The 144,179-nt window shown below is 33.5% G+C and overlaps 1 pseudogene across 1 annotated transcript; it reads right to left on the reverse strand.

Annotated features, from left to right (window-relative positions):
* Nucleotides 1-19,985: 19,985 nt before the first annotated feature.
* On the reverse strand, nucleotides 19,986-108,884 carry LOC143222815 (sodium/calcium exchanger 3-like; annotated as a pseudogene). The gene is made up of 8 exons (XR_013012513.1): nucleotides 108,417-108,884; nucleotides 79,092-80,989; nucleotides 40,184-40,275; nucleotides 38,607-38,755; nucleotides 31,348-31,447; nucleotides 25,586-25,708; nucleotides 24,596-24,754; nucleotides 19,986-22,009 (listed from the first exon to the last, which is right to left on the reverse strand). The product of XR_013012513.1 is annotated as a sodium/calcium exchanger 3-like (transcript).
* Nucleotides 108,885-144,179: the final 35,295 nt, after the last annotated feature.

Genomic DNA, 144,179 nt, shown 5'->3' on the forward strand with positions numbered 1-144,179 from the left:
CTTAAAGAATGTGTTTGACCAAATATCTTTAGGAAAGTGTCTTAAGATACCAACGACTCGAAGGACAGCCATGATGTTTTAAGATTTATTCGTTGATATCTCACAGTTGCTTTATTATATTTTCGCTATTTGCATTACCGAATGGATAAAAAGTGAAAGTTAATGGGAGCCGTTCTATTTTATATGATATTTCATTACTAATTATTTAAATAGTTTTAGTGCTTAGTGTGTAATTCAGGTTAATACTTTAGGAACAAAATAAAAGGAAATTTAATTGGTATTTTGATATTCGACGCAAATAAATCTGTAAAACTGTAATAAATAAATCGTATCGCTGAGATGAATCTGCCAAATGTCAAAAATAAACGGTTTAAGGAAAATAAGAACGATTACAAATATACATTTTGTGTGTGTATGTATTCCAGTTTATTATTGAAAGTGCAGTCAATTTTTTAAGTTTGTTTTCTAATTTTACGCAATGTAACACGAGTGCTGTTTGCGCTAAAAGTCCCTAATTTAGCAGTGTAAGACTAGAGGGAAGGCACATAGTTATCATCACCCACCGCCAACTCTTTGGATATTCTTTTACCAACAAATAATGGGAGAGAGGGCGAGCGTGTTTGATGTGACAGGGATTCGAATCTAAGACTCTCAGTGTACGAGTCAAGCGCCCTAAACACTTGGCCTTGCTGGGCCAGCAATTTTTAACTGTGTGACTAAACATGAAAACCGAACACTAAACACTAATATTGTGAACATTTTGTCTTAGCCGGTGGACTTGTTAACTAATCAGTTTCAGGGTGTGTGAGAACAAACTACTGGAACCATCTGGTCATCATTTAGGCTTTGTTTTCTAATATGAGCCAAGGCATTTTCGAGAAAAACGGCATGTTTGAAATATTTCAAAGTACGTTGCTATAAGAAGAGGATAAATTACATATCTATTTCATAGATCTCGGAAAAATCACTAATTAATTATTAGTATCCGGCCAGGACTTTACAGCTGAGTATCTCAGTTTCATATACTATTTATCTTATCAATATAAAATCACACAAAATAATAACTGATCAGGACAATCCAGGATTAAAAACAAACTCAGGTTATATGGCAATCCAGAAGAACAAAATCAAACACCTACAAAACGTCGTTGCCAATGAAAATACAAAGTATTTACGTTGTGCATTTATTTTAATCAATAAGTATATCCTATGTATCTCTATTCTAGCTTCTCTCGTCTCGTCAATATCGCTTAATTTCAGATCGTAGGCTATTTCTTCGTCAGAATATTACATTATACAAGGGTAGCGGGTTCGAATCCCAGTCACATCAAATATACCCGCCCTTTCAGCCGCGTGGGCGTTATAAGTGACTGTCAATCCCACTAATCGTTGGTAAAAGAGAAGCCCAAGAGTTGGCGGTGGGCGGGAATGACTAGCTGTCTTCCTTCTTGTCTTATACTGCTAAATTAGGGACGGCTAGCGCAAATAGTTCTCGTATGAGCTTTGCGCGAAGTTCAAGAACAAAGAAGTGTTACACGTCACGTAACTAAAACTTCGCATTCCTGTTTCTGAATATTACGTAAATGTAATATCCACATACGACGACAAGGAAAACAATGTTGGTTTCTTAATACAAAAATGACTTAATAATAATTTTATTTTCTTATCTAGTATATATTATTATGTGAAATAAGTAATAGAAGGGAAGAATATATCGGCGATGAACAAAACTACAAATCATACATAAAGTATAGGAATTCCTTTTCACCTTGTGTTCAGATACGCTTAGAACTGGTTCATTAGAAACCAGTGGTAGGTAAACCAGACAGAGGAAATCTTCCTTCAGAAACCTTATAGTTCTGAAATATTTAAACCTTCTGCAAGTTTTGTTGTTGTTGTTGTAACAAATAAACTATGTTTCTGATAAGTATGTTTTTTGTAGTTTCAAAATAAACATTCAGTGTCTAATGTCACTAAACATATTGTATGATATTCGTGATGACTGTTAGTTTCTTTACCTCTAGCCACATTACTGCGTTATATGGATATGGTGTTACAGAAATACATTATTAAGATTACATTAGAAATTACTCGAAAAGATAGTTGCTGTTAAGGAGACAATTATATGATTTTTGACATATAAGGAACTAAGTTTATTTATAATTATGTATAGGTCGTTATAGAAACTAAACTCGCTGTTTTTTCAATAACTGTCAATGAATTTGTTTGAAGCTTTGTACTGAAACCACAACACAGTAATTGTCAATCATCGGGTGGCGTTTGGTCACACAAATTGTGTAAATGCCAAAAACGTTCAATTCGAAATATCTGTTTAGGTTTTGGTTACGTTTTACAACGAAGTATTGTTGAAACTGCCTTCTCCAGTAGGAGATGGTGAAGGACCTAGCATAGTGGCTAAGTATGTTTACACAATGAATCAGAGGATTCCTTGTTCGCATTCTGTTGAAGAAAATGAGTATCCATAATTCGATCAGAAAATAATTAGGACTAGTTTCTTGTGACTATTTCTTTCGTTTCAGTATAGAGTTGGATACGACTAAGTACAGATAACATATCAATATCAGAGTTTTTACAATATAGAGAATATAATTAAGATAATTACTAGTAAACCATTTTTCTATTTTGTCAAAAGAGAATGTGACTATCGAGATAATTAGTAGTCCTGTATTTGTTAATGGAGCACGAGGCTTACAATAATATTTCGAGATTTTTTTGTCGACAGAGTACGATACCGTTAAAATCATTACTATATTTAGTTTTGTCTTAAAAAAACCCTCTTACCTACAATAAAAAGACAAAATGCTGATGAAACTAAATACTAAAACGTCAGTTTCAACATATAAATCGTCCCGGCATGGCCAGGTGGTTAAGGTACTTGACTCGTAATCCGAGGTTTGCGGGTTTGAATCCCCGTCACATCAAACATGCTCACCCCTTTCAGCCGTGAGGCTGTGTGACGGTCAATCCAACTATTCGTTGGTAAAAGAGTAGCTCAAGAGTTGGCGGTAGGTGGTGATGATTAACTGTCTTCCTTCTAGTCTTACACTGCTAAATTAGGAACAGCTAGTGCAGATAGCCCTCGTGTAGCTTTGCTCGAAATTCAAAACAAACCAAACCAACATATGAATACTATTGGCCAGGAGCGTTTGGACTAATCAATTCCATCTTTCGGTGTAGGACACAGCGCTATATTTTGTTAACAAACTGTTTCCTACATTCTCACAGTGGTAAAGTCCATGCAGAACTAAGAAAAATCTTTTTCTTTTTGTCAGTTTATTTCATTTTAAGATGTGTTTTGTTTTGTGTTTTATTAGTTTTTACTTTGGTAATATTGTCATTAGTGATGTCATTTTGATGTAGTTTGTTTTGTAATAACAAGTAACCCCTCACTCTTTTAATTCAGGTTTTTAATTTTTTTCTCAAAGTTTTCTGTCGTAGGACCATTTGGCAAACCTGCACTTTGCTCAAAAATCACCCGCCAATATTTATTTTATTAATTATGAGATTCGGATATAAGTGTTTATAATATTGGTGGTAGTTTTTTTATTATTTACGTAAAATCTTCTTGTATCCTTATGTAGGTTATGTGGGTAACAGAGTTATAAAATACGTAATATATTTTCTCGTAACAAACCAGTTTCAGAAGCCATTCAACATGTCGTGCATCGTTATTAACAATTTTCAAAAATGCTGAAACTTGCATCTGAAATCTTCTAAGAACCAAATACATCTGTATTTTCTGAATGGTTTGTTTGGAATTTCGCGCAAAGCTACACGAGAGCTATCTTTGCTAGTCGTCCCTGATTTAGCAGTGTGAGATTAGAAAGCAGGCAGCTAATCAGCACCACCCACCGCCAACTCTTGAGGTACTCTTTGACCAACGAATAGCGGGATTGACCGTAACATTATAACGCCCTCACGGCTGACAGGACAAGCATGTTTGGTGTGATGGGAATACGAACCCGCGACCCTCGGATTACAAGTCGAGTGCCATAATCACCTGGCCATGTCGAGCCTGTTTAATGTCGAGTATTTTTACCCTATTCTATAAATATGTGTGACTCCATAAGTATCCAAACCATCACCAGCTGGCGTTGTAGTGTACACGTAGGTTGGTTTAAAGATTAAAACACTACAATATGAGAAAGATATTCAGTGGTGTTGGAAAGGTTTTTACTTTTTTGCTTTTACTATGTGGCGTGAAGGCCCGGCATGGCAGGTGGTTAGATCGCTGGACTTGCAACCTGAGGGTGGCGGATTTGAATCCTCATCTCATCAAACATGCTCGCCTTTTCACTCGTGGGGACGTTATAATGATATGGTTAATCCTACTTTATGTTGGTAAAAATTATCCCAGCAGTTGGCAATGAGTGGTGATGAATGACTGACTTTTCTCTAGTCTTTCGGTGCTAAATTATGAATGGTTAGCACATATAGCTCTAGTGTAGCTTTACACGAAATTTAAACTGAACTATGTGGCATGAAATTGAGAACGGATTAACATGTATTAAAATTACTACTCCTTTCACGTTCATAACAAATGTAGTAAGAGACTTTATTTTCTAAAGTGTTCAATCTTCACTTGTATCTGGCATGGAGAGTATTAGTATAGTGGCACAGTACATTAAAGAACGTGCAGCGAGTTGAAAGAGAAGTTAGTTGTGAAACATTGTGCACTTCTAACGAGTCGTTGAATTCACTCTCTTCATCTGTAACACATAATCTCATTATTATTCCCAAGAGAACAGAAAATGATATCTTCCACTTCTCGAGGCAAATTCCAGCTAAGAAATCTTAGGTTGTGTCTCCGTGAACTCGTTAGGAACTGTGATATATTACAAGAATGTATAGTTCACAGAAAGCCTATGACTTACTCCAATTTATTATCTTGTTGATGACCATTTCATGCTGTGCTGAACGTAACATGGAACTGTAGATAGGAAGGTATTTTCGTTATTTTAATGTCTAGATACTAAAGCAACCATTTCCCTGTTTTTCACTGAAAATGATACACATATTAAATATTTAAACTCGTAATTGAGTTGAAATCCAGTATTCACTGTTCAGTTGGTAAGCTGTCATTTTTAAGCGTGAGTTTTATATTCTCGGAAAGACTAAACTAGTATTTTTTTTCATTAAGGCAGATTTGTGGATGTTTTCTAAAAGCGTGAACATATGGCGAAATAACTTAACGTTATAGAATATCAATTTGTGAGTTTTTTTGATGTTTAGCATAAAGCTACATAATAGATTATCTATTCTCTGTCTACTGGTACATAGAGATCTCTGATACTTAGTATTTGAAGCCATCACTTTCAGTATCGAGCCATAGACAAGCTGGTCAGCAGGTTACATAGTGACCTCATATTGAGTCATTCACAAGTAGGGCCAGATAAATCATATAGCGCCTAATTTGATGAGTAAAATTTGATAAAAAAGAACAGTTGCAAAGAAAGAAAGGCTTACTCAACTGAAGCTGCTTATAAGCCCACTATGGCCATAATTAAACTCTGATTACAAAACGTCTTAATTTTGGGCGTGTCAAAGTTCCACAGCCATGGTAATGTGATTCTAGTATTTGGTTATATTAGCTATATAATTCAGTTATATTACGCAGTTAGTCTTGAAGGTAGGTCATGTTGCTGATATTGTTCTACACAGGGGCGTAGACTTTTTACACCCGATGAGGAGGGGGGATGATTTTTGCAACCACTTATGTGGACTGTTCAATTTGCAAATTGGTAATCTCAGATTACGTGAATCTGAAAGCTGTAAACATGCAGCCACAGAGTAATCTTGTTATCACGATACTTGCATGTATACTTAGGCTTACTGACTGATACTTACGAACTATCGCTTAGATCGAAAAGCTTAGAAGCACGCCAAAATTAAAGATGTGCATTTTGGCTACTGAAAAATCTTACATCTAGGCCTAATTATGTAATTCGATTGGTAAGAACACACGAATCACAAGAACAAACACACAATTTGTAGGCCTGTGATACAATAAAACAATTCAACAGACGAAACTGTAGGAGGGGATGATTGTATGCACCATACCCCCCACCTAAAATGAAGGAGGGGATGTATACCCCCATCCCCCCAGGAGTTACGCCCCTGGTTCTACATATGTATTATTGTTTATAAAACTGGCTTTTAAAGGCCTTGTGAATAATGTTAAATCAGTACGCGTACGCTACTTTAGTAGGCCCGGCATGGCCAGTTGGTTAAGGCACTCGACTCGTAATATGAAGGTTGCGGGTTCGAATCCCCGTCAAACCAAACATGCTCGCCTTTTCAGCCGTGTGGGCGTTATAATTTTACGGTCAATCCAATTCGTTGCTAAAAGAGTAGCCCAAGAGTTGTCGGTGGGCAGTGATGACTAGCTGCCTTCCGTGTAGTCTTACGTTGCAAAATTAGGTACGGCAAGCGCGGGTAGCCCTCGTGTAAATTTGCGCGAAATTTAAACCATTTTAGTTCTTTTTTATTCTTGCAACTCTTCACTGGAGAGACGTGTGAAAACTTGTAGTGAGTGATTCGGATTTTGGCCACCATATAATTTTTGCTTGTGTTATGGTATACGGGTATACACATTTGCATATGTTGGTGTTCAAGTATTTTGTCCGCATGCTTTAATTCATTTAGTTTCTTTTTTATTCATTAATATCTATATATATATATATTTATCTATTTCGTCACCTGTGTTAATTCGTTTTTCTTTTTTTCATCCTCTACTAACACATGCTACAATAAACTGATTAATTTTATGTTCACCAAAACCTCTGTTTGTACGTCTGTTTCTTTCAATGTTAACTTGGATTCAGTGCTGGTTTCTATCAATTAAAAAATCTATAAAATATAATCTATAAAACAACTTATCAAGACCATTTTGTGTTATCCAAATTAGCTGTTTTGTAATTAATTTTCATCTACAGCATTTCTATCTCCGTCTAAGGGACTCACGTTATTTGATTAAGCCGATTATTACAGAAAATCGAATCCTTAGCAAAGAAAATTTTTAACTTCGTATACTGCGATAGGCATCGTGATCATTAGAAAGTACTAGAACTCACTTTTTCAAGATTATAAGAAAGTACCAGAACTTTCATTTTCACGATTATTAGAAGGTACTGGAACTCTCTTCTTCAAGAATACTAGAAAATAGTAGCATTTACTTCTTCACAGCTATTAGAAGGTACTTTAACTCATTTCTTCGTGATTAATAGTAAATACTAGGACTCACTTCTTCACAATTATAAAAGGTATTATAACTTTTTCACGATTATTAGAAAGTTCTGGAACTCTCTTCATCAAGATTATTTAGAAGGTTGTAGAATCGCTATATCGCGATGATTAAAAGGTACTATAACTATCATCTTCTTGATGGTTACAATGTAAATGAACTCAATTCTTTGTAATGATTTGAAAGTTTTAGAACTCATTTCTTCCTGGAAACTAAAATGAATCAAAACTCTCTTCTCCCTGATGATTAACGGTTTTAGAACTGCAAGTAATTAACCAGTCTCTGCCGACCCCTGAAGGTTTGAAGAACAGGGTAGATGAAAGAGTTCCGTCCAGTTTGGGTATGCTTCGATACCGATAGGTCCTAGGATATCATAGTTCCACAGAATTGCGCCAGAGAACTGATCATTTCAGAGTGTGTTATTCGGGGCAGATAATTGAAATTTGTATTAATAAAGGGCTATTTTAGAGGGGCGATGAGATCATGTATGCAACGTGAGTGGATTGTTTTATGTGATTCGATCACGAATCACCAGATGGTGTTGTTGAGCCGGTATAAACATGAATGTTAAGTTATGCCACCAGGTATTAATGAATTTCAACCTTTGGTTACATCACAATGAACTTTGTCTTTACCTAGAGTGCACAATTCTAAAACACAAAGGAGACACGCTCTTTGGTATGATAATCTCACTATTAGCAATTTAGCAATATGATATTTAATAAGGCTACGAACGTGTACAACGTGACACTTTCTTCTCAACTGCTCCACTTTTTATTATTAAGTCTAATTATGTTGTTCTTCTACAAAGAAGAAAAAATGATGAACCAATCTCTAAAAGTAAGTAACGCTGACTTCTGGTTGGACAGCGGTAAGCCTATGGATATTCAATACTAACATCTGGGGTTAGATTTCCTGTGATGGACACTGCAGATAGCCAAATGTGGTTTGTAAAAACACCCACAAAAACAAGAAATAAAAAAACAAACCAGCAACTAGTCAAGAAGAAACAGAAAAGTAGGTGTAAGAACAGCCAATTGCGTCGAACATTACTGGATCTAATGAAGCACCAGATTCATCTGATGACATCATATGACTTCAGTAACTTACAATAATAATTTCAATATTCATATTCGTCAATTAAAGAACTTTCGGAAATAAAGATTATAATGAACCATAGAAGACGTCACTTTTTCTTCAACTGGATTTAATCAGTAGATTCAAATCTAAGAGTGTAGCTGTACAGAGTAAAACTGAACACGGTTTCTTCTAGAAACCTTCTGGAATTGCGTTGTGTTTGTATCTTAACAATATTCCCTCCATTTTATTTATGTATTATTTTAATACGATAGAGCTAATATTATATCAGATAAGTTTCTCATTGTTTCATCAAGATCTGATTGAATGGGGTTATGTTCTCAAAATTGTCATTTTGACCAGTAATTTAATATTATCACTGACGTTCAGGCAAATAAGAGATTGGATGATCAGCAGAAAGCACTGCTTACTAATATACATGCTGAACATGTGTACTTTATTTAATAAATATTGAAGAAAGAACAGTGTGAAACATAAGAAATGGGCAATTCTATTCTGACTCAACATCCATATGTCATGTCAAACAAATGTTTTTGGTTTTGTGGTATCTCGAGAATTCAGTTTGGCCAGAAACATGAAACGGGACACGTTGGCTTAAACAAGGGAAGAAACTTTAAGTGAAATCTTGATAGTTTACAGAAATCACTGTTACACAGTATAAGGTATGTAATCATTTGTTTAAGTATGTTTTATAAACCACAAAATGTGCATGGCCAGCAAAAGCAAAGAATACTTTATTAAATAATGTATTTCTGCAAGTGCATATTCTTATGTTACTTAGGGAAAAGGCCTTGCATGGCCAGGTAATTAAGGCACTCGACTCGTAATCCGAGGGTTCCGGGTTCGAATCCCCATTTCACCAAACATGTTCGCCATTTCAGCCCTGGGGACGTTATAATATTAATGTCAATCACACTATTCGATGGTCAAGGAGTAGCACAATAATTGACGGTGGATGATAATGACTAGCTGCCTTCCTTCTAATCTTACACTGCTAAATTAGGGACGGCTAGCGCAGATAGTCCTCGTGTAGTTTTGCGCGAAATTCAAAACAAAGAAACAAAAATAAAATGTATTGTTCTTTCCCCTTTATTATGTACACTTTATTCTATTTCACAACAATTCATTTCTCTTTTAACTTTAACTGCAACACAAGTAATAGAGATGTATCACCATATAGTTTAAGTATGAATATGCTGTTTTTATTATGAATATATTGATTATATATGTTTTAAATATAAGTATGCTATTTTTATATTGTTTAACTCTAAGTGATTTTGTACTGTTTCATAAGATGATATTCAACCTGCGGAGTTATAACATGAATATATTTAAGACAAAGGTACAAAACCACTTTCTTCATTAAGTTCTAAACTTGTAAAAGAAATACTTATATATTCGTTGGTATTTGAGAGGTTTGTATTTCGCGCAAAGCTACATAAGAGCCATCTGCGTTAATCATCCCAAATTTAGCAGTACAAGATTAGAGAGAAGGCAGCCAGCCAATCATTACCCACCTCCAACTATTGATCTACTCTTTTACCAACGAATAGTGGGATTGATCATTACATTATAACACCCCCACGACTGAAAGGACGAGCATGTTTATACGACGGGGATTTGAACCCACGACCCTCCGCTTACAAGTCAAGTACTCTAACCACCTGGCCGCGATAAGTTTGTTGTAAAATAAGATACAGTTGTTAATGTTGCCACATATCGTTTAATTGAAATATTCAGATTTATGTGTTTGTTTTCTCTCTATTTTGTATTAAATTTAATAAAATATAGAGCTACTTAAAAAAATTACTTGTGAACAACACCTGTATTAAATGAAATAACAGCTGAACTTAGAAAAAATCATTTTTATGATAGCAATTATTAAAGGCCAGGCTTAAAAATATGTGTAAAACAAGTTTGAACACAAGGTCAAAAGGAAAAGACATAGTATTTTTAGCTTATTCTAAACGCTCTAAATCGTATCTTTTAATTTCCAATATATAGTTAAGAAAAGTTATATTTGTTGAATAATTTTCATAACAATAAGTGGTACCAGTACTCAGTGACGCAGTTGTGGATAATATTTTTAATAAAAGGAGTATTAGTATCCAGTTACGTAGTTATGGGTAATATTTTTAACAATGAGAAGTATCAATACTCAGTGACTTAGCTATGAATCACAATCTAGTTATGTCGATGTACTACATAACATTAAAACTGAGCAATGTTAGCATGGAACGTATCGCTGTAGTTTATAACACCATCATGAGTAATATTAACAACTGGTAATGTAGATGTTATACTTAATAGTAATATTAGTATCCAGGTGTGTAGTTGTACTACAAAATGTTAACACTGATCACTGTTGGAATCAAATGTTTGTTTGTTTTGAATTTCGCGCAAAGCTACACGAGGACTATCTGCGCTAGCCGTCCCTAATTCAGCAGTGTAAGACTACAGGGAAGGCAGGTAGTCATCACCACACACCGCCAACTCTTGGGCTACTCTTTTACCATCGAAATAATGGGATTGACCATCACATTATATAACGACCCCACGGCTGACGGGACGAGCATGTTTGGTGTGATGGGAATACGAACCCGCGAATACGAGTCGAGTGCCTTAACCATTTGACCATGCCGAGCTACAGGAACCAAATGTACTGGTGTTGTTTATAACAGCAGTATTAGTAATATCAGCATCCGGGTGTGTAGTTGCACTGCATAATATCAACACTGATCAATATTGGCATCAAAGTAGACTATTATGGCTTATTCTCATAAAAACAATTAATTTTTCTTAAGAATTTGCTCTAAAGATCAATCTCTGAAATTCTTTTATGATATGAGTGTTTCTATAAAAATTCTCAAACTACATTAATTAGCTGTTTTGGCTAATAAACTGTTTATCTGGTCCTTTGAAAATTTAGTGGTAAGTTTTTCTTGTTTTTTATAAAAGAGAATAAATAAATAAAAACTTTTTCTATTCAAGTTACACAAATAAAGGTCAAAAAACAAATTAACTTGGACTTTTTAAAAATAATATTATGTGTTTGTTTGTTTTAGGGCAAAACCACATGAGCTATCTACTAGAATCGAACTCTGGATTTTAGCGTTGTAAATGTGTAAACGTGCTGCTATCCCAAAGAGGGACAATATTTTATGTAAAATGAGATTAAAACAGAAACAAAACTGAAACCAGTACTTCCACTTATTTAAATTTACCACCTTCAAATTACTTTGGCAAAATGCTAATCAATTTCAGCATTATGTAAAGTATTTTGAAACCTATAAGCGTTGAATAAATTATATTGTAGAATTATTATTGAGTCTATGCTTGTCTGAAGGGATGCCTGTATCTGAAGGTATAATGGGAAGGGAAGTTTTAAACGAAAATAAATTTGTTTAGTGTTTCTTGACACATAAAATGTACAAACTCTAGCTAGTATCCTCTGTATCATATATATCAAAAGTTGTACAATAAGTTATAACGGTAAATTGACAGAACAGTAATGTTTGATTTAACATGACATATATGCACTTTTTTCCTTTCTTACATTTAGTTTTACCCACGTGCTATTAAACTCCATATAAACATTTTTGCTGCAACTAAATACAGTGACACTGATGTTGTGCTTTGAAAATAAACAGCAACACTAAATAATTCTATGTTTTGTCATAGCATCTGATAGGATATTCTAAGACTTCGGGTAGAACATTCGCTTTGAAGCGCAAAACATTAAAACTTTGAGATACCGTTTGTGCTAAAACTTAGATATCTAATGCCTTACATACAAAGGTAACAGAAGTTTATAATTTTATGGTATCAAATAATCTGCTTAATGATGACATGCAAACAAAGATCTTACCGATTAGTTTCAATCACGCATTTTAAAGATTAGTTGCTGGTATGAGTCACACAGTTTTAATTCGTGGCATATTCCAGCAACACTAATGGTGGTCACTTTTACATTTTAATATGGACAAAAATGACTATACTAGTGTTTCTTATAATCCAAACGAGATTGTTTTATATAAGATAAAATTTCACAAGTATAGTGCTACCAGTTTTCAAATTTATGGTAATAATTGCTACAGTTTACAGAAATTAATGGATCGTTTAGTGGCTTGCTCGACTTGATATTTAGTGACCTTCATACAAGTTTATATATATATATTAGGTTCTATTTATACGGTACACACTTCTCCAGATTGTATTTACAAACGTACACAGTGAAACACAATTTAAAAGTCAACGAACAAAAGTCTTGTACTTTAAGCTTGTACATTATAGCAACACACCACCTGTAGTAGTTATATTTATCTTTTAATTTAAACATTCAGACAAAACGTTACACATTTATAAGAATCGGATAGAGTATTTATTTAACTTGTTTAGGTAAGTATTTTTCATACCTCTTAATAGTATTAGAATAAGTAGCGTAGAACGTTTGTGTAACGTTTTACGAAAATAGTGGGCCTGGCATGGCCTAGCGCGTTAAGGCGTGCGCTTCGTAATCTGAGGATCGCGGGTTCGCGTCCGAGTCGCGCCAAACATGCTCGCCCTCCCAGCCGTGGGGACGTTATAATGTGACGGTCAATCCCACTTTTCGTTGGTAAAAGAGTAGCCCAAGTGTTGGCGGTGGGTGGTGATGACTAGCTGCCTTCCCTCTAGTCTTACACTGCTAAATTAGGGACGGCTAGCACAGATAGCCCTCGAGTAGCTTTGTGCGAAATTCCAAAAACAAACAACAAACGAAAGTAGTGGTAACTTTTGAATTGATAGCTGGTCAGTTATGTTGTTGTTGTTTTGATTTAAGCATAAAGCTTCACAATGTGCCATATGTGCTCTGCCCATCACGGGTATCGAAACCCGGCTTTTAGCGTTGTAAGTCCGCAGACATACCGCTGAGCCACTGGGGGGTGTCAGTTATGTCATAGTATAATGTATATAACTCATGTCGCTATATGTGTTTATTGTTCTGTAAATGCCTATAATTAATTTTTTAGACGTTTCGAGGAGAAAAGTGTTCTCGTTCCATTTGGTGATGGACCTAAACATTTTTCTGTTATTCATTCTTTCCGTAGACCGTCATGAAAATACATCTTTAAACCTAAGATGCACAATACGTTTATTCCATTAGCTATGTATGAAAACTTTCAAGCAAATTATTGAAGGCATTCTTTACAAAATAACAGCCTCATTGAATAGGCTCGACAAGGTTAGAGTTTGTATTTTTATAATTATTTTAATAAACCGATCAATACCTCGGAATAAGGATGTATTTATAGTCGATATGGTTTTATCTAATGTTGAAAAAATTAACCAAAGAAGAAAAACTTCACCTTTAGATGACTCGTTCCAGATTAAGATAACAACTTTAAGATCTACCTGTCTGTCATAATTGTATTAGCTTCAATATGAAATGAACTTAGAAATGGATACATTAAGGATCAATATAAGTTATTACTAGCTTTTCTGGCCAAGGATTTGCACGAGGGAGCGGACACTCCTTGGGTCCATGCAGAATTAAAGAGATATTTAAGTTTGAACCCAACACCTCTTGGGTCCCTGCAGTATTGAAGAGACACCCAAATTCAAGCCAAACACCCCTTTGGATCCCTGCAGTATTGAAAAGATACCCAAATTCGAGCGTCAGCTAGAGATTCACATCTATATTGTTTCTTGGATAATCTTAGTCGTGTTATCTATAACGCTCCTTTCTGTCCTGAGAAAAGTTTCCTCTAGTATCATAATAATTATTCTGATGATATTAAAACTTGAATGGTTTTCTTAGGGTAAATCAATATTGTAAAGACTGTGGCAAGATATTTGCAAACTTAAGCACAATTATTTAATGTAATTTATGTCACTTTAACAATTATGTAAAAGGTCAAATGACGGTCTGCACAGATTGTAATAAATCCTGTAAATCGGCAGACTGTTATAAGAATCATAAATTAACAGTGAAAACTAAATCCTGTTGTTTTGTGATATATTTTGTCAATGCACATCAAAATCACGGACTAAAAATATGTTCTCCGCAGTCGCAAATGTGCAGTTATTATGTGTGAAAGGTGTAAGACTTATAGAATAAAAACACTTATTTTTCTTTTTTCAAGAAATGTTTAAATATATCTTACAGAAATATATGTTGTTGTTGTTTTAATTTCGAGAACTATCAGGAAACACAAACACATTACCGCGTGATTTACGATTTTTCCCTCTACGGTGGCTCAGCGGTATGTCTGCAGACTCACACCGCTAGAAACTGAGTTTCGATACTCGTGGGGAACAGAGCACAGATTGCCCATTGTGTAGCTTTGTGCTTAATTCCAAACAAACAAACCACGATTTTGAAGATGAATAAACTCTTAAATAATATGAATTATGTGATGATCCTGATCTTTACCTTCACCGACGACCATACCTGACTTAATACAGTGTGGGATCAAACTGAAATGTTCATCATATTTAGGACGATTGTTGTGTACACCAACTGTTCCGCTTGAAAGAGAAACTTACAAAAATCTATGGATTCTATTCCCTTTTATGCTCTCTATATATCTACTAACATTAAAAACAGTAAAAACGTAATACATCGTATTAATAATATATTTAACAGATGAAACAGAGACACTGACAATACACAAACCTTCAAAGAGTAAACAACTCTTGGTGTCCAAAACACGAACGATTTAGGATGTAAGTAACCCTAGACGGCCAATTCATGAACAGCACAAACTAATAAAAAAAAACATCTTTGTTTACAGAAACAAAAAAAATTCAGGGTATAAATAGCTGTTGCTGACCGAAACGTTAATGGTTCAGAGTGTAAAAAACCGTTGTCGACCGAAACGTGAACGTGTAAGCAGGCGATGCCGATAGAAGCATGCATAATTTTATGTGTAAAAAGAAATTGCCAACCTGAATGATTATAGTAAAAATATAATATGGCATGTATTATTATTCATAATAAACAGACAATAAAACTCATTTGAATCTAGTAAATAACTCACATTTTAAAATGACGACCATTTCTTGTACCGTCATTTCTGTAAAGTGATTACAATAGTATGGTGCAATTGTAAATGAAGCTTTATAGTAATAACAAGACAAATTTGTTAAACATATTCTAACACAAGTGGTGCAAGCTATCCTAAACAACACGGCTACTAATAATGTCTTTAGAACAAAGCTGTAAAGTGATTTTATTTGTTTGGTCGTGTTTTCAAATTATTTTAGGTGACAGTCTACCATTTGTTGACTTAAATGCAATTAAGTAACACTCATTAGTCATAACTAACAAAAGGACATATGTATGTAAGCAAACAAGCCGGCTCATGCAATGTAGTTTCACAAGACGGCGCTACAACACATAGAAGTTGGTTTGTAATTAAGCCCAAAGCAACACAATGGGCTATCGAAACTCAGATTTTAGAGTTGTAAGTCTGAGACATATCGCTGTGCTACTGGAGGGGGGGCACAGCGCATAGAAATCAAAAGTTTAGCTGACGTACCAAATAATTCATAAGATTTTAAACATTGCATGATGTTCTTAATCACAAAAAATGAAAAAAAGCTTTAGTGAATTATAGATCTGCTAACGTTTGGTAATATTTATAAAACAAAGCGCAAAGAAAACTGAAACAATACTCATAACATCTTCATACTTTTGTGTTCAATATTTTTATTTTTCCTTTACGTTTTCCATACAGGTTCACTATGAAAGTCATGGGTAAAAACCTTCCCATTTCTCTTTGTAAAGTTTCTGTTTTTGTCATATTTATTTTGAAACTGAATAATGCACAATTTTCGTAGTTTTATTTTTAACGTTTTTTTTTTTTATTTCAATTTGTTTCTTGGAGATGACGTGTGTATGTGTGTGTTTTTCTTATAGCAAAGCTACATCAGGCTATTTGCTGAGCCTACCAAGGGGAATCGAACCTCTGATTTTATAGTTGTAAATCCGTAGATTACCGCTGTACTAGCGGGGGGCGAGATGACGTGTCACGATTACAGTTTTTGCATAACAGTAGTTATGCAGGATAAACCAAAAGGATAAAGCAGTGGTATGAAAAACATTATTATATATATATTTGTGTATGTATGTTACAGGCTTCTTTCTTTTTAACAAAAAATAAAATTGAAAGCATTATATGTGACGTTCTACTGCATTCCTTTGTTGGCGATATGAAATTGTTACCCTCTGATATGAAATAGAGTTTTAACTATTCAAGGTTCATCAACACAGCTTAGGTCAGCAGAGCAAAAAAATATTGTTAGGCCTCCTATAATGGTAATGTGTATGTAATATTTATGAGGTTTTTAAGTCTTTTTGAATTCACTTAACCTTATGGTGAATGAAAAGATGTTCAAAACTCCTATAAATATTATATACGAAAATATGTATTAAATTATTGTAAAATAATCGTCACTTGTTGTTAACATTTACCAATCATAACTCATTAACAGATGTCAACATTAGAATTATTTACCAGTCGCAGTTGTGGGTGTCGCTTTGAATGGATTTTTTTACATTGACATAAGAAAACTTGTGGATACAAGAGATTGAAAGAAACACACATTCAATGAGTATAATAAACTATTGACACACTATCAAGAAACACAATGGTCTGCACGTAACAGGGAACTGTAATTATATTTCAAACAATGGTCTAAGATTTCAAGATACTGACACTTAAGGAAAACAATAGAAAATAATCTGGTAATTACAAGAACAAAAATATCTTAAGGACGAAGTTCATAAATAGAGAACAGGTGTGAAAAGGTAATTTTATAGTAATAGCAGTGCAGAAAAATCTGTATTGAAATCCTAATGATTTGTGAATTGGGAGAAAAGTACTGGACTAAATATTTTCAAAATTTCACAGGAGATCTCAAAATAAATTTAAATAATAATTATTCTAAATGATGTTGTATTGTGCTTAACTTTAAACAATACTTGGTATTTTCAAGTGAGTATAATGTATCCGGACCAGCTGAAACAAATCGATGTTTTCTGTGTTTATTATATCCGTACCAGTGATCCAAGTCGGTTTTTTTTAAGTGACAACTATATCCGTGCCAGTAACACAACACTAAATCTTTCTTATAATTTTCTTTTTTATAACATAACTAGTAGTAGGTGTTTAAAAAAAATGAAATCAAAAACTGTTTTCAATTAATCGAATTTGATCTAACATAATAGTGTTTGGAAGTGACTTTATAGCGTGTTGGAGGTAATAATGATACAAAAGTAATATAATATCAGGTTTATATGAACAGAAAGAAATAACTAGCATGGCGTATTGTTAAGGTGTCTCACCGCTCTTTTCAAATTAAATGAAAACCAAAGCATGTTTGAAAAAACAAAATCATCTCTTGTACTCTATGAGCCTTTCAGGCATAACGAACCATGTATTCAATGTTGGGGACTAGAAAGAACTTGACATTTTTGATAACAAACTGATTCATTGACTATGAAATATACTGTTGTACTGCGGGGACTAAGAGACACTATCAGTTTTCAAGGTATTGTTACTATTTTTCATACGAATCATTTTGTTACATAGGAATTACATTAACGGACTAAGTTTCATTGGAAGTTTCTGACGAAACAAGTTTATTCGATCTTTATCTGCAACATAAGTAGTTCTGCTCTTGCAGAACCAAATGAATAAAACCTAATATTTCTTTTTTATCTCGTAACTGTTTATGCTTTTTAAACAATGACCTATTCTAACGAGAGTCTTCTCTCCCAACTACTCAGCAGTATGTTTGGAACCTATAACGGTAAAATTCGAGGTTTGACCCCTTCAATAGACGCACCGCAAGTAGCTTATTGTACAGTCGTGCGGTATAACAGTAATAAAAAGGGATACTTTAATATATTTTAATAAAACAAATTATTTAGAATAACAGATTTAATTTTTTCTTACTTTATATAACTAGCCTATAAATCAATAAATCCAACGGAAGTCATTATTGCCAATTTTATAGAGAGTATAAAGTATATAAAGTATATCGTATGCATAAAATCATCCTGGAAGTTTTTGCTTCGTATTTATGTACTTCACAAATATTTCTTTTGCGACGGCCCGGCATGGTCAGGTGGTCAGGTGGTTAGGGGCGTTCGAATTTCTGTCTAATCAAACATGATCCCCCTTTTCAGCCGTGGGGACGATATAATGTGACTGTCAATCCCATTATTCGTTGGTAAAAGAGTAGCCCAAGAGTTAGTGGTAGGTGGTGATGACTAGCTGATTTCCATCTACTAAATTAGGGACAGCTAGCGCAGATAGCCCTCGTGTAGCTTTGAGCAAAATTCAAAACAAGCAAACAAACTTTTTACCACAACTTACTTCAACTAGTAAGTTGCAAAATCTACAAACCGGTTCAAAAGCACCTAACACTAACCTTAAGTAAATAATATTAACATAATTCGGTATTTCTAGGCTATAAAAGTTTTATAAACTGTGTGTAGCACCTGTACATTGCCGCCAATAATACATAAAGTTAATTTACTTAAGGTGTAGTTTAAAACAAGACAATTGGTATTCTATTTTGAACAAGAGTGAAATTGGTTTGATAACAGCTTGTTCAACAGGTAAGTACAAACGATTGATTTGACTGATTAATTGTAATTAAGTACTTTCGATAATTGTGGTGGGCAGAATACGTATAGCCCATAATATTGTATTGTGCTCTACTTTTAACAAATAAAAACATGGTAATCACATATATTTATGTTACTATATTATTTGATTAAATGGAAAGTAATTTCTAATAAAATGGTAAAACTATTTGAAGCAATCATTCGAAAAATTAAAAAACGAACTTTCTCGTGTTATAAAAATAACAACATGTTAATAAAAAAATATCAAAGAATTTATAATGAAATATGGATGAAAAAATTACATTATAAACCAAAGATTAAAGCAAGAAATTATTAACAAAAAATCAACCCACACTAGGGTATTTGTGAAGGTTTTAACTTTAGATGTTGTAAATTTCATGAAATTAATTAAACTATTAAGTCAAGTGTCAGTAAATAATTCTATTGTTTAAAGCTAAGAATTAATTACTATATTTAATGCTGTTTTCTGTTTTTTGTTTAAGTAAGTTATTGTTGATTTAAAATAAAATACTCGCAGCTGCTGGTGTCAGGGATTTGGTGAGAACTTGATATGAATGGATTTGGCAATTTGCAACTGACTAACTTCAAAGTTATAAAGAAAGGTAACTTCTGTTCTGAAGATATCTCTTGGTTTGTTAGATGTGACGAAACACAAGTAACGAAAGTTCTTCGTGGTGTTGCTGAAACAAATCAGTGTACTGAGGTTTAACTATTCCATTTTGTAATTCCCACAACAGTTGCTGCTAAAGCATGTATGAACACGTACTTTCTTCATTATGGTTACTGGAAAAAATAACTTTTAATAATACCTAAAAATATTTAAAAGTTTTCATTATCGAATAACTTTTAAGTTGCATAAAAACACATCATTAGTGCATACAACAAGCTGTTGGGATTCTGTAAGTTCAGACAATTTCACCTTCGAAGAATTTTATGATTTTCAAACACAAATACATAAGACCATAAAGATGACAGTTAAAGTCATTTGCCAAAAAATCACTATTTATTCCAATTCATTTAATTAATGGAAAACAAAATGTTTGGGTTTACGTATCATAATCATAATACTTGTACGTTAAAATACGATCGTTTGATTTTCTTCAACGTTCCGATCTGTCCGAAACAGCTTGAAATAACAACAACTTCTAAAAGCTAGAGCAGTTAAACAGAAACAATATTCCACTTTACAGACTTGTTGGAAACTGTTAACGATATCAAAATAGAAAGATGTTTCTTATAACTACACAATATTTTGGAAAAATATCAGTGGAAATCCAACTACTTGGTCCTTCTAGAGCATAATGTTATCTTGTATGCTGGGTTATAGCTATATATCATAAATCAATTATTTTATTATTAATTGTGTGATCGACAGTGCTGCTCGTCTTAGATAAAATGTAAAATATTAAACATAATCGAAAAACCACAATGGAAAAATAGGAAACGTAAAAGTAATAGGAAAACAAACAAACAGACACTTTACCATCTTGCATCTGTACCACACATCTTCTCTACCAACTTTCTCTGCTAAAATAGATGAACACACATACGACAGGAAATACACACGTATTATTATTGGTTTCTTTTACTCTAATAATTTACTGTTAATGGAAGTAATATTAATTGGAAATTAGTAACCTTTTTTTGTAAGTTATATTATTTTTAAGAGACAATGGAATATCTCTACTAATATGTAACGACTAAACTTCCACAAATACCGCTAAACCAATGCCTGTAAGGCATGCTAATTCACAAAGAAAAAGTCGAACGTTCAACAAACAGGTAGACAAAGGTATTAATGAAGAGAGTTTGAAACTTTGGCAGAATCAGAGAGAAGTGTAAAAAGAAAAAGCTGGTTAAACAGTCGTGAATATAGAGAAGAATCCCAGGGATATTGGGTACTCGATTCTAATATAGTGAAGCTAAATTATTAGGCATTTCCAAAACAACTGCTATTCAAGAGCATGCTTCAACACGTGCTACTAACTAGTAGCAATAGGAAATTTTTGAAACAAGCCTTTCTTCGTTAGAGCACTCTGCTTAAGGCTTGAAGACCACGAAAACATAACTTTTAATAAACTCGAGAATTTGATATACTGACGTTCTCGAATAACGTCATTGTTACATACAACGGGTACAATTGAAACTATGTACAATGCATATTGCTGACGCCCTGCTGGGTCCTTATATTAAACATAATTTCCCCCGTAAGTAACTGCTTTGTTCAGAATCACAGTTTTGAAAGTTTGAACTCTTTATTAAGTCGATAAAATATTTTATTTGCTTATACTAATACTCCTCAAGCTTTGCTTTCAGATCTCCTTGAAACACACACCGTATGTTATCTGTTCGGACCACTTCGTTCACTTTGGCATGTGATACTACTTATTACTTTATCTAATTTTAAATGTAGATCTATCTCCAGATGTTTCTACATAAGTAACGCGGTCCACCAACTGATATCTATTTGGACAGATCATATTGTCTCTTTCAAAGTAAGGACCAGAAATTTACCTGAAAGAAGAAGACGAGTTTTCTTCTAAATCTGTCCCAGCGTAGAAGATCGTGAAACAAAATGTAGGCTTACGTTGAACCACTTTTAGTGAGATTATATTGGTCAATGAGTTTCTGTTAAAATCCAGCAATGACGTCATAAGCTTCGAGAGATGACATCAGAATATAGAGGAACCAAAGACCAATGAAGAATAAGACTGTGGGCATCTTATATTTCTTCGGCCCTCCGAGTTCTCCTCCAACAGTATTATGGCGTCGCAATATGAGGATAAGGGCGGTTATGAACGCAAAGACACAGAAGAGTGTTACAGAAAATGCCAAGTTACCAGGGTCAACTGAAAACGAGGTACCATTGACTGCGTGGTAGATAGCTGCTAACGACCAAGCGACCCCGATGCCAAGAAACACGTTAACGGCATTGCTTCCTGTCACGTTCCCTATAGAGGAGTCGGCGTATCTATCGTTGACAGCCGCTACTTTACTAGCAAAAGTATCTGAAAATGAAAGATAACTTTTCAAAGTGTGCTACAAAACATGAAAATAACATACATGCTTTAAAATAATATATGTTTCTTGGTTGTATCACACTTCATCGACTACGCACGAAGCTTCCCAATGGACTATCTGTGCTTTGCTAACCACGAGTATCGAAATCTAGTATTTACTGTTGTAAGTCAGTAGACATATTACTAGGGGGCATACTCACTGAAGACATAGTACTGTTACAAAACGTTAAAATGATAGTGACGTCTGTAGTTTACACGGCATCTTTGTATTCCAGTTACTACAATAAAGTTGTTTATCATTTCCCTCTACCAAATACTTCAACGATAATTTCCAGGACTTATAACATTAAATTTCTGGATTTCATCTCTGCGGTGGACACAGAGCACATAGCACAGTTTTGCGCTAAATACACTGCACAACAATTTTTTTAAAAAATTTTGCTTCCTGAAAAGTTTTTGCTGCTTGGTGGGTATGCACAAATATAGTTTTGGTTTTGCTTCATCACGTAGGAACTTTGAGAAATAGACAGTTAACTGTTTACCGGCAATAACGTATTTAATTGCGTTTATGTTTCTAATACACTATTAAGTTCAACATAATTAAAAGTGTTTTGCTCCTGATTTTCATTTGCATCCAATGTCCGGTGCAACACGTTGCAGTGTCCAACAGTAGTCAGCAAGCATTGACGGATTCCAGTTGCCCTGATATCGTTTTTCCATTGTAGCAATGTCCTGGTGAAACTGAAGATTTCGATGAAACTGTACGTGATGAACAAATTTGGATGTGGTTTTCGTTATCAGCAGCCAAACATCTATAAGGAACACCGAACAGTGTTCAAGAAGCAAAAAGTTTGTTTGCAGTGAAATCAGTTCATTGTTCTAGAATTCATTCAGTTGTGACTCAACTAAAGACAATATTTCTTCAGTTGTTTGGTAAAGTGTTCAATGAAACAAAATATTCCCATTAGAGTTTAAGTCATTTGTAGTTTTATTGAGAATATTGAATATTCTAATGCTATGTATAAGATACTACCAATAATACAGATTTAAAACTAAATAGTAACATAAAACGAAATACAAATGTTTCTAAAATACTGAAAAATTTGTTAATATTCTGTCCAATCGGCTTTCATACTTGATTTTATTGAATTATAAGTTAAACGAGGAACACTTTCTTCAAGTTCCAAAATAGAGAGCGCTGCTTGCAAGTTTTATAACGAAGAAATGTGTTTACAAATTCAACTTTTTATGATGTTTAAGATGTTAATTCATGGATCTGGCCTCATTATTATCCATTATCAGATGTTAAAAGTTGGCCTAGCTTTATTACTGTCCATATAAAACGTCGATAGTTGATCTGGCTCCATAATCAGACGTCGCAAGTTGATTAAGAGAAAAATAACAATAGATGAATCAGCGCGTGATTGAAAAAAACAAAACAAAATTTAAATATAAATTGTAAATGTAAATTATACTGAACTTGTTGCACGAGTAAACTGTCAATCAACAGAAGACTAAAATCAATCTTCTAGAGAACTCACAGCAGTTATTGAAAATGTTATCATGCCAAAAGACTAACGTGACCCGGCATGGCCAGGTGGTTAAGGCACTCGACTCGCAATCCGAGGGGTCACGGGTTAGAATCTCCGTGACACCAAACATGCTCGCCCTTTTAGCCGAGGAGGCGTTATAATGTGACGGTTAATCCCACTATTCGTTGGTAAAAGAGTAGCCCAAGAGTCGGCTGTGGGTGGTGACGACTAATTACCCTCCCTCTAGTCTTACACTGTTACATCAGGAACGGCTAGTGTAGATAGCCCTCGTGTAGCTTTGCGCGAAATTCAAACCAAAACAAAAGACTAACATTATGTATACATGAATAAAACTTGCTAATCTTCAAATGTATCATTAGGTACTTAAGATATTTAGGGCTTGGACCCGCAAGTGAGGGAATTTTCGAATTTTAAGTATGATATCGATCATGGTTTTTCTATTCTAAGTTTTTCAAAATATCCACTTGGGATTTGAGGCACGAACCCCGTGTGCCAGTGCCTAGCAATGCCTTTGCTTCTCTTATATTCGCCTGACAAGTCCGGCATGGCTAGGTGGTTAGGGTGTTCGACTCGTAATTCGAGGGTCGCAGAATCAAACCCCCGTCACATCAAACATGTTCGCCCTTTCAGCCGTGTGGGCGTTATAATGTGCAATCAATCCCATTGTTCGTTGGTAAAAGTGTAGCTAAAGATTTGGCGGTGGGTTATGGTTACTATCTGCCTTCCTTCTAGTATTATACTGCTAAATTAGGGACGGCTAGCGCAGATAGCTTTCGTATAGCTTTGCATTATAATAGAAAAACAACAACAAATAAAGTTGCCTGACTTGAGGTAGTGCAATGAACATTCAGAGTTGTTGTTAGTAAAATACATTTTACAAAAGAACAATAGATATTCTTGAGAACTGGTAATACAACATGCGGTGCACTGTTCTGTAGAGAAAGCTCACTGTTCCTGCAAACGGGTGAAAATACCACAAACAAAAGTAGGCCTAAGCAGCTCTAAATTTTCTTGGTCTCACCTGGAATACTTGTGCCCAAAGCAACAAAGACAATAGCAGTTACTGAATCTTTTACACCAAGAGTACAGCCGAAGTGAGAAGCCAAGTCGCCGATAACGGCGGTGAGAAGGCCGATCACGATAATAGAAAAGACGAAACACAGCCATCCATCAACGTAGTCTGTGGAAAAGAACAGACAACTCAAGTTATACCACTGACTATAAAACTTATAATCAGTGATGTCGAGAAACCCACTTGTTGAGAAATTTATATGCAAAAACGGCTCGTTTGGGTTGAGAAAATATTTTACATAGAAGAGCGAACAACGTTTCGACCTTCTTCGATAACCTGACGATGACCGAAGAAGGTCGAAACGTTGTTCGCTCTTCTATGTAAAATATTTTCTCAACCCAAACGAGCCATTTTTGCATATAATACTTATGTTCTCCTAACTGTAACAATGATTAAACTCTGACAAAATTGAACTGAATTTGACAGATTAAACTCAGGATGGTCAGATAAGTATTATTATATTATTTTAAGTACATTCTTTCATAAGTTTTTATGTCAATTTCTACGTTACCCTCTGTTATTGTCCAGGATACCTTTTTTTCTACCTATACTTCTCAATAAAAGCTGACTTTGAAAAATGTCTTACAAAATTATTAAGGCAGAACTTGAATATAGAATTTATACTGTTTGTGTTACGTGTCATATATTTATATGAAACTACAGAATTAAAAATACCCTCAATTACTGCAGTTTTTATCACTATTCTGCTGTTAATTCTGTAATGGTAATTATCAATAATAAAACATATAATTATAGATACCCAAGAAGTACTGACATATGGACATGTCCATTGATTATCAATAAATGCAGTAAATTTACAATATAAAGCTATTGATTGTCACAATGTGAATTTGTTTAGAATGCTAAGACTTTTCTTTTTCGATTCCTCTGATATAGCAGACATTTTATGTAATTTCATATAATTTCAGTGACACCTACCTGTAGGAGGAACGAAGGCGAAAAGAACTTTCCAAAAAATAGTAAAGAAATGTATCACATAATCAGAGCATGCTGGTAAATTATCCTCGTCATCTTCGTCCTTCTCTACATTTTCGTCGTTGTCTAACAAAAACGAAATTTTTTCAATACTTTGTTATACTCAGAATTGTTTGTGCATCGTCAAAACTTCACAGTTTAAACGAAAAAATGTATATAATAAATTTTAAAATGTATCTTTATTACTTCTTATCACGTATATTAATCGTTTAACTCTTTAATTATTTGATTTATTTCACTGTGTACGTTAAGATAAACAGAAATCACAAACTATACAAGATTCTGGAGACAAAATTTTACAGAAAGCATAACACAGGCAGAAAACTGATATTTGTCTATTCTGTATAGTTACAATGGTAAAGTATCTAGTTGAAAATTACTTCAGTTGTTCATTGTTACAACTGAAAATTGTGTTCATGCAGAGAAACATATTTAAAACTCACAACAAGGCACAAATCAGTTTGCAAGCAATGGTTTCAAAAATAGTCCAATGAATCAACTGAATGTGAAGCAATAGTCTTTTTACACACGAGTTATGCTTCATCCTTCCAACTGATAACAGCCATGTATTCAATTAGAAGCGATCTAATACCAGATAGAACTATATTTTTACAATGGAACATGCACATGTTGATAATAAAATACTGTATGGGAAAGAACGTAAAATTGTGAATATGTTGTGGAATGGCACCAGTAATGTAAAACTTTACAGAGCATGACTGCAGTGTTTTAATATTCTCGGTCCTGGCTGCTTTTAGCCTTACTGGTGATAATTCCCACCGTAAACTGTTCGAAGGATTGACTGAATGAATCTCTGAACTGTCACAAGACTTTAACCCTTAAACTGCGGCCATCATTAACTGATGCTGCTACCTATAACATTCTCGCTGTTTAAGGGTTAATACCATCACACTTTATAAAGTGTCATCAGGAGGCAGCCACATGTCGTTAAGTGACTTCAAGTATTGAAGATGCCAAGTAAACAGCTCTAACACAAAGTAGCTGAAATATTCTAATTCTGAGCATGAAACGTCGACAACAAAATGCCCTTGCTTTTCATGGTGATCATACACCGAGTTGAAGTAAAATGTCATGAGGTGTAAAGGTACTTCGAATAAAGATTCATCTGCAAGCTAGAGTTGAATGAACAATAATACCACATGACATGTAATCAGATGCTAACTTTGCACAACATTTTATTGAGTGGATCGACTTGTATTAATTTATAAAACTTTGTGTTGTATTATGCATTAAGCATCCTTTGATAGATTTGAGCAACATATATGCACAGTTGCGTGTTTCCCCTGTTTGAGCAGTGTGTATGCACAGTCATATATGCTCTGCTTAAGTGGTGTGTATACGTGTGTTAAAGTGGGTTAAGAAATAAGGATAGGCGTCCTCTTCACAGCTAGCAACACATCAGACCATAATATTATGTGCCAATTCATATAATTTATTGACTATTTCTTCATCTAAATATAAAAGGTAATACCTCCATACAAACAGATAACACATCTTTCACATATATAAGACGTTTTCCGTAAACTTTCAACGAAACTCAAACAACTATTACAGGAAGAAAAATACAAATAATACGATGTATCATTTATATATATAATAACAATAATAACACACTTTTAAAGGCAATGTATCGAGCAAACTCAATGCTGTTTGAAATTAGTTACGAAAAAAAAAAAGTCACTGGTGGAATACATTACTTCGTACCACATTCTAATCAGTTTAAAATTTAACGTGCATTGGTTGCATATTATCTAAGATACAAGTATAAACAAAAGAAGAATAGCATCTAAATCATTGTTATTATAATATATGTATATGTGCAAACCGTAAATAAAGTTTTATTTTTTTATAAAGATATTTAATGTTCTAGACGTGTCGAATAAAGAAAATATAAAAATCACTGTGGTGAAATATGGCTTGTACGTGACGTGTCAAATTATAAAAAAAAATGTCCGCCAAGTACTGTGATTAGTAAAAGTTGTCACTAATATGTTTTCGTATATGTTAAACTACACAGTATGAATAGTATTATTTATGAAGACATCTTCTAGTTTAAGCAGTCGATAGATTATTAGCAGTATGTGGAGAGATATCACTCAGTATAAGTCAACAGTGGATCATCAGTAATATGCGTGAACAAATATTTAGGCTTAATTCATTAATGAACTTCGTTAGTATCCGTTACTGGATCTTCAGTTGCGTGCTTGGAGGTAGCTTCCGGTGTAATTCACTACTGGATCACATGTAGTATATATAGACACATCTCCTGGTGCAAGCCAATACTGAATCTTTGTAGTATACGTTAGTACATTTTTTAATGCAAGCTAACACTGGATCTCTTGTAGATGTGTTAAGACATTTTTTTAGTGCAAGCCATTACTGGATCTCCTGTAGTATTTGATAAGACTCTTTTAGTGCAAACCAATATTAGATCTCTTTTAGCATGTATTAAAATAACTTGTAGTGTAAACCAACACACAATCTCTTGTAGTATCTCTAAGACATAGTTTAGTGTAAACCAATACCAGATCTTCTGTAATACAGGTTAAAACTTTTTTTTAGTATAAGCCAATAGTCAGGGTTTTAAGTATACAGGTTGATATTCATTTACATTAGATGTCTGTGACTTGATGACGATAAATTCGAACAATAAAAGAACAGCACACAATCCACTTGTTTTAAAAATATATATTAAAAACAAGTCAAACGTATGTAAAAAAAAGTATTTATAATGAAAGATATCACATTTTTGCCTAAAACTCTAAATAATTCTCTTTTCTTGTCAAACGTCCACACAGGCTGATTACTTTAGGACCCAATTGGCAGGATGAATTATTTTTCTCTACGCTTATCACAGTAGTATCAATGAATAATTCACTTACGTTACCTTGAGCCTTAAATAATTTTCTTCTTTTCGTTAAAGTCCACAAAGGCGGATTCAATTACATTAGAACACCCTTTGACAAAATAAATTATTCTCCTTGACTCTATTGAATTGAGAAACTCACTTTAAAATATCGCCCGTGATGGTTAATCACTCAGACTCCAAATAACCACGCTTTCTAAATTTTACTACTCTTACAAAGTTACGCAACCAAACTTGTCATATCTATTGCTTTTAAAATAGTTAATTTTAATTCACTTGTTATGAAATGTAGATAATTAATAAATTTTGAATTACAAAATAAATTAAATAGTAACGCTTACACTAAACTGTCTTGTATATCCGACATCAGTTTTGGATTATCATTATTATGTGTTAAGACATTCTTTTAGAGTAAGCAAACACTGGTTGTCATATAGCGTGTAAGATGATAGTTATGTTCAAACAACTTCGCTTACACAAAAACCCATGTCATATACAACTGTATATAAAAGTAAACCTAGCACTATTAGTGTAATATTATATGTGTGATGAATATCATGTAGTTAAGATAAAAATGAGCTGATTTGCAACTGTAAGTTTATTGTAATAAAACATATTTCGTAAACAAAACAACTCTGAAGGAAAATTATTTCACCTTATTTCGTGTATATAATAACTGTGAAGAAAAGTTTGTTTTTTCTTTATATACGTATTGCCCTCCGGTGGTACAGCGGTATGCTTCCGGATTCACACTGCTATATAAATTGAGTTTCGATATCCGTGGTGGACAGAGCACAAATAGGTCATTGTGTAGGTCTGTGCATAATTCGAAACAAGCAAAGTATAAATGATAATTATAAAATAAATGTGTTTTATGTATATTACTGACGGTGGGTGGTGATGATTAGCTGACTAGTCTTACACTGCTAAATTAGGGACAGCTAGCGAAGATAGCCCTCGTGTAGCTTTGCGCGAATTCAAAACAAACAAACAAACAATGTCCTTGAACAATAGTTAGTAATATATTAGAGATAGCGCTTACTAAAGTAATATTTCTTCAAATAAATACTTTACTGTACAACAAATGGCCCGGCATGGCCAAGCGCGTTAAGGCATGCGACTCGTAACCTGAGGGTCGCGGGTTCGCATCCCCGTCGCGCCAAACATGCTTGCTCGCCCTTTGAGCCGTGGGGCGTTATAATGTGACGGTCAATCCCACAATTCGTTGTTAAAAGAGTAGCCCAAGAGTTGGCGTTGGGTGGTGATGACTAGCTGCCTTCCCTCTAGTCTTACACTGCTTAATTAGGGACGGCTAGCACAGATAGCCCTCGAGTAGCTTTGTACGAAATTCCAAAACAAACAAACAAATGTATATTACAGTTGTAAATATCCCTATTCCGTATACAATGGAAACCTGGAGGAAACCTATCTTGTGTACATTACAATACAAAGAAAATCCTGAAGGAATCTCAATTCGTTGGCATATGTACACTACACTACAGTTTTAAATGAAAATTATTTTGTGTGCATAATACTCTGACTGAAACTTATTTCCAATAACTTACTACCATGAAGGAAGCTTACTTTGTGTTTATAATGATTTTAACAAGTATATTCCGAAGAGAAGTTATTCTTTTTGTAGATCTGTATGCCCCCCGCTAGTACAGCGGTATGTCTCCGGATTTACAACGCTAAAATCAGAGGTTCGATTCCCCTCGGTGGGTTGAGCAGATAACCCTTTGTGGCTTTGCTATACGATGAACACACACACACACACACACACACACACGTATATCTGTACAATAAGAGACAAACAATTTTTCCAATAAAGTTTATCTACAGAATCGCTTTAAAAATTAAAAGTTAAAAATAACAATATATAAGTAACGACATAACTCAATTTTATTTTATTCTAGTTTTCTCGCTTGTTATGCTTTTCTTCAAGATTTCCTGACGAGAATGTAGATTGGAATCAATTTCAAGTCTAAAGATGTTGTCTGTATCACAACGACTTGCATATAAGGAAACACGTCGATGTATTATTATCATATTCAAATAAAGTTCTATTAATACTGATACATTTTATTTCCTTTTTTAACTTACTAAGCATGCTAGAGTTTAAACGCTGAAAGTCAGCAAAATATAAGAAAAACAATGTGTCCAAAAACTGTTAAAAACAAGTAAATGGTAGATTTTTATCCCCCTCACTGATCTTAATCTGTCGAATGCAGCTCGAAATCAGAGGTGAATAAATATAATATTTCAAATTTATCACTCGTCTTTCATGAGTCACTACCCAATAATACTTTCATCGATACTGGGGCTCACCAGCAACTTTTAAAGTATTATACAAGATATATTTATACATATATATATGTAAACAGTATTTCGTAGACCTTTGGTTTAGGTTTGTTCGGCCCAACTGATGAGTTCCAAAACCGAAAGAAAGTGTGAGGGGAAAAACAACATCTACAGCTGAATTATTTTTATTCTCAATGTTTCGACTACCTTTAACAACTTTCAGTTAGATGTATTTATAGATTTATTGCTTGTGATCTTGTGTAGAATATTGGATTTTAGAAAGACTGAACTTAATTGCTACACAACATAAATTAGGAACAGTGAACAATGGATTATTAAAAGAAACCAACTGTAGAATTAGGAAATAGAAAAAACGAAACCTGCTGATTTTCATACTTGATATTCTAATATGGTACACTATATTATCTTAACAGTAATTCTGTGTATAAATTTATTATTATTCCTTAGGACAAGATTATGTTAACTTTTAAGAAAAGTTGTTTTATTGCACACTCACCAGGGCTGACAGTAATGGCTTGTAGAAACTGTTCTTTCCATGACGAAGTGCCAATTGTCAGCGACACGTTAGCTTTTTGAAACAGCTTGTCCACTGTATTCTATGACAAAAATAAACACACATACATGTACGTATACATATGACAAACCGTTATAGTAGTATTAAAAGTAAATACTAGGCATTGTTAACAATTATAAATGCTTTAGAATTCAATGAATGATATAAGAAAGTTGATGTGGCCTAATGAATGGCATGTTGCGATGGAGAACCATGGTACAAAGTTCGAGCCGCGATTAGACGCTGAATATCTTCACACGTGTTTCTACAGAAGCATGAAAATTCTCACAATAAACTCCGCTATTTGGTTAATAGTAGTCGCGTCGGTGGCGGGTAATTGCCTTTAGTCAGCGATTCTTACTTTAGGATGATTATGCTTGAATCATTAATGTTTATACAGTTTGTAATAACACGTTTGGGACCTTTTAGGTTGAAATACGGAATGTCAATAATTATATAGAATTATTTCTCATCATTAGCTTTAAATGTGTTTTAATGTTTTATCACTTTAAGTCTAGACAAGTTGAATTTACAAACAGAGTGAAATGAACAGCCTGAGAGACTTCTCTATTTTTCGTATAATCATAAACCAAAGCCAAATAATTCAATAAGTATCAACTATTAAGTCGCTTCCCACTGACATAGCAGTAATTTTGTAGACTCATAGCGTTAAAAACGAGTTTTGGAACCCGTGGTGGGCACACCATAGATAGCCCATTGTGTAGTTTGCACTTAACTATAAACAAACAAATAACTATTAAGTTAATTCTCTTATACTTTGCTGTGGAGTTTCCGATGTTGTTATGCGACTGTGATACAATACTTACATTTCTTGATAAATTGAAACGGTATTAGCACATGTAAGTAGACATTTCAACACCTACTCCTCCCATATTTTATTCACCTAACTTGCAATTACATAAACAATTGGTTTGGTTTGTTTTGAATTTCGTCTCTAATTTAGCAGTGTAAGACTAGAGGGAAGGCAGCTAGTCATCACCACCAATTCTTGGGCTACTCTTTTACCAACGAATAGTGGGATTGACCGTCACATTACAACGCTCCCACAGCTGAAAGGGCTAGCACGTTTGGTGTGACGGGGATTCAAACCCGCGACCCTCGGATTACGAGTCGAGTGCCTTAACCACCTGACCATGCCGGGTCCATAAACAATTGAATCCATTGCATTAAATAACTTGTTAAGATTATAATAGAAGTAAAGTGCAAGGCTTTTTGAATGTTTGTTTTAAGATTCTTGTAGACTTTTAAAACCTGTGAGAAGTATCTAAAGCAAGATGACGTGTTATTCTTACGTTTTTATGAGTTTAAAAGGAAATGCACAGCGTATCAAAGGCAAGCATGATTTGGTTAATAGCCATAAAGATGTAAAAACATAACTAACTCAGAGATTACTATTAGTTAAAAGCCATTATATAACTAAGATGACAATTTTGGGAATTTCTAAACGTAATATAGTTGTGTACTTTATATTAAAATGATTTTGAAGATACAAATCAATAAACCTGGCAAACAGATCACATATAAAGCCATGGTGGAACGGTAAGCATCAGAACTACGCTTTGATATTTTTGGTTTTCCTTTGAAAATTGGTCACTTTTTGAATGGTATGTGACGATCCTTTCCGACGCAAATGATTATTAGTCATATATTCAGGTCATAAAGATGTATTCAGACGAAACACTTAAAATTTCCAAAAATGGAATGTTTCTTGTATTTAATGGCACTGAAAAACAAAGGAATGTGAATAAAGTTTGGGTCACAAACCCATACACTAAGGACTTGCAACAAGTCGTGCCCCAGCTGCAATAATCAAAGTGCGATGTTTTGTAACAGCTGAGAAAATAGGAACACAAAGGTTGTTATGTATCCAAGCCAAAATAACTTAAACTAATCAAGGATGATTTCAGTCTCGAAGAAAGAGGCTAAAATGGTGTAAGTTTGCCAAAATAAGGCTTTTAGTTATTTTTCATTCAACTGTCCCACACTTCAAACAACAAAGAAATAAAATGGTTTTTCAGGCTACTCCAGATAAAGGCATACTGGATAAGTCGTTGGACAGTGCCCATGGATTTACGTGTGATCGGACTGTTGAAACTGACGCTTGGAAACATTTACTATCGTACAATAGATTATAGAAAGTCCGCAGGAAGGAGTGGTATGCTTTGGAGATGACTGCTTTACGACAGAGTTTTTTATATTGAAAAATATGCAGGGCTTTTATTAAGCACTGTCATCAGACAGAGCATGGCAGGATGTGGTGACAAAATAAAACGACGTGATGATGCTTTAAATGCGTCTTATTTTAATATATTCAGCTATCTGTAGGGATTGCTAGTGGTGGGAAGTTACTTATCGTCAAATCTAGGAGTGGTAGTTGCTGATGTTTGGAACCAAAGTAAATCTTGTCCAACAGTAAGTAAAATGTACTCCCGATTCCAGAAAATAATATTAGAATATGCACTAAAGTTATCTTGTTAGTTACAAAGAAAAAAATGACAGATAAAATATAAGATGAGCATTAGTTGTAGGTTTCTAATTTGAGAAATGTCTTCAGAAAAGTGAAACGAAATGTAAATAAAAAGTAATAGGAAAGTTATTGCTATTCCTGGTTTGCACTATCGCATTTACCTTTATTACATTGGAACTGTTTCTATACGAATAATTAAAATGCTATAGTTAGAAATATTTAGTCTTTTAGTTTGGTTTTAAAGCTTAGTAAAGACAAATTGACATAACAGTACTGAAAGGCTACAAATCTTGCTCTTGCCTGTTCTTAAGAAATGTGCCTGAACATAACGTTACTTAACATAACGTTAATTAGTTTTTATGTAGTATTTCTTGGAATAAAATATGCTTTCAGTAAGTAATATTAATATAAATACTTTGAAAAAAGCAAAAACAGGGATCTATATTTTGTTTTTAATTTAGACCACATAGATTTAAGTTTAATTTGTGATGGTATTAAATGAGAAATAACAATACTTTTACTCGAAAAATAGTTGACTTTTTTAAGGTAGAATTTGTATTTGTTTAAACGGAAAACAATATGTTTTATTTAACGATATCACGTAGATTTTTTGTGTTTTTTTAATATTGTTTCTGACTGTAATAAATTGATAACAATTAAGTGTTTAGTTGGGGAGACTATATATTTTGGGATGTCCAATTTATGATTGTATTGAATGGAAAATAATGCATGTTTTTCTTGAAGAGAATCGCTTAGTTTTCGAAAATTTAAATATGTTTTACTAAAGACTAAACTGCCCTGCATAGCCAAGTAGTTAAGGCACTCGATTCGTAATCCGAGGGTCGCGGGTTTGAATCCCTGTCACACCAAACATGCTTGTCCTGTCAGTCTTGGGGGCGTTATAATGTGACGGTCAATCCCACTATTCGTTGGTAAAAAAGTAGCCCAAGATTTGGCGGTTGGTGATGATGACTAGCTGCCTTACCTTTAGTCTTACACTGCTAAATTAGGAATGCCTAGAGCGAATAGCCCTCGCGTAGCTTTGCGCGAAATTCAAAACAAACCAAAGGATAAACAATTAAGCCAGCTTTTAAAATTATTCTGAATTTTAATATTTCAATCTAAACTGAATTTTAATGTTAAAGATCTCAAGATTCAGACTTAACTTCTCATAACAAAGAATTTTTGATGAAAATGAAGACAAGTAGTCAACCGCACCTGCCACCTACGCAGCTGTTTCTAACCAAATTACTTTGAGTTTTATAAAAAGGTCTTCCTCAGCTGGAAGTGCGGAGAGTGTTTTAGTGGTATATCTTAGATCTGTCTACATGTGAAATACTTGTACCTTTGTTCTTTCAGTATGCTCGAAAGCAGTAACATTGAACCTCGATAGATACATTTATTGGGAAAATCGAAGGTGGACGCTATGACCAAGTAAAAAGAAAGTCTTCAGGACACCAAAGTACACTGCTGACAAATCCACATCTCTCTGAAGCAGTAAAAGGTGAAAAAGCTTTTTAAACATTTTGCAAAACCAAAGATAGATTAATATCTTTTGAGGTTTTATTTGAAACAACATGTCGTAGAATATAATCGCACGACTAAATGTGAGCATCTTATTAACACACAAATATATTTGTTTATGTAATAACTTTAACGTGAACTGATTTGAAAGACGACTAAATATAAAGTAAGAATTATTTACCTTTTATTTTCCAAGTGATCGTCAGGAACAGGTAGGTGTGCTAAGGGGCTTGAAAGTTTAATAAGTGAACGGTTAAGCCTGTTGTCAATATTATAGCCTTACGATTGTCATACGACTAATACTAGAAACTCTCAGCTTACAAACAGTAACAACGGCATTGTTTCCAACCTTAACGACCATAAAAATAATCCCAATATAAATATACAGTTATACTGAAATAAAGATTATGTTAAATTTCTTTTTATATTTGTAAATTGATAGGACTGAAAACGAGTGAAAGTATATTGTCAGCACAACCTCTTCTTATTTCTTCACTTTTTAATCCTCACAGAAAGCTGATAAAACCTGCAAAAATACACAGTAGTTCTGATAAGATAACTATATATGTAATTTAACGTTTTATGTCTGCTGGCATATACATCAATTAATATATGAAAACCTTTGATCTGAATAACGATAACAATCAGATACTCAACAGTGGTGGAATGGGAGTGCTCGGGATTACTACATGTAACAATTTATATATAAATTGTAAATTATATTATTATGTTAATTTTCAGGGAGACATGCCTCTATACATCCTGAATTGAGCTGTCTTCGGCAGCTGGTTTAGTATCTTTTCGATCTCTCATTATTAAGCCTGCATGTATGGGTAAGTACTCCCACTTTGGAACTCTATCATACACTTCTGCTCGAGTCACTTGTGACCCAGTCCAGAGAAGCAGTACGTAGATCCATCTAACATCATTATAATCCTACACCTTAACTATAAAAGAAACACATACTGATCAAAACCAGAATCATCCGTTATCGTCAGAAAACTAAACCTTAACTCTACGAAAAGCACGTCATCCGGTACCACCAGGAAACTAAAATTTAACTCTATAAGAAACACACACTTATCAAGTAATCGTAATATCCCACAGAATTATAGTGTAAAGAAAAGGAATTTATACTCTGTAATATACAAATACTTTTAAAAATAAAGTATTTATAAATATGGCTACTGGACAAAATATTTTCACTCGTACTAGTTTATTATAAAGTTAAGACATTTTAAAAATTCGTATATTAGAACACTGCATTTCGTTTTCAAAACAAAATTCTGTATCCAAACTATCTTTACGTTTGTTTGAAAGACAAATCGGTCAAAAAGTTAAAGTAAAATTTGTGTATCCAGAAATATTGATCGTGACCAGCCAGTGAGAAGAGTGAAGTGTATCTATACGAATAAGTTAAGAAAACACAGATAATAACTGATAAATATTAGAAGCTGATTCACAGCCTATCTCTACAACTATGTTTCATTGTGTCAGATGTATGCTTGTTTGTTTGTTTTGAATTTTGCGCTAAGCTATAAGAGAGCTCTTTGCGCTAACCATTCTTAATTTAGCAATGTAAGACTAGAGGGAAAGCAGCTGGTCATCATCACCCACCGCCAACTCTTGGGCTGCTCTTGTACCAACGAATAGTGGGACTGACCTTCACATTATAATGCCCCTGCGGCTGAAAGGGCGATCATGTTTGGTGTGATGGGGAGTGTCAGATGTATGACCGTAATAGTTTCTTTAATCCATGCTCTAAAGCTGCTACGATGGACATAATACTCAGTACAGTGGATTAAAGAAAATGATTTATATCGCCCTAATAATTTGCGTGGTCATATTATAAGTTTATAAAAACTGTGCATTTGTCAGAAATAAGAAGATACACAAGATCTATAGCTTTGTTTGGATGCTTAGTCATCCGCACGACACTGCGTCACGTGAAGGTGACATGAACCTAAGCTTCCATTGAATTCTATGTACAATCAGAGATTCAGTCTTTCAAGAGCCTTTAGAATTGCTTAAGTATGACTCTCTGTTCTCACTTTACAGACAAAACATAATTATAATACTGGACTATCTATTGTCGTATAGATAATTTTTGGACTGCGAAGTGAGTGTCTATTATTATTTAGATTGTTGTTTTAAATAGCATTTTACTTATATTTGCATGCGTACAATACCTTCCCTAAGACCGTTTTTCTAATTTTTCTAATACATCCTTGTTAACGATATCCAACTTTTGAAATCACAGACTAGCATACTGATTCGTTTTACAGCAGAGCCACATTGGATTATCTGCCGTGTTCGCTGGGGAGAATCGATTCCCCGATCTTAGCATTGGAAATCCAACAGACATACCGAAGTTTCACTGGGAACCAGTTTACTAAGACGCTAAGTTCAAAATAAGTTTTTATAGCTTTCATTTGCGTTTTACGAAACATGTTTGTTTGCTAAAAATCGAATAGCTGTATAAAAGCGAATTATGTGTTTTGTACCCAAGGCTCTAACCCCGAATTTTAACATTTTAAGTCTTAAAACTTATCGCTAAGACACGAGGACAGGATATTTTATAACACTCACAAAACACTTTCTGTGTAACTTCATATCGCATATCCTGAATTTATATTATGTAATAAATTTACTTTTCTTGTAAGAACTGATTTTAATTCTCATGATTTTAATTTGTTTCAGTATTAATTTTAGAATACGATTGCCTTTGCAAATATTCAACTTTGTATTGTTTTAGTATATAGTATTTTAATTAAATAACAATGGGCATATAATGTTTTATTTTCCGAATTTATCGCATGATTTCAGGTTGACGAATTTTGTTTGTTTTGAATTTTGCGCAAAGCTAATTTAGCAATGCAAAACTAGAGAAAAAAACACGAATCTTTGTATTTAAGATTGTATATAAGCAGTTTTATTCCAGTTGAATCCACTATATATTGCTGTTACTTACATAAAGTTGGTTACTTACCATTTTGCCATTATTATTTTATCCGAAATTCTCTGTACGAATTATTTTGAATTTCCTACTGAATGAATTATTGTAAATAAGCAAATCCCCTATATCATATCGTAGAGTTTGGGATTCTGAGGATTCCTTTAACTCCACTCTAACTTAACCTTACTTATCTTGAAATACAAAGATTCGTGTTTCTTTCTAACGGATAGATACCTTGAACTCTCTGCTCTCCACAATACGAATGGTAGCCTTATATTGCTCCCCTAATATTGGTTTTCCTTGTAGAGCAATCTTTTCAGCTTCTGTCATTTCTGCGTTTGGGGAGTTATCATTGTTGTCTTGTCTGGCGTTTCCTTGAACATCTGAAATGTAAGTATTATTTTTGTATATGAAATAAAGCACTGTAGAGATAAAACGATTTTTTATTACACAAGAGAACCAATTCGTTTAGTTGTTTTGGTTAAATATAACTGAAAAATGGAATCTTGTAAACCTTTCAGAACAGATTAATCTTAATCAAATCACAAAAGCTGTTACAAAGATAAGTAACTTATTTTAACATTGTTCTCTTCTCAAACATGGTTATCACATAAACTGTATCATACACAACACATTGCATTTCCAGTTCACGTATTATAGGGTGACATTGTTTCCCATCAATTCGTTATCTTAATTCATTTTCACAATAGCAATCGGATACGAATTGACAGAACAAGGGTTAGCTGATCAAATAAATATACAAACTTTCCTACCATTTTATATATTTTCTGATCAAAAATGTTTTTCTAGTTGTCATGAGCTCTTTTATTTGTTCTTTGGAGTTGTAAACATTTTGTGAAGTTTTTCGTATTTAATTTTCGATGTTTGTTATACCAGATCATATTCAGCGTTTTATTCCATTTCGTTTGCTTTATGTGCTAAGTTACACAAATGGCTATCTACATTGTGTCCGCCGCCGGGAACAAACCGAAAAGTTTAGTGTTATAAACACTCAAGCTTACCGCTGAGCCATTTGAAGGCATATTTTTGAACGTTTGTTTTTACTAATTATTTTTTCTGTATATTTTAGATTCGTGTGTTGAAATATTTTATGTAAAAACTACCAAACATTGTTTCAAATTATTTTACTATTTTATTTCTCTTTTTATTAGTCCCCCAGTGGCTCAGCGGTATGTCTGCGGATTTACAACGCTAAAAATCGGGTTTCGATACCTGTGGTGGGCAGAGCACAAATAGTCCATTGAGTAGCTTTGTGCTTAATTCAAAACAACTTGTTATTATTTTGCATCAGTTTTCTCTACAACATTATTTGTTTTATAATAACTAGATTATTTTTTTAGTTTTAACTTTAAGCGAAAAGCTACACAATGGGATATTTGCGCCATGTTCACCGTGGGGAATCGAACCCTAGATTTTAATCTTGTAATTTCGTAAACTTACCGCTAACCCACCTTAAAACAAACTGGATTAAACAAAAACACAAAATTTGTAATATTTTACAATCTCCTGATTATGATGCACATAAAAATTGGACGTTTTATAAAATAAGTAGACTTTCCTACTGAGAACAAACATGCGACCTTTCAGTCGTGGGGGCGTTATAATGTGACGGTCAATCCAACTATTCGTTGGTAAAAGACTAGCCAAATGGTTGGCGGTGGGTGGTGATGACTAGCTGCCTTCCCTGTAGTCTTACACTGCTAAATTAGGGACGGCCAGTGCAGATAGCCCTCGTGTAGCTTTACGCGAAATTTAAAACAAACCAAGTCAAAACTAATAACAAACCTTACCTTCTTCCAATTTTGGATCTCCGAGCTCCACGTAAAATACCAGATCCTTCTCATAGCTCTCATTATCGATAATACAAAGTGAGATTTCTTTCCTACAGAAATGGAAGAAGATGTCAGGAAATGAAAAAAAAAATTTCAAAACTGATATCAATAACAAACAAATAAATGCAAGTCTAATTTACTTCTATTTTATGGAACCGAACTATATCCATTATTTAACATCACCAGAATCATGACAAAACATTTAATAATTTTTTAATTGAGTGATGATAACAATGTATTCTCAAGACTGCTGGTATGGGTATTAAAACTTTAATTGAAATAAAATACAGAACAACGTTTCGACTTTCTTGGGACATCTTCAGGTTAACAAAGAGACTTTGCAAGAAAGTGTCTCATTGTTAACCTGAAAGTTAAAGTCTGATCAAGTTATGAACGATGAATAAACCTTATCAAGTATGGATGATGTTACTAGAATCATGATCATTATTGTAGTTTCTAAACAATTTCTTTCTTTTTTTAGATTGGAGTTGTTTTAGGAGACGAATTTTATCCCAAAAAAGTTTGTGATCTATTTAAACTTGATTGCATATTAAAGCAGATATTTGAAATTCACCTCTACGTATCTGACCTTGGTGTTCTTTGCATCGAGGTTTCAAGAAACGTGACGTTTATCACATATTCCTTGGAAATAAGAGTTTATAACGCTAAAATTCGAAATTGGGTACCCACAGTGGGCAAGTAAAGAGAATCTATTGTTTATCTTTGTTTTTAACAATAAGTTAACAAATAAACAAATGAAAGAATACTTTTTGAGGGAAGTGTATACATGTCCTCTGAGGTACGAAACCAACATGATCTCTAGTACAAATCATTAGACCATGAAAGTTTTGTTTGTTTGATGCTAAACGCAGAGCTACACAATGGACTATCTGTTTTCTGCTCATCGCGGATATTGAAACCCTAAATCAAGCATTAAAAGTCCTTTGATTTACCGCCAAGCCACCGGAGGGTTCAACGTCAACAACAACAAAAAAAGAAAAACAGCGAGGACTTGAGGACGCATTGAAAAGGAAACATTATAAAGAGATTTTGTCTTGATATTTTTCAGTTTTGTTACATAGAGTTTACCAAACTCACACCAGTGATCAACTATATTTATCAAGATATTTTCATTAAAATATAACACTCAAGAGTACAGTTGTTGTAGAAACACAGCAATTCCAAAAACGCTATGAAGCGTCATTAGTAAGTAATTTCATCAAATTATACTGGTCATGAATTAGAATACCAGAGACAATGAATTAAAACAAAATCTACAGGTTGTGTCAATTAACAAACGTTTCATCACTTTTGATACATTATTTGTGAAGCTACAAGCTGGCAAATTTTAATTTTCTAGACGATGGGATCTATTTTATGCGTATAAAATTCAAGATATTTTAGAGTGTTTGTATTTGCTTTTGATTTTAGCAATATTTAGAAAATGTTGTGTACCAGGTAGCTGGAAATTTACAACAAACCTATCTCTTTTTCACAACAAAATTACTGTAAAATATTCTTGCTGTCCCAACTGTGCATATAGTTTATTGTTGGAACCCGCTGTCTACCAATACCGAAAGCTGGTATTGTTCTGATAATTCAAAGCCGTGAAATGAGTATGATTTTCTTTTTCAAATAAAGCTGTAGGATATTGAACGTAAATCGACAGGACAGTTATATCAGTATTGGGTATAAGTAGTACTTACTATGAAAGCGTGCTCTGATTAGTGTTACCTTTTGTCTTGAAAGTAGTTTATTTCAACATGTATGGACCGTAAAGAAACAAACTAACACGGAGGATCGCTACAAGACTAGTTCTCTTTTCGAAAGCACTCGAACTTCAGTGTCAGTTTCAATTTCAGTAGATGGAAATTCGCTCACAATCTAACGTAAAACAGACAAACGTGTTACATGAATAATTATACCTAGTCGTTTGTCTTAAATATGGAGTTGGAACTAGTTCTAGGATATCTCACCCCGTTTGTTTCATGAAAAATAATCTTATACAACACACAAAAAATTCTTACGTATAAGAATGGCATTAGTTTTGTGCAGTTGCCGAACGTTCAGCGCGTACGTGGTAGTGTTAGGTTTCAAGCTTTTAGTTCGTGCGCGGTATTGTTAGGTTATGTGTGTTTTGGAATTTCGCACAAAGCTACTCGAGGGCTATCTGTGCTAGCCGTCCCTAATTTGGCAGTGTAAGACTAGAGGGAAGGCAGCTAGTCATCACCACCCACCCACCGCCAACTCTTGGGCTACTCTTTTACCAACGAAAAGTGGGATTGATCGTCACATTATAACGCCCCCACGGCTGGGAGGGCGAGCATGTTTGGCGCGACTCGGGCGCGAACCCGCGACCCTCAGATTACGAAGCGCACGCCTTAACGCGCTAGGCCATGCCAGGCCCATGTTAGGTTATGAACAAAAGCTTTCAGTTTATGCGTGGTAGATTTCAAGTTTTTAGTTCGCGTAGCAAAGCCACATCGACCTATCTGCTGGGCCTACAGAGGGGAATCGAACCCCCTGATTTCAGCATTATAAATCCGTGTTTGGTAGTATTAGGTTTAGTTTATAAAATAAGCTGTTTTAAAAATGTGAAGCCAGACAAAATAAAAAGAATAAAACTATAACTATAATTTTCGATAACGATACATTACACGCAATTTTTACATGTGCAAAATACAACCTCCAAGTATGCAAATAATTCCATGCACAGCTGAAAACCCGAATTCTTTTAAATATTAATATCCTATATATTTGCCTAACTGTTAATAGAAAAACAAATTGTTGTACCACGTTCCGTAGTGAGTGAAAAAATGATTCATTTCATGTAAGTTTAAGGCTTTGTCAGACCTATTATTTGCATGCGCTTGTGTTTTCAATTGCTAAGTGAATATTTAGCATTGGTAAAGTCGAAGTTTTTCAATTTATATGAATATTGGTACAAAGAAATTAAACCAATAAACGTCATATACGTGCCTTTCGTTCACTCTCTACGTGCGACACAACCGTTTCACGACGTGAATAGTTTGGTTTGGTTTGTTATGAATTTTACGCAGAGCTACACGAGGGCTATCTGCGCTAGCCGTCCATAATTTAGCAGTTTAAGACTATAGAGAGGGCAGCTAGTCATCACCGCCCACCGCCAACTCTTGAGCTACTCTTTTATCATCGAACAGTGCGATTGACATTAACATTATAACGTTTCCACGGCTGAAAGGGCAAGCATGTTTGGTGCGAGGGGAATTCGAACTCGTGACCCTAATATTACGGGTCGAGTGCCTTAACCACCAGGCCATGCCGGGTCTCCGTGAATAGTTACCACTTTCTTTAAATAGACAAGTATTGAAACGACCACTTATGAAGTTGTTTGAAACCGCAGATATATCTCATTACAGACTACTACCCAGAGGAAAGGCAGATTGGCCTCACAAGAACTTAGTTTGATTTTGAAACGAATAAAGGTTGTTTGTTATTAAGCACTAAGCTATATATGTGGTCATCTTTGCTCTAACCACGGGGACCTTGATTTTGAAGCGAATAAAGGTTGTATGTTTCTAAGCACAAAGTTACACATGGCTATCTGTACTCTACCCACTACGAATACTGAAACTCGGTTTCTAGCAGTATAAGTTCGCAGACACACCACTGTGCCACTGGGGAGCCACACGAATAAAGGAACGTACCGTCACTATAATGATGCACCCACAAATAAAAGTGCAAAAAATAATTAAACCGTATCACGAACCTTAGATCTTCCGAAATAAAGAGGTTGGCATGTTTAACAGTAAGCCACTTCCAGTACGCTGTTTAGAGGTATAATATTTTCCAGAAATTTAGTTTCATTGTTTTATAAGCAAACCACCCTTGATTAACATCTGCAAGTTCTATTAAAATTGTAGCTTTGCCATAATTAAAAAAAAGAGTCGTTAGGTATTAAAAACTTACTAGTTAATTAAAACCAAGTTGTAATATTAAGTCGATTAAAGGTACTATACGCATGTCGCTTGTGTTGTCGCTTTTTGTTTATGATAACTCATTTTCTTCTTACGTTGTTTACTGTATATTTTTTGATATTTATATAGATAACTTACAACAAATTATTGCTACATAAATTATTCCGAAATGTATTTTTTCTTCTACTACATTGTAATTGTTTGTTCATCTGAACACTGATTACGCACAAATTAGGCTTAAACATCAGTTCAAAAAGTCCTTATTTTAAACTGCAGATTAGAAAGAAAGCAACAAGCGAGTAGCTCTAATCACCTGAAGTGGAATTTATTGTGACTTATAACGGAAGCTAAGTAGAAAATGCGAAACATGTTTGGCATTATCATGTCTGAAACTCAAGCCACAATATTTCTATTCATATAAAGTGTGACTTATTAAGCTCAAACTACTTATCAACTTATTAACTTTGAAGTCGAAACTGTTTATCCAAGAATGTAGGCATTTCTCAGTTTTACTTCACATAATTTGTTGAAAAATTAACAATTATTTCAAATACAATATTAAAAACTCCAGTTAACCATTTTAAGTATTAAATAAACAGCATTAAAAAGTGATTATATAAACAAAGTTATTTAATGAAATTATAGATTGTTTTATTTTTATTGTACTGACGCTTACAAGCACAAAATGAATTATAATGTACAAAATATATATATCACTTAAACTTATTAGTCAAACATAGATTAAGACGAAGTAAAACAATCTTTACTTTTACTGAAAATAATTCACTTTATACCAAAATTATATTTCCCTTTTCATATCCATGGCCAAATTAAATTAGTTGTTGTTGTTTTGAATTAAGCACAAAGCTACACAATGGGCTATCTGTGCTCTGCCCACTACAGGTATTGAAACCCGGTTTTTAGCGTTGTAAGCCCGCAGACATACCGCTGAGCCACTGGGGGGGGGGTGAAATTATTAGTAGAACACTCGCATCAAAACGGGACTTAGCAGATAGCTCGATGTGGCTTTGCTATAAGAAAAACACACATACATATATCAAAACGTACCTAATGCTGCGCCCTTCTAAGTGTTTAATTTGTTTAAAGTAGAGCAGTGAAGTACTACCAATATCTTAAAGTAGAGCAATGAAGTACTGCCATTATTTTAAAAGCTTTCTCGCCGTTGATCGAAATATTAATAAATACTGGAAGATAATGAATGTTTTAAGTAAAACTGTGTATTGATTTAAGACAAAAATAATTTTTCTGTAATATACATATTAATTATTGGAGTTATGTAAAACAAACATTGTGAAAGTTGTTGGTCTGAGTTCTATAGCTCGTTTCACGAATGGCTTGTTTTCTTCATTATAAATAAATCCTAGTAGTGTACTTCTATAGAAATCTACCACCACTATTTTCTCAGTATAATCTCCTGGCAGAGCGTTCCTTCTAAATATCAACAGGGAGTAACTAAGCAGGGTAAAGTTTTCAGCACTGTCAATCTGAATAAATATTTACCTATCATTAATTATTGGTCTGAAGAGTCTAGTATAATTAGAAAGGAATACAACATATATTTGCTGTTCGACATATGTGCTACTGCTTGTAACAATGCTCATGGTTTTAAACGTATAGATCAGGCATCCTTACACACTGACTCATCTCTTGTAATCTTCAGTATATAGGAATATTTTCTTGTTATCCAGGTGGCTTGAGATGCTACAATGTACACACCATTTTGTTGGTAGCAATGAGTGAAATAAAATATGTGACGTTGTTAAGATACGTTTTTTTATTTGTAGTTAAACCCACAACCTCATAATTGGCTATTTGTGCTGTTCTCACCACGAGTATCGACACCAGTGTTATAAGTTTCAGATTTTCCGCTGAACTGAAGATTATAATACAATAATACACGTAAGTCTAAACTAGTGTAACTGTGATATGTTCTGCACTTCATGACATTGGAGAATGAAGGAATATGGCTTAGCTTTGAGAACCATTCTGAAAGAGACCTACAAGTCATTCTCCAGCTGTTATAGCCAAGTTAGCAACAGGTGAAAATCCACGAACACAGATGTTAGAGTAAAAAAAAATGTTACGTGTATCTCAGGAAACTATATGCAACAAATTTAAGAGAGATCTCCGATTGGAAACAAGTCCAGCAACAGAATACCTGTCCACCAAGGTAAGGTTTCCAGTCAACGGTCTCATACTTCAAGCAGCTGGAGAATGAAACGTGTATTCACGTTATTCCATACGAAAACATGCCTGCAAAGACGCCAAATGCAGCATGTTTATTTGTATTTCTGTGCAACCAGACTGTTGAAATGATGTTTTCATACAGTAGATGGTTTATGGAAAGGCCGGAAAGATGATCGTACTTTAGACATGACAGCCTGCTTTTAATAAAGCTATGATTTCCGTATCGTAAATACACTAGTTTTGGTATATATCATCTAACCTGGTGAGACCTTTTGGTTCCTGGTGATCGACAACACTGGTAGTAAATTCAGACGATTCGTTCTTTACACGCTTAATATAGTGAAATAACCTCGTACCCAGAAACGAAATACAAGTTACCAGTCTAGATGTTGATGTATATATGGTTCCAACTCAAACATTATACTAATTCAGGGTAAGAACCATATGGTAACATCACTGTAAACTAGCATATGGTAACATTTCTGTAAAGTGACGACGCAGACAGCCTCATACCACAGAGAAGCGGATGTCTGTTTGTTTTAAATTTCGCGCGAAATTACACGATGGTTGTCTAATTTAGATTACTCTTTTACCAGCGTAACACAGCTGAAACGGCGAGCATATCTGGTGGAACGGGAATTCGAATCTGCGACCCTCAGATTGCGAGTCAAGTGCTCTAACCACCTGGCCATTCCGGGCCCGAAGTGTTGTACATTAGCATTACTTTAACGTTATATAAAGCTACTTGAAGTGTTTTTGGTGTGGTTCATATATTATTCTCTTTTTACCCTTGATTGTCATGATTGTAGTTTTTTTCGTTTCAAATTTATATTTGAAAACCATTTGAAATTATCAAAAGATTAAGATTACCTTCACTTTTGATAAAGTGAAGTGAAGATGTTAAAGCATTTAGCTAAAAAGTGTCTGGCGAAACGTTTCATACACAAAACTTTACCTAATATTTTCAGAAAATTCCCCATTGATAACTATGTACCTGTGAGTTTCGATATCAGTGGTAGGCACAGCAAAAATAGTCAATCGTGTAGCTTTTTGTTTAATTACAAACAAACAAACATATTAGTGTGATTAAAACAAGAGAAAGTGTAACATGTGAAAATTACTAACTCAACATCGAAACCTCTTGTATGGCAAACCAAATTATTTGTTAGGAATACGCGAAATTATGAAATCATACGGTCTTTTGTCGAAGATAAAATAAGAACCCTTAAGCACCAAAGGGTTAAAGCAAAATAAAATATATTATTTTTCAACCATATTAAATCTGGTATATTGAATTCCGACGAGGCCTTTCGCTCCATAATACAATTTATTGGGCCTGCTGGAATACAATAGAGATATTGGTAGTCTGGGCAATACGTATATCAACTTGCGTGAGCAACAACTGTTAGGGTGTGAATGAAATAAAACAGTGGAATTAGTTTATTATAACTTGTTACTTGTTAATTGTTATTATAACTTGTTACTTGTTAATTGTAAATTGTTATTATAACTTGCTACTTGTTAATTGTTATTATAACTTGTTACTTGTTAATTGTTATTATAACTTGTTACTTGTTAATTGTTAATTGTTATTATAACTTGTTACTTGTTAATTGTTAATTGTTATTATAACTTGTTACTTGTTAATTGTTATTATAACTTGTTACTTGTTAATTGTTAATTGTTATTATAATTATAACTGTTAATTGTTATTATAACTTGTTACTTGTTAATTGTTATTATAACTTGCTACTTGTTAATTGTTATTATAACTTGTTACTTGTTAATTGTTATTATAACTTGTTACTTGTTAATTGTTATTATAACTTGTTACTTGTTAATTGTTAATTGTTATTATAACTTGTTACTTGTTAATTGTTATTATAACTTGTTACTTGTTAATTGTTAATTGTTATTATAATTATAACTGTTAATTGTTATTATAACTTGTTACTTGTTAATTGTTATTATAACTTGCTACTTGTTAATTGTTATTATAACTTGCTACTTGTTAATTGTTATTATAACTTGTTACTTGTTAATTGTTATTATAACTTGCTACTTGTTAATTGTTATTATAACTTGTTACTTGTTAATTGTTATTATAACTTGTTACTTGTTAATTGTTATTATAACTTGTTACTTGTTAATTGTTATTATAACTTGTTACTTGTTAATTGTTATTATAACTTGTTACTTGTTAATTGTTATTATAACTTGTTAATTGTTAATTGTTATTATAACTTGTTACTTGTTAATTGTTATTATAACTTGTTACTTGTTAATTGTTAATTGTTATTATAACTTGTTACTTGGGTCAATTTACAAACTAGATTTTATTTATTTTATTCTAAAACTGTTTATTTATTTACTTTATTTAATCATTATTATTATATTTGATTTACCTTTACTATTATTCATAAGAACTGACGAGCCAGCAAATAAGAGTTCGAAGTCTTCGTGAAATTCCGTTATCATAAAGTTTGTAGATGGTATGTACTAATCCTGCTCTATCATCTTTTTTTTTTTTAAAGATATGTAAACAGTGTAAAGTTCTAACACTATTTAAATGCTACAACACAATACGATCATAATTAGTGCAAAATAAACTGGAACCCAATGATCAACAAGAATGCCATTTACAATATCCATTGCGAAAGTGGATACCAATACACAAGCAAAAGTCAGAAGTCAGGAGCAGAATAGAAGGCTTGGTACTACTGGTCTATCTGCAATAGCTTACCATGCCAAAGAACAATACCATATAATAAGTTAGACAGATGCTGAAATAATAGGGTATGAATCACATAAAATGAAAAAGAAAACTTTCACATCCACCTAGCTGATAATACACTTCGTCAATCTAGATATGCTTGTTGAAAACATTCAAATAGTTGATTCAAGTTTTGATGGGGAAGACCTCTCCCGAAAGGTAAATGTAACAAAGTGCCACCAAGACCGAATCCCAGCAACTACAAGTGAAGAAAATATTCAATGAAGGTAAAAGGCTAGCTGTAAAAACACGTGTTAGCAAACTAGATATGAATTCGTGTCTAGCGGTAAAAAATATTATTAATTAAATCAGGTGATTGTTTATGCTACTAACAACTGTTTTAAGGAGAAACTGAAATTTTATTAACACCAATCTTGATATTGCAACTAAAACAGAACAATGGATTCCTTCTGTAGATTTTAGGAAAAGTATAAAAATTATAACCCAGGTGACGTCAGAACCATAAAACTGCGTAAATCTTGGCATTGTGCTTCCACATCAATCGAGAAAAAATGTACTCATGTTGTGTGAGAGAAATTAGTGCACTGATGCTACGTGAAGAGATGTTAACGTACCGAAATTGTGTGAAGAAGTGTTAATCCACTGATGCTGTGTGATATTCGTTACCATCAATTATATATCTCACCAGCAGCGACCCCAATTAATCCATTTTTTTTTCCTTATCTATACATTGTACTGATAATTCTTCTGGCATTAATGGTTGTGAAGATTCGTCACTTCTTGTTGTTAAATGGAAATTTTATAAGTTAAAATAAAAATAAAATCATTTATTTTACACATAATGCTGAAAGGACATGTCGTATCGCAAAATAGTACAATTTTTAGAGAGAGGTTACTTAGCTAGCCTTGACTACAAACACAATCATATTGTTATATTTTCACTAGAAAAGGCTACTACTGCTTTTAATTAAATAATTAACATTTTAATAATAGGATTTTTTCTTTAAGTTCTGGGAAATAAATCTCAAAGAAGAATAGAAAATGTTTGTTATGTTTCTTTTTTTTATGATAAGCAAACAATGAAATTTTATATCATCTTTTTGCATTCAGTTTAGTTACACGATGTATTGATTTTTTATGTTGTTGATATGCTATATAAGATGGAAACTTTGGAGATGACTCATGTGTAACCATAGCTACATTCAGCAAATTCGTCTTTCTCTCAACTGGACTGGAATAAAAACTTAGTAGTCTCGAGATAGTAATGTTCCAGCTAAAGCAAGTTGGTTTATGTCAGAAAAAAGCCAATTTCCTATTCTATATAATTCTGTAAGTATAAGCCCTTCTTAGCACTGTAGGAAATGTTTGTTTTTGAATTTCGCGCAAAGCTACACGAGGGCTATATGCGCTAGCCGTCCCTAATTTCGCAGCTAGTCATCACCACCTATCGCCGACCTTTGGGCTACTCTCTAACCAACGAATAATGGGATTAACCGTCACATTATAACGCCCCACGGCTGAAAGGGCGAGAAAGTTTGGTGTTACGGGGATTCGAACCCGTGACCCTCGTATTACAAGTCGAAATGTTATAATACGTGGTTATTATAACTGGTATAATGTTTATTTTTATACACTAATGATAACTATTAACATAAATGAAGTAATTTTAGTTCTACTGGAAGAACTAGTAAAGGTTTGTGTTAAAAATTGTGTAATAAAGGATCTCACTACACTAAGCCGTTACTACGCAGGATGTATAAATATTAAAAGTCACTCTTATATTTTAAGCTATAAGGTAATCGCGAAGATCCCGACTAGTCTAGTATCAAGCTGTAATAATGCTTAATTAATAAAGAGTAGAGGACACCAATCTTGTTAAAAGAAAAACTTTTGGTCAACGTCGCAATTTCCACTTTTTAACTTTTCACTTATTAATTGACCATTGTCCAGGTTGTGCTGGTTGTATAGAAACAACTATTGTCTACTTTCATATAACCTTTCTGGTCTACTAATGCTTGAACTATCTGAATGCAGTATTGTTAATTCGAAATTATTTTCTGATTATGTTCTTTCATTAGTTCTGTAACCTAAAACTTTCCCTGGGTAGATTGAAAAACAAGTAGATGGATATAATTTGAAACGGACATACGATTATTTTGTTAATTAACGAATGCAAGTTTTAAGAAAACTGTTCATATTACCTACCTGATGTGAATTTTGTTGATAACATAATATTGTATTACATTACGATTGACAAAAACAATTAAACCAGGAACTAAAAACTGTTCATATAACACTACGTATTTAAAAAGAACCGATGTAGGCCATTATATTTTAATAAATTTATTTTCTAAATTACCAAAACCTCATCATCTAAGTAGAAAATATTTTATTATATAATTCTTAACTAGAATTTAAAATAAAAATGTTTCTATTTTTTAAAATGCAAAAATACATTTTTATAATCATTTCGAGAAATTAATAAGAAAGTGAGGTGAAATATTTGTTTTTGTTCTCATAATGTTAAAGTTTTGTTTTGGTATTCCTTGAATTTGACGTACCAAAAACAACGTTGACGAGTAAACATTTTATGATAAAACAAAAGCAGTAGTCTAACAAATAATTACTTCAAATACAATAACAATTTTTAATGTTATAAGAGAGTATTGAAATTTAAACTTATGTAATTTATAAAAGAATTAAGTTGAAATAAAAGAAACATGAATAAACATTACGTCCAATGGTCTTGAAAACAAACACACAATACAACCTTATCGCTGCAAGCAATAAAACAGTTTAACAACCACGTTCACATCAGAACACAAAATATTTATAAAACCTGTGACTTCATCAAGATCAAGGAAAGATGTACAGTTACTAACGTTTCAACATTTTACACTGCAGTGTAAATCACAAGTTAGCTGCTATTTTTAAGCTGCGTTAATGTAAGTTAAAAATAATATTGCGTAGACTTAAATACTATGTATGTATGCATGTTTTCTTATAACAAAGCCACATCTGGCTATCTGCTGAGTTATCCAAGGGGAATCGAATCCTGATTTTAGCGTTGTAAATCCGTAGACTTACCGATGTATCAGTGGGGTACACTTAGTACTAAATTATATGAAAATCAACGAAAACAACAAAGCAAAATCTAGTAATGAAAAGTTGGAAAAATTATCATTCTGAAGAGAAATATATACTTTATAAAAATACGTAACTTACTTTTATATATTTGGAATATTAAGAATTAAAGCTTTGTAGATATAGCTCGTAAAATGATTCTCGTTTTTCGCAAACAAGGTTTCTGTAAGCTTGTTTGAAAAATAATGGCGGATTTTTTACTAAAAGTTTAGTCATTTATAGGGATAAGAAACCTTTCTTTTTTAAGACTTTTTTAATACCATTGAAAAACTAAAGTTTTCTTCCATTCATTAATGATTTTATTCTTTTCTAAAACTTTATTTCCAATATTTGAAACCCTTACAATTAATGATTGAAGTTCGAATCATTTTTTGCATTATTTCGAACTTGATCATGGTACCTCACAAACAGTTCGCAATATCAACCAAGTATGAGGTGAAGGAACCACCTCCGAAGAAGATTATGGTCACTGTATGATGGTTTGCGGCCAGTATTATCCATTATAACTTGCTCAACCAGGACCAGAAAATATCTATTGTCAAGAATTTGAATAAAAAATTCATAGAAAGTTGCGTGAAAAACTGCCAGTACTAGTCAGTTGAAGAAGACCAATCTTATTTCATGACAATGTTCGGCCACAAGTTGCTCAAATGACGCGCAGAAGCTCAGTGAAATGGTTATGAAACATTACATCATTCTCCTTACTCCCTGGACCTGTCGCCCACCGACTACCACGTTTTCAAACATTTGGACAATTTTTTTAACAGGACAAAAATTTTAATAACAGAGCAGCAGCAGAGAATGACTTTAAAGATTTTGCTTAGTTCTAGGGTTTCAGAGATTTATCGTCATGGCATAAATAATATTGTTGCTCGTTGGCAAAAGTGTGTAGATTAACTAGGTTCCTAATTTGATCAATGAAGTTAGTTTTGATTTTTTTTCTTATTATAGTTAAAATTTTAAATCCGCCATTATTTTTCAAACAACCTAATAATTCTAAGAGACATTCAACAATATTCTTGGTACAGATTATGGTCTTTAAAATTTCATAAGATATCAGGAACACTTCAAAACATTTACGTCCACATTTTACTTCAACTGAAAACTGTGAATGACTTAAACGTACTAACTGCTGAAGTGGCCATACCTCCTTACAGTTTAAGTAAAGTCAATACTGCCTAAGAAACTCATTCCAATATAATATTACATTATGCTATTAGTTTAGTTAGGTTACTTTTCACTGTTTATTTTATTTGCTACATTAATAAGCATTGTAACTTTCATTGTTAAGCCTTATTACTCTTAACTTTCTAAATGTAACAATATTTATTATTTTGTTAAACGTTTGACGTTAAACTGAGAATGACTCACCTCATAATATGTTGAATATTTCTTTTTCTATGTATAATATTCAGAGGCGTAGATTTTTTACACCTGATGGGGGAGGATGATTTTAGCAACCACTTTTGTGGACTGTTCAGTTTGCAAATTGGTAATCTCTTATTACTTGAACCTGAAAGCTGTAAACATGCAGTTACAGAGTAATCTTGTTGCCACGATATTTGCATGTATACTTAGGCCTATTGACTGATACTTACGAGCTATCGCTTAGATTGAAAAGCTTAGAAGCACGCTTATGTTAAAGATGTACATTTCGGTTACTGAAAAAGCCTACATCTAGGCCTAATTATGTAATTCGATTGGTAAGCACAAGAGAATCACAAGAACAAACACACAATTTGTAGGCCTGTGATGCAATAAAACAATTCAACAGACAACACTGTAGGGGGCATGATTGTATGCACCATACCCCCACCTAAAATGAAGGGGGGATGTATACTCTATCCCCCCAGGATCTACGCCCCTGACAATATTAAACTGTTATGTTTTCTAGATAATTAAGATATTCTTTTAGTTTCTTATCTATCATTTTGTATCTTCAATAACATTAGTTTCACGATACAGTTTAAACGGTCCGTCATGGCCAGGTGGTTAGGGCGCTCAACGCGTAATCTGAGAGTCACGGATTCGAATCCCCCGTCGTACCAAATATGCTCGCCCTTTCAGCCGTGAAATGTTATAATGTTACGATCAATCCCACTATTCGTTGGTAGCTCAAGAGTTAGAGATGGGTGGTGATGACTAGTTGCCTTTCTTCTAGTCTTACACTGCTAAATTAGGAACGGCTAGCACAGATAGCTCTCTTGTAGCTTTGCGCGAAATTAAAAAAAAATGTGCTCCAGTAGTTCAATCCTAGAGGCAATCTTTCGTTGTTTTCTCCGTAAGATATACTATTTTACTTGTTCGTTCTTACTTTTTAACAGTATTTCTATTGTTTATTGTTATACTTTTTAGTAGAGAGGTTATTTTGCATTGTTTGTTTAATATATTTATTTAAAAATTACGTAAATCTCGTAACGTGGACGAGACTCATGAACTATTGGTTACAGCAGGAATTATCGTTAACAGCGAGGGTACTGAGTGATGAAACACTACATTCTAATATTTATAAACAGAGGCCCAAGAAAAGTATATTTTGATAAGCAGTAGTGATTACCAGGATGGTTTTCAGTTGTGTTTTAACTACGTATCTTAATCTGATCACAAGTTTATGTTAATCATAAAAACAATGGAAGAAATTTTTGTTTACGGCCCAGATATCTTATTCTATTTTACCTGACGAAAGCCAGTAAGTCTCATGGATTTAGCGATAAAGTCCAGGTTATGGTGCGAGTTTCTATATAATCCTGTCCTTTTACTTCACTACCGTTTTATTTATCGTTCAGCTAGAATATTTGTCATGTTTCTCTTTCAAGTTATGGGTGGTTTTGTAAATGTGGATATGTTTTGTAAAAGTTATGGGTTGTTTTTGTAAATAACGACATGTTTTGTAACAGTTATGGGTTCTTTTTGTAAATAACGATATGTTTTGTAAAAGTTATGGGTTGTTTTTGTAAATAACGATATGTTTTGTAACAGTTATGGGTTCTTTTTGTAAATAACGATATGTTTTGTAAAAGTTATGGGTTGTTTTTGTAAATAACGATATGTTTTGTAACAGTTATGGGTTGTTTTTGTAAATAACGATATGTTTTGTAACAGTTATGGGTTCTTTTTGTAAATAACGATATGTTTTGTAACAGTTATGGGTTGTTTTTGTAAATGTGGATATGTTTTGTAAAAGTTATGGGTTCTTTTTGTAAATAACGATATGTTTTGTAACAGTTATGGGTTGTTTTTGTAAATGTTGATATGTTTAGTAAAAGTTATGGGTTCTTTTTGTAAATAACGATATGTTTTGTAACAGATATGGGTTGTTTTTGTAAATGTTGATATGTTTTGTAACAGTTATGGGTTGTTTTTGTAATTGCTGATATGTATTGTAGCTGAATATTCGTGTTGAAGCTTCTTTTTGAAAATACCAAATTCATTTCATGAGATAAATCATTAACTGAAAAACCCACAGTACTCCATAAACAATTAGTAGTGTTAGTGGTAATGTTGACTGTGTTTTTGTTTCCTTTTTGTGGCTTATCATGTTCATTGTAATATCACTTCTCATAGTCACTGTAATACCATTTCTTATAGTCACGATAACACTACTTATGATAGCCACTGTAACAACACTTACGATAGTTCCTGTAACCTCATAGTTACCGTAATACCACTTCTCATTGTCATTGTAACAGCACTTATCACAGCAACTCCAACACCATTTAAGATAGTCACTGCAACATCACTTACAACAGTCACTGTAGTACTGCTTATCATTGTCAATGCAACACCTCTTAGCATAGTTACTTGGTACACCACTTACGATTGTCACTGTAACACTGCTTTATGCGGCATTTCATAAATACAATATATTTGCGAAAAGATGTGGCGAGCAAGTTCATTGGGGTATCATACTAAGTCTGAAATGTATTAACTCATTGTTTTCCTTTTCACAAAACGTCTAAATAATATTCTGTAAACTAGTATCTTCATCAGTAGACTACTGATACCAGTATGAAGTTTTACACTAAATATCCTCCTAAACAAATAAACGTTATATATATATATAATATATATATATAGGTTGCTTAAAGTAAAACAATTTCTATTTCACATATTTCTCTACGAATTAAGGTTTGTTAACAAGATTTCTCCCTCTGGTCAACAGTTCTGATTAAATCTAAGCCCACTAACCTGGCAGTTTGTCCATGTGTTTAAAATACCAAATACCTTAAAGCTCAATGTCCATTCAACGAACTTAAGTAAATTAATATGTATTTTTGAATGAAACATCACTATTATTCTATTTCAACATGGACTGAGGAAATTATTAGCAAAACTCTCCTAGTATTGTTTATAGATTGAGTATTCTATTACATATACCTTAAGCAGCTTTATAAACTACAAATGTACTTCTCTGAAATTTTTGGAACGATTTCCTTTATTAATTGTGTAAATACTGGTCAATTTAGTTGCTGCGTTTCCAGGAAGAAAAGTTGTATTAAATATTTTATATTAACTTATAGATCTAATATAAACTCAGAGAGAGACATGCCTTCTAAACTAACAAGGTTTCATTCAGAACAGACAGAACTGAATAAAGAGTTGGAACTTTTTAACACTTATTGAAATAGGAGATTCATAAAAATATTTGTATACAAAGATACAGGTATGTCGCTTGGTGAATTCCGCGAATAGCTCTGACATAACTCCTAGAAAACTGGAGTAGAAGAGTGATAACTTTCTCTGTGGACTTCAATCAACTTATCAACTATCACATGATCTGAAATTATACGTATTCACGGCCTTGATATACTTCACTGTAACATGTCTTTTTTTTTAATTTTGTATTCCGAGGCGCAATACATAATATTGTAGCATTTAAAATTAATGCAAAACTGCTAGTGTTGACCCTTAAAATTCGTATATTGGTTTTCTTATTGTCTCGACTATAGTTTGGAAATAACCATTGGTTAGAAATTGGTTAGTATAGATATTTGTAAGTTATCTTTATATCCCCATATATAGTTTTAGTTTGATTGAGTTCAGCACAAAGCTACATAATGGGCTATCCATGCTCTGCCCACCAGGGGTATCGAAATTTGACTTTTAGCGTTGTAAGTCCATAGACATACCGCTGTGCCACTTTGGGGGGATATAAATATATATATTGCTGGTTGAGTCTAACAACGCAAAATGCATATTTTTTCTATATGTTCATTGGCCTTAAAAGTTTGGCCAGCAGTGTATATACGTTATATAAAAAAATCAGGTTATAACATTTTTATTTACACTCTTAATTTGTTATTATTCATAAAAAATAATCGCCTCTTCTTTCAGATTGTTCAATGCTCAGTACTGTTAAAATAGAAGACGAGGAACATTGTCCAACTTATTGTGTCAGGAACTTGAAACTGTAAGACGATGTTTAATGACTTAGGTTTGCTCTGTTAGCCTTGTTTTTTTAATCTTCCACTCTTCAGTACACCTGATCATAAGTCGTAAATAAAGCAGAACTTTTCCAAAAATAAAGAGTTCCTATGACTTTAAAAATACGTTAAAATCTTATTTCAAGTTTCTTTATTATAGGAAAGGTGTTATATAAAACGCTGCAGTTATAAATTTAAGACATTTTAAATGTTGCTAATCAGGAACCTAATTTGCGGACGAACACAACACGCTTCCGTCACGCAAACTCAGCATGGCCAAATTTTACACCAGAAAAACCGAAGATTGTAAGAAAGTATCTTTGCACCAAATCCCACATAAATTGGTTGACGCACGTATGAATAGCACTGCACAACAAAGTTTTTGCTTCTTGAATACTATTGGGTGTTCCTTATAGATTTGTGGCTGCTGATCACGAAAATCACATTCAAATTTGCCCATTTTCAATTTTGTCATGTTTTTTTTTTTATATATATTTGTGTCCAAAAATTTTCGTTTCTGTAAGAGACGTATGAACAATGTTTTGTGCAGTCTGGGCATGTCCAGGCATGAAATAAGGCCAGGTTGGAAGCTGTTCTGTGGAAGTATGCAGCCCTGTCATGCCTGGGCAGGCCGGAACCAGCTTGACACTGTCTCAGCAAGCTATAAAAGTGGCTTGCATACACAGATGTTGCTCACTGGATTAATATAGACCTTATAGTGTGTACGTATTGTTTCAGAATACAGCATTGCCTCAGTTGCACTGTAACAAGTAAGTTAAATGTTATGGACGTTTCACAGGACGATTGGTGTCGGTCAATATGTCTCGTCAATGTCGTAACAGCCGTGATACATTCTGCTATAGTGGGATTGACCGTCACATTATAATGCCCTCACGGCTGAAAGGACGAGCATGTTTGGTGTGACGGGGATTTGAACCCGCAACCCTCGGAGTACTAGTCGAGTGCCTTAACCTTCTGGCCATGCCGGGCCAAGTTGTTTTGTACACTCAAAGATACACAAGATCATAGTTCACCGTTCTAGTCCTCTCTAACCCTGCTGGGTACACTTAATACGATTATGAAAGCAAGATGTCTTCTATAATTTCAAGGATGACGCTGAAATCGATTATTTTGTTCACAAACTCAGCCAGGAAACTTGAGAAATACCTTAGAAAATTCTGATGATCTATCATGCAGTTATGTTTTATTTTATTTGTCTAAGCTTACAAGATGTAGATATTCCCTCCCAAAGCTCTGTTAGCCTTTTCATAACCTATAACCGAAGTTAGATGTTGAAAGCTTTCCAAAGCTCTTTCGTGTACATTTGTTTTCTTTTGTTATGACAACAGGTTGATTGTTTAATCTATTGTTATAAAGGATAACAGTGCTACTTTATACCAAACTACACGTTCGTTTACTGGGTAGCCACACAGTACCGAGAAATTAACTATAGTATCTACCAGTGACTAATGAAATCATTACACTATGACTGGGAAGTATGAGTACATGTACTGAAAATACTAATACAATTAAGCACGAAACATGCAAAGATGAATGTTATATAACAAGAACATATCATCACAGATGGTGCTCGATTGTTTTTTACAATAGATGCAGCAAACAACATTATGTACCTTCGTTCGGAACGAAGGAATCACCCTTCACTATAATTATATAATTATAAAACTGTGACTCATGTGAATATACTGAATGAAAAATTAATATTATCAGTGATAGAAAAGGAGGTACATATTTTATTACATAAAATTGTATCAATGTAGATGAAACTGTTATCTTCTACTGGTGACATCACGTCAATGTGGAAGAACTGTTAACTCTTATTGGCTACATAAAATCAATGTGGAAGAACTGTTAATTTTTATTGGCTACATTACATTAATGTAGAAGAACTGTTAATTTTTATTGGCTACATTACATTAATGTAGAAGAACTGTTAATTCTTAATTTGTATTCTTCCTTAACAGTTCTCTTCATTCTCCCCTGAAGTCTGTGATCCCCTGTCTTAATAAAATTATATTATTCCTAAAACATTAGTGCAGTGAGTAAAGAGTGTTATTCAACTACCTATGTTTTATATTTTGAAGTGTGTGTTTGTGTGTTTTCTTACAACAAAGCGACATCGAGCGATCTACTGTGTCCGCCGAGTGTAATCGAACTGCTGAATTTAGGGTAATAAATACAAAGACTTACCGCTGTCCCGACGGGGGACATATTTTGGAGTATTCACGTTTTGCTATTAAACAAAAATCGAATTAAAACAACATAGTATCATATGTAATTGCTTTTTTGAGGCTCATTGCAAATTTCTACAAATATTGAAGAACGCTACATTAATTTGATTTCAAACAGTATAACGTTCTTCTCTCTTATAAAATTCAAGTGCGGCAAATTTTATATACAAACTACAAATGTAGTAAGGCACTGATAATGGATTACTCGTTTAATTATTTAAAGTAACTTTTCTAATCAAATGGAGAAGGTTTTCAGCATTGAAGTTAAAATAGTCTTAAGTTATTCAATTAAAAATATGGTGGACAGTATAACAAGAGTGTATGGATAATGAATAATTCATCATCATGTCTTTGTTTTACCCGGACATACATCTAGTAAATCATGAGCCTGGTTTGATATTACCAATAAATTCAGTAACAGATACAAGAAAAAATTCACTTAAATACATTTTAAATTTACTTATAAAAAGTTAGAAAAATGGATCGCTATACGTGACTAAGTACAAGATTTGCTTCTTCGGTGAGTCAGAGTTTTTTTTCCTAAGTTACGTGTATCTTTATTTTTATCGCACCAAAGAATTAGCGGTAAGTTTACAGACTTACAACGCTTAGGTTTTGAGTCCGATTACCAGTAATAGATGGAGTGCAGATAACCTATTGTGTAGCTTTACACTAAAATAAAACTCACGTCCTCACTTGATGTATTTGTAGGTGGCTGACCTTTTAACTTCTTAAGGCAAATTTATATACACGTTTGAGGAGACTATTAAACAACTGACCAGTATAATGTTTGACATAAACTCATAAGTTCCTATGGTAACTCTGTGCTTCTTATTCTTCTCAAGTGAGGATAGGGTTTAAGATCATGCGAGCCTTTAACAGTTCCGTTGTTTTGTATGAGTTTAGTATTTCAGCTTCACCAGTTAAGTTGGTTACAGATTAAATTCTGAATAGTCAAGAAGATTACAAACTGGAGCCTTAATAGCCAAGTGGGCTAGAAATATGAGCCTCAACAACGAGGTCTACTAAAGTAACTTAATGATTTCTTAATAAATCAAGTGTGCAGTAAACAACTTAAAAACTTTTTTAAGAGCTATGTTAAATTCAGATTAAACAATATGTTTTACTCGACATACGAATCTCTTGTTGAAATCCTACATAAACGATGTGCTCTATAAATATAGAAAATACCTAGAGAAAACATCAATTGATTAGAGAAAAGATATAGAGAAAACGTTAACTGAATACAACTGTTGGATAGACAGAATGCTTGGCGAAGTTTTGATGGCCTTTTGAAAAATTTAATTAGAAGTGTTGTCTTCCTTTAGAAAGTTGTTGTTTAGCTATCGCTATTTTGACGATTTTGTAAACAAATGTTAATTGAAATAAATAGATCCAACTGAAAGTTATCGTTTCTTCAACTGTTCTAACAGTCGTTATAAACCTTACTCGGGTTGAAATGTTAATGAAAACCGAAAAACAACAAAAGATATTGGAAGTTATGGAAATAATAAAGACTTTTTAAATCACTTTTTAGAATAATTGCATTTTTTTATAATAATGTAAATGTAGATTTCAACCACTGTTTTGTTGAAATCAATAAACTGGAGAACATTATTAACAAGTTTAGCTGTGCATACGTCTCCAGATCATAACAAATAAAGATCCTGTGCCAACTGGAATTCCAGGTAAAATCTACACCATTTCATCGTTATATAAATTAAATGTATGTTTACCTGTTTTAGTGTATGCAAATCCACCATATTGACACAGCGGTGATTTTATGGACTTATAAAGTTAAATACTGGGTTTCGATACTCATTGTTGACGCAACACAGATAGTTCATTGTGTAGCTTTGTGCTTAACTACCAAGTATACGTAAAAATGAGCAATCAGTTTAATAGATAAGATTACATTTAAAACCACATTTTAACGCTATGGATTACAGTTAACATTTTAATGCTATGAATTACAGATTACTAAAGCAATATTTAAATTTCAGTTCGAAACCAACTGTGACTAATGAAATCATTACACTATGACTGGGAAGTGTGAGTACATTGCACTGAAAATACTAATACAATTAAGCACGAAACATGTAAAGATGAATGTTATAGAAAACATCTGATGATAATTCAATGCATATTATGTGGTTGTCTGAAAGTGTAGTTTTGAATTCAACATATACAATTTTATTGTCTCAAAATTTGGAGTTTTGAGCTCAAGATGTATCATTCGGTTGTTTAAAAGTATAGGATTTTGGATCCGACTTACATTATTATGTTTCCTAAAAGTGCAGAAATTAAAATTCTACAAACATAATTCACTTGTTTAAAGTGTGAAGTTTCGAACTGGACAAACATTATTCAGCTATGTAAAAGTGTAGAGTTTTAGATTTGGCTTATATCATTTGGTTGTCTATAGGTGAAGAACTACTGACTCGACAAAGATTATTTGGTTGTCTAAGAATGTGGAGATATGAGTTTGAAGTACAACACCTGGGTGTCTAAAATTCTGGAGTTTTGAATTAGACATATGTCATTCGGTTATCTAAAAGTGTACGGTTTGAATTCAACGTGTAAATATCGGTTGTCTGGAAGTTCAGGGATCTGAATTCGACAAAAATTAAACAAACATCATTTGGTTGTCTGAAAGTGTAGTTTTAATTAGAATTCAGTTGTCTAAAAGCGTGAAGTTTTCAATTTCATAAATGCCATTGGGGTTTCTAACAGTGTAGAATCTGAATTCTGAATCTGATGTATATCATTTAGTAGTCGGTTGTGTAAAAGTATAAAATTTTGAATTTGACGTACATCACTTGGTTGTGTAAAAGTGTGAAGGTTTCATATCATTCGACTAAACAAAAGTGTAAAGCTTTGAATCATGCTTGTTTAATTTAGTTATTCTACTATAAGCATGTAGTTTCACTACGTGAGAAATATACTTTAAATATTTTGCATCATACAAACACACATATCATACTCAAGTTTTATACGAATTGTCGTGAGCAGTTTACCTGTATAACATACGTACCTGCAATACATTCTACTATGATTACAAGGCTAACATATAATGTGATTTTAGCTATCAGCGTTTTATTCAAAAAATTTTGTTATGCACATGAGGGAAATGGTTGATCATGATATTACACATTTTCTTGTTATCACATTCACTAAGGGTTAACAAGAGGACCGATCGTATGAAATCCTTGTACGGATAACGTACGGTGTGTTTAAAAAATTGGAGTAATTTTCCTCAAATGTTGATAAATAAATATAAAATGTGCAGTGAGACTCACTTCTTTGGATAAGAGTGTATATGCAATATGATTGTTCAGTGGGCACTCTACAACCAACTTTAGTCCTTTTATGTGCTCTTTCAATAATAAAAATTGCATTGGTTTGCTTTTAAGCAAAGAAAACTGTTTACAATTTATTGTTGGCAAAAATGTTTGGGTTTAGATGAAATGGGTGCATCCAGTAGAACAAAGCGCTCAGGTTTGCTAGGTAGCCGTTGGGATATTTTCTGCTGGATAGTATTGTTTCCTATCATTTTACTGAGTGCAATAATAAACCGACAGCAAAGTGAGCACTTTTTCATAAATGTGATTTTTATACGAAGTGTCATAGAGGACACATTCAATTAAATGCGAATCAGTTTATTCAACATGGAGTAACAACATCATTCACGTGTATAATAACGACATGAAAAAATGTATCAACTTAACAATAACAATAATAAATATGTAGTTAAACACGATCCTGTCTGTGTGAGTTTTTTCATTCATACTTCATACACTTGAAGTCCCATTTTTTGTGTAACAATCCCTTATAAGAAGAAACACTTTTGTTCTGAATCATTATTTTCTCAGACTGACCATTCCGGACATAGGAAGACACTAACAGGATAACGTTGATATCTATATGAAAATTTAGGAATTACGAAGTAGAATAAATTTCTCGGAATGTGCTCTTTGAAAGAAACATTTATATATACATACATAGAGAAAGATTAAAAGCCATTAATAACGGGAGCTTGATGTTCTAAATTAAAAGCTACTTTGTTTCTGTTGTTATTCAAGTAAAAACCTAAGAAATGGACCACCTATATTACAACAATAGCTTAAATAGGACCTCAAATTTTAATGCTATAAATTCTCAATTTTATTTCTGAACCGCTATGAGGCGCCCATGTTAAAAGAAGCTTATTTCTTAGAATTAATGTTATTTGTAGGAAACAACACGTATTCACAATAAATTATTAGTGTAAAAATTATTACACTTATAATTTAAAGATAAACAGAAATAAAAAGGGTATTGGGACACAAATTACTGTTCAGTAGAGTAATTGTATGTATTTAATTCGAGTGCTGATTTAACCATGGTATTTGAAAAATATGGAAGGTCGTAGGAGACACTGAGTTATTTTTTATTATTTTTACTGTAACATCATACGTTTCATTAAACATGGAGTTTTCACTGTAGTTTTGACTTTTTCTGAACTCAAATATTGTTAGTGAAATGTAAATTTAATGTATCAAAATTACTCTGACTTATATTCTTTCACTTCGTTGTTTCCACTGTAGTAGAAAATAACTCACACCAGATGGCGAAAGAAGCTGAACCCACGTTACAAAAGGTAAACTAACATTTTTATGTACTACATCACTGCGTTGAACCTTTATTCATTGTACTTTAATAAATTTGCCATCCTTCTGGAGGAGGTGGGACGAGAGTATTGCAATCGGGTCCGTGTGTGTGTGTGTGTGTGTGTGTGCCTGTCTGTGTTTCCGTGTGTATCTAAAAAACTAACAGACCGATGTACATAAAAGTTTTGCACATGAAGATAAGTTAGTATAGGATTCAAATCATGTCCTGATTTTGGATCACTTTGAAAGATTTCTTACAATGAGGAGGTTTTTACCGTTTTAGTTTAATAATTCTACAAACTGTAATCAGATTTTTATTACATTTCATGGACACGTTAAGGCTCAGTCTCCTCATTACAATACAAAAATGATCCAGATCGTTGATCACTCTGGATCTTTGATAGATTTTGTGAGTTCTCCAAAGTGAAAAATGACGTTATCAGTATAAATACGTACAATCTCGAAAAAGATCGGCGGGCGAGGGTATGATGTCTTTCTTATTCATGCATTCCTTATCTTCTATAAATTGCTTTACATTTAGTAACAACAACGTTCTTTTAGGCTTAGATTTCGTCTCCTGCATTTTTCCCAGTCTGTAAAGAATTCACAAAGACCATGCACGGCCATATAGAGCTTCGTTTTATATTTTTTTGTGCATGTCGAGAATGTGAAACACTTTGATAAGGATTAAAATTCTTTAAAAATAACTGGAACTGGAATTGATTCTTTACATAAATGACAGTAAAATATGTGGAAATTTATAAACATTAATCCTTCATAACGTGTGAAACTAATGAACAGCTCACTAACTGTTTAAATACTAACTGTAAAACTGTTTTAACAGTTAAGATATAGGAGAACGAAAGTGTCTGTCAACGAGTTTCAACTGACTTAGGTGAGGTCATTTGCTTGACTCTGTTGGTTATTGATGTACACAGCCATAACGTGTTGATCAACGTGTACCCGAATATCGATAATGTGTTGAGTCAATGCTTTATGGCCCTGTCCGTTACCATAGTACAATACCACAACACGTTGGTCCAACGTGTAGTCTAAGGTTCGACAACGCATAGAAGGAATATGCTATGGTGCTGATGATATACAGCCATAATGTAATATTTAATATCCAAATATCGGTTCGAAGAACAATACTGTTCCTTTAGATGACCAACACAATCAGCTGGTCTTGACCTAACTATGTTTGTTTCGGATTACCTTGAATATTGTATTTACTACCACAGTTTTCTGTCTACATATCTGAATCAACTACAGAAAGTACGAACGACGAATTGGTTACTATCGAACAAAACACCACCCAACATATTGTAAAAATTATGCTGTGCTTTATCCATAAAAGTTTCTTAACTGTCCAAAACACTACCCAACATATTGTAAAAATTATGCTGTGCTTTATCCATAAAAGTTTCTTAACTGTCCAGTTTTGTGTTAGGTGGAGATTTATATAAATTAGCCAGTCACTGTAGAAGCTGATAATTTGTACTTCCACACTTCAAGATTATAGAACTTGGATGTATTGAATCACTATATGTATGGATTCTGAAGTGACTAGATACTTCGACCATTTTTCATAAAATAACTCATACATGTATCTTTATGAACAAAATCGCCACCATAGTAATGCTCTCGCTAATAATATATAATTACCAACATGTAGTATTATTATTCTGTATGAAGTGATAAAGAAATACAGTTACAAATTGAAAAGCTGGTCATCAGCTTATCTTAGTATTGTTCATGTTAATTGTTACTTTACACAAGAATGAAGTTACAGTTATCAACTTATCTTAATTGTTAAGGTACTGTATTCTTTAATTCAGTCTTGTCTCTAATAGAGGGTAGTGTTAATTATATTATTTGGTCCATGAATGATGTATTTCGATATCATCACGAAAAACCGCATACCTAAAAGCGCGCGCACACACACACACACACATATATACGTTCCTTAAAAATTTAATTGACACTAAAATTTTATAACTGATTACTGTCATACTGTTCACAGTTTGACAGCAATAATTATATCTGAGCATTGTACGAATTAAATGAGAAACAGTGAAGAATCCAAGATACAAAGATATTTAACAAAACTGAACAACTTTTATCATTACCAATATGTCACAAAATAAAAGCATAAAACCCAATTACCTACTTTAATGGCGAATTAAAGATAAGTAAGAATAAATTTGTAACAAACTCCAATATGAAAATACCACCCAGCAATACCATATAAGATAAACTAGAGTAGTAAATAGAATCAAAATAGTATTGTAATATTGTCCTTTACTAAAACTGAAAATAACTTGACGCTGAAACACAATAATAACAATATGTTAATACAATAAAATGATGTAGAAAGAAAATCATGATCAAAGTCTCAGTTGAAATTGCATATATACTACACACTATACAGAATGTATTTCTCTGTCAAAATATTTGCCATCATAATGGTTGAGAGCGACATGGTTGAGTGTGTCGTATTAAAGCTATTATATATGCAATACGTTACAACAGCGGATATAAAGTCACAGTGGAACAATATTTGTCAGAAGTAAACTGTTTAGTTTATATAGGTAGTGTAATGTTACCAAAAGCTGTTCGATTTTGGAAATAATATATAACAGTCCTTTTCAACACAAAATATTCATACACTGAAATCATAAAATTCTGTTCATAACAAGAACTTATAATTTTCAAGACGATAATATTTTTTGTACTTAATGGTATAAACAAAGGAAAGTGGAATATCTTAAGTTACAGAACCATCAAGAAAGAGACATGCAACACGTCTTAACCCAGTCCTGGAAAATTAAGTGCAGTGTTTTGTAAAAGGTGGAAATCTATGTACATAAATGTCTGACAGAATTCTTTTGAGTGTTCCAGGCAACAGTATCCAACAAAAGCAAGGAGGATATTTGTCTGGAAAAGTGACATAACTCACGTATACATAAATATCTTCTACGAATATTTATCCAGCCATCATATACTTCGAACAGCTACGAAACAAAACGATTATTTATGCTATAGCATACGAAAAACATATCGGCAAAGTCACCAGAAACAATTGCTATAGACGTGGACTATAAAGATTTGGTGAGTCTCCAAAATCGTTTCAGTACGAGTGTGTTTGAAAGAAATGATATTTCACCTACGTCTCTTTAACCTGTAAAGAAAGATTACATTAAAGCATCTAAATTAGAACATTATTTTTCTGAAAAGCAAAATAAGCCCTAAAAAGATTCATAAGACTGGTATTCAGAAGTATAAATGCATACACAAATTTAAAAATATATATTTTACACAAATCAATATTTATAAAAGCCACTGGTCAGTTATTCAAGCTGTATTTCACCGAATTTTGTGAACCACAAAAGTCCAATTCCTTTTTTTACCATTTTTGTTAATTGTAATTACTAACGTGGGCAAAATAGCTCCTAAATTTTGGCAATTGTTCTGTTATATAAGAGACAATAAAGGAAAGACTTCCCAAGACCAGATTAAGCAGGGCGTTGCGTCTATGATATCGCATCATTATAACGTCAAACTAGGTATGATATAAACAAGAAAGTGGGGAAAAACTATTGTGAAAAAGAAGTAAAAAAATTAGTGCAAGTCTATGCATGGGAATTATTGCAAAAAACCTTTGTCAAAACAGACTAAATATAGCAATTTTCTGAAAGGAAAAGCACAGTTTTTCTTTAAAAAAAGAACGGGTGTGTATGCAATCACTTAGTCATTGTATACATTAATATTTTATCCAAAGACACCAATATGTAGCATGTTCCTGGAAAAGGAAATCTTATGCTTCTTTTCCGTATTACCAGTTTGATAAGTTGTAGTTTGGTTTTTTGTGGTTTTCTGGCATTTGTGACGGGCTTTTACGTAAGTAAATAAGAAACAGGAAAATTTCGAATTCTAAACCAGTGGTTTTTAAACTTTTCTTCCTTCACGCCTGACATGATCTGATGATAAGGACGCTCGACTCGTAACATGCGGGTTCGAATCCCAGTCACTCCTCTTCAATGTTATAGTATGAATTTCATTCCTACTCTTTGTTGGTAAAAGAAAGAGTGTCTCAAGAGTTGGCGGTGGGTGATGTAGATTGGCTGTCTTCCATTTAGTACGACTAGCAGACTGACAACACCCTAACATACCCATCTTGATTTGCAGGACAACCCTAGAAACTTCCTTCGACATAACATTTTGGAAACCACCAATCTGAAATATTTCAGTATTTACTGAAGAATAATTCTGAATGCAATATTCTCTTTATGTAATGAATTATCGTTAATATGTTGTTCTTAATCATCAGTGCTATATATTACAAGTCATCAACACCAGTAAACATGTTTTCTGTGCTATTAAAGTTTCGCTAAGTCAAATGTAAAGAACATAAACTGCTAATAAAATAGTTATTCAACTATAAAATAATTTAGTTTAATTTGTTTATTTCCGATTTCAAACTAAAGGTGTATACAAGTATCATTTGAGATCCGTCTATTGTCTGTTATAGAACACTTTCCAGAAACGTTTTGGTCAATAAGAGAACTCTCCAGTTGAGCTAACAATGAGACAGACGTTTCTGTAGTTATATACGAATATAAGAATCTCTGAGTTATAGTTTGAATACCGAATTATTGAAAAGTAATGTGTGTAATATTGTGATAACGTTGTTTAAGGTAAAACTGTACATCGCAGAGAAAGGAACCCGAATTTTAGCTTTGCAAGTGTGTAAACTGATTCACTGGGGCAGTTGTTACAAGAAACACTTAACCTGTTAAATTTAGTTCAGAAGTGAATCTCCAAATTGTTACTTTTAGAATACAGCGATTAAACTACATAATTATATCTATTATAATGTGTAATTATAATATATAATTATATAATGATATTTACTTCTCTATAATTGTAAAACAAGTTTATAATGTATTTTTATTTGTTTTAGTTATTTTCATTGCAGCTAATGAACAACGTGAAAAATGTAATAAGTTTGTTCTCTCATGTTTACGTTTTCAAGTAGTCCTCAAAAATATCTAATCAACAAAACGAATTTATTGATAATTTATACTGTATTCTGTAATAGTATATTTGGGCCGGGCATGACCAGGTGGTTAGGGCGTTTGACTCCTAATTCGAGGGTTGCGGGTTCGAACCTCCGTCATATCAAACATGCCTTTTCTTTCATTCGTTATGGCGTTATAATGTGACGGTAAATCCCATTATTCGTTGGTAAAAGAGTAGCCCAAGAGATGGCGGTGGGTTGTGATAACTAGCTGCCTTCCTTCTATCCTTACACTGCTAAATTAGGAACGGCTAGCGCAGATAAACCTCATATAGCTTTGCGGGAAATTCAAAAACAAACAAACAATAGTATATTTTTAAATATATAATAGTGGAAGAGTTAACCCTTATATTATAGTTCTTGTTCTTTTTAAAGATAGTTAAGATAATTAACCAATACCTTGTACTCTTGACCATAATGGAAAACTCAGGTTCGCAATTACTATACCATTGATGGTTCAAGAACCTATTCACAATTATTATACTATCAAACTACAGCAGAGGACTCCCATTCACGATTATTAAGCTATATGTCACAGTAGGCCCGGCATGACCAGATGGTTACAGCGCTCGACTCGTAATCTGAGGGTCACGGATTCGAATCCCCCGTCGTACCAAACATGCTCGCCCTTTCAGCAGAAGGGGAAGGTTATAATGTGACCGTCAAACACACTATTCGTTGGTAAAAGAGTATATCAAGAGTTGGCGGTGGGTGGTGATTGCTAGCTCCCTTCCTTTTAGTCTTGCAATGCTAAATTAAGCATACAAGCACAGTAGATGATTATTATTTACGATTATTATGTATTAATCAGAATAGAGGAATCAATATTACCATATTATTAATTAGTCCTATCTCCATGGTTAGTGTGTTCAGATTGTGCATCAATGTTACCATATTATTAATTAGTCATATCTCCATGGTTAGTGTGTTCAGATTGTGAATCCTACTCTGAGCCCTTGGATAGTTTTGGACGAAACTTTTAATAAACAGACAGATTTTTGTTCACTCTTATATCGTTAATCACAATCACAGATCTCTGCTCAAAATTATACTATTAACTACAATGGAGGACCTTTGTTAATGCTTATCATACAATAACCACAACGGAAGACACAGTGTGGGAACCTACCCTGTTCATGATAGTCATACTAATAGATCATCATTATAAGCTCGAGCAGTCAACTTAAAGAAAACAAGTGTAGCTGAAAATCGTTACAGTCAATAATAATGATATTTATTGGCCAACACATTTCCTACGAAATATGACTCGTGACGTAATGAAATCTCTCAGTAAACTACCCGTAAGTGCTGAAATATCTGAAGCTTTTATGGTATCTAAGTTCTCTAAACATTACCAAGCTCCCCTGAGGTTTAAGAAACATTCTGTCTACTTGAACTTGTTCTTTAAAGTAGGGAAGTTGTAACGTGATATACTTGTGAATGTGGACACACGCACAAGAAGATGGAGGACATTTTCCTATCAGTATAAATATATATGCACCTTTCATACACACACACATATATATAAACGTTTTTCTTCCACAAGTAAAAATAAAAACACAACGAGAAGCTTTAAAATGCTAAAGAAAAGAAAATGTGACAAACAGATAAAGGGAACTAAAGGGTTAATTATCGAACTCATCTATTAGTTATGAAACTTTTTATATTAAACTAAAGTAAATTTATACTTTTATTTCATATACTTGATATTTTTATAGTTCAGTTAAATAAACTATTACATTAAATCAAATGCATGTAAACACAATTCAGAAATAAATATTTAATAAAGGATGATAGCAGATAAAATTACTTTTGATAGTTAATAATAAATCAGTTCACTTAGAGTTAAAGCAATTAATAAAATTTGATTACAAATATTAATTAGTGTTCTTTTTCTTAGTAAAAATCAACAAAATTGGTTGGAAATTAACGCATGGATTTTGTGTTGAAAGACCCTAAGCTTGCCACTGACCCATCCGGAAATACAAATATAGGGTCAAAACGTAAGTAATAACTATTGACGAATGTAGAACCTGAACATAAGCAATAAATAAATGTTGTTGTAATCCCATAGCGTGGATGATAAACATCGAAACAGTGCCATAAAGTGATTGATAAATATTGATGTAAACCCATGACATTGGTGAACAATATTTACGTAGGTTGACAATCGAGTAGATTTTCTTCTATCAGAAAACGACTGCCGAAACTATAATGCGGAAAGAAATGGTGGCAAAAACCTCGTTCTATGATGTTAGTTAATACTCGGTCACACTCTTTCAGATGAAAACTCTACAGGAACGAAAAACTAGATTGTTCTGACTAATGACGAATCGTGGGTTTAAATCTTCGTCTTACCAAACATGCTAGGCTTTTCAGCTGGTTGGGTGTTATAATGTTTCGGTCAATTACACTATTTGTTGGTAAAAGGTAGTCCAAGGGTTGGTGGCGGCAGTGATGGGTAGCTGCCTTCATTGTAGTCTTTCTTTGTTAAATTAGGAACGGTTAGCGCAGATAACTCGTGTAGTTTATCACGAACTTCAAAACAAAGCAAAATGACTGATAAAAAATGGATTAAGTAGCCTTTGCGATGGAGACATAAGTAAAAATTCCTACTGCAGTGTTTGTCTTACTCGTCTTGTGTTATTGTTTCAAGTATAAATACATAAAACTTCTGCAGTTTATCTATTGAATATTACACTCCTCGTCCATGACATCACCATAGTTACGTAAGCAAATCTCTGTAGTTTGCCTATCAGGTATTCGATGTTTCAAACAAATTTCGGAATGCTAAGTTTATTTATTATATATGAAATCTTGCAGCTATATAATATGGAAAGCTAAAGAGTGACCAGAGACACTTTTCCTTCATTTCACCTATTCAGTGTACAGGCTTTTCTCATAGTGAATAATTTTCACTATAATGTAGATCCAGCTCATTTCTCTTTGGTTAATTTGTGTTAAGGATTACTGATGAGAAATGGAATTCTCCGAAACTAGTATAACTCTATAACATACGTTGATCAAAGCGTACATTGAACTGTACCTTCTTTAAGCTTAGACTTCGAAATAAAGCAATTTTCTAAATACTGTGTTTATTTACTATCATCATCTAATTTATATAAAAGCTCGTGTGTCTATCATCACCTTGGAGACATAAGTATAGCCTTGTATTTTACTTGTTGAGCGTTAGTGCAATGTTACTCTCTATTAGTCCATGACATTACCAAGACGTCCATGTAATTTACCTTTTGAGTGTTAAGACCATTCATTTTATCCACTTCTCTCCTATGACATCACCATGGAGATATACGTTAAAATCCAGTCGTTTACCCAGCAAGTATTTGCGTCAAATTAACCATTTTTCATCCACGAAATCTTCATAGAGACATAAGTAAAAATCATTTTTCGATGCTTATTTTATTTTTTGAATGTTAGCGCTATGTCAACTACATCTCGTCTACAACATAACTGTGTAACCAGATACTGTAGATTTATTCATTATATTATATCAGTATTCTCAGTTCACTACTGTGACGTATTGCATTAATTTCTTAATATAGGCTGTTATTAGATTTTCTGAAAAAAGTATAAGAATTGAAGTTCTGTATTATTGTGTGTGTTAACGGATTATGTAGTTTACATAATACATATTTGCTAAATTCTACCTATCAGGTACGCACCTTATTATTCTAAAATCAGTGCAAGCACATTCACAACAGTTAATTTATAATTAGTACCTTCAGCAATTAAAGAAAAAGTTAGAACGTGACTGTTTTAAGAAATTATACCGTAATGAAAACCATAAAAATAGTTACTTGTAGCCTGAAGTATGAAGGATGAAAGAATTGTTCTATAGTAACAAATTCTATGTATAAGATCAAGCTATATCTATCAGTTAAGTCAGTAGTTGTATGGTTAGACACTAGAACTCGTAACACAAAATCCTGAATGTAAATATTGATGAAAATATTTAATTACGTATAAAATAGAAGTGTAATATATATGCTAAACATCCTCAGTCTTTGTACTCACTTTAACCACGTTTATGGCACACGTCTTCGCCGTGTTTTATCCACTTGTAATTTAGAATGCCTACACAACGTTTAGAGCGAAAATCCTATTGTATTCTGTAGTATTGCCTCGAACAACAAAGTTCATATTCTGTTCTTTCTTTACACTTTCACAATTGGAGATGTAGTGGTAGTATAATAACCTTCTGGTTAAGTGTGGTTTTCTCAGCTTAACGACAAAGGATTCTAGCATTCTAAGGTGGAATTCTTCCCACTAATATTGGATGACACTGAAAAAATACTGGAAGTAGACACATTGTTTTAGACATTGATATTTGGGATGAACATTCTCATTCTATTTTAATGCCTCAAATAAATTTTAGAGCGAATAACTATCGTTCTATTTTTCCACGTGATGTTTAATGTACACATTCCCACTTGCTGTATTTCAACAGCCCGGCATGGCCAGGTGGGTTAAATTGCGCTCAACTCACAATTTGAGGGTTGCGGGTTTGAATCCCCGTCACACCAAATATGCTCGCCCTTTCAGCTGTGGAGCGTTATGATGTGACGGTAAATCCCATTATTCGTCGGTAAAAGAGTATTCCAAAAGTTGGCGGTGGGTGGTGATGACTAGCTGCCTTCCCTCTAGCGGCGTCTAGCCTTATACTGCTAAATTAGGGACGGCTAGCGCAGATAGCACTCAAGTAGCTTTGCGTGACATTAAAAAAAAAAAAATATTATTTCAACGGTATTTAGAACAAATCTTTTGTATCCATTTTACCATACAAAGTAACGTTTAGAACGGTTAGCCTTGTTCTTGTATTGACTTAATATCGTTTACAGCTAAAATTCGCATTTTGTTACATTTGTATTTGTACATTATGTTATCGAAACACAACACGCTCAAAGACTGGCGGTAAATTCATAAATTGAAAAAAAATAAACGTTATTTACACCGCAGCTAAAACGTTAATTGTACGAGAAAATACACTATTGTTATCATACTTTCATAACCATGATTATTCTTTTTGTATTTTGTTTGTGTGTTTGATTTTCGCGCAAAGCTACTTAGGGCTAGCCGTCCCTAATTTCGCTGTGTAAGTTTGTTTGTTTGCTTGTTTTGGAATTTCGCACAAAGCTACTCGAGGGCTATCTGTGCTAGCCGTCCCTAATTTAGCAGTGTAAGACTAGAGGGAAGGCAGCTAGTCATCACCACCCACTGCCAACTCTTGGGCTACTCTTTACCAACGAATAGTGGGATTGACTTATACACCCCACGGCTGGGAGGGCGAGCATGTTTAGCGCGACGCGGGCGCGAACCCGCGACCCTCGGATTACGAGTCGCACACCTTACGCGCTCGGCCATGCCAGGCCCGCTGTGTAAGACTAGAGGGAAGGCAGCTAGTCATCACCACCCACTGCCAACTCTTGTGCTATTCTTTTACCAACGAATAGTGGGATTGACCGTCACATTATAACGCCCACACGGCTAAAAGGGCGAGCATGTTTGGTGCGACCGGGATTCGAACCCGCTACTCTCAGATTACGAGCCGAACGCCTTAACCCACCTGGCCATGCCGTGCCCTTTTTATATTTAATGCGTTTCGCAAGCGATATTTATTTGATATGTGCATAAAATTCTCCGATGCCCTATAACTCACAACCATCATCGTTAAATGGATTGGCAGTATTCGAGATAGTATCATAGAGTTGGTAGACGCTGTATGTAGGGATAGATAATGCACCTAATGGGCGTTATACAGATATGCTCGCTAAAATATCAACAGTGACATATCAATTTATTTTAAAAGATGATTGGCACTCACTTTCAAAAAGCTTAAAAGCAAGACAAGAAATCAACGCTTAGATATCAAACCAGAAAGCGGCTAACCAATCAAACTGTTCATCTTTCTTCTTGTTTCAGTTGAGATAGCTCTACACCTACTTTATCACTTACGTCAGATTAAATCTCAACTCATTCTGTATATTCCTGGAAAGTGCATGAAGTCATTGCTTAGGTGTAATAACCAGCAGTAATTTACAAAAATCTTAATTCTAGTGTAAACGATGATATCATTATCTCGTGCAGTTATCTTTCTTTAGAAAAATCTGTTGTTCCACCAACCAATAATACAGTCATTAAATGACTGTAACATGTAGACTACTCAATGCTTTGTCCACTGTATAATCGATAATTTAGGGAGTCAACTCTCATGATACGTACGAAGTGGAGGAACACAACAATTTCATAAAAATAATATTAAATTTTGTTACACATATTACAGAAAATATAAACATTTAGTCAAGGAAAAAAACGTCAACAAGCAAGTAATAAAAAGCATTAAAACGCAAAACGATGAAGGGATTGCAGTGCTAAAAGAAATGCGAACAAAAATGCAGGAATGATAAAGTTATACATGTATCATCCCGACATGAGTTTTGATATTAACATTTAATCTTGCAATGTAAAATGCATACTTGAATTTAATATTACTGTAGTTAAAATTTATATATTCCTGACTGTTGGAATGTGGTTTCTTTATCATAATATCATGGACGTGTTAGGGTAGGGCTTAAGTACAAGGCAAACCAAGTTGAGTCAAACATGTCTCGATTATTACAGTCTCTGCTACAAACTCATATTGACCGATTTCGTAACCATTTCGTACTTATGCACTTTACAGTGTAACATTAAATGTTAATATTGAAAATTATGCAGGGATTAGCTACGTATCCCTGTATCATCCTTATATTCTTCTTTGCATTCTTTATAGCACTGTCATTCTTACATCGTTTTAAACTAACAAAATGTTTTTTAACTATTTGTTAAAATATCATTAGGAAAACACAGTTTGGACACTGTTGAAAAAGGTTTCAAGAAGCATACTTTATTCTAACATAATAAGCTTATTAATCAAGTGGTCAAACTACTGACATATTTCACTACGATTTATACTTGAATTATAAACTCCTAGAAAAATAAACAGTTTATTTCGGCACAAAAGAATAAACGCTGTACTTTGATAAAATACTTTTAATTTTAAGGAAATTGTTTAGTGATCCCTTACTTCAAAAATAAATATTAATTTTAAGATGTATAAAACATTCTAATATCAATATGGAAACCGATCAGTTGCTTCATCATTTAACAGACAGACTGCTCATGACAAAATTGATGTGAAATGTGAAATCAATGATACATGCTATATTCCTATATTTACAAAGTTATGGAAGCTTCATAAATTTTACTTCAGTATTTGATATAACTTTTTTTGCAACTCTCGGTACAAAATAATAATATTGTTTAACAGAAAGTTTAGATACAAGGCTACTTAATCAAATGGGCCAGGCTAGGTTTAGTGATAAACGTGCCAGATCATAGATTCATAGGTCCAATATTTCCACCCGTTTTTAACAAAAGAAAACATTACATTCCATACTTTGAGGGCTGTCAGATCGTTATAAAGGTGTAGATCATAGCTCACTATTTGGTCAGACAAGAGTTGGTGGTAAACGTTGTTCATTCAACTGTCTTCCCAATAGCCTCGTGGTAACGTTGAGTATACATTACGCGATTATCCGAAAATAAACAGAAAAACAAAGCCGACTGAAGGCAGGCAGCATTTGCCTTAGACATAAATTTTCATTCTGTCCAAGTTTACAGTTTCAGTACCTATAACATACCTTCAGTTCATTTTATAAATGACAGACTTCCTAAGTGAAAACTGAAGTATCATAAATAAATCTAAATATTAAGTAAAATTTTTTTAGTGATTAAAGGAAAATAAATGTTTTTATTGAAATTTGTAAACAGGGTTTGTTGAACGTAAAGCTTAAAGATGGAAACAAACTTGAAACTATCGTGGAACGTAATAGCAATATATGACTTTAAAAAGCTAACGAAGCCTGAACATGATAAGTCGTAGAGCGTGAAAACTGGCAAATTACAAACCCAAATCAACTATAAGGCCATCAGCAGGCCTTTTATCAATTTTTGCATAGATAGTTAAAAAAATAACATTTCCAGGAGAATTATCGCTTACTGCTTAGGCCCATAAATCAGGATGACGGTTCATATCTGGGTCTACCACTATGTGGGATCCTTAGATAATTCTCTTAAAATTAAATAACTAAATGATGTGGACGGAGTTTCTACTTGAAGATCAGTAAATTATTTACAGAAAAGTTAAAGGATTTCACAAAATCCTGTTATGTTAGGAATTCCTATTAGAGCACGTGATATACTTACCAAACAGATACTTTAGTCAACTTATCTGTGACTTGTCAGTTTTACATTAATTGAGAAATGAAATAAGTGTAACTTTTGTGTTGTGTTAGCAAACTTGTAGAGCTTTAAGAACTATTTACATGTGACAATCCATTTCACACATAGTTTCAACATCAGAAAGGAGACAATCGACGTTCTGAAGGAATTTAGCATGAACAAGTGCTGATCATTTGTAACCCTAAATAAAATAACATAAAGCCTAAAAAGAAATTCTACATTTTTTATATGATTATTTTAAACATCATTACAGGAATTAATATTGAACAACAATACTAATCTGCACAAAAACATAATAGACAAAATATTTGTATCCAATTAATATTTTCACTACAAGTAATCGATGTAATAGACCTAATGCATATGTTATCATTACACAAAATCATTTACCTAAAACTTAAAGTAATTAGTAGAATGCTCAGAGAGTAATTACAATTTTTTTTTTAAAGAAGCATTAAACATATTGCTTCTAACTCCTTTTCTTTTAAGAATCAATTCAAAATTATGGACGATTGTGCACAGATAACCCTTGTGTAGCTTTGCGTAACTTTTTGAAACAAACTCAAGGTACAACCTTAGTAGCAATTGTCACTGAACACTAGTTATTATCACAAATTTCTGATCTAAGCAAGTTACCTTAAAAAATTCAGTACTGAAACCCAGTACATAATATAACTAATTTTATACACCAGTTATAAAAGAAAAGCACATATGACAACATATTTATTCACTAATTGAGTACTCCCGATGTTATCGACATTTTCGGTCATTATACCAATAATATCTTACAAGGTACGACCAGCTTTAGAAATTTAGGTTGTCCTAAAACCATATACATTGCAAAATAACCTTTAGTAATATACAATGTATATATGATAACAACAAGTAAATGAAAGATGCTTAAAGTATTATTAAAATGAAACATCACAGTTCTGAATATAACACTTTAGATTATTTTAATATTATATATATATAAAATTACCATGATGTTATATTGTTGTAACAACGAAAATCAAAGCTACACATTATCTTGTAATTCATATGCATGCTCTGGAATGCCACACCTAAACACATTATCAGATTCGACACTTCTAAGCATCAAACAGAGAAACAACTTACCAAGTTTCATTGTTTTTGAAGACGAGTTCTCCTTCAAGTTTCACGTAATCCCTGTCCCCTTTGCCGGTTCCATCTAAAGTCCTGAACGGTACGATCACAACACCACGAGCACCGCTGTTTCGACACACTTTTAAAGTGTATGTTCCAACAGACTCGTTTGTTTCGAACTCCACTTCGGGAAAACCGAATATGCCACTGTGGTCATCGTCTAAAATCGTTACAGTGGCAAGAGGTGGCGTAGATAGTTGGATAGTGGGACGCAGTCCCATATTACCAATAGAACCATTCTTTGAGCCAGTCGGGCCATCTGAACCCAAATATCTAGGATTAGTCAATCGCACGTGGAAATGTTCATCTTCTTCAAATACGTCATCATCGATAACAGTGATGTAGATCTGTTTATGTGTTTCTCCAGGGCGAAACACTAACTTGCCTTCCACTTGTTCGAAATCAGAACCAGCGTTAGCAGTTCCGTCTTCCGTCTGAAAGTCGACACAGACAGTGTGACTAAACCCTCCCTCTCTTCTGACAGTGACAGCAAACTCTCCGACATTTTCCATTACTGTGTAATAACGAGGATCGAAACCAATAGCAACCACTTCTTCCTTTTCCATAACCTCCTCCTCCTTCTTCACTTCTTGTCTTTCATATTTCCGTTTTACGAGGTTTCCTGCTCCAGTCAATTTCCTTGTGGCCTGGATACGGTAGTGGGCCCTGCTCTTTGGACCTCGATTTAGGATTTCTTCTCTGGCCATTAACTCCAAATCTTCCATTGAGCAGTCAGGATTCTTATGACGAAGCTCTCGAAGAATGTCAATATACTCCTTTCGATGCTCTTCAAATTCTCGAAGATCATCGTTCCCCTCTTCGTCAACCATCTTGATATCATCATCAGGTGTGTGGTTAACTTTCGTACTCCCCATCTCAAGATCTTCTTCATTCCCCACAATTATCCCATGTTTATCGACCCAATACTTCTTCGAAAGATACTTGTAAACAAGCAAACGTCGGTCAGCGATATAAGCTGTTAGAACAGTAGCAGGGAAGAACAAAAACGTTACCACACCTTCCCAGACTTCAATGATCCCATAGGACGACCAAGTCAAGATCAAATAGAGCCAGATGTATGCAAAAACACTCCATGTCATTGTAACAATAAACACTCTCAAATGTTTGATTTTTCTACATTCGCCTTCGGGAATAGAATAGACACAAATAGCGATGATTACAAACATATTAAAGGCTGCACTGCCAACTATAGTTCCAGGGCCAAGTTCCCCTGCTTCAAAGTTCTGACCGTAAACTTCAATGATAGAAAGAAGAATTTCTGGTGCTGAAGAACCCAAGGCCATGAGAGTTAGGTTGGAAACGGTTTCATTCCAAATTCTAACACTAATGGTTTGTTTCTCACCATTTGTTTTCTTAATAACAACTTCCTTTTCTTTGGAGGTAATTACTTCAATTGACGTCATAAAACGATCAGCTATTATTGATACACCCACAAACATATAAGCTAGGCCTAAAAAAAATATACGATTCCTCTTGCTACTACATCCCCAGTGCTTACATTTTCACTGGGTAGCCACAGAGGTAATATTAAACCTTTTTTACATTTAGTTGAATTATCTACTGACGCCATCGTTGGTTGAACCAAAGAGTACCATAATGAAAGTATAGTAAACCAAGTTGATAAACTTTGAGTGAAAACACCTTTATTCATTTTGATCGTTGTTAACCTAACAAATGAAACTTTACTTTAGAAAGAACGCTTTTTTTTAAGAAGTAATGGATGGTATGTCTGACAAATCTTTCACCTCGTGACACATAAATACAAATCTTCTGGGTTTGTCTTTCATACACATGTTTTTTCCTTAGGACGTGATATGTGTATGTTGTTCCTAAAAACAGAGAAAAAACATTTTATATTAAACTACATACTATATTAAAACAAATCGTATTCAGGAAGAGAAAAGATTTGTAGAAAATAATGACACGTGTATGTTCTATTAATCCTGTGATATGATACCTGTAATGTCTCTGTAAAGCAGGTGATACAAAACGCCTATATGTCTATGCAAATCCAGTGATACAACACCTCTATGCCTCTGTAAGTCTGATGATACAAAACACCTGTATGTCTTTCCAAGTCCTGTGATATAAAACACATGTATATCTCTCTAAGTCCAGTGATACACATATTATATGCAACATGATTCATATCTCTAATTAATACCTACCAACGTAAACAAGGAAGCTGGATTCTACAATGCAACTCAAATCTGGACCAAGAATCCTGCATTAAAGTTCTTATAAGAATAATAATATTCTTGATATTTTAGAAGAACTAAAATTAACCATCAAATAAAACAGCTCATGGTTTTACAATAATGATCTTTGTTGTATCTCACATATTGTGAAACAGCTTGTGATTAAAAAAAAAAAAGAGGTTCATTGATGATGAACTTGGTAGTTGCCCCCCTCCCCCAGTAGGACAACGTCAAGTCTGCGGACTCCCACCACTTAAAACAAGGTTTCTATACCTGTGTTAGCCAGAGCATAAACAGCCCATTGTGTAGCTTTGTGCTTAATTCTAAATAAACAAACAATTGGTGGTGATAAACGTTAACAATAAAATTGCAATGATAATGTAAGTTTAATCACAGTTAATAAATGTTAGCGATGATACCGTTTTGATAAGCTACGTTTCAACCAGAAAATAAACACAAGAAAACAAAAACAAGTTATATCGAACGTTAAATCTCTTAACATTTTATTTGTACTTATTATATAAATAATTATCAATGTTACACAGAAGTTAAGTCAACTTTCAGAATTAAATAAATTAATGTAACTTTGGTCATGTTAAATACTTTTCAGATAAATTTGCAAAAACAAAAACCCTTAAACCGTTCTTGAAGGACGAATTAAATATGTTTCACACTTATCTGAAGTATGAATATCTTTCACGAGCTCTCATAAAGGCTCTTTAATTTTATAAATGAAACTAATTATTTGTAGTGTAATTGCCTTTCTAAGATTAAATAAATTGTTTTAACAATGCCTTACTTGAATTTTCAAACATATTACATATGATGCCCCTTGTATGTTGAAGACATTATGTAATTTCTAAACCATAATTGCTATAATCTACAATAAATGATTCTATTGAAGGGAAAATTTTTTTGTAAATATAATTTTGATAATGTTACTAATACTATTAAACAAGTAGCGCAATTCATTGTTTCATATGACATCCTCAAACTGTATCAAAATCCAGTTCAATTCAAGTTTATAATTAGTTCAGTAATATTTGTTACAAATGAACAACCACCTATTGAACAAATTGTTTAATAATTAATATTAGAGATATTAATTTGTGTAATATGCATGGTTTCTGCTTTCAATTTTACACAAAGCCATACGAGGGCCATCTAAGCTAGCCATCCCTAATTTAGCTGTCTAAGACTAGAGAGAAGGCAGCTGGTAATCATCCCCGACCGCCAACTCTTAGGCTACGCTTTTACCGAAGAAAAGTGGGATTGACCAGCATGTTATAACATCCAGACGGGTGAAAAACGAGCATATTTGGTGTGACTGGGATTCGAACTCACAACCCTCAAATTGCAAGCGCCCTAACCATCTGGCCATACCGAACATTCTGATTACAAATTAACAGTGAGGAAAAGTTTTCCATGATATAGATATATTTCTGATTTTATGACTCAACAGCACGAAAGCTACTTTCATCAATCTAGTTACAGTTTAAGATTATATTGGTTGTTTCATTTTTATCTCAGGACGGTTGCTATGGGCATTAACACTTTTACTAATGAAGCAGAAAACAACATTTTGACCTTCTTAGGTCATCTTCAGTTAACTTGAAGATGACCTAAGAAGGTCAAAATGTTGCTCTCAGCTTTGTTAGTAAATGTTAATACCCATACCAGCAGTCCTGAAATACATTTTACTTCAAGTGAGTTTATCATCATCACTAATAACTTTACCACTGTTCTTTCATTTTTTTTACTTAAAATTCGAATTATCTCATGTTAATACAGTTTTAAAAAATTAAAACTATAACGGATTTAATTAGTTTTGTGTTTACATTTTCTGTTTGTTTTCAAATATGCACATCGGTGGCTCAGCGGTAAATTTCAGGGTTTATAATGCCCAAAATCGGATTTTGATTCAGAGTGTGGGTAAATACAGATAACCAATTTTCTATCTTTATGCTAACAAAAAGAAATATTTCAAACAAATTACAGGTGTTTTTATTGGTGCTAAATAATACTGTAGACTTGCATCTTTATTTGCATGAAAGCTGGTTTATAACAAAACCCTTAAACTCATAATCACCTACTATGGTGAAGAGGCACGCTGAGTTTTTAGTATGTTTGAATATTTGTAATAAACCATTAATAATTATTTTACTACAATGTAGCCTGCTGAACTGGACATAGAAATACATCTTTGAAATCAATATAAAGATTGAACATTTTCTACCCATATGTATTAACATGCTCCTCCTAATAACAGTCATTCATCTTTAAGGACAGACGGTAATAAATATTTAATGAGCCAGTCTATGAATCTGAGGATTTAGTTGCTGCAAAACCTTAGTCCTCACTTTGGATTCGTGGGTATGTTACAGGAATGACTGTGAAATCCCATTGTTCAATCAGATAAGAATAGTGCAAGAGTTGAGAGCGAATACTGTTCTCTAAATGATTTCTTATGACTCTAAAAGTTAAAATTTAAAGACAGCTATTCACAGCTAGCCCTTGTGTACCTTTGCACGAAATTATAAACAGAATGAGCCAAAAAATTAATTATTATGTAAAAGCCTTATAATGTCTATTTTACTTAGATACTATAGGACTTGTTCTGTATTAGAATATTATTGTTTTAACAGTTTAATATCTCTATTACTTAGTTATCGCATAATTTCTACCAAATAAGAACATTTTTGTTTTAATCTTAGGATCATAGTTGACATAACTGGTACACAGGTGAGAATGGATTAAGAAACTAATGTGTACTTCTAAGATTTTAGGTGGGAGCAAAAGCGTGCCATTACAAATAAGTAGTAAGTAGGTTTATAACCTATATATTTTAGGTAACTTATATAAAACTCAAGTAGTAGGTTTATAACCCATTTCTTGTAGGCAAAATATATAAAACTCTAGTAGTGGGTTTATAACCCATTTCTTGTAGGTAGCATTTATAAAACTCTGGTAGTATTTATAATTCATTTCTTGTAGGTAACATATATATAACTCAGTTAGTAAATTACTGTACTAGTTAGTAAAGTAATCTGAATAATTACCTATTTGTATTGCTCCTTTAGTTATTGGTAATTCATCCTATCAAGTTAAGTATGAAACACCCATTAACAATTTAACCAGTCCAATCAAGTATGAGAAAATTTCTAATAATTCTTCCTCTCAAATCAAGTATGAAACAATTAGAAATAATTTATTTTATCTAATTAATCTGTTTAATCAAGTATAAAACAGTTACTGATAACTGAATATCTTTAATCAAGTTTGAAATAGTTATTGATAATTAAATCCATTTAATCAAGTATGAAACAATTATTCTTAATTAAATCTGTCTAATCAACTATGAAACAGTTACTGATAACTAAATCTAGTTAATCAAGTATGAAACAGTTATTTATAACTAAATCTATTTAATCAAGTATGAAACAATTATTTATAACTAAATATATTTAATCAAGTATGAAACAATTATTTATAACTAAATCTATTTAATCAAGTATGAAACAATTATTTATAACTAAATCTATTTAATCAAGTATGAAACAATTATTTATAACTAAATCTATTTAATCAAGTATGAAACAATTATTTATAACTAAATCTATTTAATCAAGTATGAAACAGTTATTGATAACTAAATCTATTTAATCAAGTATGAAACAATTATTTATAACTAAATCTATTTAATCAAGTATGAAACAATTATTGACAATTAAATCTTTTTTATTAAATATGAAACAGTTATTGACAAATAAATCTCTTTAATCAAGTATGAAACAGTTACTAATAATTCACGCTGTATACGAAAAATAAAGTACAAAGGAACGCTTCAACAAAATCAATTATGAAACAATTATTGATAATTTAGCCTTTTTTCAAGTACTGTTAGCATTTATCAAGAAAATAGGTTATACAAGTGTTTTCAAAGCATTAACATTTATCAAAAGTGGAAAAAAGACATATGCACGTTTCCTAAGTATTGTTCAATTTTTAAAAATTGTTAAGAATTAGAAATAGTTATCAAGAAGAAAGGTTGTTTTTATCTTTCTGAGCATTATTTATATTTATCATGTGAAGACACCTCAGTCGAGCTTCCCAACCATTACAACTAAACAATTACTGTTTAGTCTCTACATAGTTTGATCAATGACTTCTGAATATCCCACTCATTCATCAAGAGAGGTGTTATTCATGCTTACCAAAAATGGACTTTATTTCAACAGAAGTATATATACATTTTTTTTTACATTTCTCCAACAGCTCTATGAAAAAACCTGTTAAAAGGTTTTTTAAGGAGTAAAAAACTTAAAAATTTCGATTCATTACCAGGTAAACTTATTCTCGAGAAATAATCAGCTAATAGATCGATACGAAATTAAACACCAACTTCCTAAGAAGTCTTTGTGCAAACATTTTCATAACAGGCATTTTACTTTTCAAAACTTAGATAAATATTTAAATAATCAGAAAATATTATATTTTAAGGAAAGATTCTTTAATGAAGAAGCTACTTGTATAGTACAATGAATACTGAGTGGAAGTAAAGTTAAGTACAAAGTGTAGTTACATCGTTAAATACAACAAAACTAACTAATATCATTCTTGTTTGGCTTTGTACAAATAGACGTTTTATAGTACTGAACTTATGATCGAATATACAAGGTTATTCAAAAACGAAATACGTATTTTTATTTAGTTAATGCTACATTTTAACATACATTAAAAGTACATGCTACTAAGTAGGCTTAAGTTCATCATTACGGTAAATTTCCGTCTCACTGTTACTTCTTTTTAAAATTCAGTTCCGTTAACCACATTGTTTTGATGATTTTGAAAATATTTGTTATACTATCTTCTAATATATTAAAGCTCACTTATACTACCACTAACGAGCCTGGCATGGCCAAGCGTGTTAAGGCGTGCGACTCCAAATCTGAGGGTCGTGGGTTCGTATCCTCGTCGCGCCAAACATGCTCTCCCTTTTAGCCACCCGTGGGGGCGTTATAATGTTATGGTTAATCCCACTATTCGTTGCTAAAAGAGTAGCCCAAGAGTTGGCGGTGGGTGGTGATGACTAGGGACGGCTAGCACAAATAGCCCTCGAGTAGCTTTGTGCAAAATTCAAAAACAATCAAACAAGCAATACTACAACTAAAAAGGAAAAAAAAAATATGCCTTTAATTACATTTAGAATTTCAGAAATAGTTTTAGACAAAGCTAGCTAATACTCTAACTTATACATCAATTGTTCTGCAGAGCCAGGTTTAAGGTAACAACTTTATTATAGCCCTACGGGATGAAGATAAATTTATTTTACATCTATTTATGTATATTATTAATACCTGACTTATAATTCTGAAGTTTTTCTCCTATTTTTACTTCATGAAGATTTAAACGCTGCAAAGTTAGGGACAGATAAAGTGTAGCTTTGTTTGAAATTCAAAACAAACCAAATCTTTTATTCTTTATCGAAAGCAAGCTGATAAACATCACATACCACTAACTCTTGGGCTATTCTTACAAACGAATAGTGGGATTGTCGTCACATCATAGTGATTCCCACAGCTAAACAGGTATGTTCAATGACTGGGTTCTCAACCCACGACCCTCACATGAAGGGTCGAGCATCTCAACCGCCAGGTCATGCCACATCAAGAATAAAAGAAATTCACAGTTTATTTTTCTGTTAACATAATTTACTAATTATATACAAATATGTCTGTTTATATCTCTTGTTGAATAATAAAAGTGGCAAATGTTTCACTTTATCCCTCTGAGCATAACTTGCGTTTTTTATGTGTCGCTGAAAAAAATAAGAAACCAAAATAAATTTATGAACATCAAGTGCAGTAACAAACACTAAACTGAGCGCTTGCAATGCGAGTTCCTAGAGATTAGGGCCAGCTGATACTACATTCAGTTTAGTTTCGAATCATTACATTGCATTTTGTTCGTTGTCACTAAGTAATGATTCGTATATGACTTAGAAGACAAACTGTACTTTTTAGCTTGGAAATGAAATACTGGCTACATATAAAATATTTAATTTCTTCTCAACTTGTTACCAGTAATTCTTAACTACAACAAGCCATTGTGTTGATGTAGGAGCCAGTCTGTTTCCAGACAAAGATTTAATGTGCAAGTGGATCCAATATAGGTAGTCTTAGCTACCATAATCTAGTATGCGGATATAGTATACAGTATACTACCAAATATAAATTTAATGTGCAAGTGGATTACATTGGGGTAGGTGGCTTCACGTCGACTTACATGTTAGATCTTATATCATGCTTCTGCAGCATGTTAAAAATTTTCACTTGTGATGTTTAGTCACTTTCCTTTAGCAATGTTTCTGAAAACGTAAAGGTTTCGTTTGATTACGAAATCATTTTATTAAATGTTTATTCAATTCAACACGAGATACTCCAAGAAGAATAAACCTCAAAGTTATCTCTAATGTACAGTTTAAACATTAAAAGTATTTGCTTTAATGTAGTAGCTGATATTATTAACGTAGATTTTCTTAGTACAGTGAGTTGTAAGAAGTTAATATTTATCTCCTATACCAAGAGAGCTATGATGATGAAACGGTTAATTTCCATGTCATTCAAAGAGTTGAACTATTAGCTTCTGATCAAAGAAAGCTACATACCAAGTTGGATTACAACTAAACTCAAACAGTTAGCAGGCACTGCTAACTAAATATGCTATTTTTTACTTTGTTGCTCATAAAGATTATAATGCATTGGTTTGTTAATTGGATGTTGTCAGTCGTATTCACAGGATTATCTCACGAAATTTGGCTTTTCACTCTTAATGAAAATAGCATTAACAACAAATAGGTTACATATACATTGTTTAGGGAACACATAAACAGTTCCATGCTCCCGTTACAGCAGTCCAAACGTACAGAAATTAATAGGCGCTGTAGTATGTTTTCTTATGAAAGGGTATGAATCCTCGTTTCATTTTCTAGTTATTTGAGGTATGCAATGATGAACAAGTATATCGTGGAAGCAAGTCGTTCACACGTGACTTGTGTCGATTTTTCCATACTGAGATTCTTTCTGATTAAAATGCATACTGTTACTTGAGGCACGTGACCTAGGTGTTCGTAGATTTTCACCCCTTAAATTTAAAAGCATTGGATAACAAAGATATGTGGATCAACTTGGACAACTAGGACCTTCTAAATAAAGATTTACAGCAAATATTAAATATACCTTTTAAGAGGTGAAAATCTACGAACACCTAGGTCACGTGCCTCAAGTAACAGTATGCATTTTAATCAGAAAGAATATTCTAAAATATTTAGTATTCTAAAATAAGAGCTACTTATGAAAGCCAAAAAATGCTAAAATATAGGTTTGATACTTTCCGTCCAACCGCGGCTTTATATCGGATGTGGTTGTCATGTGTTGGTGTGTTCAAAATATTTTCAAAATATTCTGATAACTCTCTCTATAAAGACAAAACACCAATGCACAACAATATACTGCAACACCTTATCTTCAGAGTATTTCATCTGGTCTTTTAGCAGACATTAGATGTTAAATCCTTGGTATTCTACTCTCATCTTTTTTAATATTAAACTACTGAACACAACATTTTTCGTACTATAAAAACACAAATAAAGGATTGTCATCAAGCTTGTTGGTAGATAATCAATTATCGTCACATTTTCCTCTTCCCAAAACCAGTTCGTAGGGATAACCATCTAACAGTTTAGAATGAAAATAATTATATATAACACTTTGGCATCTTAAAACCACTGCTAACGAAGTATAATTTAGCAATTTGTTTATAGAAAACATTAAAATATAACATCTTTCAACAATGAAATCACTTGTAAGGAAACATGATCTTTGGGAGGGGGCAGTTTATCAGTAGAAAACAATTAAATATAACATATATGATATCATAAAATCACTTTCATGTGAGGTTCATTTAGCCTTTTGGCGGAAAATCATGAAATATCATATTTTTGTGACCCTAAATCTGCTTCTAGAAGATCATTATTTAACCTTTTATTATGCAACAGTTAAATATAACACATCCGGTATCATAAAACCACTTCCAGATGACAGTCGTCTCGTCTTTTAGTTTGACTTGGTTTGTTTTCAATTCCGCGCAAAGTTACACGAGGGGTATCTGCGCTAGCCGTCCCTAATTTAGCAGTGTAAGACTGGAGGGAAGGTAGCTAGTCATCACCACCCACCGCCAACTCTTGGGCTACTCTTTTATCAACGAATAGTGGGATTGACTGTCACGTTATAATGCCCCCACGGCTGAAAGGGCGAGCATGTTTGGTGTGACGAGGACTCGAACCCGCGACGCTCACATTACGAGTGAAATGCCTCAACCACCTGACCTAACCTTTCAGTAGAAAACCACTGAACATCACGTATTTGGAGTTTCGTTTACTTTCATGACAATATTCTATAACTGTTCAATAAACAATAAATTCAGTTAACGTTCTTGGTGTCCTAGAAACAGTTTTAGGAGAGAATATTCAAAAGTGTGTTTTTCACAAAACCAGTTATGTTCAACATGTAAAATATGAACTGTTATCTCGATGCACTTTTCTTGACAGCTGTTCAAGTATCCAGAATCTCTGGATGCTTCTAAAACAATAAGTTTTATAATCCAACATCAAACACATAGAATATCTGTCAAAAACACATATGAGATATTTTCTTAGGGACAATTATCGTTAGGTGTGGGAAAATTTTAATCACACGCTATGTTTTATCAATATTTTCAGTTAACGATTTGTGTACACGAGTTTTATGAAGACCTAAGTTGTGGTCTTGAAGATAAGAGTGCATCCATGATCGAAATGTCACATGATGTTACAAGGGGTTGAGTCGCACTTACATTTCTTACAAGAACACAAAGTGTGTTTCCGATGTTGGTTATAAAAACTCATTGCAAGTGTTTACGTGTACAAACAAGCACGTGCACACAGTATATATGCACATACACATACATGGCACAGTATGTTCACACAGTTTTATCATACACACGATCACATTAACACATAAAATAAAAATGTTATAACAGCATAATTGTCTTAATGGAAGAAGAAGACACTTAAGTAAATGAAACACTTAAGATTATAAGTTAGAGAAATTGTGCTGTCACTATTATAAATTATCTGCTAATACTTTCATTTATAAACGACTTCTCATTAGTAACAGTTTCGAACTTGATTAAACAGGATGAGTTATCAAAACCTTTTCTATAACTGATTACTGATAATAAGTTATCAACAACTATTTCATCCTTGATTAAGCAGAATGCAAAGTTATCAATAATTTTTCGTACCTAAGCAGACATATTGCATCATTCATAATTCTTTCTTATACTTCATTAGACAGAATGAAATTGCACATGGACGTTGTATCAAGTGTCCGATTTAGTAGACATTATTAATATTCTCAGTTAACACTTTAAGTACACGAGTTTTATGAAAACCTGAGTTGCGGTCTTCCTTGAACTTGATTAAACAGTTTAAAGATATTCTTTGTCTATTTTTATTGATTATATATAATGAATTATTAGGTACTTTATCCCACGAAGCAGGACTAATTATTAGTATCTTTTATATTTGATTAAGAATGCTGGGTTGTCAATAACTGTTTCGTACATAATTTCATTTGATATTTATATTACTAATTAGTTTATTTAATTTACTGTTTTGTAGTTTTTATAACGTATGAAATAGTACTAACAGTTTCATACTTGTTTAAGCAGAATGTGCTATGAATAACTGTTTCATAGCTGAATTACTGGTAAATATTTGATTCTTGATTAGTTTGGTTTGGTTTGAATTTTGCGCAACGCTACGCGAGAGCTACCTGCATTATCCGTCCCTAATTTAGTAGTGTAAGGCTAGAGGGAACGCAGCTAGTCATCACCACCCACCGCCAAATTTTGGGCTACTCTTTTACAAACGAATAGTGGGATTGACTACACGTTATAACGCCCCCATGGCTGAAAGGGTTTGGTGTGACGAGGATTCGAACCCGCGACGCTCAGATTACGAGCCAAATGCCTTAACCACCTGGCCATGCTGGGCCCTACTTGATTAGACATGATGAATTGTTAGTAAGTGTTTTGTACTTGATTAGACAGGCTGAGTTATCAATAACTGTTTTGAACTCGAATACATACAGTTAATAATCGAGAATACTGAAAAATCAGTAATAGTTTTTGTAATTGATTAGAAAAAGTAGAATCTAAGACTATTTCGTAATATTATTGTTTTATAATGTCTTAAATAACTTTTTCATTTTGATTTTAATTGTACTTTTGCAACTAATTCGAAATTTGATGTTTGGTTGCTGCTAGTTAATTTGTTACCACTTTCCTCTAAAAGGCTTTCGTTGCGGTAAATCTAGAAATAATATTTTTTTCATACTTAGGCAGTACTATATTTTAAAAAATTATTGTAATATTTTTGGGCTTAGCTCCAGCGTTGCCTGGTGGTTAATGTATTATAATGGGGATCTAAAGACTTCAGGTTCGAGACGTGGTGATACAAAAGTTCTTCGACTGTGGGTTTGTTTTAATGGTGAAAATGAAACCCACTATCTGCTTAAAAGTAGTCTTTTCAGGTGATGGGGTCTTTCGTCAGGTGTCTTTCTGTGACCTGCAGTTCGAAGTTAGAGACGGTTTTACTTGAACCACATTAGTCTTTGACCTAGCCTTTTAGCCCATTATATACATAACGTGTCATTTCAGTGAGATATGTATTTCTTTTCATAACAAAGCCATTAAAGTTATCAGCTGCCGTACTTAAAGAATTTATCAGAAGAAAGACAATCACTCAGTAGCACCTTACCTCTCACCGTTTATGCTAAGGGATTTTTGTAACTCATATAACGTACCCACGTTTTAAAGTAGGTGAATGGCATATTTTGTTGTATTGCACGGATTCGAACTCGGTTCGTCAAATCCAAATCTCTATCACATGAGAAATATGAATCTCAGGTGTACAAACAGTTCTTGTTGCTGGTTGTATTTAAGCACTATTTTAATTTTGAGATATAAAATTAATACATGATACTAATAACGTAAACGTAACTGGACGTAAGTGTCATCTTATACCAATTACAAAACAAAATGTTCTTAACTTCAATTCCTAATTGTTAAAATGTCTTGATTGAAGAAAAGATAAGATAGAAATATTTACATATAATTATCACTTACTAACGTACTTCATTCAAAAAAGCTAAATAATTTGAGAGATTATTATTAAGACAAACAATTATATTTGTGATGGTTTCATTGTTTAAAATCAGTTAGGTTCGAGAACCAGGTGGTATTTAAAATTATTTTTGAAACATATTAAAGACGTCCGTTACAGATAGCTGGACATATTTCACTGCCATTACCCTTCACAATGTTTTCATTAGAAAAAACAACTGTTTTTGAAAATTCTGGTGAGACATTCGGATAATGATTATCTTTTTCAGATAAACTTTTGATAAGTTAATATACGACAGAAAAATGAGCACTTAGTTAGAATGGCCAAAGGAGACTTTATTTAATGCAACATGACTCGTTCTAGTAGGTTTTGTTCACTTTAGTCCAATCCATCATCTCTTTTTCATGTCATGCTCCAGGTAAAGACGGAACTGGTATATTTCATTTCATTCTTCTTCATTCTACAAAAATAAGTTTGGTAATGTGAAGTGCTTCTTGTAAGTGCAGTAGTTTTATTAGCATGCTTCAGGTTCGTGTTCTATTTTATCATTTACCTGTTTTATGTTCGTGTGCTGTTTTACAAGTTTCTTTCAGAATCTTGCAACGTTACTTATCCCACATTTATTCTAGTTTATTAATATTAAAATGTGACTGGAAGTGTTTGATGTTAAACTTTGACTCAAGTGCTAACCTTTAACACAAGGTTTTTGCTGTTTACCTTTAAAAAATGCATTTGAAATATTTTTATAAAAATTATTTTAATTTGTTCTTATAACTTTGTTTTTTAATGTTTTTAGAACTGAATTAATTTGAATGAAATAAACAAATGGTTTTATAATTATTAACTTTAGCTATGATAATGCAAGATTGTAAGTGGCTATTTTAGGAAATACAGTGCCATGGAATTTGTTTCAAATCATTTAAGATCTGATACAACATTAAAACAGTTAAAGTCTTTTTCTTTGAATCAAATTCTGATGTTGTAAAACTCTGATAGTACTTTGATTGTCGAGATAATCCTGTACAATACCGGCACTGTTAGCAATAGCATTGTCATCCTGAAACACAAAGCTATAATCAAACCTTGCTTTAGCATATGGCAGAAATATCGACTTCGTGTGATGTCTTTTTGATGCGTCACTGACGATTCTCTGAAGAATGTGAAGTTCGGTATTTCTACTATAATTAATAGTTGCCTAAACATGTACCGCACCACCTTCTGTGTAGTTGCTGTAGAAAAGATAGTTTCCCTTATTTTTTCTCCAGGAAAACAATAAATACGAATCCTACCATAAGCTTTAACAAGCCGGAAACATGTTTCATCTGAAATGATGGCATGTCAACAGAGTCCTAACTGTAGATTGACATGCTTGCTATTCTCAACTTATACAGTGAATTCTGATTACTGTTGCTGTTCAGAGAGCCCTTCTTACAAAATAACCTTATTTGGTCAATTGACAACTTATTTATCTTCTGGATACCCGAGGATGAAGATGTTCATGCCATTCCTGTTCTTAGGTATTGCAAGACTTCTTTCGACCTTAACGTGTTAAGCTGATCAAAACACAATCATCTCAGCAAGCAGTTTTTCAGCGTCTGTTAGTAGACTTTCCTTTAACAACGTTTCCTGTAGCCCAATAACGTTTCAGGATTCTTCACTGGAGGTACTCTACTGTTTTGACATTGTCCGTTTACTTTACAGAATTTCTGAATGGACGATCAATTCGATGCCCCATAACCTGAGGCACATGAAGAGGTATAACTTTATACCAAGAACAGAGAAATTGTCTGCATAAAGATTTGATCTGTTTCAGAAAAGATTATACTAAAAACATATCATTTTATACAAAACAGATATGTTTGTGTGTTTTGACGAACAAATGCTCAAAACAAATTACAGATTCCAGAATATTAACTCGTACATGTTTATTCATTTATTTGTATGCTACCTTTTATGTTATTACTAGGACATTTACACAGTAACTATTCCAAGCATGCAGACAACAACACAAGTATAGAAGAATACGTAAGTATTTTGGCCCAAACTATACAAAGTACATAGTCGAAAACTACGTGTACTTTAGTTGTTGTTGTTACTCGTAATTTTTTATGTTTTAAGTAGTTATTAAAGTTGATGTGTGAGCTCCGAAACGTACTCTTATCATTAATAGTTCACGTATTTTGTGGAGATTAGTGTTCAATTTTGTCCTCACATAATATTTTCTTGAAATGATGCTACTGGTAAGGTCTCGGATAAACTATAATCAAGTTAGAGTTTATTAAAAATATCTAATTATTTCATATTTTTGTTAAGTTTTGATTTTTTAGGATTTATTACAAGTTGAGATCATGTCAGATTTTAGTAAAAAAATCTGATTAGTTCACATTTTATTAAAATTTCCGATTATTTAATGATTTATTATTGGTTCTGATTCTGTCAGACATTAATACAAAAAATTCATTAGCTCACACTTTGATACAATTTTCGAATATCTTAAGATTTATTGTATGTTCTGTTCAAGTTAGACTTCGGTGAAATATAAACCTGATTTTTTGTAGAATTTTAAATTATATTAAATTTCAGTAGATTTTTCTAAGTTTATTTTAGCTTTTAGTTGTTTATCAAATATAAAAGATATTCCAAAGATAAACTAAGTAAAGTCTATTGCTCTGATTTATTGTTTAACATTTAAAATTAGCTTGCAGAACAATTTCTAAACTATTTCTATTTATGGACGTGTATATAGTTAGTTCTATTGTATAACGATCTGTTATATCGTTTAATCTGTAAAAGTATTGATTATATTAAGTACTACAGTAGTATTACTTCTTATATTACGTTATAGGTGATTTGTACAATAAAAGAAACCACCCTGTTTTGCACTATCGCCAATAAAGCGTTGAGATGAAACTGGCACAAGCATCTCCATTGTTCATAACAGGATATTAAAATACAATCATCTCTTACACTCTGCAACAGTATAGCTTCAAAACAGTACAATTTACGACGAAAATATGCCATATAGACAAACAAAGTTGAGTACTCCTTATTCAGGAATAAATATTAATGAACATGTTCATAAATGCTCATCACTTACGCTAATATATACAAGTAATTAAAGAAATAGGAATTTAAAAACCTACACATATGGATCTCAAAAATATAAAGGAACAAGGCTGGATATTTTGAAGACCTTATTTACTGAAACTACAAACCACTATTTAGGCTTTATTCTGTTACCTAGAATTACATTTGGTGGAGTTAAAATAGGGATTTGTAGTTTGAGTAAATAATATCTACAGTTTCTCCAGCCTTGTTTCCGTTCTTTTTTGCGATCCTTATTTGCAGGCTTTTAAATTTCCAATTTGTATTTATCTTTATTGTTAGTTTTTTAATGAACAAAGAATTTATTGATATAATAGCTGACTTTATACATTCAATGATAATAAACATAGCTAACAGTTAACTCGTACGGTTCATGATGATTTGTTGTATCTGTCGCCCCCCTCGGTGGGCTCAGCAGATAGCCCTATGTGGGTTTGCTATAAGATAAAACACAAACCGTATCTGTCGGTTATTTTATCGCATTAGCTCGACTTGCAAGACGCTCAGTTGCAGCTGAAGATTGTCATGAAGATTTGTTTGAAAATATTGTGAACATTTATAGTGTCTGTGTAACTAAATTATTTATATATAATGCAAAGCAAAGATAAATACACGTCTAGACTAAGACACAAACATCACTTAGTTAGTATAAAATAAATACACGTCTAGACTAAGACACAAACATCACTTAGTGAGTATAAAATAAATACACGTCTAGACTAAGACACAAACATCACTTAGTGAGTATAAAATAAATACACGTCTAGACTAAGACACAAACATCACTTAGTTAGTATAAAATTTTACCAGCAAAATAAAATATGTTTCTGAAATATCGCTTGAAAAAAACTTTGATATCTTTTAAAGTATTTTTGATACATAATATAAGGCCTGGCGTCTGAAAGACATCGACTGTACAGTGTGCATGTTACATTCATCTAATATTCATTGGTCATTGTCTAATAATTTCTGTTTAACCCTGTATTTAAATTTTTTCAAGGAAAGCCCTATGTCTGCAAAACGCCAGCTTCACTGGGTAATGTTAACATTGTTTACACTATAAGAATGATTTTTTATTTAGTTTATGTAAAATATGGAAAAGCAAATTGACTTTTCAATACTCCATATGATCTTCGCAGTACCTTATTTAGCACACTATGAAAGGTTTGAATGCAATATATATTGTTTTTGTTATATGTTGGCAAGAGAATTATAATAACAATTTCCAATGGGCCTATTTTGAGTGAAATTGCTTGTTCTTGTAACTCGAGCATGCATACATTTTTATAATAGTTAAGAGTAAAGCTTTAAAGTGTTGTTTGAACTGAATATTTATTGTTTAAGGTGCTTTTTGCCAGAGTGTTTTACTAGGTTATTGTGATTCCTTTATGAATCAGTCCATTTTTCGTCAGTACTTCCCACTGAACATTAAAATCTCTCTTCTATTTTCTAAATTTCATTATCCATGTCACAAAAGCAAAGTTTAAAGGGAATAATAGACATTTTACAATATTAGCAATTAAGAAATAACGCATACCATCCAGAAACAAAATTTGTGTTACATAGTGTAATATTTCTAGTTTTGTGATACACTAATACTACGAAATAAATATCTTAGAAGAAAACCTGCACTGCATGCATTTAAAAGTAGTTCTATATTATGACAAATTAAAATAGTCACCTAAATAAATCAGAAAATGATACTGGAGATCGCAAGAAAAACTATACTGTCACATATCAGTACCCATTATAAAACATATTAAAGTAAATTAATATAAATCGATGCCATTACAAGTAACCCAAACATGAAATATGCTGCTTAGTTTCCTCCCTGAATTATAGATTAAACTGACTGCGTGCTATCTTCCTGGACCATGCTGAAGAACTAGATAGTCGGTACAAATGAGTCAGAAGCCTGCGATATGGATTTTTGATGATCTAAGACGCAACATAATCCACTGAGGACACAAATGAAGTCTTTACATTAAGGTTTGTTCGTGTGCTGAATCATACAAAATTAAGCACTTGAGGAAAACCAGCAAACAAACTAGGATAAGTCATCTCAGGATCCTAGTGTGTGTATAAATTTACATACACACACTCTGATAGTAAATTTTGAGCCTTATAAATAGTTTATATAAACCACTCACGAGCACACACAATATCCTCTGAATGCAGAACTATTGGCAACAGCTAACTAAATCAGCGAAATATTTAATGACAAACATTTGTTGAACAGGTTTCGTACCACTGCTTTACACATACAAATCTATTAAAGCTTCAATGCTTCAAATAACATTTTCTAACCTACTAAACTAAACTCTAGTAAGACTAGAATAAATATTTCCATTGGCCAAGCTCTGTGCTAAAAGCAGTTTAATTAAGCTCCCTAAGTGATACCATTAGCGTCGCTGCTTCACCGACTGTTTGAATGCTCGCATACGTATCATTAGTGAGTTCTGGCTTAGAAAATACTTAGCAACACGTTTGGCTCATATATGAAATCTAGTTGAACAAATTCTATTGTATGCATGCATCTCCTGGTTTATTATGCTGCTTTAAATAGATGTTATTTGTTCTTTGAAGATACAACAAGAAAAACGTTTAGAATAAAATTCTAAAAGCACAGTTACCACATAAACTGAAGATTGGAGGTCATTTTGGACGTAACACTGCGGAAACGTGGAAAGGTATTTTCAAAATATTAATTTTCATACCTAACTATAATGATCTTAGTAACAAAACAATAAAAAAGGTGGAAGGCATTTCATATAAACATAGGAGGTCCTGAAAATGTTTTGTACTTACAACTTACAGCAATTAGCACATTTATAAATTTGTGTTTCTAGTGTAACACATGACTCACAAGTTTCAACACTAATAAATATTAACTCTATTCCTTTAACACAGTTAGGTATTTCTACACTTCTAATGCATTGGCGAAACCACTGTGTACTGCAGTGCAGGACTTTATCGAGATTAATTTAACAGTGTGTGTAATATGGACTCTGAGAAACCAAACAACAATTTGTTCACAATATTTTTAACATTCAAGTGATGAATAAAATTCATAAATTTAGATTTATTAACGTAGCTAATGTTTTGTGACCAACTATGATAAAAACAAAACTGAAACAGCATGGCGTTAGTATATTTCTATTATAGCTGCCATAATGTAACGTTTTACATTTAATTATGAATAGCTTTCTCTTTGACATATTTCAAAGGACTTTTATCAAAAGAGAAAGATATTAATAGTTTACTGCCACGTAGATGATTATGTTTTAATTATAATTCTGTGTGATTTGTTACTATAGTGTTTTAACTAACAGGTCATTATTACATGTAATTAAAACTTTATTAGATATTAACAACAATATTTATAAGTTTAACTCATTACACTTCACTAGTTTTGTAAAATCTCATTAAATAAGTCAACGAATCATTTTCATCTGATAATATATTGCAGAAGGATTACCTTGGGTGAGATTTGTTGTAACTCTGACCTTCTGAAGAAAAAATGTTTATAAACAAAAATAATAACTTCTTATTGTAGGATAAAATCTGTCGTAATATTGGTCACCTATATACAAGAAAATCATATTACATCGTATGTGGTTATTTTAGAATCATAGTTTGCTTGTAAATTCAACATTCAACGAAATAATTTTATCTTAATTGAGACTTCGAACTTTGTTGTATTATAATTTTCTAGGCACGGTGCATCTAGTGACAGTTTTTACTATGTCAAAGACATGATGTATAAAATAAAACATACAGTAGCAGACTTAAATACAGTCTATTATAACTTTAACGTACTATTCAGATCAAGTTTTAGCTGTGAGAAGATATTGCTTGGTCAGCATGGTAGAGACTCCACAATGTTGGAAAGACTGAAATCCGATGCCTGCAGTAGACAATAGTAGCAAACACGTCATTCAAGATCATTTCCAAAAATGTTAGACCTGATATGAGATTCTGTTGTTATGTTAATAAGGTAATGTGATTGGATTAACTTTCTTGTTTTTATAACTGATTCTGCAACTGATGGAGGTTATATAATTGTCTTAACCATGGAACACAACTGAAATTACTCTTCTGGTTTGTAAAGTAATTTGTGCTCCTGATTCAGACTCTTTGAAGAAGTTAACGAAATCAAAACCTTTTAAAGTGTATGCCTGTTTATGTGACAGGCCTTTAATATGTCGATTTTAGATTCATAAAAAAGGTATACGTCACTGTAATCTCAAATTTTATGTATCACTGTTTCCAAATTCGCAGCAGCTTTAAATATTGAAGCTGTAATCATACGTGTTTGTTTGAGGGTGATTTATAAGTTGTGTAAGTCTAACTTTGGTTAAGTCTTACAATAACGTATACAAAATATGTATACGAACGTTAACAATTTATGGTGACGGTACACAGGTGGCTATGGTCATGAACTGTTATTCTCAAACACATTTTCACTGCAGGAGGCTCTTGTGCAATACACCGACGTCAGGCTTATCTCACTTATATCTTTTAACTTTTCAGATACCAACCGTGTGCGGACAACGACAATTTGGGATATATTTTAACAACCCAATAGCACAAACGCTTACGAAAGTGTCCACAACGAAGACTATACATCGCTAAAGGTGCAGTGATTCAGTTGGTGAGAGTTTCTCAAAAAAGCTGTTGTACAAAGAGCTTCTGTATGTAAAGTCGTATAACACACTCAGTGTTTGTATTACCAAAAGCTAACAAACAGAATGACATAATTCTAATTTTTGGATGTGTGTTTATTAAACTAATTATCGATTAAAGAAATCTTTTCTCGTTTTAAATCACAAGCATTACTTTGTTATTTTCAAATATTTACTATATTTCACTGGTATCCACACGAACTATACTTTCCGCAGGTTACTTCATCGAGGAAAATAGTTTATCATGCGACATTATGATATTCACTTTTAACAAATATGTGTTATTAACAAAGTGGACATAACTGTCATAGTAGTATACTTTGTTGTTGTGTACTCTTGCTCGTGAGAAATATAAAAAAAATAGCCAAACGTACAACATAAAAACTTCTCAAATATTTTGACACTTTAACCACTTTCTACCTTAATATTTGTAGAGCTTTGTACTATAATACACGATAATTATCAGCTTTGTATCGTATTAAATGCTTTATTCTATAGTTAATCCTATGTTTGAGAGTATTTTCATTAATTTTGTTATTAATAAACCTACTAATATATATATCTGTTTAATAAACTGATGTGGAATTATGTTTAACTTACTTCTTGGTATGTTTGTAAACTTTTCTTATGTCTGGATATAACACTTCCTGTATTATTAATTACCATCATATTACAATTATTCATATTACAAACTTCTTTAAAACACTTACCATTAAATGTGATCACTTATTTGTACTAATACACACTAAAGAATAAATAGTTCATAAACATTAGGTTGTTTTATTGTTGATGGTATCTCATATTAAGCTCCTGAACATGTCATAAAGCGAACCTCTGTCTTAGTTTTCGTTACACTTGGAGAGAGATCTGGAGTAGTCCGTCTTAGCGATATGATTTATTTATGTTAAAACATAAATTTCCATTTCTATTTACGTATCTTGGAAGAAACGAAAGTTTGTTTGTTGACTTAAATGCGTGTCTGGATGATTTTTTTGTCCGTTTAAATAAATATTTATTCATATTTTCAACACGTTAGCTAATAGTAAATAGGGTATGTAAATACTTTATACTAATTTTGAAATATCATATTACCAGTTACATGATAATAAATATAGAGAATTTTACCAAACTTTAAGCAAGACATGTTTTGTAGAGTATAATTAAATATAAACTTCCATTTGCTACACATCTTATAGTGTTTATAGAATTTAAAATAATTGGTTGAATCTCGTCTGTGTTCTTTGGGGGAAGCTTGTGAAAATGGTTCTTGTGTTTCTTTTTGTAGGCCTAAAACCATGTGATTAACTTTTTTTAACTTTCTTCACTACCTCTGTTGTGTGACTGTTTTTCGTAGTAGAGAAACTTGAATTTCTCTTCAGTGTTACATCTATCCTTGTTCTTTTCCAATATGGTTCCATATTAAAGATATTCTTTTACTGGAAATTTACAGCTGCGTTCTTAGCATGCTGTTTACTTCACAAAATAGGAAACTTTGCCTTCCAGAATTAATTTACTTTTAGGTAGTACTGGTAAGTTGAAATCACCACATGTCAACAGAAATTCAACAACAGTCAGTCCTCTTAACGTTTATAATTACATGCTGCTGGACCATAAATAAGGAAAAATGGGTTGGTTGCAAAATGCTTCACAGATCATGAATAACATCTGTAATTTTCTATATGATATGATATATATTAAAAGCAACGAATGAATGTTATTTAAAAATGTCAAATTTATTCTTATGTTTAATACACATAATGAGAAAAAACGGAATGAACGAATAGTGTTTGAAAACGAAAACTTATTAGAAGTATCGTTAATACGCGCAATCCTTATAACGCCATTTTGTTTGGAACAAGTCAAAACTTGAAAATAGTCACCAATTGGAAAAATTATATACTAAACTGAGATAAAAGTCAAACGTCAATTACCATCAAATATTTTATTGAAGTATAAATATTGAAGCTAATCACCGAACCTTTGTTTTGATGAACATTCCAAAAGTATCTTTATCTATAATCTTTTTTTCTATTTCACGTTTGTTCGAACATCTACAGTTCTAGATCACATTCTGTCTGTGAAAATGCGATAGCAGAAGTCTGAAGCTCATATGTAATGCGAGTAGACTTAAGATGAATTTTCACTGCCAAAATTTCCTTAGTACGAAGAATGGATTTTGCTGATTCAACAAGAAAGTAAAGTACAATTTCTGTGAAGATTTATTTACATAAGTAAGCAAAGGAATTTTTTATGAGAGTAGATAGCTTATTCAGAAAACTGAAAACAAAATATAAGTTTTTTTGTGGATAAAACGCATAATTTAGTTTGCTTTGAAAACTTTGACGCAAAGCAACGCAAAGACTATGTGGGCATAGTCGTCCTTTCATTTTGAAATTGTAGACTACAGAAGGAAGAAAGGCAAACAGTCAAGAAGATTCACGTTTTGAATTTTACATTATGTATTATAGAATAAGCACTCTCAAAACAAAGTGCGCAGTTTGCAGCAACGGAAGAACCATGAATTTTCATATTCAAAGAACAAGTACATTCACAACTTGGCCACGCTCGCCCGTTATAGAACTTAATATGTATATGTCGTGACCTTATGTGTGATATTTATCGCTCAAGAATGTAATTATTTATCTTATTAATAACGTGTGCGCACGTATATATATGTATATCACAAACTCGTCTTTCATAAATCAGGCCAAAATCTGACATGATCAATATTTAAGATAATAAATTACAAACAACATTAAAGAGGGAACACAAGAAAAATTTTAATTAACGTTGAGCGCTATTTATTATTTCAATATTAAATACAAGTGCTAATAAACAATATTCATAATCAATACTTGTATTGTACACACTAAAATAAAATCAATAAATTGGTTTAGGACTAGTGTTTAGACACAAAACACATCTACTTTCATTATCATTAGATTCAAAACCATAACAAAAACAGTTATATTAAAATATTTTTTATAACTGAATCGCCTTTTCAGAACTAATTCATATTCTGGGAGAACAACAACACATAAAACTACAGTACTTATAAAAAATTACTCCTCGGTGTGGATTCCTGTACGTGTTGAGGGGACCTCCCAGGGAAGGTTCTGTACTTTTAGTTTATCTCCTCTGGAATCTAATCATCCACCCACGTGTTTTCTGTGCGTGGCAACCTGTAAAGGGGAGGAGAGGATTCTGATGATTGAGGAGTCAAACCTTGAAACACCACTTTGGCATTGAATTCCTGTAAACGGGAGGTCTTGGAGTGCTACCTCATCGTTAATCGGCTGGTGCACTTGAGCTAGGTTCAGCCAAGTACCAGTGTTGGACGTTCGTAACGGATGTTGTAGACATTATGTATGATGCTAGTGTTTGGGGATAGTGCTCACGAATCCCTGGCATTGCTGCAATGTCCTTTTTTGGTATTGTAATGCATCTCCCTGGAGGGATTTCTGATGGACTGGGTTAGTGGGCACTGAAAGATATTACCTTTATTATGAATACCCCATCAACGAAAAAATAAAAATAAAAATATTGAGAGAAACAGATTCTCGGAAAACGACCCCGGATGGAAGACTCTGTTGTACAGTCACCACAACAGTCAGATTCTGTACCTCGATTTCTAATTATACATTCATTATCCGAAAAATCCTTGGGGAAAATGTCTCCCTTCATTATTAAAAATGGATTAGCTGGTCTTGCAACTCGACATATCCTTGGAGGCTGTAGCCATTCGTGTTTCCTTGGGTCGAACCATCAATGTTTGTCCTCTCTACCTGTCTCTGGAGAGACCTATGATCAATCAGACATTGAAGTTATCATTGAAACTTTGCCGTCTCCCTTTTCAAACCTGGAGGAATTTAATGTACATAATCCCCTCTGGGGAAGTACTGATGTTGATGGGGGGGTCGTTCCATAGAGCATATGCTCTCGGATCACAACCTTTCTCTCTTCAATACAAGTGTTTAAATTTATTTTCATTTTACTTTTCTTTAACTTTTCACGGAGTATTGACAGTAACGCTTAGGATAGTCATCATTTTTCTAATATTTTGAGAGAGACTGGTCGTGGTTGATGCCATCTGATCTGCGTGCCACAGTGGAAGCTGGACCAAGCTAACTGGCCCTCCCTCACTACTCTCTTGGAACATGATCCTGCCGTCGTCTGTAAGCCATCGACTGGGTAGTACAGTCAGTTACTGCTCAATGTATTCCCAACACCTCGACATGTTTTCCATGATATTCTAGTCCATGGTAGAATCATGCCTGCCGTATGGTACAGAAGGCTCAAAAGCGGGCCTGGGATATTTTCCGTAGATATCTCACAGTCTAGAACCGTCTCGCTTTCCACCAGGCCCGTGCACATGTTCAGCAGGTGAGACGTCAAAGCCAGAAGGAATCCTGGATTAAATTCACAACCAGCATCTTTTCTACCTTCAGTTTCAAAGTCATATGGAACAGGATTCGATAGGTCAGTGGGCAGTATAATCCTGTCCTCCTTTCGATCTTGCTTTCTGATAGCCAGGAAATTGCTGATGCCCATAACATTGCCGATGCTCTCAGCAAAAGCATTTACCAGGTATCTAGCACTTTTGCTTCATCCTTCCCTTTCTTAGCCGTCAAGACTTGGGCAGAGCGATCGCCTCTTTCCTTTCGAGCTGATTGTCTCTATGACTATAATCGCGTCTTTAAACTGGTGGAATTCAAGCTTGCTCTTCAATGGTCTGGCAGCACATCGGTCAGACCTGATGATATACACTATGAAATGCCGCTGTTCTTATCTTGATATTCCTCTGGTTGTTTTTAACTGGATTTGGCAGGAAAATGTTTTTCCTGATGTCTGGTGCCAAGCTATTATCCTACCTTTCTCTAAGCCTGGGAAGGATTCCAAGATACCTTCAAACTACCGTCCTATTGCTTTGACGATCTGTTTTATAAGACCTTAGAGAAGATGGTTAATGCTCGTCTTGTTTGGTTCCTCGAATCAAACAACCTCTTCTCGCCCACTCATTGTGGGTTCCAATGACAGAATTTCACTGTGAACAGCCTAATTCGACTTGAAATGTCAATCAGAGAAGTATTTCTCAAGTAACAAGATCTTGTGTCAGTATTATTTGACCTTGAAAAGACTTACGATATTACGTGAAGATATGATATTCTGCAAGACCACTCATATGGGTTGTGTGGTCATTTGCCCATTTTTGTTTAAAATGTTTTAATAGGTTGACAATTCCAAGTTCATGTGGGTTGAACACTTTCCCGTTCTTTTCTACAGGAACTTTGAATCCGTCAGGATTGTGTTTTGAATGTCACACTTTTCAATCTAAAGATTAATGCCATCACTGTACAACTCTATACTACCGTGTCATACTTCTCGTGTCAGTCGTCAAACATGAGATTTATTGAGCGGCAGCTACAAATTGCCCTTAATCGTTCACTGAACAAACGGCTTTAACTACTCACTCTCTAAAACCGTTCGCATGCACTTTTGCCGCCAACGGGGTATTCACATCGATTTAGAACTTTGTATTGGTTAAGATGTGCTTCTCGTGATCCCTGAGGCAAAGTTCTTGGGGCTTATATTTGACCATAAGTTGACTTTTACACCACACATCAAATAACTACGAATCAAGTGTACAAGAGCACTGGATATCATCTGCGTCCTCTCTTTAACCTCTTGGGTAGTGGATCAATGTTATATGCTAAAGATCTATCGTGGCCTCATTTGATTAAAATGATTATGGCCCCGGCAGGGCCAGAGACCTCAACCTTAAATATGCTGGGCTCCATTCACCATCAGGAGTTTCAGCTCTGCAGAGGGGCCTTCTACACTTCCCCAGTCCAGGGTTCGGACACAAAGTCTCATAAGCCTCCACTACACCTCCGTCAGTTGCAACTGTTTTTACTGTAGGCTTTAAAACTTCAATCCTTACCATAGCATTTCATCTGGGGTTTTGTTTTCCTTTCTCAGTGGGACATGCTTTTACAGAGCAGACAGTCTGCCATTGTTCGTTTCAGCCTTCGTATCAAGGTGCATTTGGATGAATTGGGTCTGTCCTTGGATGATATTGATGTATCTACTTGTCAGTCCATTCCACCATGGTTTATTACCATCCCTAAGTGAGACCTTTCTTTGAGTTATCTAAAGAAGACAGTTTCTCCCTATTGTAAATACCGTCTCCTATTTTCTGATCAACTTTCCAACCATCTTTCTATTCCCATTTATACAGATAGTTCAAAATCAGGTGACTCTGTGAGCTCTGCCATGTTTATTGGTATTTGCGAGAACGAGTTCACTGACACAGCAGCTAAGTCTATCTGCTTTGGCGCTATCACTGTCGTGCCTGTTTTATGCATAGACTACGATCCTGTATTCAAGGCTCAGCTCTGCGCCAGTTGGAAGTCAATTTGGAGTGAGCAACGTGATAACAAGGTTTTCCAGATAAAATCCTCTATTGAACTTTGATCGCTTATTTCTATAAGAACCAGAAGGAGAAAGTTGTCCTAACTAGACTATGCATTGGTTATAGTTTTTTAACTCATCGTTTTATTTTATTTGGGACTGATGCACCAATGTGTTGTCTGTGTGACACTCAAGTCACAGCATTCCACATTTTACTGTCGTGCTGTCGTTATAATTCTGAACGAAGGCGCCATTTTAGACATGTTTTGTCCACAGGTTTGCCCCTGATGCTGGGCAGTGTCACTGGAGATGATGACACTGTCCACTTTACAAATGTTTTTAATGTTTAAGGATCATTGGCTTTTTAACGTTTAAATTTTTAATTCAAAAACTGGATTTTTGTTTTCATAACATGATTCCTTTTTATGAGTTTAAGTAATTTTACTTTATTTTTAAGTTTTTACTGGTTGTTCGGCACAGATAGTCTAGTTGTTTTGCGTGATAAAACGTCAAACAACTAACCAACCTCAAAAATTAAAATAAAATATATTTGTTTAAATGTTTTATTTTATAGGTTAACTGTTTTTTTCAAATTTAGTATGCTTATTTTAGAGGATTAAACTACCCATACCTGGAGTTTGAAGTGTATACACCAATGATTCCTAATGTATTAGGCCTTTATGAGAAAAGACCCAAATTCTGCAAAAAAGGTTAGTTTTGACTGCTTATGTAAGATGTTTATATTTAACAAAATGTTTAGTTTATGGATCTTGAGATGGTGTTCAATATCACAAAAAAGGGTGCAAACTATTAGAAAGTATTTAACTAAATCTGAAGTTTGCCATCATAAGAAGGTTGCACCCAGACTGGGGTGAGAATGTCAAGATCTGTGGTCACTAGATTATGGTACACAAACAGCTGTAAAGAAAAATATACCAGAAGGCCTGTTCAGTGTCGCAGATGTGCTAAAAGTGCATTAGACGATTCGTTTTGTTAAGTATGTTCATCTTACAAACTATTTTGTCTTTGAAATTTGTGCAGCCAAATGTAGAGATTTTTCATTGATCTCACTTTTTGTTATTTGTAAATGCTTGGTATAGTTTACCTGTAATATTTATAATAAACATTTATCTGTGTTTCTGTTTATTCAAAATTTTAGAAACATTGTCAAAACATCATTATATTTTAATTTTTGTTAGTAGTGTTTATATAGATATACAAACGATTCTTAACTTCACCGAACTCAGTAAAAGTAAAATATACACACTGTAGAAGACTTAGTGTTATGTGTATAATTAGCTGAATATTTTATTCCTTTTCATTTACATTTTTACTATATTAACGCAATTTCTCATTACATCTCTTATAATGACTCCTTACTGATGACTCCAGTTTGACAAAAGAATAATCATTTATGCCAACGGAGTGAAAACTAAATTTCTGCAAGATAGGCATGTAATGGAAACATAGATCATAAACATACTTATAGAAGGCACAATTCCTCTTATAAAAATAGACATGTGCATTACTAATGCTGTTAGTAAGATAATATACAAAGATGCTTTACCAGAACTGATTAGATATTAAGACTACTTCGTAAAAAATTGGTTAAAGTTTTGGAGTTACTTACATTTCGTGCATCAGGAAATACATTTTCTTCACGATCCTGGCAGACAGATGTATCAGAGGTTGATGGTGTTTTTTTTTAAAAATTCCCAAAAGTATGTTGTAACTATTAAAGACAAAGGAACCTGAGATTAATTAATCTATTTTTAACATCTAGATGTTCAACTTCTCGATTAACTTTAGCTCGTGCGAAACTAGATGTGCATGTTTTTGAGTTGTAGCTTGTCATCAACTTGCGCTAGTTTCATGTGATCTCAAAGACCATTTATTTCGTGACTAGCTCAATCTCAGTCACGTTCTTTCATCATTTAACCCCAGAATGAACGCCCTTTGAAAGCGATGAGTTCACGATGTTTACTGAGGTCACTACTACTCAAAAGAACAGTTGGAAGAAAATCCTCTCCTGCACATGTTAGCACAGCGTAGCCACTCAACACAACTTGCCTATTGATCTCGAATCTGCTAACCAGCTAGAAATAGGAAAAGAGCGTCGCATTGAATGACGGGAAACTGGAAGTGCCTAAATGTAGATACGGCACAATTTTTTATGTAATTAAGGATGCCAAGTATTTACAGGGTTAGTAAAGGGAAAGGATGACGTTTTGACTAAGGACTAAACTGTGACGCGGTAGACGTCATTATTCGAACTGTATTACGAGCCTTAGTCGTTTTTTTTTTCTCTCTTTCAGGTTGCCCGTCTCTAAATACTCTTAAAAAGCTTGAAGTTGTGTGAACCGTTTTCTAAACCAACGTTGAGGACTTTAACATAAGTAATGAACCTATTTTTATATCATTCACTACCAGTGGAGAATAAATATTGTATCACATAAACTGTTTGTTTAGTTTATTTTGTTTTAGCACAACGATACACAGTAGACTAGATACCTTGTCTACTACGAGAAATCGAGCCCTGAATTTTAAGTCCTTAAAATTACTGCTGACCCAATGTGATGTATAATGTGAAACACTTTGATTATTTTGCCTATTAAGGCCTCATTTTCTAAGAATCTAAATTAAAGATATGTGATTTGTTTGAAATTAAGCACAAAGCTTTGTTTGTTTGTTTGTTTTTGAATTTCGCACATAACTACTCGAGAGCTATATGTGCTAGCCATCCCTAATTTAGCAGTGTAAGACTAGAGGGAAGGCAGCTAGTTATCACCACCCACCGCCAACTCTTGGGCTACTCTTTTACCAACGAATAGTGGGATTGACCGTCACATTATAACGCCCCCACGGCAAGCACAAAGCTACACAATGGCTATTTATGCTCTGCCCACCACAGGTTTCTTGCGTTATAAGTTCGCAGGCATACCACAGTGACACTGGGCGGGGCAAATATATCGGAGAACCCCAGCGGTTATTAATTACAACAAAGGCAATGTTTTTAAAAAACGCTTATGTGAACATTTTTTTTGCAGGAACCAATAATTAATGTGATCTTTAAATATATACACGGTGTGGACACAAAAAGTGGTCCCCCTTGAAAATATTTTTAATTTATTATACATGTTATTAGATAACAGAAAAAATATGTAAAATTATATTGAAATGTTGAAATATGAACTCAAATTCTAATTTTAACCCTGGCTTCTGTAAGTATCTAAACTTTTCATGATTTTAGTTACATTTTCTCATAAAAATGTTGTGCACCTGTTGTAGTTTGTTAGATTTTCTCATTCAATGAGTCTACAAAATTATCACTCACTTTTTTGTCCATTCCCTGTATATAGTTTGGAAAACACTATTAATATAGCTGACCCTACCAGTAGTCCTAGGTTTGAACACAAATGTTCTAGTGTGTTTCTGATAACTTAGTTAAACCAGGATTTTACAAAATAAACAAGCAAATATTTACATGAACAAATGAATTGTATAGATTACATTGACAATGTCACACAATGACAGTACCTAATTGTCATTTCAGAAAGAAAAAAAAAACATTATGAAAGAATAAGATAATAATGGTAGTCCACCTATTGTCAATTTATCATATACCACAGAAAGAAACAGTTGTGGGTACAACTAGTAAACACTAGAACTAAATGTTTGGTATATGTAAATTATGTACAATGTTTACGGGTGAACCATCTTTGGAACCACAAATAAACAGTAAAAATCCGTCACATCTACTTGCAGTTTGACAGTGAAACCATAACCCTTAACACGACAGTAACTTATCCAAATGTACTGAATCATTCTTAGTTTCCTTTATGGTGATTTAGGCACTCGACTCGTAATTTGAAGGTCGCGGGTTCGAATCCCCGTCACACCAAACATGCTTGTTCTGAACCATCTTTGGAACCACAAATAAACAGTAAAAATCCGTCACATCTACTTGCAGTTTGACAGTGAAACCATAACCCTTAACACGACAGTAACTTATTCAAATGTACTGAATCATTCTTAGTTTCCTTTATGGTGATTTAGGCACTCGACTCGTAATCTGAAGGTCGCGGGTTCGAATCCCCGTCACACCAAACATGCTTGTCCTTTTAGCTGTGTGGGCGTTGTAGTGTTACGGTAAATCTCACTATTCGTTGGTAAAAGAGTAGCCTAAGAGTTGTCGGTGGATGGTGATGGCTAGCTGCCTTCCCTCTAGCCTTACACTGCTAAATTAGAGACAGCTAGTGCAGATAGCCCTCGAGTAACTTCGCGCAAAATTCAAAATAAACCAAACCAGCTTCCTTTACCTTTCGGCAATTAAATATATGCTACTGAAAGCCGTATGTATTTGTTAACACCTGCATGCTCTTAGCCAGTACGATACAGTGCTCATACTTAAAGTTTCAAATCACAGTATATCTACTTTGTATTATATAACAAGATGAAAACTAGTTATTAAAAAGGAAATTGCTAACGTATAACTGTGAAGTAGATATAAACTTTAATCAAGTAATTAGCAGATGCAATCCAGTTTATTTTGAAAACTTCAGTAAATATTTATTTCAAAGTAACATATTCATCATCTCAGTATCGCAGTCATACTTGTAGTTTTACGTTCTTCCACATATATACCAAAGAAAGAAATGAGATTCTTCCCTTTCTAAGAAAATAATGATAACACTCTTGATAACATACGAACTTCTGTAATGCTGAGATGTAATCATTCTGTAAAACCGAAAGTTCTAAATGATGTATAAGATATGTACATTTATATATTTTATTAACATGTATGGAATCAGTGTAGAACTGCAATTAAAATTTTCTGTGTTCTTTTTCGGAAAGAAGGCATAGTTTTAATTAATGTTAACCATCTACGCTGATAAATCATCAGGTAGTTGAGCCTAAAGTTAGATAGAAAAAAATGCGTTGATGGTACATTCAAACACTTTATATTTTAGCTTTAAAATACGCTACTTCTGAAGATAAAAAAAATTAGAAAAACGTTAATTTCTCTTAACGAAGAAAGAATACATCTTGTTCCTATTTGTATATCCTTAGTTATATATGGCGTTTTAAAGGAGAAGTGATATTTCATTGAACGTGAAAAAGAAACAAAACTATCTTTACTCTTATATGAGGTACTGCCTTGGTCTGGTGGTTAGGGTTGCAGGTTCGAATTCTCCTCAGTGAACATGCTCGCCCTTTCAGCTATTGGGGCGTTATAAAAAGGCAGTCAACATTTTAATATTTGGCAAATAATAATACCCCAAGTGTTGGCGATGGATAAAGTTAATTAACTGTCTTCCCTCTAGTCTATTGCTGCTAAATTATGGATAGCTAGTGTAAATAAATATCGTGCAGCTTTGCGCAAAATTCCAAAAGAAGCAATTACATGAATAAGTACGTAAAGTAATATTGGTATAGAAGGTTCAAACTGGACAGCCCTTATCACCGAGAAAAAGAAACATTTATATTTTGGACACAACTGTCTGAAGATTATTGGATAACACAGAGATATGACATGGAGGTTATTATTGAAATGTCTTTTAACAAACCTTAAACTACCTGTTGCCAGTCCCCTGTTGAGATAACGGTCAGTCTTCGGATTTACAACGCTAAAATCAGGGGTTTGATTCCCCTCATTGGGTCTGGCCAGGCCAGGTGGCTAGGGCGCTTGACTCATAATTTTACGGCCTGGCATGGCCAAGTGTCTTAAGGCGTTCGACTCGTAGTCCGAGGGTCGCGGGTTCGAATCCCGGTCGCACCAACATGCTCGCCCTTTCAGCCGTGGGGGCGTTATAATGTTACGATCAATCCCACTATTCGTTGGTAAAACAGTAGCCCAAGAGTTGGCGGTGGGTGGTGATGACTAGCTGCCTTCCCTCTAGTCTTACACTGCTAAATTAGGGACGGCTAGCACAGATAGCCCTCGTGTAGCTTTGCGCGATTTTCAAAAACAAAACAAACAAACTTCACTAAGGAGGTTATTAATAACAAACTGTGTTGTTTATCAGATAAGCAAGTTATTTATTAATCACAACAGGTTAATCGACAGACATCCTGTAATTAAAAACTCAAAATTGATAGGAACTAATATCTCTGAATTTTTAACACAATTCGAAGAAATGTTCTTGTATCACACATTAATTATTAAATGCAGAGTGTCTGTTTTCTTATATCAAAGTCCCATGGACCATCTGTTGTGTTTACCTAGGGAAATCAAACCGCTGATTTTAACATTGTAAATCCTAACACTTACCGTTGTCCTACAGAGGGACATTAAATATAGAAAAGCATGTGAAATGAACTCGGAAAAAAAATAACTTTTGTAGTTGTTATTGATTCACTACCTTTACCAAGGATTGTTTACATGGTAAGACACTTTCTTTATATGATGTCGAATTCTATAAAACATATGTCTAGTAGATTTCGAAATAAATGTCAAGGCTTTCACAAATGGTGAAGCCCCTTATATGAAACCTTCCCCGCACTGACAAGATAAACATAATCTCACTTGATTTACTCCTGATAACTGAAGTAGGATTGTCAGTAGTTTCCAACTGCGACTTCTTTTAAGGACTAGCTTGGATATATAAACAAACGTTAATATAAAACATATGAAATGATTTTGATGAAATCTTAAAACAAGCATACAGATTACATTCTACGTACGTCATATTTTAAGTCATTAGTATACATAATGCTAACACTTTCAAATTATTTGTTTAACCAAAGATTATCTGATGTCTAACAAACAACTAATTAAAGACAATAGTTGATAGCTAGCAGAATTATATTCAAAAGTATGTTAACTACTGGTCATTAAATTAAGGAAAATACCAAGCAAAATTATATTCAAAGGTATGTTAAAAGTTTCTGCAGCTAACACTGTCTTTACTGTTAACTGGCAGAAGATTCACCAATGCCTTCAGCAAAATGGAAATGAAAGAACGTAATTTAGAAGTTTACTCTATGGGTATAAATAAATATTTGATGAAAACACAAAATATGTAAGATTTGGGTTTTCTCCACAAACAAATGGCGGCAATAGTTGTGATAATATTAAAATGGACTTTAACCAAAGGTTAACTACTGACAAATAACGTGGGTTTAGATTAGTGATAACTTTCTGCCTTTGGGGTGGGGAAAACGTAACAGCAAAACATTTTGGTAAATTCTGTCACTGATCGGTAGGACAACTGTGTAACATTTATACATGTACCAGGTTTCTCTGAAAATCAGACAGAAGGAGAGAGACAGTTACAAAATTTGTCCCCTAACAATATTTAAAGCCTAATGTCCTACTGTTTTTTAAAATTGTTATCGCAATCATGAAATATGACAGTATTATAAAACTTAGTGAAAACAACAATAGCGTACATTTCATTCTGGCTCTCACCATGATCGAGCGCTAAATTAAAACTCTAATTTAATGTATGCCACTAAGCCTGCCTCTGCTCCATCTATATATCCCATCCATTCCCAAAAGCTTCTTTTCCTCGTGAAATTATTCACAAATCCAACTAGTCTTGATCCTTGCACATAAGCTAAAGTCATGCATTCATCAGTACTGATCAGCATCACCGGATATGATTTTTTGGCAATATTCCTGACAAAATTCAGTTATGCCCCATATATTTAAATGTCTTTATCAGCTTTTCACATTGTTTAATCTAGTCACTTTGTCCTACTTTTCCGACATCATCAGTTCCTATCAGCACTAAAACAAACCTGATGTTTAGGTCTAGCCATCGGCCTAATTTCTAACTTTTATTTAAATCCACCAAATAACGTTCTAAATACATTATATTCTAAGAAAATTACGTCAGCTACTAATTAGAGTATTTTATCATGTGTTTGAAACACTTTGACTAAATTAAATAATAATGATGTCGTTTGGATTAAACACAAAGCTACACAATGGGCTATCTGTGCTCTGCCCACCACGGGTATCGAAACCCGGCTTTTAGCGTTGTAAGTCCGCAGACATACCGCTGAGCCACTGGGGGGCAATTAATTAAGTGTTTATTTTCTTTAATATCGCGTAACGCTACACGAGGGCTACACGAGCTAGCCGTCCCTAAATTAGCAATGTAAGACTAGGCAGAAGGCTGCTAGTCATTACCATCCAACGCTAACGATTAGGCTATTCTTTTACCAACAAATAGTGGGATTGGCCATGATATTATAACGCCCTCACGGTTGAAATGACGAGCATATTTGGTGTGACGGGGATACGAACCCGCGGCTTTCAGATTACGAATTGAGCGCTCTAACCATCCTGACCATGCCGGGCACAAACTCTAATGAAAGCAAAATCTACACGACCAGTTATCCGTGAACACAGTAAATCATACGTGACACCTTTGGATTTATTTATTTATTCATATATGTGACCTTTGTTGACTTTCTCAGACCACCACGCATTATAGCGTAGATTATAGATTTTCATCTATCGGTTGTCTTTGTTTCTAGCCTCAGAAATAACATTTTTACGCTTAGTTTATTTTTAAACTAAGTATTTTCCACCTGCTTCATCATGTGATAGTTAATAATTTCAGTTTCTATTCCAACTTTTCAGAACACGTGCTGTAAGTCATTGCTACAGAAAACAATTGATGCAGAATTTCCTTTTCGAATTAGAGCAATGAGCTTAAAATAACCTTAGATTTAAGCTCTTTTATAAGCTGCATAACATTTAAATAGAGAATATTCACTAAATCGCCTTTTCCTGGAGACATTTCCTACAAAACTCAGTGACAATCGTAGATTCAAAAGGAAGAAAAATCTTATTATTAATTCACGTTTTCTGTTTATAATACTGTTTGTGTGTCCGCAAACTCCAGCCACTATTTTGGAGCAAGCAGGATCGAACGGGGCAGGAGGACTCCATGTCCATAATGCCACCCATATTTCATGAGAGTTTTCAGTGTTGCTTGTCCCAAGTCTGATGTTGAATGTTGTGTTTCTGGTCTCAACGTGATGCTATAGACGCCTACATAAAATTTTGTTTATATGCCATTCATTTGTTATGTTGTTTCGTATGTTTTTTACATCAAAACGTAAAGAAAATCGAAAATAATTGTTTGGTTTAAAGCAGTAATAATTAACATATTCAAAATTGGAAATACTCTCTGATGCTTTTACATTACACAAATACTACACTATTTATATCTTCTCCACACTAATTATTTTTCCCTGTACACTAATACTGCACTATCTAGTTATTTCTGTAGAATAATACTATACTATTTAATTCTTTTTCTACACTCATTTTTTTTCATGACACCTCAAATATACATAAATGTAGGAACTAAATAACAAAAATAGGTTTGTAAAATTATCGTGTTTTCTCTGTCACTGTGAGCCCCTGATGGCTCAGTGGTGTGTTTAAAGGCAAATAAAAATTGCTTTTTCACTATCAATAGGCAAAAACATACTTGGGCAGCTTTGTGTTTAAGAATAAAGAACGAACTATCTATTCTAGCAACTATAACGACTGTGTACTCTGTCAGCGCAATAGATATTTCTGTTAAATTTCACAGAGTAGGCTGTTATACCAATGTACTGGGCCTGGCATGGCCAAGCGCGTAAGGCGTACGACTCGTAATCCGAGGGTCGCGGGTTCGCGCCCGCGTCGCGCTAAACATGCTCGCCCTCCCAGCCGTGGGGGCGTATAATGTGACGGTCAATCCCACTATTTGTTGGTAAAAGAGTAGCCCAAGAGTTGGTGGTGGGTGGTGATGACTAGCTGCCTTCCCTCTAGTCTTACACTGCTAAATTAGGGACGGCTAGCACAGATAGCCCTCGAGTAGCTTTGTGCGAAATTCCAAAACAAACAAAACCAATATACTGGAATTTACGTTATTAAAATCTAATATATATTTTAAGTTTGCAAATATGAAAATTGTTATAAGATAACATTAATCGGTATTCGAATTTAAAAACTGTCTTAAACACATCTTGATATTATTTTTAATCTTTTCTAGACGACATAGATTATAACATGCAATATCTGAGAATAGGAGGTGTTTCTTTTTCCTACTTTACTGAGGTAAAGTCAGTGTAGAAATTTTCTTCACAGCGTGAATCAAAAAGTTAAATTCACGGTGTTAGGTTTCCAGACCTATCCCACCTGTAATCCAGTAGCTCTCCCTATACACAGACTAGACTATGAAATACGTATTATAAAAGTGGGAATAATTGTTTCAGATCCTTTTTTCGTTGCCTGAGTAAAACTACTGACTCTCACTTGTTTATTTAGAAAACTTTAGAAAATACCATTTCGTCATATTTAGAATTTCTATCGCTTAACGCGAACTCTTTCGTTTCAACTTTAACTTTTTCTTGAGTTATAGATCAAATTTAAGACAAGTGTGACCTTTTTAACTCCCTAACTGTAAAACTATTTAAATATAACAATGTCACTTCTGTTTTTATATACATACGCTTGCGTAGTTACATCGCGTAACGCATCTTTTAGTTTCGTACAGAATAACTAATGCATGTGGAGAGAAGACGAAAGTTACTACAAAACTTTCTCCATAGTAACTATCCTCTGCAAAATTTGATAAAATAATCCCTTCAGATGAAGTTAAAACCTTGTGTATTACGTGATAGCTAATACCTCTGTTATCTACTCAATTTCTCCAAGAATCGCTGCTGACGGATGAACAAACTTCCAAATCCTTTCTGCGCGACAATGTTTGTTGCCTCGTAGTCTAGACACATCCACATATACATACAATCAAGATCATAGAACTGTAATAACCAAGAATCATGAAGAAACTACAAGAGGATCTAAAAACAATATCATAAACAGCATTAAAGGTACTAACCAATTAAAATGTATCGTTATCTTTTAGTACGTCTAATTTTGGTGATTATGTTTTGGAATATAAAACGTTTTTACACACTTTGTCAGAGTGGGAAAAGTTCCACAGTGAGCTAAGTGTTCTTTGTTTCAGGACTATACACACACAAAGGTCACTGCTTTTAAACTAATTGGTAATTAGGAAACGGAACCTACTGTCAACTCTTGGACGATTCTATTTTCTGTTGTGCCCATTGCAGGGATCAGCTCCTGAATGTGTGCCTTTTACTAGGTAAAGATCGGCTGTGGTTCAAGTCAAACTATTGGATATAGCACTGAGATAAAAAAAAATACGATATTTCAGAAAATAAAGAAATTATCATTTATTTCTTGGATATCTGATTATCAGAACAATCCAAAAACAAAAGAGTCAGTTAATATCCATATTTTTATCAAGTGCTATTCTAATAATTAAAAAAAATATCCATGGAAACATTATATATATACGATTTCAGCAATGTTTGTTTGTTTTTGAAATTCTCGCAGAGTCACATGAGGGCTATCTGTGCTAGCTGTCCTTAATTTAGCAGTGTAAGACTAGAGGAAAGGCAGCTAGTCATCACCATCCACCGCCAACTCTTGGGCTACTCTTTTATCAACGAATAGTAGTACTGACCGTCACATTATAAGGCAAGAGAACGTGTTATAGTACAGTACTAAGTAAAGTAAAATGAATGTAAAATAAACGTGACAAGTTCTAGGTACTTGTGCGTGATTCATGGATAATTAATTGAAGTTCTTGGAGTCGTTTATAGCTTGTTCTGAAATTGTACAAGTGTTTCTGATGACGTTGGTTATTTTTTCTTTTTAAATATTTGCAAGTGTTTCTTTAATCTCCGGCGATTAGTGCTTATTCAATATTAACAATATTTTTTTTTATTCTAGAAGAGTTTTAAAAAGAAATAGATTATTATATTAGGGCTGATTTTTCAAATTACAATAAAGTAAAGAGAAGAAATAAAAAGAGAATGAAAAGCAAGCACGCGTTTTGAGTACTTAAGTTATAAATTATTTCTGTAGTAGCAAGGATGAGAGACGATTTATTGAAACAATACACGATTCAACAAAACAGCAGATTTTAAGAGCTGAAACAAGAAAAACGGTTTTCCACGTATACAATTTTATGACAATTTTTTCAGGTGCATATATCGTAAAAATATGATTTTAGATTTAAGCAGGTTTTTTAAGAAACAATTACAATTTTCTAAATTTTGGGATTGTTTTGATCACAAAACATGTCTGTAAGTATTTAAATTTGCGGTTCATACAAGAAATAATTACAGTACTAACAATGAAAATCAGCCAAAGCGAAGGTCGACTTACTGACAGGGACAATTTATTTAAGAGAGTTATATTTGTAGTTTGTAATAGTTTGTTATAGTTATTGTCTGTTTTAGTTTGTAGTAGTTTATCATAATTATAGTTTGTTTTAGTTTGTTGTAGTTAATTATAATTATAGTTTGTTTTAGTTTCTTTTAGTTTCTTTTGTGTTTCCTTGAATTTAGAATTGAGCAAAATTTCAACTGAACAGATTTTCTTGAAGTGGTTCTAGAAGATTTTATATGTTATTAGGATCATTGTTTTAAATATTGAAGGTTAATTGCCTTTTAAAAGAAGAATTTCTGAACTTTAAAAGAGTGATATGCGCTGCCTCATGGCTCAGCGGTAAGCTTGTTTGCTTATGAGTGTTAATTACCTGGATTCGATACCCGCTGTAACACAGCTTTGCGCTTAAAAATAAAAACTTTGAGACGTGTTACTTGCAGACACCAAATCAATTAACAGGTGAAGTGTTTCACAACTAAATTTGGTTCATAGTGAATTTTCCACTATTCAGTAGTGTGTGTGTGTATATTGTTCTCAGAGCAAAGCCACATTGGGCTATCGCCACCCACGGCTAAATGGGCAAGCATGTTTGGTGTGATGAGGATTCAAACCCGCGACCCTCATATTACGATTCGAGTGCCTTAACCACCAGACCATGCCGGGCCTCTCAGTGATATAAAAATATAACTTAATTTTAATATTTCTTGGAACCATGGATGATATTAATTGAGGATATATTTTAATAGAGGATATATTTCACATTCTTGGTTTTCATAAGGGTCGACACATGTTATTGCACTTGTTCGCTCACTCCTTCTGTTTGATAAACTTTATCACAAAATCTTTCTAGTTGAAAGTATTTGTAAACAGATACCCTTGCAGTTTAAAGAGAAATTAACAAGGCTAATAATGTGAGAAGAATCAGGCCTACAAACCTAAAACTCTGTAAAAAGCTAAAATGTATAATCACAAAAATTAAATGTTTTTTGGAAGTGTTTATGATTTCTCCAGATATTCATAGTGTTCACATTTTCCCTATTAAATGCGAAAAAAGTTTTTTTTTTATTTTCCCTTTTCTTGTTTTCATCTTTCAAATCTCTACTCAAATAAGTGGTCGAGTCTAACAATATAAAAAGGCATATTTTTTAAATGTTCGTTGGCTTTAAGATTTTGGTCAGCAGTGTATATAAAACTACACAAAAATCCCTATTTTAATAGCTAAATATTTCTAAGAACAATTTTTGTCTGTAACTATATCTTAAATTCCTGTCAGTTGCATAAATTCAATTTTGAATAAAAACATTTAAACTGAATATTTATTGCCGTACACTCTTACACTAGCTAGTAACCATAAGGTTACTGGCTACTTATGCAACAATTTTTTTGGTTTTTCTGTATTCATCTCTGACCTGTTTCTATATTTTTGGTATTGTCATTCTACTTATTTTTTATTATTTGTTTCTCATCTTTTTTAAAACAATTTTATTGAAGTTGATTGATAATTAAATACTTGTCTTAATTTTATATTTGTGGTAATACATATTGCTAGTATAAAAATAGTTTTATCAGTTCTATTAATTTTGGGTAACATTTGGGCCATTGAAATTGGAATTGTTCCTCCATGTTGGATATACAGGACAATTTAGTTTAAGAATTATTATTTAGTTTATTTAGTAATATGGTACTTTATAACTAGATAGTTTTCATAACAATAGTGTTTAAAGTTAATTATTTTAAAAGCGATATTTATGACAGGTTTCATTATGTGACTCTGTATGCAGTTCAGTTGTTTTAATAAGTTTTTGTAATATTATGACGTCATCTTACTCTAAGCTTTTCGTTGTGTTTAATATTGTTGTTAGTATATGGCTGGATGTTTATAAATACATGCAGATACAAAATGCAAAAAAAAGTGAAGTTAACTGCCGGGTGAGTTTAGTCAAAATAAGTGATTTCTAAAGTAAAAGTTTCACAGTTTTTTTTTGTAACAACAGAGATAGAGAACAATAATAAAACAATTAGAATAATAGAAAACAATTATTTAAAGCTCTGTATACAACTGTGATAATCCACATGGTAAAGTAAGTGAATTTATCACTAATTATATTGCGATAACAGAGTAGATAACAATAATTCGTCTTGTTAAAGGGTGTTTTGAATTAACTGAACCGTCTGTGTGAACTTTAACGAAAAAGAAACAATTATTTAAAGTTCTGAATACAACTGAATAATAGTAGTATAATAAATTTTTGTACATAAGTGTAACTTGTTTGAATATATTATTTTCAAACAACTGGATGGCGTGTTGTCCATTTATTGTTTATATTTATCGCCAACAAATCACAGACACCTACTGTAAAGAATTCCGGCCCCTATACAAAAACCTGATACTCCAAGATGGTACAAGTGTTCTTAAATGCTTCCCCAACCTTACGATAATAGTTACAGGAATCACTCCTTCCAACTTCACCCCAACTTACTGCAAATACATACAATCGACTTCACTACAAGCTTGAATCATGTTGATAAATAGGGAAGACAACATACAAATCTAGGCCATGAAGTGTGACATAATTTTGAAATTTTATTGGCAAAATAAACAAACACAGAAAACACATGGTTACGATAGGACAACAGAATCTATACAATTATAACTAAATAATACACTTTAACAAATCAAAGAGTAAGCTCATAAATCACAAAAAAGTCAAAATTTTACATGAAGTAATAGACAACTACATATTAATTCAGGAAAGCATTATGAAATACAGTGTATACATAATCACAAGTCTAAAAGGAAGTTACAATCAATGACACGGAATTGAGAAATAAATGAATATAGAAAATAAACAATGCAATAGAAGAAAAATTTACATAAAAGAGTGTGAGAAATTTTCAAAAGCAATAAAGGCAACAAAATATTATTGGCACATGGTCATTGATTACTGCGAAGAGTGGTGACACATTCGGGAGACAACAACGAAAGCTGGGAGAGAAAGATCTAAAACATGACAATTTGCCTCAAATTGCAACGCAAGACGCGACCTGACCTCATGCAAAATATTAATGAAAGTATCTCATTAACATACCTATTTCTCGTCAACAATATAACACGTTTAAACAGAATTAAAGAATACTGGAATGCAAATGTAAGATATGATGACTTAGTACAGTACTAAGTAAAGTAAAATGAATGTGGAATAAACGTGACAAGAATCTCCATACTTGAATAGAGAGAGAACACAACACCAAAAGATGCTTCACAGACTCAACCTGGGCATGACACAGTGAACAAGATTTGATGGTACTGATATGCTAATGGTAAAGATGCTCTGAACTGGAGAATATTATGAACAATACACCAACAGAAGGCCTGTAGATGCAAATCCAAGTGTTACAATGTGACTCGAGCCCAAATAGGATCTCAGTATAGATAGGATAATACTATTAAAATCGATTAAAATGTTGTGGAACCATAAGATGGTAGGCTGAACTAGATGGAGTAGAAACATCAAAACCATGAACCTCCTTCTGACAAAGATAAACAATCGTGAGACTGCAAATATCAGAAAGGAGAACATGGGAGATAACAAGGAAAAGGAAAAACAAAATCCTGAGTCCTACCCCTAAAAATAACGTGATAACATATGTACGTGAATGGTTCTCCCTTTACAAACATTTCATTGTTAAAATAATTAATAAATTAAGGCACTTAGTTCAAATACAAGGAAACCCCAGACCTTCAAGACGAGTTGGTAAGTGAAAAGAATATCTGGAAATCCCTTCCGTTTTTTCTCACCACAAAAAGCGAAAATACAATGCTATCAAAAACCAAAGCACTAACATCACCAAAAGGGAAGACAACACCAGCGTACCACATGAGAAATAAGATCCGCTGACGAATAATATGTGCATGAAGGAACGCAGTAGCTGGTCTAAAACGACAATCCTGAACAACAGAACGAATACGCCTAATATTCTCTTCCCAAGTAACAACAGGTGTGAAAAGGAACTGCAACCCCAAAGCACCTTAAACCAGAGTTCTTCCATGATAAACCTAAGTGTTTACAGGGGAAGAAGCCCATTTTCCCAACTACCATGTCCAAGTCTTTTCCACGTTCAACTGTGCTTCAAGAGTTCCACTTGGTAAATGTCATTCTTGGTCGTATGTATTTGTGATCAAGAAAATAATGTTACGGTCTATTGTTGCTAAGAGATCGATAGCGGTTCCGACATTTATAAGTCGTCTAATATACAGATTGCACTAAGAATTCGTTTGGTTTGCTTTGAATATCGCGCGAAGATACACAAGGGTTATTTGTGCTAGCCGTCCTTAATTTAGCAATGTAAGACTAGAGGGAAGGCAGCTAGTCATCACCACTCACTGTCAACTCTTGGTGCTACTCTTTTACCACATTATAACACCCCCACGACTGAAAGGGCGAGCATGTTTGCTGTGACAGAAACTCGAACCCTCGGCTCTTGGATTATGAGTCGAGTGCCTTAACCATCTGGCCGTGCCAGGCCCTGCACAAAGAACTTTCTGAAAACCAACAAAAATTAGATGTATTTCTTCATTCAGAGCCTTTTGTTTGTATAATTAAAATAATAAACCAGTTTTAAAATTTGCATTCGTGACCAGTGTTACTTCTTTTCATTGGTTAAATTACCAACTTTAATAATGTTCAATATGAATTACTGTTTGCATGAAAACATTTTTTTTGCTTTGGTTTTTACGGTTTATTCGATAAAATATTCCTGAACATGCGAGAAAAAATAATATTTGATAAATTGTTATAGAGGTCATTTTACGTGAAACATTGTTCTTTTATTACACGCTATTTGTAATAATAAGGGAGAAATTCTACCCCAAACCTCTGTAAAATTAAATATTTACAACAATTGACATTTTTCAGATTTCACACTAATGTTTTTTAATGTTGTTATAATCGTGAAAAGTACGTTATATGATAATTTAGAGATTTACGGTATTATCGGTGATGAAACATTTATTTCCAGATGATAAACAGACAAAACAGTAAGATTACATGGTGTAATAAGCCATTTGTTTAAAATTTTCTGATAGCTTTTTCACAAGCAAAATATTAAATAAAATAATCTAAACGGTTAACATGAACTTCTAATCAAATCAAGCTAATTTATAGATCATAACTAAACATTATCGCGATAAAGGATGATATTAGTATGTGCAAAACATTGTTATTAATACTTCGCCCTAGCAAAGTTTCATGACTAATAAAACTCATTTAGACGGCTCTGACAATATAACTTTGGATTTGTCCAACTAAGATAAATGTAATACAAAGAAAACATGCTTATCAAACATGAGTTACATCTAACACTACTCATCCGAGACACCCGGCATGGCGAGGTGGGTTAAGGCGTTCGACTCCTAATCTGAAGGTCGCGGCTTTGAACTCCCCTCGCACCGTGGGGACGTTATAATGTGACGGCCAATCCCACTCTTCGTTGGTAAAAGAGTAGTCCAAGAGTTGGCGGTGGATAGTAATGACTAGTTGCCTTCCCTCTAGTCTTACACTGCAAAATTAGGGACGGCTAGCGCAGATAGCCCTCGTGTAGCTTTGCATGAAATTCCAAAACAAACAAACTTATACGAGATTAACTATCTCTTGTATATATGGTCATTTACTGTGCTGGAAGAACGAGGCCCTGAAGTTAATACTACCTGAAATGTATAAACGATGATAAATTCGGGAATGATCACAATAACACCTAAAAAAGAAGTAACAACAGTGATAAACTTGACAGTTAGAAGAATTGACAGAAATTTTACTTTGTTGTGACTTGTTTTAACTATAACAAAATGTTAAACTAATGCAAGATGAAGTTAAAGTTCTACATTATTATCTTGGAAACTAGTGAACAAAATAAGGGGTAGACGTGGTAGTTTAAAAAGATCGTGATAATTTGTTATGTCATTAAACTCTCACAAGAAGTCTGTTTGATTTAACACAAACCTGAACAATTCTGGTATTCAAACATGGCTCGAAGAGCAACACGTTTGAAAAATGAAAGAATGTTTATGAATCCTGTCCACGAAATCTTGAACCGATTATATTTTATTAATAACCTATGAATAACAAACATTGTTGCTTAATCTGGTTGAAGTGCTTGTTTTTGGAAGTCAAAGATGCTTATATGTCCAAAAACTAAAGGTGTCTGTTATATACAAACAACTAACGTGATTTGGTCATAGTGAAATAGAAATTTTTACACAATGAGACGTCATCGATAAATATTTTTGTGCGTTGACTCAAGAGTAGACTAGTAGCATCATACATCTACTAGCCTGGCTGATGGGTAAGTGTTTACTAGTAAGTAGCACCTCTATCAAATATTAGTTTTAAATGACACTTCAACTTTGAATAAATATAACTCTAACTCTCGTAAGCTGAAGTTATTCATTCACAGATATTCCACGTGCTAGCTGAAAAATGAAATGACTAATCTGGCCGTTTAACAAATGAAGTGAACCGACATTTCGATACGTGTGTTCACGACTTCTCAGTTTTCCATTTAAAATGCATTTCTAGACGTGTTTAGTTTTTGTCCACTTTATATGACTGCCATCATCAAAGAGAAACCAACTCTTTATTTTTATATTTTCTAACCCAAATACATTATACCTTTAACTTCCGCCAATTTTTTGGAATATTTGTTTGTAAGTTTTGAATTTCGCGCAAAGCTACACGAGGGCTATCTGTGCTAGCCGTCTTTAATTTAACAATATAAGTCTAGAGGGAAGGCAGCTAGTCATCACCATCCACCGCCAACTCTTGGGCTACTCTTTTACCAACGAATAATGAGATTGACTGTCACATTATAACGCCTCCACGAATGAAAGGGTGATCATGTTTGGTGCGACGAGGATTCGAACCCACAATTCTCAGAGTACGAGTCGAGTGCCTTAACTACCTGGCCATGCCGCGCTTTTTTTTTTGAATAAATAGTAGATTTTATCACAAACGGATCCCCCTGGTTTTCTCCCAAAATTATCTCCATTCATATAAAATCAATATTGTTTTTATCTGTAAAACTCTTGTACATAAACCACTATTTGTAATAACCGTTACTATAAACTGAATATTTGTTTGTATAACAAATTATATCTGTGTTAAAGACAAAAACTTTGTGTATCAATCTTGTTGGCAAATATCAGAAATTTAATACATATCTAATTAACTTCTAAATTCAAATTAATATTTCCGGCTATTTGAAATCGTAAGACGTAATGTACGTAACTTAATAACTAGGAGAAGCGTCCGAAATAAATTATAATGCGTGTCAAGTCAAATATAATTGTTACTATTACAACTTCTTTGGCCATCTTCTCCGTGAACACGGTTGTTGGTTTCTAAGTGTAGCTGGAGGCATATAACGCTGTATGAGTTTCACATGCTTTGCGCGTGTAAACATCTGTAGTTTATAAATAAGTATCCGTGACTAGACTGGATTAAAGAACATCAGAGTTATGAAGTAACTTTAAACCAATGGTTCTTAACTTGGGTTCAATCGAACCCCAGGGGTTCGGTAAGTCAGTCTCAGGAGTTTGGCGGAGGTCAAGACACACACACTGTGTGTGTATCCGTTCCGTTCACCCCACTCGCATGATTCGTAACGTCATGCTCCACTTGGCCATCATTGGCTGCGGCTTATCACGTCACATCACTTGGCCTTAATACTGTGCTGCAGGGAACTTCGTGCGCTTAGCAGTCGACTTGTGACTGTAGTAATCGTGCGTTATTTGTGATCTTTCCTAATCTTTCAATCCCTTCATACTAACTATGTCGAGCAAAAACAGAAAGTGGTCTGACGAATACGTACAATATGGATTCACGTGTATAACGGAACATGATTGGAGTCAGCGTCCTCAATGCATGATTTGCAATGCCAAGTTGAGCAATTCTAGTCTAGCACCGGCAAAACTAAAAGAACACTCTTTAAAGCTGCATGCTAAATTCAAGGTAAAGAGAGCCAGGTTCGATGAAAAGGCTACTTTGTCTCTTCTCGGCTTTGTACCCATCCCCACAGCATCGTACGAAGTTGCGTACTTGATCGCAAAGCAGGGCAAACCACACACCATTGGTGAAGCACTCGTAAAACCAGCTGCGTTGAAAATGGCGAATATCGTGCTGGGAAAAGCTGCTGAAAATAAGTTATCCCAAATTCCTCTTTCAAATGACACCATCAGCAGCAGAATAGATGACATGAACGATGACATCTCGGCTCAAATAGTTGCAGATCTGATTTCAAGCCCAGCAAAATTCAGCCTTCAACTCGACGAGACCACCGACGTTTCCAGTCTAAGCCAGCTTGTTGTATTCGTGCACTATGTGTAGAACGACGAAATAAAAGAAGATTTTTTATTTTGTACAACAACAACTAAGGCAGCCGACATGAAGAAACTTGTGGATGACTTCTTCAGATACAACGATCTTTTGTGGGATATGGTTTCTGCAGTTTGTTCGGACGGAGCTCCAGTCATGCTGGGACGAAACTCTAGTTTTGTGAGCTGGTGAAAGCCGATGCACCACACATTATTGTAACGCACTGTGTTCTGCACAGGCATGCGTTGGCAACAAAAACCTTGTCTTCAAAACTGGCAGAAGTATTAAAAATTGTAGTGGAAAGTGTGAACGTTGTGCGAAAGAGTGCCCTGAAGCACCACATCTTTAAAGAGATGTGTAATGAAATGGACTCTAAATTCGAGGTACTTTTGTACCATTCTAACGTTCAGTGGTTATCCCAGGGAAAGGTCCTGAATCATGTTTTTTGCCATGCATGTGGAATTAGCCCTGTTTTTACGAGAACACCAACATTGTCATGCAGATTGCTTCGAAAAATTGGAGTTCATTCTCATTTTGGCGTACATGGCCGATATCTTCAATGATCTCAATCATCTCAGTCAACAGATGCAGGGCGGTGGAGTCAAAATAATCGAAGCGGAAGAAAACTTGAAGGCTTTTCAAAAAAGCTACCATTATGGAAACGACGAACAAAGAATGATAACTTTGCAAACTTTTCCCTGCTGGACGACTGTGTAAGTAAGATCGAAGATGTGTCTGAAATCGGAGACATTTCTGTACCCGGGGAACTGAAGCAAGCAATTGCCATGCACTTAGATGAGCTCGCAAAGTCTCTCGACGGATACTTCCTCACCAGAGAGTCATATCCAGCATGGGTGAGACAGCCGTTCACGTTTAGTGTTGCGACAGCAGATGTCAATGATGAATACCTAGACGAAATCATTGAACTTTAGAAGAACCAGGTTCAACAGCAACTTTTCAGAACAACAACACTCTCAACGTTTTGGTGTCATCAAATCGTAGCGTACCCTCTTATTGCTAAAAAAGCCCTTGAGATACTCATACCGTTTGTTATAACGTATCTTTGTGAGCCAAACATGCACGCCCTTTCAGCCGTGGGGGGCGTTATAATGTGACGGTCAATCCCACTATTCGTTGGTAAAAGAGTAGCCCAAGAGTTGGCGGTGGGTGGTGATGACTAGCTGCCTTCTCTCTAGTCTTACACTGCTAAATTAGGGACGGCTAGCACGGATAGCCCTCGAGTAGCTTTGAGCAAAATTCAAAACAAACAAACAAACAAACAATCTTTGCGAGCAATCCTTTTCGAGGATGGTAGACATAAAAACGAAGAAAAGGAACATACTTTGTTGCGAAAATGATATGGGAGTAGCACTTGCCAAGGTGAAGCTGCGCATCTCTGAACTTGTCTCTGAAAGGCAACAGCAAAAGTCACATTGATTTGCAGTAAATATTTATTGAGTTATGTTTTTGTTTCTGTGTGAAATTCATGTTTTGTTGGTTTTGTTCTTTGAACACAATGATATTGTGTGCAACTGATGCATGATTCATTTTGTGCACTAATAAAATATCTAGTTATGTTTTGAATTTGAAAAAATCATATTTTATTTCCAATTACGAAGGGTTCAGTGAATGCAAGTACGAAACTTCCGGGGTTCCGGAGGTACCTCCAACAAGGTTAAGAACCACTGCTTTAAACTATTTAAAACAGTTAATTTTTAATATCACCAATGTTTCAAAAGTTCTCCAGAATTCTACATACTATAATGATCAAGGTGTTTTCTTTCTACCAGTAGTGTTCAATTCTACTGATTTGAAAAGTTTACTTTATATACATCTTAACACTATTTAATGTGCAAAGTTGCTACAAATATCGTTTTGTTTTTCTAAGTTCTTCTTTTTTCTTTACAGAAACTGGTAGAGAACTAACAGTGTACACTATAAACTAGTGCACTAAATTCACTACCAGTGTATATATACACTATAAACTAGTGCACTGAATTCACTACCAGTGTATATATGCACTATAAAGTCGCCCACTGATTTCACTACCAGTGTATATATACATTATAAACTCCTGCTCTGAATTGACTATACCAGTGTACACTATAAAGTAATGCATGGGATTGACTACTAGTGTACCTTATGAACAGGTACACTGAAGTGATTTTTGTTATTTTTATTACACACACATACAAGGTGGTCCCTACCCATCCATATGTTATTATGTTATATTAAATTACGCATGTACTATAAATTGGTTTCTTTTTTTTTCAGAGAAATATGACCAATGTAAGCTCATTTACACTTGAAAAACATGGCGTTGCATAATATTATGCAGCGAAAATGAGGGACAGCACACAGATACACTGGATACATAAGGTATGTGGACGGGTAGGGACTTACGAACCACCCTGTATATACACACAAAACTGTAGAAGAATGTGTGGCTTGTAACGAAAAGATTGATTTTTTGGTACGGTCATTCTCTCTTTATAAAAAACAAATGGATATCAATCATTTGTATTTTTTGGGAGAAGTGAAACACCACTGCACATGCGCTTACTCTCATTAAGTCCGCCGTACACAGAGATATAGTTTTCCAGAAACTACAGAATACGTATATTCACTCCTCAAGTCAAGCAGAAATTATTTGCTCAAGTGCGCGATATCTCTTAACAATGCTCTTAAAAGCTGAGTAAATAATCCAAGTAATAGAACCACCAGTGACGTATAGTAAGGCAGCTGGAACTAGCAGGTCGTGTCTTATTTCTTTCAGGTCAGACTTTTGTTGTCAAAACAGGCTGTCCTCATATAAAAATACTAATCTTCAAGGAAACAAAACAGTACTTACATCTGAAATATTTCAATGCTAGCCAGACATCAATTAGAGCCTTAATTATGTTGCTTATAAATGCTGAGTTTTATAAGTCCAATAAAATAAATGAAAACAAAGTTCTAGCAAAGCCTTTGTAAATAGTAGTACTACTGCAGTTTACCCTTTTTCGCCATTTTAGTAGCTGAAGAATCACTATAAATATATCTTTAATATCAGATTTTTTAATTAGCTATTTTTGTTGTGGTTGATTAACTTTTTTATAGTCTTAGTAACAGTTCTTGAGCCTATGATTAAGGACGAAAGTGCCAGAGGGAAATCTGAGGTAATGTAAATTTAAGCAACCTGATGGTACGTAGCAAAATATTATTATTTTAATTTACGTTAAATACTTGGTTGAAAATCACTCTTGATTAAACTTGGCAAAATTGAATATTTTATAAATGAAGATAACCTTCGACTCGTTAATTTACTGATACAACATGTCTTTTATTTTGTATAAATTTGGCTATCTTAATACATTTATATGATTAGATACTGTAGATATATGTTTAGATAACGTAGAGGCCCGGCATAACCAGGTGGATTAAGGCGTTCGACTCCTAATTTGAGGGTCGCGGATTCGAATCTCCGTCACTTCAAACATGCTCGCCCTTTCAGCCGTGGAGACGTTATAATGTGACAGTCAATTCCCACTATTCATTGGTAAGAGAGTAGCCCAAGAGTTGGCGGTGGGTGGTAATGTCTAGCTGCCTTCCCTCTCGTTTTACACTGCTAAACTAGGGACGGCTAGCGCAGGTAGCCTTCGAGTAGCTTTGCGCGAAATAAAAAAAAAACAAATAAACAAAACTAACAATGATGTAGAAATATTACATCACAGGTAGTACTGTGGTGGATAATAGTGATGGTGTAAATGCAGTGTAGATTGTTACATATCGTATTTGCTACTAGCTGGAGTACCCATCCCCTGGACGGGCGTTATGGAAATTCATGATTCAGCAGCAGCGCCCCTGCTTTTGTTTAATTAAAGTGATCTTTGTTGCACGCAGTGCGTTGTACAGGAAGATGAGCAGAGAATAGATTCCCACATACCACAATGTACTGTAACATTTGCTTCTGTGGGTGTCCCAAATACCCGATACGAACATTATTAAACACCATTGACAAAAGGACATGACAAGCATCTATATACCTAATGAACAACCTGCTATATCCGAAAGATAATCTAGCCCAGAATGCTATTCAACACCACACTGATGCGAAGTTTAGGCACATGCACAAGGAAGTGTACACTATAGAACACCGAACAAACACACTAACCGGTAATAGAGTATTCCTACTGTTATGCCAAACATTTTGTACTTATAAATATATATTATAGTCACTGAATATATTTATGAAGTATAACAGCTACAACATAACAACGATATAAAAAACAGTAAATCTGCAGTTTTCCTGTTTCCTTTATAACATCATATTAACATATTCAGAATAATTCTTCAACATATGAAAGGAAATGCTTTGCTTTCACTATTGTTTAAACTACGTGATATTTAGTAACTTTATCAGTTGGTATATTATAGTACATATTAATTATTTGTGCGGGACTTGGTGAGGCGCAGGTTCGTAAGAATGAAAACATTTAACTTTAGTTAGTTAGGTTTTCTATTTTATTTTACCCACCATTATGCCCAAAGTTGAACAAAAATGGCATAAACTGCGGTATCTAAAAACGGTAAATTTTTATTTAGTATGACATTCGCAAGCATACATTTTATAAATGAATAAATAAACTCATGGAAACTGATAAAAGACTCTCAGTTCGTGTTCCACATTCAAATACGTCATCTATAACATTAATTATAATGTTTATGTTACTTTTTAATCCATACGTATTTTTCTTTTCCTAAAAAGATAAATTAGGTTTTATTGTGTAACTATAAAATATTTGATTCTTTTTTCTGAAAATTCATCCATGGCGTCTTCTGTGTGTTCTATCCTTTCACAGCTGGTGTCTTAGGATGATCAAAAGGTGGGTTTGAAAGTGGCGGCTGGTGTTCTGCTTCTTGTTCTCACAAATCTCTACTACTTCCACTCTGGTTCCTTGAGAAAATGTTTTGTTGTATTTTGTGGAAGGTTTACTGTTGCGATTTGGTTTAGTTTGAATTTCCGCGAAGCTACTCGAGGGCTATCTGCGCTAGCCGTCTCTAATTTAGCAGCGTAAGACAAGAGGGAAGGTAACTAGTCATCACCATCCACCACCAACTCTTGGGCTACTCTTTTACCAACGAATAGTTGGATTGACCGTCACATTATAACGCCCCCACGGCTGAAAGGGCGAGCATGTTTTGTACTACAGGGATTCGAACCCGCGACCCTCAGATTACGAGTCGAACGCTTTAACCCACCTGGCCATGCCGGGCCGTGGACAGACAACAGGTACCCCATTCCGTAGCTTTGTGTTTAATTTCAAACAAACAATGCAAGTATTTTGGCGTGTTTTTTAACAAGATAAAGGTATTACAATAATGTTTACCGTTTTTTAACAAGATAAAATTATCAAAAGTATTTTACCATGATAAAAGCATTACACGAATGTTACCGCTTTTGTAACACGACTTTGTTTATTTTAGAATTAAGCACAAAGCTACACAATGGGATGTCTGTGGTCCACCACCACCCCTCCACTGGTATCGAAACTCGGTTGCTAGTGGTGTGAGTTCGAAGACTTAACCGCTGAACCACTAGAAACTTTGCAACAAGATAAAAATATTGCAAGCATTATTCAGTTTTTAACAAGATAAAAGTATTCACCGGTTGAAGAAGACAAGGGTATTATTATTATTTTATCATTTTTAACAAGAAAAATGTATTACTAGTATTATACCGTTTCTTTTAAGCGTTCCATGTTACTAAAAGTCAAGGCTCTTCAGTTGAGTGTTTGTTTGTTCTTGAATTTCGCGCAAAGTTATACGAGGGCTATCTGCGCTAGCCGTCACTAATTTAGCAGTGTAAGACTAGAGAGAAGGCAGCTAGTCATCACCACCCACCGCCAACTCTTGAGCTACTCTTTTACCAACGATTAGTGGGATTGACCGTCACATTATAACGCCCCCACGGCTGAAAGGGCGAGCATGTTTGATGTGACAGGAACTGGAACCCGTCACCCTCACCGTCAAGTCGAGTGCCTTAACCACCTGGCCATGCTGAGCCGTCTGTAACATTATTAGCCATGGTGCCTTTGGAATGACTCGATCTTGGTTTGGAGTAACATCTACTTGTGGTTTATAGAAAATCACTTACAGCAAGTCGTTGTTGTGGCTGTTATGTTCTTAACGTAAAGACAACAATTATGTAATTAAATAATCCTATATAAAGATTTAGAAGACATAGTTGTGGTTATGTTCTTAAGATAAAGACAAGGTACAGTCGTAACTATGTTAACATTTATATGTTTAAATAATCATAGTTGTAATTATATTTTTAAGGTAACGACAATACACAGTTGCAACCACGTAATGTTCCTATGTATTAATAATTATGTATTATATGCTGCAATTCGTTTTAATGATGATATATAACGCTGATTTGCGTTTAATAAGGTGTTAGTACGATGTTTATATCACGACGAAGGATATGAATATTTTCGGTTATGCTAATATATGTATATATATATGTTTAATTTTCGCAATTACAATTACACAGAACTGATAGAATTAAACTTTGCTTTCAACTGTTACACATGTTCTGTTTGTGTAAAGAAACTTCGATGTTGTCAAATTAACCTGGATATGACATGAAGAGGGAAAAAAAAGTCTTAGCAACATAAATGGTAGAACATATATATACCCTGCATCTAAAACTATTTTCTCTGTCCGTTTTCCATAACACTAGCGTTATGCAAGTTCAGTGACGAACAGTAGAACTAAAACAAAATAGTGCTCAAATTTCACAGGCATGACTTCGACAGGTACGTTTCACCACAGTTGAATCTCTTCTATAACAATGACAAAAATAAAATGTATTTATTATACTGCTTTGGAGCAACCAACAGTCAACTTTCAGGCTATCCTTAACTACGCTAAGATGTGAAGATATAAGTAATATGGCAGAAGTTGTTGTTAATCAGTGGATTGTTTGTTATTTAACATAAAGCTCTCCAATAAGCTGTTTTTGTTTTGTCTACTGCGAGCATCGAAATTCGATTTTTAGCGTCATAAACCCTCAGACTGAGCAACCTGATATCTAATCAAGGTAATCGTCTTTGAGCATCTCTCGTATAGCTGCACACGTTGTTTTGATACAGAATTACGAGATAGAAGATCACACCAACTGAATATAAACAACCACCTTACGTGTTGGAAAAATGGTGCTCTGTAATTCGTCAAGCTTCTATTATCAAATTTCGTTGCCATGTGACAACTAAAAACGACATCGACGCTACCTCAGACTCGTTGTATGTTATGTTTTGTGTACTCTATGAGAAGACGATGTGGCAAATAGAACGTAAAAATAACAAGTTAATTAAAACTGTAGAAGAGAGATATTGCAGCATAAGACATACTAAAACTGACATTTAAAACTGTTAACTAGCCTTCTGTGATTTAGAGAATACCCTAGTCTCAAAAATTTAATGTTAATGTTACAGGCCTTCTTCACATCTACAGATCATCATGTTGATCACAGAATTCGCTCTTATATTTGAATAATACATGTGCTCTTTGCTGAAAAGTTCAATTGACTTGCTTTTGGGCAAACTTCAGCTGGGTTCGGTGTCTTGGAGTTAGTAATGGGTTCCTAACTAATATCCTGAATATTAGTCCATCCTTCTATAGCTTATTCATGACCCTTGATCATGATACATACACTCCAGTGACTTGCTGAAGCTCATTGCTAGTATAGTTTCTAGTGACTACATTCCTAAGATATTTTAGCACATTCCTTTTAGCACATCTGCAACCCTGAACAGATCTCCGGATATATTCTTCTGGACTGTTGCATGTGTAACATAGTCTAGTGACCACAGATCTTGACATTCTCATGACCTGTGTCACCCCAGTCTGGGTGCAACCTTCCTAAAGCACTATGATGGCTCTGTTTGGTTTCATTTAAATAGTTTCGAGCAGTTTGCACACTTTGTGATATTGAACACCATCAAAATATCCACAAACTAAGCATTATATCAAAGACAAACATCTTACATATGCAGCCAAAGCTAGCCTTTTTTTATGTAGAATTTGGGTCTTTTCTCATAAAGGCCTATTATATAAGGAATCATTGGTGTATAAGATGCAAATCCTAGACAATAATAGTGTAATTCTCTACCATAAGCGTACTAAACTTGAAAAAAAGTTAACCTCTGAAGCATGCAAATTTAAACAAAACTTATTTTCCTTTAAGTTTATCTGAGTGTTGTTGTTTTATATACTGTTTCCTCCTAGAATACCAATTCTGAAAACATGATTCAGATATAAATAAGTTATTTTAAATTAACTGTTGTTGTTTTTGTATGGTTTTTTAATCTAAAGTTAATGAAATTAGTTGTTTTGCATCTAAACATTATACCTAACTGATTTATGAAAGACGAGTTTGTGATATACATATATATACGTGCGCACACGTTATTAATAAGATAAATAATTACATTATTGAGCGATAAAGATCACATATAAGGTCATTATATACACATTAAGTTCTATAACGGGCGAGCGTGGCCTAGTTGTGAATGTATTTGTTCTTTGAATCTGAAAATTCATGGTTCTTCCGTTGTTGCAAACTGCGCACTTTGTTTTGGGAATGCTTATTCTATAATACATAATGTAAAATTCAAAACGTGAATCTTCTTGACTGTTTGCCTTCCTTCCTTCTGTAGTCTACAATTTCAAAATGAAAGGACGACTATGCCTACATAGTCTTTGCGTTGCTTTGCGTCAAAGTTTTCAAAGCAAACTAAATTATGCGTTTTATCCGCAAAAAACTTATATTTTGTTTTCAGTTTTCTGAATAAGCTATCTATTCTCATAAAAAATTCCTTTGCTTACTTATGTAAATGAATCTTCACAGAAATTGTACTTTACTTTCTTTTTGAATCAGCAAAATCCATTCTTCGTACTAAGGAAATTTTGGCAGTAAAAATTCATCTTAAGTCTACTCGCATTACATATGAGCTTCAGACTTCTGCGATCGCATATTCACAGACAGAATGTGATCTAGAACTGCAGATGTTCGAACAAACGTAAAATAGAAAAAAAAATTATAGATGAAGATACTTTTGGAATATTTATTATAACTAAAGTTCGGTGATATCTTTAATATGGTACCATATTGGAAAAGAACAAGGATAGATGTAACATTGAAGAGAAATTCAAGTTTCTCTAAGACAAAAAACAGTCGCACAACAGAGGTAGTGAAGAAAGTTAAAAAAAGATAATCACATGGTTTTAGGCCTACAAAAAGAAACACAAGAACCATATTCACAAACTTCCCCCAAAAAACACAGACGAGATTCAACCAATTATTTGAAATTCTATAAACACTATAAGATGTGTAGCAAATGGAAGTTATGTATTTAATTATACTCCACAAAACATGTCTTGCTTAAAGTTTTGTAAAATTCTCTATATTTATTATCATGTAATTGGTAATACGATATTTCAAAATTAGTATAAAGTATTTACATACCCCATCCGTGTTGAAAATATAAATAAATATTTATTTAAACGGACAAGAAAATCATCCAGACACACATTCAAGTCAACAAACATACTTTCGTTTCATTCAAAATATGTAAATAGAAATGGAAATTTATGTTTTAACATAAATAAATCATATCGCTAAGACGGACTACTCCAGATCTCTCTCCAAGTGTAACGAAAACCAAGACAGAAGTTCGCTTTATGACATGTTCCGGAGCTTAATATGAGATACCATCGACAATAAAACAATCTAATATTTATGAATTATTTATTCTTTAGTGTGTATTAGTATAAATAAGTGATCACATTTAATGGTAAGTGTTTAAAGAAGTTTGTAATATGAATAATTGTAATATGATGGCAATTAATAATACAGGAAGTGTTATATCCAGACATAAGAAAGGTTTTACAAACATACCAAGAAGTACGTTAAACATAATTCCACATCAGTTTATTAAACAGATATACATATTAGCAGGCTTATTAATAACAAAACTAATGAAAAGACTCTTGAAACATAGAATTAACTATAGAATAAAGCATTTAATACGATACAAAGCTGATAATTATCGAATAGACAATCCACTCTACAAATAGTCTGTCTTCAAAATCTCACAGTTTGGTTACTAATCACAAAAGCTTTCAGACATTATATGTGTAATGTTTTTAAGGTACGGTGCAACCTAATATTAAGGTAGAAATTGGTTAAAGTGTCAAAATATTTGAGAAGTTTTTATGTTGTACGTTTGGCTATTTTTTTTTATATTTCTCACGAGCAAGAGTACACAACAACAAAGTATACTACTATGACAGTTATGTCCACTTTATTAATAACACGTATTTGTTAAAAGTGAATATCATAATGTCGCATGATAAACTATTTTCATCGATGAAGTAAACTGCGGAAAGTATAGTTCGTTTGGATACCAGTAAATGTAGCAAATATTTTAAAAGAACAAAGTAATGCTTGTGATTTAAAACGAGAAAAGACTTCTTTAATCGATAATTAGTTTAATAAACACACATCCAAAATGAGAATTATGTCATTCTGTTTGTTAGCTTTTGGTAATATAAAGACTGAGCAGCTGCGAATTTGGAAACAGCGATACATAAAATTTGAGATTACAGTGACGTATACCTTTTTTATGAATCTATAATCGACATACTAAAGGCCTGTCACATAAACAGACATACACTTTAGAATGTTTCGATTTCGTTAACTTGTTCAAAGAGTCTGAACCAGGAGCAGAAATTACTTTACAAACTAGAACAGTAAGTTCAGTTGTGTTCCATGGTTAAGACAATTATATAACCCCCATCAGTTGCAGAATCAGTTATAAAAACAAGAAAGTTAATCCAATCACATTACCTTATTAACATAACAACAGAATCTCATATCAGGTCTAACATTTTTGGAAATGATCTTGAATGACGTGTTTGCTACTATTGTCTACTGCAGGCATCGGATTTCAGTCTTTCCAACATTGTGGAGTCTCTACCATGCTGACCAAGCAATATCTTCTCACATCTAAAACTTGATCTGAATAGTACGTTAAAGTTATAATAGACTGTATCTAAGTCTGCTACTGTATGTTTTATTTTATACATCATGTCTTTGACATAGTAAAAACTGTCACTAGATGCACCGTGCCTAGAAAATTATAATACAACAAAGTTCGAAGTCTCAATTAAGATAAAATTATTTCGTTGAATGTTGAATTTACAAGCAAACTATGATTCTAAAATAACCACATACGATGTAATAGGATTTTCTTGTATATAGGTGACCAATATTACGACAGATTTTATCCTACAATAAGAAGTTATTATTTTTGTTTATAAACATTTTTTCTTCAGAAGGTCAGAGTTACAACAAATCTCACCCAAGGTAATCCTTCTCCAATATATTATCAGATGAAAATGATTCCTTGACTTATTTAATGAGATTTTTCAAAACTAGTGAAGTGTAATGAGTTAAACCTATAAATGTTGTTGTTAATATCTAATAAAGTCTTAATTACATGTAATAATGACCTGTTAGTTAAAACACTATAGTAACAAATCACACAGAATTATAATTAAAACATAATCATCTACGTGGCAGTAAACTATTAATATCTTTCTCTTTTGATAAAAGTCCTTTGATATATGTCAAAGAGAAAGCTATTCCTACTTAATAATGTAAAACATTACATTATGGGAGTTGTTTGCTATAATACAATAGAATATAATACGATAGTACAGCGGTATGTCTACGGATTTACAACGCTAAAATCAGGGGTTCGATTCCCATCGTTGGGCTGAGCAGATAGCCCAATGTGGTTTTGCTAGAAGAAAGCACACACAACCTTATCATAGTTGGTCACAAAACATTAGCTACGTTAATAAATCTAAATTTATGAATTTTATTCATCACTTGAATGTTAAAAATATTGTGAACAAATTATTGTTTGGTTTCTCAGAGTCCATATTACACACACTGTTAAATTAATCTCGATAAAGTCCTGCACTGCAGTATACAGTGGTTTCGCCAATGCATTAGAAGTGTAGAAATAACTAATTGTGTTTAAGGAATAGAGTTAATATTTCTTAGTGTTGAAACTTGTGAGTCATGTGTTACACTAGAAACACAAACTTATAAATGTGCTAATTGCTGTAAGTTTAAGTACAAAACATTTTCAGGACCTCCTATGTTTATATGAAATGCCTTCCACCTTTTTCATTGTTTTGTTACTAAGATCATTATAGTTAGGTATGAAAATTAATATTTTGAAAAAAAACTTTCCACGTTTCCGCAGTGTTACGTCCAAAATGACCTCCAATCTACAGTTTGTGTGGTAACTGTGCTTTTAGAATTTTATTCTAAACGTTTTTCTTGTTGTATCTTCAAAGAACAAATAACATCTATTCAAAGCAGCATAATAAACCAGGAGATGCATGCATACAATAGAATTTGTTCAACTAGATTTCATATATGAGCCAAACGTGTTGCTAAGTATTTTCTAAGCCAGAACTCACTAATGATACGTATGCGAGCATTCAAACAGTCGGTGAAGCAGCGACGCTAATGGTATCACTTAGAGCTTAATTAAAGTGTTTTTAGCACAGAGCTTGGCCAATGGAAATATTTATTCTAGTCTTACTAGAGTTTAGTTTAGTAGGTTAGAAAATGTTATTTGAAGCATTGAAGCTTTAATAGATTTGTATGTGTAAACCAGTGTTACGAAACCTGTTCAACAAATGTTTGTCATTAAATATTTCGCTGATTTAGTTAGCTGTTGCCAATAGTTCTGCATTCAGAGGATATTGTGTGTGCTCGTGAGTGGTTTATATAAACTATTTATAAGGCTCAAAATTTACTATCAGAGTGTGTGTATGTAAATTTATACACACACTAGGATCCTGAGATGACTTATCCTAGTTTGTTTGCTGGTTTTCCTCAAGTGCTTAATTTTGTATGATTCAGCACATGAACAAACCTTAATGTGAAGACTTCGTTAGTGTCCTCAGTGGATAATGTTGCGTCTTAGATCATCAATAATCTATATCGCAGGCTTCTGACTCATTTGTACCGACTATCTAGTTCTTCAGCATGGTCCAGGAAGATAGCACGTAGTCAGTTTAATCTATAATTCAGGAATGAAACTAAGCAACATATTTCATGTTTGGGTTACTTATAATGACATCCATTTATATTATTTTACTTTGACATGTATTATAATGGGGTTTGATACGTGACTGTATGGTTTCTCTTTCAACCTCCAGTATCCATGTTTTCTTGTGAAATATTTAGTTGGTAATATTGGTAGTATATCACATAACTAGAAATATATTGTGTAACAACTGGCCACTTCTCATATAGAGCAAAAGGCTAAAACTTTTTTTTGATATTGTGCGTTTTTCAGAGGTCATATATTTTGAACATTTTAATGTCTTTACGTGTTTGATGTGATATGTTTTTTTTACTATATCTTACAAAAAGATATTGGTCTAATTGTAATAAATGTGTTAGATACTAGCTTTATCAAAATATCTCACACTCAAAAACTGCACTAGAAAGTCATAGAAATCTGGCGTTTTACAAACATTCGGTGTTCATTCAAAAACTTAAATACAAGATTAAACTGAAATTAGTAGTTAATGATCGATAAATATTAGATGGGTGTAACAAGAATGTAGTTACTCAGTGATTTGTACACTATACAATCAATGTCTTTAGGAAGCCATGCCTTATATTATATATCCAATGAAAAAGTGGAAAAAATCAATTGACATAATATTACAAAATTTGACACACATTCGTAGAAAAATACTTTAAAAGATATCAAAGTTTATTTCAAGCGATATTTCAGAAACATATTTTATTTTGCTGGTAAAATTTTATACTAACTAAGTGATGTTTGTGTCTTAGTCTAGACGTGTATTTATCTTTGCTTTGCATTATATATAAATAATTTAGTTACACAGACACTATAAATGTTCACAATATTTTCAAACAAATCTTCATGACAATCTTCAGCTGCAACTGAGCGTCTTGCATGTCGAGCTAATGCGATAAAATAACCGACAGATATGGTTTGTGTTTTATCTTATAGCAAACCCACATAGGGCTATCTGCTGAGCCCACCGAGGGGGGCGACAGATACAACAAATCATTATGAACCGTACGAGTTAACTGTTAGCTATGTTTATTATCTTTGAATGTATAAAGTCAGCTATTATGTCAATAAATTCTTTGTTCATTAAAAACTAACAATAAAGATAAATACAAATTGGAAATTTAAAAGCCTGCAAATAAGGATCGCAAAAAAGTAAGGAAACAAGGTTGGAGAAACTGTAGATATTATTTACTCAAACTACAAATCCCTATTTTAACTCCACCAAATGTAATTCTAGGTAACAGAATAAAGCCTAAATAGCGGTTTGCAGTTTCAGTAAATAAGGTCTTCAAAATCTCCAGCCTTGTTCCTTTATTTTTTTCGACCCATATGTATAGGTTTCTAAATTCCCATTTCTTTAATTACTTGTATATATTAGCGTAAGTGATGAGCATTCATGAGCATGTTCATTAATATTTATTCCTGAATAAGGAGTACTCGACTTTCTTTGTCTATATGGCATATTTTCGTCGTAAATTGTACTGTTTTGAAGCTTTTCTGTTGCAGAGTGTAAGAGATGATTGTATTTTAATATCCTGTTATGAACAATGGAGATGCTTGTGCCAGTTTCATGTCAACGCTTTATTGGCGATAGTGCAAAACAGGGTGGTTTCTTTTATTGTACAAATCACCTATAACGTAATATAAGAAGTAATACTACTGTAGTACTTAATATAATCAATACTTTTACAGATTAAACGATATAACAGATCGTTATACAATAGAACTAACTATATACACGTCCATAAGTAGAAATAGTTTAGAAATTGTTCTGCAAGCTAATTTTAAATGTTAAACAATAAATCAGAGCAATAGACTTTACTTAGTTTATCTTTGGAATATCTTTTATATTTGATAAACAACTAAAAGCTAAAATAAACTTAGAAAAATCTACTGAAATTTAATATAATTTAAAATTCTACAGAATCAAAACAAATAATAAATCCTGAGATAATCAGAAATTTTAATAAAATGTGAACTAATTAGATTTTTTTACTAAAATCTAACATGATCTCAACTTATAATAAATCCTAAAAAAATCAAAACTTTTACAAAAATATGAAATAATTAGATATTTTTAATAAACTCTAACTTGATTATAGTTTATCCGAGACCTTACCAGTAGCATCATTTCAAGAAAATCTTCTTTGAGGGCAAAATTGAACTCTAATCTCCACAAAATACGTGAACTATTAATGATAGAGTACGTTGCGGAACTCTCGTATCAACTTTAATGCCTACGTAAGGCATTAAAAATTACGAGTAACAACAACAACTAAAATACACGTAGTTTTCAACTATGTACTTTGTATAGTTTGGGCCAAAATATTTACGTATTATTCTATACTTGTGTTGTTGTCTACATGCTTGGAATAGTTACTGTGTAAATGCCCTAGTAATAATATAAAAGGTAGCCTACAAATAAATGAACATGCACGAGCTGATGTTCTGGAATCTGTAATTTGTTTTGAGCATTTGTTAGGTTTTTAATTAACTGTTACTCAAATCCGTGCGATATAACAAAATATGCCATTCACCTACTTTAAAACGTGGCTACGTTATAAGAGTGACAAAAATCCCTTAGCTTAAATGGCGAGGGGTAGGGTGTTACTGACTGATTATCTTTCCTTTGATGGAAAAGAAATGCATATCTCACCGAAATGACATGTTATGTACACAATGGGCTAAAAGGCCAGGTCAAAAGCTAATGTTGTTCAATTAAAATTGTCTCTAATTTTGAACTGCAGGTTACAGAAAGAGCACCTGACGAAAGATCCCACCGCCTGAATAGACTACTCTTAAGCAAATAGTGGCTTTCACTTTCACTCTTAAAACATATTCACAATCGAAGAACTTTTGTATCACAACATCTCGGAGCCTTGAAGTTCTGTGATAACAGTACAATACATTAACCACCACGCCACTAAGGCCAAAAATGTTACAATATTATGCATATCTAGAACTGCCTAATTATGAAAAAAATTTGCTTTCTGAATTTACCATAACTGAAGGCTTTTAGATGAAAGTCTTAACACATTAACTTAGCAATAAACAGACATCAAATTTTGAATTAGTGGAAAATGTATGATTAATATGACAATAAAGAAGTAACTAGCGACACCATAAAAATAATAAAGAGATATAAGTTACAAAACAGTCCTAAAATTCCACTATTTCTAATCAAGTACAAAACTGTTACTGGATGTAACAGTTCATACGGTAATGTGCTTGTTATGTAGTCTAAAAACCATCTTACAAAGAAAAATGTAATTTATCATACCCATGTGGTCTGACTGTAGTAAATTGTTTAACATCTTGTATACTTCATGTGCTTAGCCTTTAAATACAACAAAAACAACGTTTAAAATGTGCACATAAGTTTCATTAAAAGTCAAAATAAATAAATACTGACATGCTTCGACTTACCGAAATCTGGACGATGATCGGTAGACGTATTTAACAGGATATACGCTACTTGTACTTCAACCTAAACAAGCTATGTTAAGTCAGTTAACTCAAAACTCTGTTCATCCTATTGTTAATTTTAGGAAATCCATATCTTTCAAAATATTAATATAGACAAACTCATATTTACTGTAAAAGGTTTTAGAATGTTTATTTAATGT

This window comes from Tachypleus tridentatus, chromosome 8, assembly GCF_004210375.1.
Source record: "Tachypleus tridentatus isolate NWPU-2018 chromosome 8, ASM421037v1, whole genome shotgun sequence".
NCBI classification, from domain to species: Eukaryota; Metazoa; Arthropoda; class Merostomata; order Xiphosura; family Limulidae; genus Tachypleus; species Tachypleus tridentatus.